Source organism: Triturus cristatus, chromosome 5_1 (genome assembly GCF_964204655.1).
Source record: "Triturus cristatus chromosome 5_1, aTriCri1.1, whole genome shotgun sequence".
In the NCBI taxonomy this organism is placed as follows: domain Eukaryota; kingdom Metazoa; phylum Chordata; class Amphibia; order Caudata; family Salamandridae; genus Triturus; species Triturus cristatus.
Genome location: NC_140587.1, coordinates 1,003,968,389 through 1,004,112,567, shown reverse-complemented (window position 1 = coordinate 1,004,112,567; position 144,179 = coordinate 1,003,968,389).

Below are 144,179 nucleotides of genomic sequence, written 5' to 3'. Positions count from 1 at the left end.
AAGTGCACCAGGAGTGCCCAGGGCTTGTAAATACAAATGCTGCTGGTGGGATTGCAGCACTGGTTGTGCCACCCACAGAAGCGGCCTGGTAAAATGTGTCTAAGGTCTGCCATTGAAGAACCTGCGTGCAGTCTGGTACTGGCATGCTGACTGGGCAAGTGCACCCACTTGCCAGCCCCTAAACCTTCCCCTAACTTCATATTAGTCCCCCCTATGGTAGGCCCAAGGGCAGGGTGCATTGTAAGCATAAGGTAGGACAAGCCCTGTTGTGTGTGGCATGTCCTAATAGGGAATTACAGCCATTTTCGTTTTTCACTATTGTAAGGCTACCTGTTCTCCATAGGCCAGAATGGGCTGTTAGAATTGTTACATCCTATGATCTTAACAGACCCAGGGAACATGGTAGAAAATCGAGTTTAGTATGCCTGAACACAGAATAATAAAATACATCTTTTAGCAAAGTTTATTTTAATGTTCTGTGTTTGCAAATGCCACTTTCAGAAAGTTGGCATTTGCTTGCCTAACCATTTCAGCCCGCCTCTGCGCTGATGTGTATCTGCTGTCTGGTTTGTGTGAGTGACAGGGCTGGGGAATTCCAGGAGACAGGTTGGGCAGCCAGGTGTTGAATAGGAAGATTACACCAGGATGGGTGGGAGGAGTGCACCTGGACTTTGAATAGGGCTGTGCTCTGCCACCACAATGCTGGCTCCACCTCCCGTGGAGCGTCTGATATCTCTGCCCTGCACACTGAAAGCAGAAGCCTGCGTCATGTCAACAAAGTGCTCAGAAACCGGACTGAACTAGGCAAGGGCCCCCCTGGCCGCAAGAACAAAAGAAATGTAGTATAAATGTAGGAGCCCTGCTCCTAAGAAATTAGATCCTGCTACAAGACGAACCTCTGCCTGAGGGTAAGGAACCGGGAAAGCTGTAGGAGTACTGTCCCTGACCTGGGGGATTGGCCTGCAGTGGTTGCCTTGCTGCTGAAGGAGAGGAGAAAGATTGCTGATAAACTTTACTTCAACTTGTGCTTTTTAAAATCTCCAAGGGCTTGTGACCAAGATTGCCCCCTGAACGAAGTCCCAGGACCAGTGGACTTCACCCCCCTTGAGAATCGCCGCCGGGAACCGCCGTTCTCACCGCAAACCCGAAGCCGAGGAAAGCGTGTGCCGCCTAGATCAGCGCGCACACTGGAAAGCCTGTGCCCAGCTGTCCGGCCCAAACAACGTGACTAAGGCCCCCTACGAGCCATAGCGCACACCGTGAAGGAAGGACTTTGTGCCGCACTTTTGTTTCCCCTCTTCGAATCACACTGCTCTGGCGTGCCCCTCCTACCCCTGTTGTGGGCAGGCTGCGGCACGTAGAGTGGTTGGTACGTCGCTCACCATCAGAGCGTACTACCTGCTTCGCACCGCGCTGAAAGAAAAGGCGCTGATCTCAAGGTACGGCTCGTACACCGCACAAACATCAAGAGCACTGTATCTCTGCACCGTCCCCTCGAACAACGTGACTGAGGCCCCCTATGAATCGTAGCTCGCACCGTTACAGAAGGACATCGCAACGTACAACGAGCTTGTTGTCATCGCATCGTCCGTGACGAACTCTCCAAGATAAAGGTACTGTGTCCGCTTCGCACCGCAAGGTGTACGCTCCGCACCGGAGCGTCTGCAGCGTTTGTGAGCCCCGTTCGTAAGCACCGCAGGGTGTACGCTTCGCCAAGAGCGTCAGTAGCATTTGAGAGCCCTTTTCGTAAGCACCGCAGGGTGTACGCTTCCGCAGGAGCATCTGCAACGCTTGTGAGCCCCGCTCGAAAGCATCTTTCATCCTGTACGAACCGTACAAAGTAACACGAACCGCACAGAACTGTAAAAGACGCTTGTATCAAGAACTGCTTATTGCCAAGAGCATTGTGGGACTTGGGATCGTTATTTGGTCTTGTGCTAAGTCTGCCTATATATAAAATAATTATTTCTAATAAACCCAGTGTGGAGTCCATTTGTGGGGTTGCCATTGAATTACTTTATTTGGTCACAAATGCTTAACCATTGCGCCCTGAGATAAGCCTTGTCTGCTCGCGCCCAGCTACCTAGAGGGTGAGCAGGGGTTGTGTTGGGAGTGTAACCCCTTACCCTGACTAGAGGAGAGGATCCCTGCTTGACACAAGTACCTACCTGTGCCAACCAGATATCCCCAATTCTAACATATATATATATTTTCACAGAAAAAAACATAGGTTTCAGGGGTGTTATAGTTAGCTGGCCATTTCACTAGTACAAAACCATAGAAATTCCTTTGTTATAGTTAGTTCTGCTAACTATAACTCGCGCACCCGCAATGCACTGCTTATGATGTCACATATTGCATCATTCATGACATGGCCAGTGACATCACTGATGACATCACTGATGACATCTCAAATGACATCACTGATGACATCATCTAGTGAATGTGGTTTAGTTTGAAATTTAAATATGTATTATATATATCCCAATCTGTATTGAAGATTGAGTGGATATATAACTGTCTGGATGGAGGATTTAGTAGCTGTCTGACTAGTTGTTTAAGTGAGTAATTAAAAGTGTCTCACTTAATACATGGATTAGTAACTAAACTATGTGAATGTGTGCATCACTGTCTCTGTTGTTGTAACATGCTTAATCAGTTGGTCACTAACTACATGAGTGTGTATATTAGTTATCGATTAGTTGGGTGAGTATTTGTATGGGACACTGAGTTTGTGTGTGGTTGGATGGTGTGTGTGTAACTCTATGCATAGATGTGTGAATGGTTGATTGCCTAGGTGTATAGGTTTAAGAGTGCATGTGGAAACAGTTGTTTGGGTGAATGAGTGTATTTATTTGTGTGTTGGTGAGCGCATATATGTTTTAGTTGTACATCTTCAACAAAGTAAAAAAATAAAAGGCATTGTATGTGAGAGTTGGCGTATATAAATAAGTATGTGTAAGAGTCAGTGATTGTGGGCCCGATTCACAGAACTAACTTAAGACAAAATCCTAAACTTACTACCATTTTGGTATTCACAGAAGGCACTTACTCATTTTGGTATTCACAGAAGGCACTTACTCATTTCGGTATTCACAGAAGTTAGGAGTCCTAACTTTAGGACTCCTAAATGCCTTCTGTGAATACCGAAAGTCTTAAAATTAGGATTTTTCTCAGTTTAGTAGTAGTATAGTTAGGACTCCTAACTTTAGGACTCCTAAATGCCTTCTGTGAATACCGAAAGTCTTAAAATTAGGATTTTTCTCAATTTAGTAGTCCTAAATTTAGGACTCCTAACTTTAGGACTCCTAAATGCCTTCTGTGACTACCGAAAGCCTTAAAATTAGGATTTTTCTCAGTTTAGTAGTAGTATAGTTAGGACTCCTAACTTTAGGACTCCTAAATGCCTTCTGTGCATACCGAAAGTCTTAAAATTAGGATTTTTCTCAATTTAGTAGTCCTAAGTCTAAATTTAGGACTACTAAATTGAGAAAAATCCTAATTTTAAGACTTTCGGTATTCACAGAAGGTATTTAGGAGTCCTAAAGTTAGGAGTCCTAACTATACTACTACTAAACTGTGAAAAATCCTAATTTTAAGACTTTCGGTAATCACAGAAGGCATTTAGGAGTCCTAAAGTTAGGACTCCTAACTTCTGTGAATACCGAAATGAGTAAGTGCCTTCTGTGAATACCAAAATGAGTAAGTGCCTTCTGTGAATACCAAAATGGTAGTAAGTTTAGGATTTTGTCTTAAGTTAGTTCTGTGAATCGGGCCCTTGAGAGTAACTATATGAATGAGTGTATAATTGTAATGGTGATTTTTTAACATATTAACTATGAGTTACTATGTGTTTGAATAAATGAGGTGTTGTTGGATAATTGTGTAAGTGAGTAAATGTAAGTGTGATTAATTTTTTTAATGAGTGAGTAGGATGACTGTATAACCGAATAAGATGACTGCTGATGTGTCAATGTCTATATATGTGTAAAAGTGCTTTTGATAGTGTTCTATTAATTAGTGACTGCATGTATAAATGATTCTGTTGTTGAATGGGTAGTTGTCTGTGTAGACTTAGGAATCAGTGAGTCGGTATGTAGTAACTGGTATTGGTGTGTCAATGGTTTCAAATATGGTACAATGTAGTTTACAGTGAGTGATGAAAGGTTATACTAGTTTATGATGAGGTATATCAAATTGTCACGTGGATGATTTCATCAGTGATGTCATTTGAGATGTCATCAGTGATGTCATCAGTGATGTCACTGACCATGTCATGAATGATGCAATATGTGACATCATCAGCAGTGCATTGCGGGCGCGCAAGTTATAGTTAGCAGAACTAACTATAACGGAGGAATTTCTATGGTTTTGTACAAGTGAAATGGTCAGCTAACTATAACACCCCTGAAACCTATGATTTTTTCTGTGAATTTCAAAGCTTTTTTAAATGCTAATTTCTAACTATAACGTCTCTGAAACCTATGGTTTTTTTCAGTGAATTTCAAAGGTTTTTTAAATGCTAATTTCTAACTATAACGTCTCTGAAACCTATGGTTTTTTCAGTGAATTTCAAAGCTTTTTTAAATGCTAATTTCTAACTATAACGTCTCTGAAACCTATGTTTTTTTTCAGTGAATTTCAAAGATTTTTTAAATGCTAATTTTTAAGTGTGATAGTATTTATACCTATTTTTTTGTACTGATTTTCTACAGTTTTTTAACTGTTGATTTATAAATGTTTTATTCATTAAATAACAGTATATATTTTTCTGAAAATTGCAAAAAATAAAATAAAAAAATCATACTGAAATATTGATACATTTTCTTGTTTTCATTTTTTATTTTAATATATTTATATTATTATTATTTTTTAAAAATCCAATTTTTTTTCGAAGTCGCACACTCAAAGCGTACACGTCACTGTGGGTGCGTGCATTCTAGCCGCCATTTTAGAAAAGTTGTGAACGATCCGCGTACGGTGTGCGACGGCTGCGTGTTTTTCAGTTACATCATATACATTTAATATTACATGATGTGCGCGATTGGTATGTGACCAGTCTGCGACTCCTGCTCCCGCGCATTCGCGACAAATGCGCATTATGGAACGAGATGCTTGCGCGGTTGCGGGTCCCGCATGACGTCCTATATACGTGCTGGGGCGCGCTGGGTGATTATCTAAGATATTCATAAAAATAATATATTTGTACTTATAATAAACTTATATTATTTTTAAATATATTTTCGCAAAGTCGGGTGCGTGCATCGTGAGTGCAGAGAACCAGGTCAGCAGAGCTGCTGTAGAGCCAGAGAAACCAGGTCAGCAGAGCCGTCAGCAGAGCTGCTCTAGAGCTTAAGAAGCAGGTCAGCAGAGCTGCTCTAGAACGAGAGACCCAGGTCAGCAGAGCTGCTCTAGAGCCAGAGACCCAGGTCAGCAGAGCTGCTCTAGAGGCTGAGAACCAGGTCAGCAGAACTGCTTTAGAGCCAGAGAACCAGGTCAGCAGAGCTCTTTAGAGGGAGAGAACCAGGTCAGCAGAGCTGCTTTAGGGCCAGAGAGCCAGGTCAGCAGAGCTGCTCTAGAGCCAGAGAACCAGGCCAGCAGAGCTGCTTTAGAGCCATAGAACCAGGTCAGCAGCGCTGCTTTAGAGCCAGAGAACCAGGTCAGCAGAGCTGCTCTAGAGCCAGAGAACCAGGTCAGCAGAGCTGCTCTAGAAGCAGAGAACCAGGTCAGCAGAGCTGCTTTAGAGGGAGAGAACCAGGTCAGCAGAGCTGCTTTAGTGTCAGAGAACCAGGTCAGCAGAGCTCCTCTAGAGCCAGAGAAACCAGGTCAGCAGAGCTGCTTTAGCGGGAGAGAACCAGGTCAGCAGAGCTGCTCTAGAGCCAGAGAACCAGGTCAGCAGAGCTGCTTTAGAGCCATAGAACCAGGTCAACAGAGCTGCTCTAGAGGCAGAGAACCAGGTGAGTAGAGCTGATTTAGAGGGAGAGAACCAGGTCAGCAGAGCTGCTGTAGAGCCAGAGAACCAGGTCAGCAGAGCTGCTCTAGAGCCAGAGAACCAGGTCAGCAGAGCTGCTTTAGAGCCATAGAACCAGGTCAGTAGAGAAGCTTTAGAGCCAGAGAACCAGGTCAGCAGAGCTGCTCTAGAGCCTAAGAACCGGGTCAGCAGAGCTGCTCTAGAGCCAGAGAACCAGGTCAGCAAAGCTGCTTTAGAGCCATAGAACCAGGTCAGTAGAGAAGCTTTAGAGCCAGAGAACCAGGTCAGCAGAGCTGCTCTAGAGCCTAAGAACCAGGTCAGTAGAGCTGCTTTAGAGCGAGAGAACCAGGTCAGCAGAGCTGTTTTAGAGGTAGAGAACCAGGTCAGCAGAGCTGCTTTAGAGCCAAGGGACCAGGTCAGCAGAGCTGCTCTAGAGCCAGAAAACCATGTCAGCAGAACTGCTCTAGAGCCATAGAACCGGGTCAGCAGAGCTGCTTTAGAGCCATAGAACCAGGTCAGCAGAGCTGCTTTAGAGCCAGAGAACCAGGTCAGCAGAGCTGCTTTAGAGCCTAAGAACCGGGTCAGCAGAGCTGCTCTAGAGCCAAAGAACCAGGTCAGCAGAGCTGCTTTAGAGGTAGAGAACCAGGTCAGCAGAGCTGCTTTAGAGCCAAGGGACGAGGTCAGCAGAGCAGCTCTAGAGCCAGAGAACCATGTCAGCAGAACTGCTTTAGAGCCATAGAACCGGTTCAGTAGAGCTGCTTTAGAGCCAGACAACCAGGTAAGCAGAGCTGATGTAGAGCCAGAGAACCAGGTCAGCAGAGTTGCTCTAGAGCCTAAGAACTAGGTCAGCAGAGCTGCTCTAGAACCAGAGAACCAGGTCAGCAGAGCTGCTGTAGAGCCAAAGAAACCAGGTCCAGAGAGCTGCTTTAGAGGGAGAGAACCAGGTCAGCAGAGCTGCTTTAGAGCCAGAGAACCAGGCCAGCAGAGCAGCTTTAGAGCCAGAGAACCAGGTCAGCAGAGCTGCTTTAGAGCCAGAGAACCAGGTTAGCAGAGCTGCTCTAGAGCAAGAGAACCAAGTCAGCAGAGCTGCTTTAGAGCCATAGAACCAGGTCAGCAGAGCTGATCTAGAGCCAGAGAACCAGGTCAGCAGAGCTTGGGTAGAGCCAGAGAAACCAGGTCTGTAGAGCTGCTTTAGAGGGAGACAACCAGGTCAGCAGAGCTGCTCTAGAGGGAGAGAACCAGGTCAGCAGAGCTGCTCTAGAGCCAGAGAACCATGTCAGCAGAACTGCTTTAGAGCCATAGAACCGGGTCAGCAGAGCTGCTTTAGAGCCAGAGAACCAGGTCAGCAGAGCTGTTGTAGACCCAGAGAACCAGATCAGCAGTGCTGCTCTGTAGCCTAAGAACTAGGTCAGCAGAGCTGCTCTAGAGCCAGAGAACCAGGTCAGCAGACCTGCTGTAGAGTCAGGGAAACCAAGTAAGGAAAGCTGCTTTAGAGGGAGAGAAGCAGGTCAGTAGAGCTGCTTTAGAGCCAGAGAACCAGGTCAGCAGAGCTGCTCTAGCTGACACTGACTGACTGACACTGACTGACTGACACTGACTGATTGACACTGACTGACACTGATTGACTGACACTGACTGACACTGATTGACTGAAACTGACTGACTGACAATGACTGACACTGACTGACTGACACTGATTGACTGACACTGACTGACACTAATTGACTGACACTGACTGACTGACTGACACTGACTGACTGACACTGACACTGACTGACTGACACTGAGGGACTGACACTGACTGACACTGACTGACTACTCTCTACTGCTCTACTACGCACTCTCTACTACTCTCTACTACTCTCTCTCTACTACTCACTCTCTACTACTCTCTACTACTCACTCTCTACTACTCTCTACTACTCACTCTCTACTACTCACTCTCTACTACTCTCTCTCTACTACTTACTCTCTACTACCCTCTACTATTCACTCACTACTACTCTCTACTACTCACTCTACTACTCTCTACCACTCACTCTCTACTACTCTACTACTCACTCTCTACTACTCTCTCTCTACTACTCACTCCCTACTACTCTGCTACTCTCTACTACTCACTCTACTACTCTACTACTCTCTACTACTCACTCTCTACTACTCTCTGCTACTCACTCTCTACTGACTCTCTACTACTCTCTACTACTCACTCTCTACTACTCACTCTCTACTACTCTCCACTACTCTCTCTCTACTGCTCTCTACTACTCTCTAATACTCACTCTCTACTACTCTCTACTACTCACTCTACTACTCACTCTCTACTACTCTCTACTACTCTCTACTACTCACTCTCTACAACTCACTCTCTAATACTCACCCTTTACTTCTCTCTACTACTCACTCTCTACTACTCACTCTACTACTCTCTACTACTCACTCTCTGCTACTCTCTCTACTACTCTCTACCACTCACTCTCTACTCTCTACCTCTCTACCTCTCTACCTCTACCTCTCTACCTCTACACCTCTACCTCTCTACCTCTCTCTCCTTCTCTCTACACGCACACATATGCACATATATATATATATGCATATATATATCCATATGCATTTATATATATGCATGTGTATATATATATATACATATATAAACATATATATAATCTGCATATCTATATAAATACAAATATAAATGCATGCATACATATACATATACATATGTGCATACATATGCATGTTATGTACATGAAAGTTTGAAAACACGAATACAAGCAAAGCTAAAAAGCCACCTAATTACAAACAGAATTGCTTTAACTTAAACGAGGGCGAGACCTAAGGCATTCAGATGTGTCACACAATGCCATCAATTCTGAATGGTAGCACTCTAGTTGCTCATTAGATCACTGTAGTAAAGCTACTGCTCAACAGGGAAGTCTGCTGTTGGTATTCAAAGTGCATGTTTCAGTCTGCATGTCAGAATTTTTTAATGAAATAGAAGAGGATTTGAGAAGTCAAAATGTGCCCTAATTTTTCTTTCTGCAGCACTAATCATAATTTCTATGGCAAAATGAACCCCCTCATTTTGTTCCTTTGCAAATAAATGTTTTAAGTGTTACCACTTTATTCCAATCAAGATGGCTTCAGGTGTGCCATACTTTTGTCATAAGTAAGACTGTTAGCGCTCTAGTTGTTCTTTAGAACACTCTGGGACATTCTGTCATTGGGCTATACTTGGACTATATCTGGGTGATATTTGTGCTACATTTGGGCTGTTTTGTCTCTGGTGGCCATCTTGGGAGACTTATTTGTTATGAAGTTTCCTAATTTCTTCATTTACTACAGTCTCCTCAGTAGGAATACTTTCAGTTTTTTAATTTGATTCCATCAAGAAGGCATTCAGATGTGTTACACATTTGCCATAATTTTGGAATGTTAGCACTCTAGTTGCTTATTACATCACTGTAGTAAAACTACTGTTCACCAGGGAAGTCAGCTGCTGGTATTAAAAGTGCATGTTTGAGTCGGCATATCAATTTATTTTTAATGAAATAGAAAAGGATTTGAGAAGTCATTCAAAATGTGCCCTAATTTGTCTTTTTTCAGCACTAATCATACTTTCTATGGCAAAATGAACCCCTTCATGTTGTTCCTTTTTAAATCAAATGTTTTAAGAGTTACCACTTTATTCCAATCAAGATGGCTTCAGGTGTACCATACGTTTATCATAAGTAGGACTGTTAGCGCTGTAGTTGTTCTTTGGAACACTCTGGGAAGCTGCAGTAGAACACAAAGGAATCAACTGACAGTCTCTGCCCTTGTTGGATGTACATGTTTTACTGAGAATGTCAGACTTCATTCTCACATGACTGAGAAAGATAATGTGAATTTACAGAAAATATGCTCTCAGTTTAGCTTATAGATCACCTTCCAAACCTCTGTGGGAAAAGCATGAGAAAATTGTTTTCTCTCAAACATGATTCATGATATCCCAGCAGAAGGCTTTTTCACATGGTAAAATAGTCACCTTAGAACATACCACAATTCCTAAAATGAGTATGGTACCATCAACAAATGTTTTATAATGTAACTAAAGTCTTAAAACCTTCTATTAACTGCAATGCTTTTTAATGAGGTGCTATGATGTATATTGGTCCCAAGATGGCTGCCAACACTTCTTGGATGAAGTGCTGACAGCCAATCAGATCTCACCCAGATATATATGTGATTTTACTTTTGATTTTCTCAGGAACTACTGAACGGATTTACACCATTTAAGCAAAAGGCATGAGTCTGAACTGAGGACTACCTTTCTGCCAAATTTGTGTAATTCCGTTCAGCAGTTCGGGCTGTAGCTGTGGCTAAAGGTCCTATGGCTAAAGGTCCTATGGGAAATTGCATGGGGAAAACACGTTTTGGGACCCCCCTTTTTTCTCGGCCCACGCTACATGAATCATCCCGAGACTTTATATATATATTCGTATTCACGTCTGCTCGCACAGTTTGGAACAGACTCCAGCACGCTCGGGGTCGCTTGTTGTTAAGTGTTTATTTCAGCCACATACTAATGGTGCAGATCAGAGCTTCCTAATCCCCTCTACTTCCACGGACGGAATGATTTCACAGTCACACACGCATACACACATCATACGCTGGTGGGGCCCATTACACCAACATTCACCCTAAATCACACTATCCGTGCCCTGTAAAGGAGAAACACCTTTCACATATGCTCTATCTAATCTGCCTGTACTTTGAGGTCAATGCGACCAGCTAGTTGCTATGGATCTAGTAAAATACATTTCAAAGGATACACAATGAAATCAATAAAACATGACCAGAAATAATCACCCGAGACAGGAATTCAAACAGATTGTTCATTTATCTAAAATTTCAAGAAAAGCCAATTAAATGCAAATTTCATTTCTCTCATATTTACCTATTCTGTCTAACTGTCAGATCCTAAGTCAGAACCGGTCCTCTGGAGTAAAATTAGAGTTTTCTGCCGTCATGTAGAGTCTTCGTCCTCTCCGTCAGCATAGGGACCTCGCATCATCAGCTCGGGAAGAAGTGGCCCTAGACCTCTCTAGTCTACTATTATTTATACTGAAATTTACATTCTAAAAAGTAACATTTCTTTATTCAGAACGGATGAATGGCGGAAATAATGTCATCTTGGTACTTTTTTGATATTATACGGGAGGTTCTCACACATAGATTGTCCCAAATAATGAATAGCAGATTTGAACGTCCATGACTAATTCGCTACATCTACGGATGTCTCTACGAGGTGAATTTGTTTAAAAAATGGGTTCACACTAAGTTCGTATCAACTTTTTCGTCTTTCAGGGGCTTTTGGCAGATATCCCAGACTTGTCATCATGCTTATGGCTTTTCAGTTCATCGGAGGTGCAAGGTCACAGGCAGAGCGAAGCCTTTCTGTAAATTTCCAGCAACTCCAATGCAGGCTGCGGGTGGTGGTCATTTTGTGGCAGGCCACAATGGACAACTTAAGCAAAAATAAACATAAAACAGAATTACTGCACGGAAATGATTATACAGTGTTATTCCCCTGCTAATACCCTTATGTGTGTGTATTTATCTAGCCATTTGCGACATCAAAAGCCATTAATGCATATTAATTATAAGCGCAAACACAATAACATCACATAAGCAATATCGATTACTGTCAATTTGCTCACCAACTTAGTTCACTTATTATTGTAGCCATGCAATAGCATTCCCACGTGTAATTCTCTTGTTAATAAGGTTGATTAGACAACATTTGACAAACTCTTAATACTTAATAATTAATCAGTAGTACTTTTAGTCATAACATGCGAAAATGAAACAAATATTCGGTTTTAAAGTAAAAACCCTGCTCCATCAATCCCCCCTTTGGTGATATATAATCACCACAAAAATCAAAACCCCAAAAATCTATTTAGTTTTCCCCTTTTTGGAAGAATTTAAAATATCTTCTTGTTCTTGCTTTTAGACTCTAGTTTCCATCTCATCTTCCTTTTTAGTTTCTATATACATGCTTTCTCTTAGCTCTTCTAGTTCTATTTCTTGTGGATCTCTTTCTGGTTTCTTTTGTCTCTTTTTAACATTTTCTTTTGTGATTTTCTTTTTATTTCTTCTATATCTACAACACATACATCCTAATCTAAGGATCAATAATGCAACTATTACACAAGTTAATGCAAATAATATCTTACCAAATATGGTACTACCTATCTTAGCTACAAAATTCTTAATAGCAATCATCTTGTTAGCCATTTTAGTCCAGATACTTTCAGCTTCCAGTGGTACTAATTCTTCATGCAAATCAGTAATATTTTTGATATAAACTTTTAGATCTTTACTTTCGTCAGGAATGTAAGTGCAACAATGTTGAACTTTCAGCATTCCACAGACTCCACCCTCTTTTGCCAAAAGAATGTCAAGGGCAAGTCGATTTTGCATCGCCATAGCACGCAAAGCAACCATTTCAGTATTAACCAAAAGAAAGCCTCCAGCGGTGCTTGTTGACAAGCGATCTACCACTGTTGACAGCTTCTAAATGCCATATGCATTTAAAGAAATTCCCACTGCTGGAATTAAAGCTCCAAAAATATCTCCTACGATTTCTGTCCATGTTTCTCTTTTATAGCGTGTTAATGTGTTAGAATGTTCAGCATCATCTACTCTATCCATGTGAAAAATCTTTGGAAAGACCAGGCCAACATAACATGTAACAAACCAATGGTCAGGCAAACGGTAATAAGCCTTGTTCCCACAAATATAATACACTCCCGGAAAAACTGGATCTTCTCCTCCTCTGAATCCCCATCCGGTTGCAATAAAGTATGTATCATGGCACTCACTAGTCCCTATGAAATAATAATCATATTGGGATCTCTTCCTGGTAATGCACAGTTTCCCTTTCTGTGGGGCATCTATAGCCATGGTTGGACTGGCTTCATTTTTCAACTCCTTTTCTTTCTCAATATCCCACATTGTGTCACTCATTTTATGCCCTTCTGCTTTCTTGTGCATGTTCAACCTTCTTCTCTCAACCATGTCTAGAAAATTCTTCTCTTCTCCTTTCAATCTGCAAGTTAAATTGTTTCTAAAAACATAGTCTAAGGTTAATTCTTTGGTTTCTAGAAAAATCTCACCTAAAGTGTTAGCATCCTTTACAGGATTCAGTGCTTTATTCATAGGCAACTGCCCAAGAATATTATCTACATTAGACATATTATAATCTAATTTCCCTAATTGATAAAAAATACTAATCAACACACTACAGGAAATTCCATACGTAGCCGGAAGATGATGATAAGTCACTCCTTCCGAAACAGAGGCAGGTAATTGCATGCAGACGTAGCAATCCCTTACTTCCATTGTCTTTACGTACTCATACAACAATTTAGAAAAAACATTGCTAGAAAAAACGTTAATTGACCTATCTTTATGTATATGTACATTACTAGTTCTAGTTGGAACTACTTTTAACTGACTCTTCCCTGTATTAGTCTTGTTCTCAGTATGACCTTCTAAAGTGTCTATAGTGACTCTAAATGAAATCAGTAGAGCAAGCACACTCCAAAGCAGCATTAATAAACCTGTACAGCAGCAGCACATTTTGCACCATCTTTTCAGAAAGGTACATCTACTTTTATTCTCAGTGTTAGCCATTTTGTTAATTTGACCGTGTCTTTTGACTTAGCCTCTTCTACTCCTTTACTGAACTTTTAAGGGCAGCAAGTACCCACCAGATTATTAAACTCTACTAATTTTAGTACTACTTCTTCTTCTCTTCTCCAAGTGATTTTTCTTGGATTCACTCAATTTGGATTTTCATCACTTTTCACTTTCTCTTCATCATCATCAAACTGTATCAGGTCCTGAACATCCGTCCAATGTCGGACAAGATAACTCTCAGGATTCCCACAGCTTCTTCTTCAGCAACCTCCTTCAGCAAAGCCTCCTCTGGACTTCCTTGGCTGTCCGCCTCTTCTCCTTCTTCAGGCAGTGCCACATACGTCCATTCCGGTGACTTGTACCTCTGGTTTGGTTTTCTTACTCTTTTAGTTCTCTCAGGTATCTTTGCTTCTTCTTCCTTGGTAGGATTCTGACTTGACACTTCGTTCACTTGTTCAGCTTTCGAAGAGTTAACTCGTGTCAATCTGTACCTTAGTCTCTTTATCTTATTTGGCCAGAGATCTCCTTTAGCATTTCTCTTTTGCTTTCCTTCTTTATTGTTTCTTTCTCCCAGCCAAGTTCTCTTACTCAGAACTCGTCCTCCATGTATGTCACTTTCATCAGACTCTGTTTCAGTTGCTACTGGTTCGTTAATAGCTTCCTTTTCTTCAACAATTTCTTTTTCTCCAACAGTCTCTTTTCCCACCACTTGAGATTTCCCTACTTCTGTCCCTCCTCGGGTCTCCGACACGCAATCTTCTTGCTGTCTACTTGTCCCTCCACCTAGCTTATTGTGGATGTTCCCTACACCTCCTCGGGGTTTTTCCGCAATCTGTCCCTCTCTGTCTTTGTCTGTCCCTTTTTCTTCAAAATTTATCTCAGGTGGAACTTGTCCAATTGACTCAGGTGTCTCTTCTGTTGGAATGTTCTTTTCTTTTCTTTCCTTCTTTGTGTGTTTGTCACTGTTAATTGGAACCTCAGGCAATTCTTCTGAGTCTGAACTTGCTTCTGCAGTTTGCACTGTTCTTTTCAGAACCTCTTCAGGTGGGATGAAAGCTTCTCTTGACTCACTTTCCCCACTTTCAGGATTCTTTTTCCTTCTTACTGCCTCACTGTCTGCATCATCACTGGATTCTGATTCTTCAAAGTATTCTTTTCCAGTACCATCTCTTGGATTTGGAACTCTCAGTGTGTGGCTTGCATGTATCCAATTCTTCACACCAGCGCACTTCACAGCAGTCGTTGTGGTCAAGATGACTTGTCTTGGCCTTCCCCACCTTGGAACCAGACAATTCCTTCTTCTGTGGACTTTTATCCTTACCCAGTCCCCTGGGCTCAGATCATGGGTTGGTTTCTTTTCAAGTGTGGTGGCGTCTTCTCCAACCTGGGGAAACACAGAATGAACTGCGTCAGCCAGGCCTTTGCAGTAATCCAAAATCATGTCATCAGTTATAGTCATCAGCTTGTTCACTGGTACATATGCATGCCTCATAGCACGTCCCATGATAATTTCATGTGGACTCAAACCTGTTGTTCTGTCTGGAGTTGACCTAATGGTCATCAGGACTAGAGGCAAGACATCGGGCCATTTCATTCCTGTGGCTAAGCACATTTTGCCAATTCTGTTTTTGATAGTACCGTTCATCTGCTCAACAACCCCAGAAGCCTCTGGTCGGTAAGCACAATGCAACTTCTGCTGTACACTCAATGCTTCACAAATTAGACCCATGATTTCATTATAAAAATGTCCTCCTCTGTCTGATTCAATGGTTACTGGGAACCCGTACCTTGGTATGAACTCTCTTAACAGTAATTTTGCCACTGTTATCCCATCTTCTGGTTGGGTACGCCTCCACCCACCTTGAGAACAAACAGACCACCACCAGGACATACCTCAACCTGTTGACTGGGGGCATTTCAATAAAATCTATCTGCATTCTTGTGAAGGGTCCTCCCTCTCTGCCTATTGTTCCTAGGCTCAACACTGTTTTCTTTCCAGGATTGAATTACTGACATATCAGACATCTCTGGCAGAGACTTTCTGCTATCAGTCTGAACTTTGGACTGTACCAGGTTTGCTTAAAGGCTCTTATCATAGCATCCCTCCCCAGGTGTCCTTGGCCATGATACATCCTTGCCATTGTTGATAGCATGCTGTTAGGCATGACTGGTCTTCCATCCCTGTAGACCCACACATGATCCTTTTCTCTAGGTGCACAACCTGCCTTCACCGAATCCCTCATTTCATCATCTTCTGCCTCATCCTGCAGCTGTTTTACTTCCTCCCATGTCCCCACTTCATTAGTAAACATTAATGAACAAGAAGACATTTCCCTTTCTTTGCTCCTGTTAATTGAGTGATTGTTCTTTGCACAATATTGTGCTATGTCGTTGGCAAACTTGTTACCAACTGTTACAAAATTGTCACCATGACCATGAGCAGCACATTTTACAACTGCTAGTTCTTTAGGCAGCTGTATCGCCCCTAGCAGTTTTCCAACCACTTCAGCATTCTTTATGGGAGTTCCACTTGAGGTCAGGAAACCTCTTTGTAGCCATAGCTGGCCAAAATCATGGACAACTCCGAAGCCATACTGGCTGTCAGTCATCACAGTCACTCTCACACTTCTGCCAATTTTGCATGCCTTTGTCAGTGCCACCAGTTCTGCCACCTGAGCGGATTTAACTCCTTTCAAGGGTGATGCTTCCACAACTTCCGAGACTTTGCACACAGCATACGCAGCACTCAATGCTCCTTCCTCGGTTCTCAGACAAGATCCATCCACAAACAACACATGATCACTTTCAGGCAGTGGCAGATCTCTTATGTCTGGCCTTGGTTTTGTGCAGTAATCAAGTACATCCAGGCAATCATGATCAACATCATTTCTCACTCCCACACATTCAGCATCAGGTAACAGTGTCACTGGATTCACATTCACACATCTCTCCAGACTTACATTTGTTGCACCAAGAATGACTTTCTCATATTTAGTCAGCCGACTATGAGACATAAACTGTGTCCGGCTCCTTGTTAAAAGGATTGCCACATCATGAGGTACAAATACCCGTACAGGGTATCCCATTATGATTCCCTCACTTTGTTCCAAACTTTTGCAAGTAGCAGCTACTGCTTTCAAGCAACCTGGCAAACCCACAGCTACTGGGTCAAGAGTTGCTGAGAAATAGGCAATTGGCCTTCTCAGACGTCCGTGTTTCTGGATTAACACTGAAAGTGCACATCCATTTCTCTCACTACAGTACAATTCAAATTCCTTTTCATAATCAGGCATCCCTAGGGCGGGAGCTTCACAAAGTCTGTCTTTCAGCTCTCTGAATGCAGCCATTTCTTCTGGGTTTAGTTCTAATGGGTCTTTCACCTCACTTTTGGTCAATTTAATCAATGGTTTGGCAATCAGGGAAAAATTACTTATCCACTGACGACAGTAACCCACCATTCCCAGGAACATTCTCACTTCTCTTTGTGTCATTGGGGCTCTCATTCCCCTAATGATTTTGATTCTGTCAATAGTCACTTTTCTCAGGCCTGTCTCAATATTGTGTCCCAGATACTGGACTTCTTTCTTACAGAACTGCAATTTGGCTGGAGATACCTTTAATCCTCCATCTGCCAAGTGATTCAGTAATGCAATGGTATCTACTTCACAAGCTTCGCGTGTTTTTGATGCCACAAGTAGGTCATCAATATATTGGACCAAGACTGAATTTTCAGGCATTGTCAGACTTTCCAGAGATTTCTTTAGTAATTGATTAAATATTGAGGGGCTCTCTGTATACCCCTGTGGGATTCGGCACCATGCCAAAATCCGCTCTCCAAATCTAAATGAAAATATTGGCTGGCTGTCATGATGCAATGGGATTGAAAAGAAAGCATGACACAAATCAATTACCGTGTACCATTCTGCATCATGAGGAATCTGATACAAAATCACTGATGGATTTGGCCCAATCGGACAACATGGCACAACAATCTTGTTAATCTTTCTCAAATCTTGTACTATTCTGAACTTTCCATTAGGTTTCTTCAGTCCCATTATCGGTGAATTACATGGGCTGCTCAATATTTCTCTTAACACCCCTTGCTGGATCATCTTTTCAATTAAGGGTGTTATTCCTTCAATTATTTCAGGTGTCAATCTGTATTGCGGTATATTTGGGTAAACCACTCCCTCTTTTACAGTAATCTTTACTGGATCTACATTCCTCATCAGGCCCACATCTTCTCCAGTAAAATCCCAAACTGCTGCTTTCACTGTCTGTTTCAACTCTGGGGGTAATGCATCAGGATTAAATATTGCATATGTTCCCAAAGCCTCACATTCTCTGTTATCCATGGTCATTCTGTATAGCACATCCTCATCAGGTGTTTCAAAGGTTATACCATCTGGAGTACAGAAAATAGTGCAATTCATTTTGCACAGCAGATCCCTGCCTAACAGGTTCACTGGACTGGTATCACACACCACGAATCGGTGCATGTCTGAAAATGTCCCTATTCTAACCTCTTTACTGGTTCAGTAAGTAATGTTTTGATCTGTGTGTTGGACACACCAACCACTTGGATCGCTTCGTCCGAGATAGGACGATTCTTTATATCAGCTGACCTGACAGTTGATCTCGTGGCCCCAGTATCAACTAGGAAAGTGATGCTTTCACCATTAATTTTCCCGTCTACAAAAGGTCCTGCCTGGTCTATTTCCAGAGTTGCGCCAAGTACGCACTCCTCCTCCTCTCTTCGGCACCGTCAGAAGTCTCCCTCAGAGTCACTTCCCTCATTTTTCAGCCAGTACTGAGATACAGCGCTTGCGCGTTTTGGTTTGATTACCTGCTCTTCATCGTAGAACCCCGATTCTTGGCTGTACTTCTGGGATCCTTTTCTCTGTGGCAAGAGTGGTTTTGGCACCTGATTCTGCTGCTTATCAGCCTTCTGCTGTTGCCGATGCTGACCACATCCCTCGCTCTGCACCTGCGAATTCAATGATGAATTATCATCGTTAGTGGACGGTGGATTCTTACACTCGGATTTCCAGTGCCCCAATTTTCCACAGTTGTGGCAGGGGAACTTTTTCTTTGCTTCCTCTATATTCCCTTTTCCTTTTCCTGAACCAAACCTAGGTTTATTTCCTGGGTTATTTGACTGTTCAACCAGCTGAGCTTCCTGTCTTTCTGCAACTTTCACCTGTGCCCACATTGCCTTTTCTTTTAGTTTTCTCTGCTTTGCCTCAATCTCATCACTGAAGTATTTTGCATGTCTCAAAATCTCATCAATCTTCTTACTCTGCCAGTCCACGGTATGCTGCCGTATCATTTCACTGATTTCAGGCCGCAAACCATACACAAATCTGTACACAAAATGACTCAGATCCTTGTCACCCAGGTGTTCATCTCCACTGAACTGCTTAAAAGCTAGTATCAGTCTTTCATAGTAAGCATGGACTGATTCTTTCAATTCCTGATGTGTTCGGTCTATTTTAACCCAGTCTGTCTCCTTGGGGGGTACTTTATTTTTCAAGAAGGCCATAACCTGCTCATACTTTTTCATTACCTCCGGGTCTGGAGCTCCTGTTTTTGGATCTTTCGGGTATTCCTTAGTGGGCCAGTCTATGACTATTTTACATTCTGCCCACAGGTCTGCTGGTACAATTATATCAAACAGACTATTCAGGTCAATCCACAGTACTTTTGACAGCTTTACAAATCTGTCGACTTGTCTGTACCACTCCACAGGCTTTTCCCTTAATCGAGGGAAATCATTCGTAAATGATAAAATATCCTGTCTGGTCCATGGGACATGTACATACCCTCCTCCTGGAATCTCTCTCATGGGGTAAGCTGTCACTGCCTTCTCTTTTTCTGCTAGGGGAAATGCTGAGTAGGTTCTATCCACTCCATCCTCTCGCTTTCGATACCATCTGTCTTTCCATCTTTCTACATCTCCCCATTTCCTTAACAAGGCAATCATTTCCTTAATCTGTCCTGTTCGGCCTGCATTGTTCAGATTCTCAATATCCTTGTCTGAAAAATCCACTCGGTATGTTTTCTGTAAAGCTTTCACCTTATCCATGTCAATTGCCACTTCACTGGCTATTCCTTTCAACCTGTCGTGTATGTTCTTTGCTCTCCATGTGATACTCTTACATAAAAAGAGGATCTTCCCTTTCTGATAATTCTTCAGTGTTTCTGTAGGTATGGTTCCTACTATCAATTCTTCCATTTCCATACGTAGCCTAGCTACATCCATTCCCTGTGACTCTTTCTCCTTTTTCTGTAATGTTTTCAGCCAGTCATTCAAATCTTCAGCAGTTATCACAGATTTTTTCGCACCCTCTGGTTCTGCCACCCTTTGCGGTTCCAAAATTGATCCTCTGTTCCCTTCCATACATCCAGAATTCAAACTTGAGTTAGTCTGCACACTCATTTCCCCTCCACATAAAGTGTGTCTCCACTGATTTTCTCCTGTTCTCCACTGTGTTTCTCCCGCTCTCATTTCTGCCTGTTCCGGAGGTACAATCAACCTATTGCCCACATATGGCACCGTCAAACCATTTTCACCCGTCCTCTGCTTGTCAAAAATCGGCATAACCGGGCCTATTGTCACAGGCACTGTAACAGCCTCCAGATTCTTAGTCAGCTCCCTGATTTTCTCTGTTAGTTCAGATGTAGTTCTTGCTAGTTCTCTGGTCTTTTCATTTTCAAGTTCATTCTCTCTCTCTATCTCTCTTTCTCTCTCTTTCTCTCTAACTCTCTTTCTCTCTCTCTCTCTCTCTCTCGCTCTCTCTCTCATTTTCTATCTCTCTCTCTCTCTTTCTCTCTCTCTCTCTATCTCTCTTTCTCTTTCTCTCTCTCTTTCTCTCTCTCTTTCTCTTTCCGCCAGAGAACAACCGCTTTTCAGCTCAGGGGCTGTAGCCTCTGTCTTTATAATCCGCAGGGTGTTTCTCATTGGGGTAACTGCTGTTCCTACCTCTGGTTCTCTCCTATACGGGGGTGGTCTTTTGTAGAGCATGTCTTCTGAGTTATCATCATCAGACTCATTTGCCCCATATCTTCTTGTCTCTACATTATGTTCTTTTTCTGTACACTTTTCCCTCCTGATTCCTCTGCTGTTCTTACAGGATATAACCCCTCGGTCATACTGGCATCTCGCCACCTTCTCATTCTGTCATGATGGGTTTCGCGATCATACTTTCGCCCAAACATGTATCGGTAGCTACCCCCACCCCTCTGCTTTTCTCGTTCATGCATTTCGTCTTCCCATTCAGTTAATGCCTCAAATTGCGTCGGCCTAGGCCGAGGCTCTAGGTTCATCATCTGCTCTCGTAAGTTCCTCAGTATGGCCAGATTAAATGAACCATGTTCTGGGAACGCTAACACTCCGTCATCTTTGGTGTATTTCACCCAGTTATCCAACCAAATACAGGTATGATACCCATACTTCGCAACCATGAAGGATGCCGGGGTTCTTATCGGGGGCAATAACTGTCCTTCCCTTGTCACTATGTCTTTATCCTTGTCAAACCAGGTTTTGACCTTACTAAACAAGGACTTTTTCTTCTTTTCCTCAACATGGTAATACATCTTCTTATTTTCCACTAGCTGTTTACTCTTACTACAGCTGTACGATCCTTTGTCCAATTGCAGCGCGACTCACACCAACGCACCAATCCTGGAGCGTCTACGTCACTGACTCAGTCCACGAATCCCAGCGCGACTCACACTAGCGCACCAATCCTGGAGCGTCTACGTCACCCTGTATGTCTCCCAATCCTAGCGCGGCGTACACTAGCACACCAATCTCTGCGCTTCCACCGTTCTAACCCACTGTCCAATCACAGCGCGGTCTTCCTGACGTCAGCAGTCGCTGCAGTCGCTTCTGCTCCTGTCTCCTGTCTCTTCCGTCTACCCCTCCTTTACAAGACTACTTGGTAGACTTTGTTTCAACTTCTACGAGTCTGTTAGTTACAACATACAAACATCTCCATTGTCTGCTTCGCTAGCTACAGAACAGCAAAAGACCTTTCCCACGAGAATTCTGCCTTTCCCGAGAACAGCGCTTACCTCTGCTCTACTACAGAATCGTTACTTCCGTTGATAAAGTAGCACATCCCTCTACTTTACCCTTCTAACAAGCATCAATTAACTGTTCCCCTCCGGAATGTTCCTAAGAGTTTCACCATTAACCAGAATGCCTTCTCATTCACACACTTACACACCAGAAAATGTAGTACATCCACACAGAATTCCGTCTTTCCCGAGGACAGCGAACAGTCTGTCCTACTACAGAATTATATCATACGTTAACAAAGCAGCGCTTACCTCTGCCCTGTCCTTCTAACAAGCTCCGAGAATACCTATTACTTCTCCAGCGGTAAGCTTTAACGGAATACCTTACGGATCCCTGGGACTTAAGACCAGAGTTTCACAGATAACCTTTGCTATCATATACACTTCTCTCACACAGAAATACGTTTCTAATGGCAACACACGGTGATGCTACCTTGTCGAACCCAGACAATGCGACGCGCAACTTCAATTGTCACACGTTTTTCACTGTCTGCATACAGGGCTAACAATCCCGCCTTTTTCCGAGAGCAACACTCCCTCTGCTCTACTACGGAACTGTCACCGACTCCCTACATCCCAGAAGCCGTTCACAATACATAGAACTCAACACGACTTCAACATATAGTGTTAGTACAAATATCAATCAATAATCAACAAGCCTATATACACGCAATTTCGCTAGATCAAAACAATAACTAACCATCATTCTGCTACCAAGAAACTGGTGCAGATCAGAGCTTCCTAATCCCCTCTACTTCCACGGACGGAATGATTTCACAGTCACACACGCATACACACATCATACGCTGGTGGGGCCCATTACACCAACATTCACCCTAAATCACACTATCCGTGCCCTGTAAAGGAGAAACACCTTTCACATATGCTCTATCTAATCTGCCTGTACTTTGAGGTCAATGCGACCAGCTAGTTGCTATGGATCTAGTAAAATACATTTCAAAGGATACACAATGAAATCAATAAAACATGACCAGAAATAATCACCAGAGACAGGAATTCAAACAGATTGTTCATTTATCTAAAATTTCAAGAAAAGCCAATTAAATGCAAATTTAATTTCTCTCATATTTACCTATTCTGTCTAACTGTCAGATCCTAAGTCAGAACCGGTCCTCTGGAGTAAAATTAGAGTTTTCTGCCGTCATGTAGAGTCTTCGTCCTCTCCGTCAGCATAGGGACCTCACATCATCAGCTCGGGAAGAAGTGGCCCTAGACCTCTCTAGTCTACGATTATTTATACTGAAATTTACATTCTAAAAAGTAACATTTCTTTATTCAGAACGGATGAATGGCGGAAATAATGTCATCTTGGTACTTTTTTTATATTATACGGGAGGTTCTCACACATAGATTGTCCCAAATAATGAATAGCAGATTTGAACGTCCATGACTAATTCGCTACATCTACGGATGCCTCTACGAGGTGAATTTGTTTAAAAAATGGGTTCACACTAAGTTCGTATCAACTTTTTCGTCTTTCAGGGGCTTTTGGCAGATATCCCAGACTTGTCATCATGCTTATGGCTTTTCAGTTCATCGGAGGTGCAAGGTCACAGGCAGAGCGAAGCCTTTCTGTAAATTTCCAGCAACTCCAATGCAGGCTGCGGGTGGTGGCCATTTTGTGGCAGGCCACAATGGACAACTTAAGCAAAAATAAACATAAAACAGCATTACTGCACGGAAATGATTATACAGTGTTATTCCCCTGCTAATACCCTTATGTGTGTGTATTTATCTAGCCATTTGCGACATCAAAAGCCATTAATGCATATTAATTATAAGCGCAAACACAATAACATCACATAAGCAATATCGATTACTGTCAATTTGCTCACCAACTTAGTTCACTTATTATTGTAGCCATGCAATAGCATTCCCACGTGTAATTCTCTTGTTAATAAGGTTGATTAGACAACATTTGACAAACTCTTAATACTTAATAATTAATCAGTAGTACTTTTAGTCATAACATGCGAAAATGAAACAAATATTCGGTTTTAAAGTAAAAACCCTGCTCCATCACTAACAGGTAATGCGTTTCGACCGCAAAGCAGCCTTTATCAAACCTGGAGTCGCCGCCATTTTTTTACCTCTTTATACTTCTGCATAACTACATAAAGTGACAGTGCAACAGTGTAATCTCTTTAAGTGACATATGCAAGCATGATATCTAGACCAACTGGCCAATACAGTGTGCAAATGATCGTTGATAATACCTCGTTTAATCAATCAAAATATGCGGTAATAACAGCTATGCATTTATAAACTTGTAAATGTACTACAACACATTTTGAATATATTAAAAAAGCATTTAAGGTACAACCAGAATATGGCAAGTGCCTTATTGATGTCCTTTTTCTGGTATCAAGCCATATTACCAGGTTGACTTGACACTCATCAATGATAATTTGTGCAATGTCACATAACTGATAAAGAGACGTATGCCTTGTGCAAATACCGCAATGTTGTTATGAATTATATAATAACCCAAAAGCGCCTTCGTAGAGAGACTGTCTCCAAATGCATGTCAGGTGAGTAATATTCAATTTAGCACAACTATTCAGTCTGTCACCTCTACTTTTTATAATGGGAAAGTGCTCTTACTCTCCCATCGAATAACAAGGCTAGTCACACCTAAATTAGAACTAAAGTGCTTGTGCATGAACCTTGCGCGACCATTACATTAAAAATTATTCTATGGATTGGCTTTGAATACAAAATACCTAAAAGCATTAAATTGCCTAATAAAAGGAGCATATTGGGAATCTTTGTTACTTGAGGTACTATTGGTCCCTATGTTACACAATTATTCATCAAATTTATCATCACATTCCTTTGGCAGTTACTCATTACATCTCTGTTTACATGTGGACATGTAAATCTTCCTCAGTGTTATGCACACAGGGAATCTTACTGTTGAACCGCAGAATGTACCTCGATTCAAGCTGTCTCAGGCATCTTTCTCTCTTACCCACTCTCAACCTTTGTGGCACTTGGTCTATCACAAAATATTTTACATCTTCCAGCTTATTATCATGAGACTGCTGGAAATGTCTGGCCATGGGGTATGCCTGGTCCCTGTTGTTGATCGCTCTTACGTGTTGTAAGATCCACTGATGCACGTACTGCCTATATACCATTTAAGGTACATTTCAAAACATATACTGCAAACTGGCTCCTACATGTCAAAGGCTTTATGATCTGCCACTTCTTGTTGGAAAACGGTAAGGGTACCTCTGTTGTATTCTCTCAATACCTGCACGCCTTACACTTGTGGCATCTCCTGAAGCCCTTACTCTCACTGAGCCAGGTTGTCTGTTGTGGGATGCCTGGGCTATTTGTCACCAGGGCCTGTCCAATGATCTAGCTTTGCAAAATGTAATAAGACGCCCACTGCCTAGCTTTTGTCGTACAAAGGCATCCCCACGCAGGACATGCCAAAGCTTCTGCATGATGGATCTTATGTTTTTGTGTTGTTTACTATAGCCTGTGATGAAACAAAATTGTGGTTCTATCTGATCCTTCACTTCTCTAGGCTCAACGGCTTTAGTGAAAATAAGCTGTTCTCTGGGCTTAGCATTAGCCTTCTGTCTGGCTGCTTTGAGTACTGTTTTACTTTAACCCCGTTGTTCAAACCTCTTGCTCAACTCTTCCTGAACCTGATACAATTGATTAGGGTAGCTGCAATTCCTTTTCATCCTCAAATTTTCAGCATACGGGTTGCTATTCACAAATTTGGAAGGATGGAAACTATGGGCATGAAGAATCGTGTTGCCTGCCGTGGTCTTTCAAAATATTTTCGTGTTAATTTTACCATCCTTAAAATACACTGTGAGATCAAGGAATCGGACCTCGTCTCTGCTCAAATGTGATGTAAACTTTAAGTTGAAATCATTGATGTTAATTTTCTCAAGATAATGAAGAGAGCGTCAATACAATGGCTCCATTGGACCACGTTCATGGGCATATTAGACAGCGAGCACCTGCTCCTACCACCAGCCCATGTGCAAACAAGCATAGCTGAGGGCGGAGCAGGTGCCCATTGCCGTCCCTTGTAGTTGTTAAAAAAGGTCTTTATCAAATAAGATGTTGTTCTTCAGACACCATTTAAGCATATCTACTAACATTAGTGTATGCTTATGCACAAGAGAAGGTGTGCTTTTAAATAGTATTGTACTGCCCTTACTCCATCCTCATGTGCAATACTAGTGTAAAGGAAGGAGACGTCAAGTGTTAGCATGATAAAATTCTCCTCCCAATTGATGTCATACAAGTATCTTTTATATATGAAGACAATTTTCTCACATACTCCTGCAAGAAGAAGTCTAAAAACCTGGAAATGTTCTTAAATAGACTTCCAATTGCCAAAATTATTGGACGGCCTGGTGGTTTACTTACAGTTTTATGTATCTTCGGTATAGGACACTGTACTGGTGTTACTGGTGAATCTATTTTGAGGAACTTATACTCTGCCTGAGAAATCAGACCCACAGACCTCCAATGATCTAACCGTGAATGGAAATTGGTAGTAGTGGTTAGTAATGTACCTTCATCAACCTTCTGATGACATTGTCTATCTTTAAGTTGAGACCTTGCTTCTTTTTGGTACATCCCTAAGGGCCAAAGGATGATATTTCCGCCTTTGTCTGCCTGTCTGACCACTATATCTGGCCTTGCTTGCAATTTCTTTACCAATTTTCCATAGCCTATGTCTCTTGCATGGGTAGTACTTTTAGATTCCTGATCTGTGTAAAGCTTTTTCAAATCATGAATGATTAGCTCATTAAAAGCATCAATTGAGTCTTTGGGGACCATGGGTAGAAATACAGAGCGGGGTTTAAAAGTCATGCTTGGCTTATTATACACACTCAGACCCTGTTCTCTTAGTAACGCATCATCAGTTCCTTCAAATTCACCCCCCCCTTTCTAAGCTGTCCATGTCCCTCAGTGTGCCCTAATCAGAAATCTGTAAAGTACCGGTGTCATCCATGGCTTCAGTATGCCGCCGTTCTACAGGCCTGCAGACCGGGTAATACTTGGCAAACCTTAATTTCCGTAAAAATTTAAATCAATCAATTCGGATTCGCACATAATCCATTTCCTCATATATGTGTGTATTTAATGTTCTTTATTCACAGCAAACAATTACATCAGTGCAATTGTTTGCTGTGACTAAAGAACACTAACTTCAGGTCACTGTCTGCAGCACAATTTGTTTTTGAAGACTATTTCGGGGTAAACGATCAGCCTCCCACGCATGCACCAGCTTTTTGGACTTTTTGCTGTGGGTGAGTCTCACTACCAATGGACTGCATGTGTTTACCACCAGTGTCAGCCTTTTAACGTAAGGGCGCTGTGATGCATCTAGGGTTAGGGGCATTTGGCTGGTTACACGTTACCATGTGTGTACTGTGCATGGGGGACTACTATCATGCACACCTCAATAACCCCACACAGGTAGCCTGGTGCAGTGAGGACTCTGCAGGGTTAAATATTCACCTGGGATAGGCCTCATGAGGGTAGTCTACACTGTTATGCAAAGCCGGTGTGTTTTACTGTTCAACTATATTGACACTCCATTCTACACCTAGGGAGGGAACTACCTTAGAATGTAGTTTCACTTCCCCTGGGCCTCCTGAGACAATTGACATCTTGAACAAGAGTGCAAGTTGTGCACGAAAATTAAATTTGTAACTTCCAAAATGATAACTGTACACCTTGTAGGTCATTCATGCTGTGCTCAGTAATTGAATTTTCTCCAGCCGCAGGATCCAAGGCTGCCTTCACATAAAAGGAGCAATTAGCAGTACTGTTCCCAGCTTCTAGAAAGGAAAGGGGTGTGGCGGAATCATCTGCATCAATCACTCAGCTGTCACACTGCCCAAGTCGACTGAGCAGAGGAGAGTGCCCAAAAAACTGGAGCCAGCCCAGAGGGGGGCCCCTCTGAAATTCTAGTGTGCAAGTCCCTGGCAGTGATGTCAGCAAGGGGTGGAGCTGAGACGTCAGGAGCTGATGTGCCTAATAACTCCTTGATGTTAATGCCATTTTGGATTCTACCAGCATACTGTGCAGGAGGGCTGGGACAGGGGTGGAAAGTTGATTTGGCACACCGGGATTGGTATGGGGTGCCTATCTTCTGGAACCATTCTCTCCCTTTTATAAACTCTTGTACAAGGGAAAGACTCTCTCTTGCCTGCGGATTTTCCACCTGCTTCACTGCTGGTTCCTAGGACTGCCATGGAGAACTGGATAGAGGAACCCCCAGACCCTTCACTCAGGACCCAGAACTCTAACCAGTTGACTCCTGGACCAGTGGGCCTCCCCAAAGGCCAGTAAAGATGGCCCCCTTACTCACCACTCACCCTGGGGACCAGTTGGGGAAAGCCCTGGACTTTTCTGCACCCACCAACAAAGCCACAAAGGAGAACTGGTGCAGGGAGCCAGGAGGACCAACTTTTGGAGGACTGCACCGCCTTGGAGGTGAGGACGTTTAATGCACCTGTTGGATAGAGTTTGTCACCATGAGTAAAATGAGCTCAAGACTGTCTAAATCAGCCCAACGGGGCCCAAGTTATGTCCTTTTAAAGTTTGCCTACCTTTGACCTTTCCCTTCGCCGAGTATGCGAGGCTCTGCCGCCATTTGACTAATTTTCCCCAGAGTGGACCCGGGCACACGTTACATGGCAAGGAAGCTCTGGTATCTGCTTACAATTTTTTACACATTTACACACAATTATAGCTATTCAATGAGGCTTCTTGGAGCTCTGATCACACGTCTCGATCGTGTCTTCGGAAACTGGGGCCAGGCAGTAAAAGTTTCCGTGATCTACATTGGCGATATAGGAACAACAGCAGTCAGGGAGTTTTCACTTGTGTTTTCAGACCCAATCTCACATTGGCATCAGTGCCTGGCAAGCGATGAGCCATATAGAAATGCGAGAAATCTTGCATAATGTACTTCCCAGGACATTGGGTAGTCATCACGTGTCCTTTGTTGGACACAAAATGAAATAGCACAGCATTGAAGGGAGCATAAGATTTTCATGTCCTAGACTGACAGACAAGCACTCGATCTCCTCTAGTGAAAATAATGTATTTTGCATAGTGGAGCATGTCTTAATAGGCCTTCATCTTCCTTGTACGAGTCTTTTATACACGCTTCTTTTCTTTTTCATTACTTGATCTTCTATTGGTCTATTGAGGTAAGTTGGTCATTATGGCTCCCTTAAACATCAAGGGGGCAGGGCTTTCATCTGTGGTTGAGTGAAGGGTCAAACGGTAAGTTCGAAGAGTAGAATTCAAGACAGTTTTAAGGTTGAGTGTTTCCAATGCAGCACTCTGAACAGCTTTCTTAACCCTTTCTGTGCCCATGACGAGCTGGACTCGTCATGGAGCACAGTTGCGCTGTGCCCATGACGAGTCCAGCTCGTCATGAGGCATTCCCTGGGGCACCAGAGGGATTCCCTGGGGCACCAGAGGGATTCCCTTTTACTGAAAATAGCCTCAGGAGCTGGGGAAGAGCTTCCCCAGCTCCCGAGGCCCCCCCTGCTTTCAGTGTAATGACGATCGTCATGCACGTCGCGCCGACGTCATTACATTGAAACTGAAACTGAAATGAGCCAAGAGGCTCATTTCAGTTTCACTTTGTATGTGCTCAGGGGGCTATCTCAGCCCCCTGAGCACATAGAAAGACGGGAGGGGTATCGTTGGAAAGGGGAGAATCTCCCCTTTCCAATGGTACCCCTCCCCAGTGGATCCCTGCTTGGGGATCGCCACAGGAGGGCGATCCCCAAGCAGGGATCCACCCACTAGACACCAGGGAGGGGGGAGCGGCCCCTTGGGCAAGGGCCTTTGCTCACCCCAAATATTTTTGGCCTAATTTAGTCTTTTTGCCCCCCCTGGGGGGCAGTAGCCCCCAATCTGCTCCCCCAGGGGGGCAAAAAGCCCACTAGACACCAGGGAATAAAAAAAAAAAAACATGACATGCCCATGTGGTCTCCAGTATGTTGGCATGACAACCAGAAAAATCGTTCCATCTCACGGGCCCCCACTCTTTAGTTTAGAAGTGCATCCCTGTCTCCAGGTGTATGCCCGCCCTCCATCAAATGAAGGTTTTGGAGGGCGAGGACTGGCCGATGATGAAGCATGACACCAGGTGGTGAGTGAGACCAGTCCGTTACTTTTTGTGAGATGTCCAACTCACAATAGTTTTATAACTGTAGTAGGGTCACACTTCACTAGGAGCAGCTTTCTGTGGTTAACATTTAGCAATGGAGGCCGCTAGCTCCTAGAACCCCACGCCTCCCGTTCCCCCCTCCACACATTGTGGAGTCTCCTTTGTGATTACACGGTAGGACATTTGTGTCAGCCCGGTGATGCCACAACTTTCCCTCACGAAAATGTGTGAAAAAGGTGATTTTATCAGCTAAATGTGAGGTTTGCAGGGCATTCTGGGTAAGGAAACGTCGGGGGATCCACGCAAGCCATACCTCCCTGTAATCCCCCGGGTGTCTAGTTTTCAGAAATGTGTGGGTATGGTAGGTTCCCCTTGGTGGCCGCCGAGCACCGGGCCAAAAACCCAGGTGACCCCCCTTGCAAACCAGGTCGTTTTGAGGTAGGCAATTTTCATGTCGCCTCAATACGTTTTGGGCCCTTGCCTGTCGCGGGTACTTGGGCCTCCCACACGAGTGAGGCACCGTTTTTATCGGGAGACCTGGGGGAACGCTGGGTGATAGGAAATTTGTGTCAGCCCGGTGATGCCACAACTTTCCCATACAAAAATGTGTGAAAAAGGTGATTTTTTCAGCTAAATTTGAGGTTTGCAGGGCATTCTGGGTATGGAAACGTGTGGGGATCCACGCAAGCCATACATCCCTGGAATCCCCCGGGTGTCTAGTTTTCAGAAATGTGTGGGTTTGGTAGGTCTCCTTAGGTGCTGGCAGAGCTAGGGTTCAAAAACTACAGCAAGGCACTTTGCCAATAAAGGTTCATTTTTCACTGCGAAATTGAGGTGTGTCCACGATGCGTTTTGCGCCGTTTCCTGTCGCGGGCACTAGGCTGACCCACACAAGTGAGGTACCATTTTTATCGGAAGACTTTGGGGAACAGTCTGGGTGGGTGGAAATTTGTGGATCCACGCAGATTCCAGAACTTTCCACCACAGAAATGTGGGGAAAATGCGTTTTTTTGGCAATTTTTTAGGTTTGCAAGGGATTCTGGGTAACAGACCCTGGTGGGAGGCAGTCAAGTCACCCCATCCTGGATTCCCCTGGGTGTCTAGTTTTCAAAAATGTATAGGTTTGCTAGGTTTCCCTAGGTGCCGGCAGAGCTAGGGTTAAAAAACTACAGCTAGGCACTTTGCTAAAAAAGGTAATTTTGCATTGTGAAAATGTGGTGAGTTCACGTTGGGTTTTGAGCCATTTCCTGTTGTGGGCACTATGCCTACCCCTTCAAGTGAGGTACCATTTTTATCGGGAGACTTAGGGTAATTCAGATTTGTAAAGGAACTGTTATTACCTATTGACTTTCGATGCATTTCTGCCTTCCAAATAAAAGACATTGTGTAAAAAAGAAGTCATTCTAAAAAATGACTGATAATTCTCATGCTAGTATGAGTATCCCAATTTGGGAAATGTGCAAATATCTACTGTTTCTAAACTCTATATTTTGTTCCCATTTCAGAAATACATAGGAGTCTTTCATACCGATTTTTCCATGTACACATTTTTACAGAATAATTACTATATACCTGGTACATAATAAAAAACCATTGCAAGTTGCTGCTCAATTTTTGGCTCTGGGTTCGTCGGGTTCTTGGTGAACCTACAAGTCCTATATATCCCCACAACCAGTAGTGTCCAGCGGATGTAACGGTATATTGCTTTCAAAGAGCTGTCAAAGTTAGAAGAAGTTACAGGTGAAAACGTTGACACAAAAGGCGCTTTTTTCAACAAATTTTCAATTTATCCTATATTTAACTGTTAGTTTCTATAAAGAAACCTTGATGGATCTACACAAATGACCCCTTGCTGAATTCAGAATTTTGTCTACTTCTCAAAAATGTATAGCTTTCCAGCATCCATTATTGCTTTTGTACCCATTTCTACCATTAACTGGAAGGAGGTTGAAAACACAAAAAATAGCAAAAATAGGCTATGTCCCAGAAAAATGCCAAAACTGTGTAAAAAATTTGGGTTTCTGACAAAAGTCTGGTATCCCCTAAAAGCTGGGAAAATGGTGATTTCAGCCCCACAAACACTTTTTGATAACATTTGCAGGGAAAACCCCAGATGCTTTCATTTGCAGACCGTTTTTCCCATTTTCCCAAAAAAAAAACTAAATTTTGCTGTATTTTGGCTCATTTCTGTGACCCCTCCAGGGGAATCCACAAACCCTGAGTACCTTCAGAATCCCCATGATGTTGGAAGAAAAGGACGCAAATTTGGCGTGGATACCTTATGTGGTCAAAAAGTTACAGGGGCCTCAGCGCGCACTACCCCAAATAGCCAAAAAAGGGAGTGGCACAGGAGGGGGAAAGAGTGCTCATGAAACTTTTGACAAGGTCCTCAGCCTGTGGCCAAAGAGGTGTGCTATTCTGATGCTTCACATTAAGATGAATGAGAAAGCCTCTGAATTCTAAACTGTTGAAAGGTAGGCCGTTGTCAGATATCAAGATCGCAGGAACACCCCATGTTGGGAAGATGCCGTCTTATCTTTCGATGACATATTCTTGAGTGATAGATGAGAGATCTTCTATCGATGGAAAACGGGAGTATTTATCAACAATTATCATCAAGTGATTTCCATTGTCAAGAGGACCGATGAAGTCAATGACAATTATTACCCATACATGCTTTGGCAACTCTGATATGTTTAAGGTGTGTTGAGTGGTTTTCAATGAAAGGCAGTTACATAGATGACAGACCTTCAATTCTCCTTCAACTCTCTCTTCAAGATGAAGAAACCAGACTCAGTCTCGGAGAGCACGTTTTGTGGAAACTATTCCACAATGTCCTTCATGGGCCACTTCAATTATCTGTTGTCACAGACTCTCCAGAATAACTCTTCTCGAACCTCTCAGGATGATGCCTTCTTGAGTAAAAGACAGTTACTCTGAAATGTTTAAACTTCTGGTACTCACTGGTCGAGTGTGCTGGTTCCAAGACTGATGCGTAATAATGTGTTTTTGTTTTAACATGTCACTATCTTTACTCGTGGCAGTGAAAATTTGTTCCAGGGACAGGTTGGTGTGTTTGATTTCTCGATTACATTTATGTAGACTTCAGCCTTCTTGGAAGGGGTACCATGGCAATGTAGAGGCACTTGTGAGAGGTAGTCAGCAGGGTTTTGATCTTTCCCTGGATGGTGCACGATTGTGTAGTTGTGTTCTTGTAATTGTAGACCCAAACGGTCAATGCGAGAACGCATCTTTTCCTTTGGATTGCCAAAGATGGTCTAAAATGCTTGATAATCTGTCACAAGCGTGAAAGGCTTTCCATATAAGAAAATGTGGAAATGTTCACAAGCCCACATAACTGCTATTTATTTCCCAAGTTGTGAATAAGCACATTTAGTTTGGGACAAACGTCTGCTTGCATATGCCACAATATGTCACTGAGCATTTGGTTGTCCACTGTGCTGTGCAAGAGTTGCACCTAACCCGACGGGACTAGTGTCAACAAAACCTTGGTATGAAGCTTTGGATCAAAGTATGTAATTTCAGTAGTGTTCTCAATTACCTGTTTGATTTTCTTGAAGCTTATCTCGCATTCATGTGACCAAGGAAATTAAACATTCTTTTTTGTCAAGTCTTTGAGTGGAGCATATACAGTGTCAAAGTCTTGTATATATTTAGAACAGTAGCTGGCCATGCGAAGGAATGAACGTAACATGGAAACACCTTGTGGGGCTGGCAATTGACAAGAAATATCCATTAGAACGCAGTCATTACATCGCACTGCTTTTACAACGCAGCTGTTACAACACAACTGCCTTTACATAGCATGCCATTACAGCGCATTCATTACAACACATGTCACTATAACGCATGCCATTACAACGCATACCATTACAACGCATGCCATTACAATGCATTATTAGGTAAGTAATAGAGATTTTTTTTGTTTTAGGGAGATATGGGTTTGAGGTGGATGGGCATAGTAATTTTTACCCCTACACTATCCAACACTTTTCCTATTGTTGCAGTCACTGGAGTGGGAATAGTAATTTTTACCCTTACACTATCCAACACTTACCCTACTGTTGCACTCACTGGAGTAAGAATAGTAATTTTTACCCCTACACTATCCAACACTTACCCTACTGTTGCCCTAAAAGTATTATGTGTTGTAATGGTATGCATTGTAATGGCATGTGTTGGAATGGAATGTGTTGTATTAGTGATTTTAAAAAATGTGTTATAATGGCATGCGTTGTAAAATCATGTGATATTATGGTAATTGTGATGTAAAAACCACGTTGTAAAAGCATGCGTAATTGTTTGCGTTGTAATGTCATATATTCGCAAATGAAATCACCTGCACTTTAGCTGGGTAGGGTGTTTTACCACATCAGAAAAGATATGGTCAAAGGATTTTAACTTTGTCCTATGGAACTCACATTTCTTGGTATTCAAACCTGCATCAGCAAGCAAACAACAGACTTTCGTTAGAACTTTATCATGCTTCTGTTGTGTAGCTCTGAAAACCAATATGTCATCACTATAAATGAAAGCATTCATAGCAGGCTGTATGATACGTCGAATGACATCTTGAAAAAGCTCTGCACCTGATGAAACACTGAAACTTAGTCTTTTATAACGGAATAGACCAAGCAGTGTAGAAAAATGAATAATGTACCTGCATTTCTCCTCGAGTTTCCAACTGATAATATCCTGTATTCAAATCAAGGCGAGAGAAGACCTTCACATCATTCACTTGTGTTATCATGTCGGCAATGGGCGGACCGGGATGTTGTTTTCTTTCAATTGCCTTGTTCACTTAACACATATCAACAGGTGCGTACAGCTCCTTCCCTGTCCTCTTTGGATACCACAACTATAGGAGAGGCCCTTGGCGTTGGACTAGTGGAAAGCTTCCTGTAAATGAAATGCCAATTGTCTGTGCCTTTGAGCATTAGGATGGACGTCCTCATTAATGTGTAATTGTACTTTCATAGTCTTGAGTTTTCCTAACCCATGAAACAACAAAGGAAACTGACTTACTATTTCATAATGAGCATTCATGTTATAGTTCACTGATCTCAGTCCCATATCAGAAGCTATGCTGAAGCTGAGTGAACAGGGACTTGACACAGTACTTTGAAGTAAACAATTGGGTGCTTGCACGTTTGTCTTCTTTTGTTTCATTGTTGCTTTGCTACAGATGAACCTTGACTTTTTAATGGCAGAGATACAGCCCATTTTTACACTTTGGTTTTCGATGGCGTAAGCAATGGAGATAGTTCGCTTTATTGCTCCTCAGCAATAATATTAATTGACGCATCACTGTCAATAATAAAAGGTATTGGGCAACCATTTGCTTTTAGTGTAATCTTCGGATGATGTTTGAATGACCTTGGTGCTTTTTCATGTCAATTTTTCTTTGACTTGTATTTTTCTTCACAGATGGCTAGTCAAACATGTGCACGTTTTTCTGAGGTAAACATCGATATTGCACAACCATCTTCTTCCCTTTCACTTGACATTGATACTGAAGAACTTTTAACAATGTTTTCTAGGATGTTCGACATTGCTTGGTGTCAATTTTCTTCAACTGCTGTTGTCGCTTGATCTTGTGGACATGTGTCGAACGTCGCTCCTGGAACGTTCAGGCAGCCATTTTGTTTTCGTGCCGTGACACACCTACTTCTTTCTTTGCCTTGCAAACCCTTACAAAATAATTCTCCTTCTCACAGCCTTTTTTCAAATCTGTCCAATGGTGCGACATTTACCTTGGTGTGGAAATAAAAATCTACACCTGAAGCACAACCTCTTTTTATGTGAAGACATTACTCTGTGCTTACTTTTCAAGTATATGACTCACACCGGGCATCTTTGGCCTCCATGTCAGCAGTATGTCAATCAGCTCAATCTTCAGCTCTGGCAGCCATGAGAACTCAGCTGTTGTCATCTGAATGAATCTGACAGTTAATAACTATGTGATGTATGGCTTCCTCATCATTAAATTAATTGAACATACAGTGTTTGATGAGCATATACAGTCTCTCAACAAATCTGAATAATGCTTTACAAACTTTCTGTCATTCTTGACTGAAAACATACCTCTTGCAAACTACATTTGGCATTAGATTGAACTTTAGATTCAATGCTTCTTTGAATTGATAGCATGCGATTTCTTCAGCTCGCTGCATTTTCTTTATGACTTCTTTTACACCTTCACGAGCAAGAATATTAAGGTTTTTGATAATCTTCTTGCTCTCTGCTTCTTCTAGCTCATCAATTAAATCATCAAATGTATCTATCAAAGCAGTCTATTTATTGCAAATAATTTGCGTTTTGACGGTATCTTATGAGGGGGGTGGTTTGAGGAAGACGGCAGCATTGTAATCGTTTGTGGAACTTACTGATGAAGTGTTCTTACCGGCGCTGCTTGGTGATCTTGTTTATGTAAACCATCTCTGAGGGCTTGGGATGTGCTGGGCTCAGGTCATCTTTGATAATACAGAAAACGTGGCCTCTTTCTAGGTCTACATTGGAGCCCTTCACTTTTCTGGAGACCTTTGGAGTTGTGCTGAACCACCAACTGGCGGATTGTTTGTGGTGTGGCACTTCGTGTATGGGTGGATCTGTAAGCACAATCCCGAGCACTTCCTCTGGGGGCCAACCCACCCAACACTGTGGTATAATGACTGCCTTTACTCGAATCTGGTAAGCATATGACTGTTTCTTCTATTTTAATTGCTTTGCTTTTAGGAGTTTCTATGTACTGTCTGACACATGGTTGATCTCTGCCTCACAGCTCATCTGTTTGCAGCGTAATCTTGCAATTTGCTGTCACTATTTGTTGCTCTTTCAAAATATGGTGGTATCCGCCTTTAACGTTATCACTGCATATGATATATATATAGCTTTAGGTTGCGCAAAGGTGCGGTACCTCTCTTTACAGCCTTCCCAACAGGTTCTTGGGCAATGATGTGTAGACTTCTCAGTGAAGCTTTCATTATCTTCAAATACTTCACACTGGCTGGAGTTGCGCTTTGACTCCACATATGCCAAACGTTGATTCTGCACGTTGATTGAGGCACACGTGGCACGCACGAGCAGTTTGCTGGACCACGGCAACTTCTCTGGGAGAGCACTGTCGGTCTTTGAGTTACTTATCCCCTATCTCGTCGCCAGTTGTAGCGTCCTCCCCAACCTGGGTACCCACCAATGTCTATGCCACATTCTGAGCTTTTGATTACACGTCTTTATTTTTCTATGTGTAACCACAAACTCAACATTCTAAAACTGCATTCACTTCACTACACTCTAATGCTTTCTTCATAGTTCTACAGAGTCCATCAGGAGCCAAAAGGATTCCGTCATCACTAACTAGCATGACACTACAGGTGGTTGAGGTGTAATACCACCAGTAGTTATCCAGTGTTCTGAATGACGACAGCAGGACAATGTTGCAAGCTGGTGTCTTAGTAATCTCCACCATTTAAATTATGGGGACAGCGTGTCCAGGGGTCACACCGACATCACAGAAGTGAGTGTCTATGGGGTGTGGATTTTTGGATTAGTTGATAGTGGCTGCCTACAAACTGTACCAGACCCATGTTTGGCCACTCAAACTCCTGACACAATCCCTATAACATGTACTCAAAGGGAAATAAAGATGTACCCCGCATCTCATGTGACGCTATGAATAGATGTACTCAACATTAATCTCAAAGCAGGACTAGGCCCTCATTTTACAGACGCTTAAGTGTTAGTAACCGATATGTCCAGTTTTCCCCAAAAACTTTTTTCCAGCATCCTTTTTTCAGTAATGGTTACAGAAGACTCTCTTTTCTGGAAACGATATAGAAGCCACTCCACCAAAGTTAATAAAAGATGAGGACAAAAGACAGTAGAAAACCAAAGCAGGATTTGTCTGGCTGCTCCTGAGGATTCTGACTGGAGTGTATTTACCCAATGCACTTTTTACCAAGAACAGTTGCAAGACCTTAGATTGTCATATGCCCTGCAGAGGACCTGAACAAAAGATGAAGCCGAGTTCACCCCAAATTGCCCTGACTTTCAATAATGCTATGGGTTAGTGTACTGGGTACTAAGAAAAGAGGACAGAAAAGACCCAACAAGCCGTTTTACAAAGGTCTTATTGGCTCGGGGTGTACACTGAACCTGCTCAATATTATAAACTGTATCATATCAGCAAATCAATCTGGAATTTGTTCCAAGGGTCCCTCTTAAGGAGTTTGAAGATGGTGAACATTCCATCCTCAACCTTAGCCCTACGCTGTTGCCACATGAACTTACATATGTCGCTATTAAAAATTTATATCTAGCCCTGAGAAGACTTTTTGTTTTTTGGCCTCCTTTTTTTGGCCGATTTTTCATTGGTTTTAGGACTCTGGGCACTTTATCACTGCTAATCAGTGCTAAAGTGCATATGCTCTCCTACTATAAATTGTGTTATGAATTGGTGTTTCCATGATTAACCTATTTGATTTACTACTGAGTCCCTAGTAATGGGCACATGTGCCCAGGGCATGTAAATCAAATGCTACTAGTGAGCCTGCAGCACTGGTTGTGCCACCCATACAAGTAGCATTTTAAAGGTATCTCACACCTGCCACTACAGTGTCTGCGTGCAGATTTTACTGCCATGTCGACCTGGCAAGTGCACTAACTTGCCAGGCCCTAACCTTCCATTTTCTTACATGTAAGTCACATTGAAGGGAGACCCATGTGCATGGTGCAGTGTATGTGAAAGGTAGGGCATGTGGTAGTGTGTTTTACATGGCCTGATAGTGAAATACTGTGCATTTTGTTTTTCACTCCTGTTGGAAGTCTCAAGCACACCAAAGACTTCACCATTCTCTGAATACTATTCTCTGAATACCCGCTTCTGGAACTGCATATTTCGTCTGCCACAGAGGGAAAATCAACTCAATGCTCTCAATGCCGCAGGTGCCGGCTGCATGACCTGTTGGCACCACAAAGAGCACCACCCCGCTTTGCACTACAACCCTGATCTCACTGACGACGATGCCCAACGTTGTCATTGAGCCACTGGTTGCACCCAGTACTGAAGGCACTGCACTTCACACTGCCTCGCTTCACAATGCCGCCCTGGTATCCCTAATGACTCTGCTCCATGCCGACATTAACGCCGCTGCCTGCATCGTGGCCTGGAGTCACTGCTCGCAAGTTACTCAACGCATTGCCCCATCCCACACCGCAGCCTTGGCTCACTGACGCCCGCACCATCGACTCCAGATCGTCTACCGATGACAGCGCTTCAGCAACAATGTCGCTGCTGCTTGCACCATGACCTGACAGCACTGCGACGAGCACTGCCCCATGTCGCAGTCTTGGTTCCACCGACGCCGTGAGATGCCATCATTGAACCACTGCCTGCACCACGACCTGAGGGCACGGCACACCACGCGCGTGCCAACGCCGATGCTTCTGACTTCAAACTCACGGAGTTCGATTTGCAGCGTGTGAATTCAAGGGCCTGACAACTCCTGCACCAACCTCCGGGACCGATGCCTGCCGATGCCGCCTCTTCGGAGCTCACACCCTGCATTTCCAAGGTACTGTTTGCAGGTCTTCCCAACATCGTAGCTGGCCCAAGACGCCGCGGTTGACCTGAACTGTTGAATGTGTTTGTTCACGATGCAGTGATAGCCCCAGAGGGAGATATCAACTTCAAGGAATTATATTTTAAGTCTATTTTTGCAAATTTACTATTTTGATTACTCTATGTTGGATCTTTATCATTTTGGTCTTGTTTTACACAGATAAATATTGCCTATGTTTTTAAAACTGGTGTGGTGTCCTTTTGTAGTGTCTTCACTGTATTATTATGTATTATGTGCAAATGCTTTACACATTGCCTCAGAGATAAGCCTAACTGCTCGTGCCAACTTACCAAGGTGGTGAGCAGTGGTTATTTTGTTCAACTTCATTCCTTTTTGGTTACCATTCAATGTGGGAGGTCTTTGGGTACAGTTAAATATCTGTTACAGTTACACATATTGGTTCTGCCCGATTGTCTGGGTTTGGGGATGGGCAGGGGTGCTCATATGCGAACGGGGGACCTGACCACAGATGTCGGTTTGGCCCTGTCCGGTGTATGTGGAATAAAATGTTCTACAATATGCCCATCTATCAAGTATGTTATTACGTGTGATGAGCCACCAACCTTTAGTTTGTGTTTATCCTCGTTCCCTTGCCAAACACTAACCTCATATCCTTGACCCAGTGAGATACATTTTGTGATCCCTGCATTTAGGGCTCCTTCCTCCAAACTTGCAACACTGCAGCAGAAACTCAGCAGAAAGGCATGACAAGGGAAGGGGGTCTGGTCTATGATAGAGGGTGGGGCTTCTCCAGACTTAAGACCAAATAACCAGATGACTTAAGAAAATAACTTTCTTCTACCCTATCAGGTGTTGCTTGAGGGGCAGCCACGAAGGAGTTGAGCTACCTGTCCTCTACTTAAGGTTAGAACTCCTTCTCCAAAGCAGGTTGCAGGATGTTTTAAGGATCGCAGTCTTACTCCACTTCATTTCTTCCCGAAGGTATTTGGGGACTGGAAGGAAAACTAGAAAAATAATAAGAGACACGCTATTCAACCTTATTGAGACACTCAACATGATTCATCATGTCTCACAACCAACACACTCCAAAGCCGAAATTTTTTACCATGACTTGTCAACATCACTAACAATCCAATGCAAACTACCCCTATCCCTAGACTGGACTGGCCACTTTGCCATCCCGATCTCAATTCAGCATCCTACCAACAAACCAAGGTCAACACAAATGAGAAGACCCGACATTGAGATCCTTCAAAAACTTCTCCATAAACAGCTTAATGCTTGAGCTCGTCTCTCACCCTATCAGCTCCATGTCCAACTCTAACACACTTCTAAACAACTTTATCAACTTTTTGAGAAAACTATGTGAACATGCAAGTGCAAGCCAAGGCCGTAAGCACCCTGCTACTTCAAAGACCTCGCTGAGAATAAATGGTCCAGTTACAAACAGGAAAGAAACTGGAAGAAAAATAGAACTCCGAATGACCTCATGATATTGAAATTCCTCTGCACAACACACAGACAGCTCATCACATCAGTCAAAGAAATGTACAATACCAGCACCACCAGTGAAGCCACCAACAAAAGAAGAATGCCTTTCAAGACAATCTAGCACTACATCAGGCCTAACTATTCTTCACTCGTCAGAAAAGTGCAATGCCATCAAACCTCTTCAGTGAAAAAATATAGAAGATATGATAACACATCAACAACACCATGCCTGCTTCATCTATTAAAACCACCTCTTCCCATAGAATACTGCACTGGTCAACCTTCAAAGCCCTACCTCTCTCAGATCTCACTGACATACTCATTTCCTCAAAGCCAGCTTTTATGAAGGTGATGCCTTACCCTCATTGTTAATTCAACTCTCTCTGGGGGCATTCTCTCACCCCTCCACATCATTGTTAATTCCTCCTTCACTCAAGGCATCTTGCCGGGAATCTCTCAAGCCAGGCTAAATACTCCCACTCACAAAGTAACCTAGATTACACCTGGTGACCTTGCCAACTACCGCCCATCACTTACCTACTATTCAGGGGGAACATAATTGAAAAAGCAATCTATGTTCAACACTAAGATAACAGCATTTCTAACCATCACCTGCATACCTACCAATCTGCTACCATACACGTAGTAGGTGATGCGCTATTGACCACAGACGAAGATGACTCCTGCCTCCTGATATTGCTAGAGCATCTTCAGCCTCTACTTGGAGCCATTTGATGCCCTACTCACAGATAACAGCATGAAGATTCAACAATATACCGAAGATGCACAACTGTACTTGAACATCTCCTCTGCTTCAGACATCCAACTCCTCAAACACTGACTACCACAAGCTCGGCCCAAACAAGATAGAAGTTCTGTTATTTGCCAAGAACAAAACCACTCCTCAATGATAATTTTCACTGAACGCCAACTCACTTGGAGTCTCAGGGATTTTTTGGGGGCCTATTTACCAAGGCATGTTATAATAGTATGTAAAAGAGAACTACTTTAGGTGCTAGAAATGCGTCCTTGAATAGGCCGAAGTATATTTAGGGACTGCACTACTCTGATGAATGTCACAATGCTATGTAATGAAGCATGTGTATTAAAGGATGGCAAATGCCAAATGATTTCCTACTCTCTTGATGTATTTATTACAGAATAGTTGTATTCCCCTCTTGAAAAAAGATTAAGTCACAGTGGAAATCCGTGCGGAAGCCTGTTCTGTCTATGGCAATACAAGCCATTGCAAAGGAAAGCGGAGCACGCGTTCGTTTACTGCACTGGGGCTGTGAGTCCTACAAACGAGTCCATGGGGGTTTCGCTCCTATCTCTTGGTGCCTAATTGCGATGCTTATCCGGCCAGCTCTGTCTAAGTTTAGAAATGCCTGTAGTCTAGAGGGACTTTGTCCAATCAGATCATTTGTCAGTGGCATAAAAAAGGCGCTACAGAGAACAGGTAACATGTCTGTGTCTGAGCGAGGCCACATTATAAGCGCCAATATGAACACCGATTTCTGTCTGAATTTACAGTGGACACAGAAGACACAGGTGGTGGACGACAAATACATTACTGTACATGTGAAAGGTCAAGACTCGGTAGTGGTAAGAAATTGTGTTATTTCAGCAGTCCATTTTTAACTTTTGTATCGTAATTGCATTTATATAGCCTGGCATTGAAATGCTTGATGGTTCTAGCACTCTAACCCACAACACAAGGTTAACGGTTTGTCCGGTTCTTATTAGTGATTGTATATTGTTGGTTATTGGGATTAGTCTGGGGCTCTTGAGGAGCTATTCCATGTGTGGACTCCATTTTATTTGTGGTAAATTAAATTAATAGGAGGTAGGTGTCAGCATTAGTGAGGGGATGTGATTGTGTGCAAATGTTTGGTGGGATGAACTGAATAGGGTAGAGGAGATTAGTATTGTGAGGTTGCAAGGATAGGGTTTGTAAGAAGGAGAGGCTGTGAATTAAGAAAAAGGGTGCAGGCAATTTGCAGAAATACAATAACAGAGAATAAGGAAGAAGGCCATGTTGCTTAGAGGCTACACTCAAAGAGAGAAAGACATGGAAAGGATGGAGGGTAAGGGAGAAATATTCGATAGAAAGGAGGGAGAGAAAACCCTTGCTAGGTTGAACTCAAGGTCAATTCTCAATACAGGCTTAAAGGAACATAGTGGGAAGGCACTTTTTGAGATAGCATGCAATCTGAGGATGTAAAAACTGTAAAAAGAGAGGTTATTTCCGGTGAGCTTCCATATTGTACTTCAATCAATCAAGTAGTATTTGTAGAGTGCTTGTCACCCGAGAGGGTATCCAGGCGCACACAGTGGGTACTTTAGTATTTGTATTGCGCCTACACCACCATGTGGGGCACCCAAGTCTCTATCCACAAAGACAGCATGCTCCACCGAGATATGTAAAGTTTTGTGCACAAATGCCAGCCCCTCCACTAAACCTAAACCTGTGCAAAGCACTGGCTGGATTTTTTAGGGAAAAAATTAAAACACAAATATATATAGTTGAATGAATAAGATGGGGGTCGATATTTTCTGGTAGATGTCATAAAAAAGGCGCATAAAGGTAGTATACGCCTTCAAATAAGGGGAAATATGTTATCATACACATCACAAAGAAGCCATCAACTTCATGAAATATTTAAATAGTTTTCTTCAAAATGGGATTGTTTTTTACTTTCCTTGGATAATAATAAGATGTTGTTTCTCTTTTCACGTCCATCCCTTTAATCCTACTCACATCGCTCAATTTAGGCAGACCTGTTTAGGCTTCCCATTTAGAGAGTGTGGAAACGGTAGAAATGTTGTCCAAGTCAGTTTATTAGATTAAACATTCCTACCATTCCCGCAGATTTTGATCAATCTTCTAATTCCGCATCTCGGAAATAGATAGCAGTAATCAAGTAAAACATTGCAACAGGTGCTGTATTCATTGTACCACATTTTTCTCCATTGGACTCTAACTCTTGAAGTGGAACTGCAACTCCAAAAATCAGTATAATCTGGTGTTCACATTGTAGTCAAAACAAATCTAAATAAGGGTATCAAACAGATATGGCATGCCCCCCTCTGACGCATTACAACAATTGAAGTTGTAACAGTAATCCCTCAAACCTCCAAAATGTATGTGCCAATCAAGACGATAAATACAGACCTTGGAAGCATTAACATTGTTTCTACTGATTATGTCTCATTTTTTGGTCTGTTTCTAAACATGACATAAATGGCTGATGGTAATTCTAATCAAGCCAGAACAATATCTGGCATATTAAATAGAAACCACGCAATCCTTCCCATTTATGAATTAAGACATTAGGTCCTGAACACACTACTGTACAGGCCCTCGTGAGCCTGAATTTTGTGCCCACTGGCATACATCCTGTGAAAAACGAGAAGGGTGCCCTGAGTGAAGTGCAGCAGGAAATAGAATTGTTTCATGCAGTCTGATAGCCTCGTTACCACTTTTAAGTCGCATATACTCATGGAGGTACAGGCGTGGCCAGGTGGGAAGAGAGGCTGCAAATTAAGTGGTTTTATTAAATCATGACCCTTGCTTTGTTATCATATCACACATCTGCCTTTGATATGACATTGCCTTGTTCTAGTGTGCCATGGGCTGTTTGGAGAAAGTGTCTTTTCATGAGGAGCCTGGGAACCTGAGCGAAGGGCCAAAGTTCCTGGAGTCTCTGGAATCGACCAAGAAGGGGTATAGGAATAAAAGATTTACTGACTGCTGTGATATGCACACGGAAGGTATGTAGAAAATGTCAGGTTGTATGATATGCAGATTTTTACTGGATCCAGGCATGCATTTAAGGAATCCTGCAGTTAAAATAAAAATGAAGTCTTCCTTTGATGGAATTGGATGAATGCAGATATCGATACTGTAGAGCAGATTTGGTCAAATAGAACAATGGTAGTAGATTTGAATAAAGTCTAAGTATAATAAGCTGGTGATTGGTTAATTTCCAGGGTATAGAGATCTTGAGATGACTGTTACATTAGATAGTATGATTATGGGTTGTATTCCTCAGGCTCCACTTTTATATTGGCTTGTGAAACCAAGTTTCATTTCCAACTTTCTTATAAACATGGTCATTTTTGATGGAGAGATGAGTTGGAAAGAGCTAGAGAGAATGCTGGTCTGTTGAATGAAGAATTGATGATAAAACATGAGACACGTTGTTTTCTGTCTTGAACACTGCTTCTTATTGCGGCTTTGGCATATTTTGATTCAATATTTTATTGGGTTTACAAGCTTCCCTAGGTACAATTTTACAACGTCTTGGTACCATCGATGGGTGGTTATATTTCCTTAAGGAGTTTTAGAACGTATGGATCTGGTTCTGGTGGCGCCCTGTGCAACAATGTTTGTTGGTGCCCCTCCAATGACCACCTCTGCTATGGATTCCCTCACTAGCACCCTTTAACAGTGCCCCTCAAGCCTCCATAACCACTCGCTCTCAGATTCATTTAGTTTTATAGCACCACTCATACCAGCGTACGGTGTAAGAGCACTTTACATCACACACATTACAAAGAGACAATCAATCATGCATGTTTAAATCACTTTATAGAAATGTTTCATGAGACAAGACTACAATGTATAGTGTAGGAGTGACATGTCATCAATACTGGTAGACAATATAGTTTAAGAGTCCATATTCTGGAAAATGCAAAAACAACAATTGATGGACAGAATGCAGAACAATGTCATACATTCACCCCAGTACAGAGATCTGGACCTAAATCCATCATTGTTTTGCTCACCATGCCATTCCTGTTTGGACCCAACCATATGCAAATCAGTCTTGACCCTGCACCCAATGGGAACAGTCCAGCCCGAACTGCCAGGGCAGGCCGTCCCTGGACTGGAAACAAGCATCCTAGGACCAGTTTCGGTCTTTCAGCAGATCTCTTGACTGGGGGTGTATGTTTTGATTTCTTCTGCATTCTGTCCATCAATTGTGTGTCTTTTGCTTCCTCCCCCTAAGTGCGCCGGGTATGCCCAGACGTGGGTACCGGGCTCACTGTGCCACTGTATTCAAGCTATCCTGGTTGAAGAGGGGTGAGACCCCGAAACCTGTCCTAGGATGCTTGGTTCCAGTCCAGGGAGGACCTGGCTTAGCAGTTCGGGCTGGACTGTTCCCATGAGGCACAGGGTCAAAACTGATTTGCATATGGCCAGGTCTAAACTGGGGTGGCATGGTGAGCAAAAGAATGATGGATTTAGCCCAGATCTCTTGACCGGGGGTGATTGTTTTGATTTGTTCTGCATTCCATCCATCGATTGTGTGTCTTATTCTGGAAAAGCACTAATTCTGAATTTAAAAATCAACATCATTGTTAGGGGTTCTCTTTAATAATAAGAATTGTTTTCTAACCAAATGAACACTTTTGGCAAGATTAGGATAATTAAAGACTGGGCCAAAAAAATATATTGCTTTAACATATATCTTGCAGTTTGCATACTGCTCTTTGATGACAGTTAATAGCTCAATGTTCTATATCAGGATTATGACTTATAAACGACAAGTAACAAAAGGAGCTCTCTTACAGAAGCAGTAACCCACTGATCTATTTACATTATATGCACTATGTTATCTGCATAGTACACGTTCTTAGCAGCAGGCATTTTAATCCTCTGCGCTACCTTAGGACATCTCAAAACTTCAACTAGACAAACCTCCAGCCTCGTTCCAGAAAGGCGATTAATCACGGGAGTTACCTTGACATTTTTATTGATGCCTGAAAATTGCTGGAGACCAGGAACGCGGTAGCAGGTGCTTTTAACCCCTTCGACGCTTATGACGGAACGGTTCCGTCATGCACGTCGGTTGGGCTGTGCTTATGACGGAACCGTTCCGTCATGGCCCCGCCCGCGCTCGGAACCTTCAGCACTGCGCGGAAATCCGCGCAGCGCTGAAGGGGTTAAAGTGATAATATACTTGCAAAAATGACGCCTCGCCAGGTGTGGTGGCACCAATCACACCACCCTAGAGCCGGCCCTGCTCTTGGTGATAGGGTATACTGGCCTAGGCACACCAAATTAAGGACTTTAAATAGACAAAATGTTGGACAGTGAATGTGGATGGGGCTTACTTTGATTCGAGCAAACGATCAGATTCACAGGGCATAGGCGCTAGAAGTAGGGGTGCGAACGGTGCAGCAGCACCCCCAAATTAATCCTGCTCGTGTTCAGAAGGTGAATGAGCAATAAAGAAGCCTTTACATTTTGCTCTAATCTTGTCACATTTGTCACTTTTCCTGTGCGTTCGAAGACAGAGGTCCAATGTCAGGCTATGTCACCTGATAAATTGCTGCTTTTTCTTCCTAACACAGGAGATTGGTGTTTACTTTTCTTTCTCTGGCTGCAAAGTTAGAGGATTGTGTAAAGAGACTATTGGGGTAAAGTGCGTGTGAATGGAAAGGCTGTAGGGTGTCATTTTTTGTCTTAAACACCACAACATTTGAATACCTGTAAATGAACTGTCCTAATGTTTTAAAATATACAGCAGTTAGGAACACATGAATGAAGCACACATTTTTGTATTTCTGAAGTGTGATGGAAACAAGATTTTAATAGGATCAAGACAAATCAAGACACTTTACTTAGTGATGTCCAATATATATATTTTTGCTAAATCCTGATTTCTTTACATTAACTGTTGCACATATTATGGTTTTATTAGTAAAACCGCATGTCAATGAATGCTGTGGCCATTTTGTGCTGTCTGTAAATGACAGTGTACTATCACACCATGCATTAGTAATAGATTTGTGACATGGACTCCAAAATCCACCACCTGTTTCAGACCACATTCTTACCACTCTCCTGGTGAATAGGCATGGCTCATTTGCTATATTTATTCTGGTATGATCTTCTTTTTTTCACAAATTCTATCGACTTCTGGGATGTAACATTGGTGGCAGCACCCCCACTCTGACAATTGTTCGAGCACCACTGTTATTATTGGAGCTTTCCAGGAGCATTGAGGTTGTGGATCTTCTTCCGCCAATTCTGTGCATAAGGTGCTAAATCTATGTGTGGTGTATGATGTTGTTTTGGTATTACTTCTCTGTCCTATTTTGTGTTCTGAAATGCAGTTCTACGATGAGCTTCATTCCTCTGGCATTTATTTGACATTCAATGCACACTCTATTTATAAATGTCAAAAGCATTTTAAGTTATTATTTGGTTGGTAAATGAGTTTTATTGTTTGTAGATGGGGTATGTCTGTTAATTTGTGTGTTATATTTATTAATCTGTGTGTTATAGTTTTATTGTCTTACATGTATTTTCATTTCACTTTGACTTATCATAAAACTGCTTTACAAAGAAGAAAGCAATGTGAGAAAGGAATCCCAGTGAGAATTATTTATCGCCCACATTTTGAAATTTTAATGGCAGCGAAAGCAATTCCATGCTTGGGTATGTGGGATGCTTAGAGTGGATTCGCCTGAAATAAATGGTGCACACCAATAATTTACAAGTTTGATAGGTTGAGGGGTGGGCTTGCTCCAAGGGGGAAAAATCTGTAGGAACAAAAGAAAGGTTTTCAAATTATAATGCACTTTTTCATGATGAATGTATGCCTGTTATATTTCTATTTGCGAAAAAAGTTACACTTGCAGGTACTTCTGGGAATTTGCAGCATTTACATATTCCATTTAGTATATTAGCAATTCACTGAGAATTCATAAAAAGTTTCGAATTTACTCTGAATCTCAGTAGAAATATAAGGACGTTAATGTATCACTTACTTAAATGGGGCTAGTAATTATCAAAGGAGACTGTATTAGCATAGTATGTTACATCTCTTTGTTAAGTATGCATGCCGAACTCCCATAGACAGGTAGGTGCTTAAAACGACTCACCAACTTTGAGATGTGTTGATGTTGAAAGTGAAATTCGTAGACCAATTATTTCCACATTCAGATGGGCCTCGGTTAGGGAAAGTCAGTTGCATGAGGAGGGAAAAATAGGAAAAAGATTGTGAAGATGCCATGTCAACATATCACCGAGACAAAAATTACAAATGCAAATTATGGATCACACAGAGTTGTAGTTAAAATGTTAAATCTACATCGTATGTACTCTACTTGAACAAAAGCACATAATGGTACAATTATTACTTCCCATTAATGTTAAATACACCAGCCATTAATAACGGTAAGGGGTCAAATTAAATCATACGCTCTTAGTATAGTTTTGACATCTTAATAGGCTCTTTGGTCCAATGGTGTACACCGCTGCTCAGCAACTCTCTGATAGCCCAGAGTACATTTCTCTCTGTTCTGCTTCATGCCGATGCAAAAATCCTTCATTCTCGCACTCAGAATGGGAGGAATAAATTGGTTGATGCTTATATTAAATATATGAGTATGAAGGGATGATGCTATTAGCAATTTCGTGTGCATTCGTGCAGGGACATTGGCCGCCCCCTCTCATTTTCTTCTTCTGAATGGCCTAACATGCTTTGCTGTGTTGGAGACTCACGTCTTGAGTCACCTGACTAGTGCTCTATGTGATTTTATCTGTCGCTCACCAAAACGGTAGACTTTGGGCATTAGGGATACAGGCAATCTGGTGCCCCCTTTAGGCATGAATGAGAAGCATCACCATGACAGGATTTATGGGTGGTGGCAGCTGATTAATAGTTGACCGATACAGGCAATTTTAGCTGCCTAGAAGGAACCAGTAAGACAACAACTCTTTTTGCATGATCCCAGTCAATTTGTTAGGGCTGATGCAGATTTTTTGACTTTGTACGCTAAGCTCTGCTAGCCGATAGCCAGTTACCAGTGAATGAGCTCCAACCCCTAAAGTATGTTGAAATTGGCTATACTCCTAATTGGCATACTTAACTGACCTATAAGTCCCTAGTATATGGTACAAACAGGGTCGGCTTTAGGGCGGTGAGACTAACTCTGAGCTGGGGGGGGGGGGTTTGTTTAGAAATAACTTATGGTTTAAAAACACCTGCTGCAGTGTTCCTTGTGTTTCGAGCAGTTAAAAGGCAACAATAAAAATGTCAACATAGCTTTGGTGATTATTGTTCCTGCTTGAGATATCTTGGAGTTTTGTCTAGTGGCAGTTTTGCCTCATTATAAAGTAGTGCAGAGGGTTAATATGCCAGCTGCAAAGAACATGCACCATGCAGATCATAGAATTGCATTTTATGTGGATAGCTAAGTAGGTCACAGAGATCCTTTTTTCACTTGCAGTGCATAAGGTACAGGGTCCTATGAACTGCCATCACAGAGCTGTATGCAAATAGCATGGTATACATTTGAACATTGTTTTTTTCAAAGTCTTAGATTACCTTAATTTTGCTAAAAAGGGTTTGTTTGGAAATAAATATGTTCTTATGAGTAAATCCAACCCCAACCACTGCGGTATGTGTTAAATCCTACATTTGTGCTTCTACAGGCCACACTCTCTTAAAATATACAGCCTGCTACTATGGATGACGTAATTCCTACACCGTGTAGTCCTCATTGTCTTACGTAACATGTCCTATAGACTGATTTACAAATGCATGATTAATTATCTCTCTATAATATGTGTGATGGAAAGTGCACCAGGCACCATCAGAGCTAAATCCGAACCTGGGTAAAAAGTGTACCCAGGACCTCTAGGTTAAATGTCACAAGGGGCACTCCTTTTCATAGATATAAAAACCCCTTTTAAATAATAATATGTCACCCCTAAGTAGGCCTTAATGTCCATAATGCAGGATGCAGTGTATTTAAAAGAAGGGCACGTAAACATGTAATGTTAAACATGTCCTTACAGTGAAAAGCCCCAAAAGCTATTTTCACTCTAGCAGGGTTAGCTATTCCACATGAAAGCATTGGGATACACTGTTTACTTTAATAATTTTATTTTCGGCTAGGAAGCTGCTGAAAAAGTCATTTTTGGACCTTTATTAGAAGCTCAATCAACTGGTGATGTCAACTTTATAATAAATATTTTGGAAAAGGCATACCTTTTGAAAGTTACCTATACCCTCCCCAAAGCCTCTAGAAACCCATGTGCATGATCTTCAATTGCCACCTGTAAACTTGTTACCAGAGCTGAGTCAAAAGCCTTGGGTTTGGGGAGGTGTTCTGGTCCTCTGGTAGGATGACCAGACCATCTGGGCTGTGAACAGGAACATAACTAATTTCAAAGAGGTCTACCTGGTCACTTGCAAATGTTAGCTGACACCTGTTCAGGGCCCTATTTTATCTGCCTAGTCACACGGGCACCAATCCCAGTGGGAGAGAAGCTACATCGCTGAGCTGGTTTTTAATGACCACAGAGGAGAGATTGTTCATTTCCCAGTCCACATCTCTGGGGTGGGCACATGAGCTCTGCATAGGGGCAGAATGGTTCTGTCATCTTTCTTTTAGGTAGAGAGGGGCACTGTGGGATTCTTTGCAGTAGGGAACAAAAGAGCTGATGGAAATGTAGCTGGGAACTTTTTTCTATTGGTTAGGAAAGAGTCACCAGGAGTCACCCCCAACTCCACCCACAAGCTAGTGCCAGGCATAAATGTGGCAACCATGGCACCATGTTTAGAACACAGCTGGACCTGTGGAAGACAGAAGTAGGACTACAGTTGCTTTTGAGACCTGTGAGGTGACCTGAACAACTGGATCTGCTCCCACATCTACCCATGACAAAGACGTGAGCTTCAGGGGTCAGTTAGCTGACCTCCTGTCAAGCTAAAGGGGAACAACAAGCTGCTAGAAGCCCTTTTCATGAAGGGCCCCAGTTGACCAGTTCAATTGGACCTGCCCTGGATCCTGCTGGTGGCTTCTACTGGAGTGAGTCTTGACCTCCAAGTGCTGTTCCTGAGGTCTGGGGACCATTGGCTGTGTCGAAGTGTACTCTTCCTAACATCCAATGAAACCTGGGACCTAGGAACTTTTTGACAGTAAATACCTCTGGAGAACTGGAACACACCTTCCAAGTCAATCCGCCAAATGCTCATTGCTGCTGGGTCAAATATTCAGGTTCCTCCTGCTTGGAGATTTTCTTCAGCAGCAAATCTGTTTCAGCTGGACATCACAGAGAAGGAGTCTGGCCTTGTGAGCCCTGCTAAACTACAGCTTGCAACCTTGTTAAGTTTGAATGTAGAAATCTTCCCAGATCACAATTGCCAAAAGTATCAACCAGCTAGACCTTTCTTAGGAGGAATTTTGAAATGTATTCTGCTTGTCACTTTCCTGCCAAAGGTCAAGGCCTTCACCAGGATCTCCTCTAATAGTTATCCGGCCTTGAGAAAGCCTCTCTTGGACCCAGCCTGCTGCCTTTCCCCGCTGAGGATTTTTTACCTCCATTTCATAGACTAATTCAGTAGGTAAAACGTCCGACTGGATTGAACCTGGTTTCTGCATCTGGCCCCCACTCCATTGCGGTCGGCCTTAAATCGTGCCTAGGTACCAGTCAAGTGCAACCAGATGACCGTGTTTGCTGCCTAACCCATTTTGGTGCTATTTTCATTTTTTATATTAGCCATTCATATCTCCGATTACCTTTATAGGATTTTTGTTGTTATGGTGTCACTTTGTTTATTTAATTAATCTCTATTTTATTTATCACACCTTGAGTGTCTTGTTCCAGTAGATAATCTCAATAAAAGATGATATAAAATATATTCTCTATTTTTATATATTGGAGTGGGATTTTTATTGTGTTGTGTTTATGACTTTTTAACTGTTTTAGTACTTATTATTGCCTTATTCATTTTCTCAAGTTAAGCCTGCAGAGGCGGTTTCTTCACTTGGGCGGGGGAGCAACGGCCCTACGCCCACTGCGAGCTGCAGAGGAATAAATGAAATGGCAATGAAAATATTTCATTACCATTTTATTTTTTGCCGTGGTGCGCGCTGTAGCAGCCAGCCTGCTCCGAACCCAGAGACATCCGGGCTGTGTCCTTTACTGCCATTTGGCAGCAGAGGACAAGAGCAGTGGCAGGCTGTATGCTCCAAAGTGCGCATATCACTTTGGACCGCTGTCTTGCGCTGTCCAAAGTGATGTGCACACTTTGAAGCTCTCCACCTAACTGTCTTAGACAGCTGGGTGGTGACCAAGCACAGGCCTAGAGGGCCTCAAGGAACATCCAGCCAGGACGCTCCATCCAATCCTGGTGCTGTGATTGATTAAGCAAGTCGGCTGGTCCCATGCTGCAGGAAAGAGGAAGGTCGGGTCCAGAGTGAGGAGTGTGGTCAGGTAAGTGGCTTGTTTTTTTGTTATGTATATTTTTGTGTAGTGTAGTATGATTTGTGTTCCCAGCAATGGTTTTCCCACCTTACAACTCCCGATAGCTGGTAGCCGCAACTGTAAGCCTGCCTACTCTGTGCCATAGCTACCAGGGATACAGCTCAAGCTTACATCACTCAAACCTTTACTGAACTTAACAAGAATAATGATTGTATTAGTTGGGGTGGCTACCATCCACCCCCAACTAACAATCCACAGTAATGAGTGAAGGGGGGCCATATTTACAAGAGCAAGAAAAGTCACGCAGGGTGACTTTATGTGGCCTTGCAAATATGGGCAGGCACACTGCACCGCCGGTGCATCAAATTAAGTGAGGCCCCGTCGGAGCAATGGCCTTGTAAATGAGGACCTAGGTGTTCTAACCTTCACCACCCTCAAAAGATAAGCCATAACAGTTTATCCAGACTACCTCTGAGAAGTCAATACTATATTGGTATCTGGCTTCTGTGGTTCCTGGTACAACAGCAATTTTTGCCATATGAGTTGCTTAGCATCCCAGACTACTTGCCTAATACACCTTAACAATCCTTGCCTGGAAACCTTCATGCACGGTTTATATTTCTAACACTTTTAACAACAGTATTCAAATGATCTTTGCCCATAGTACTAGGAATGCATTATGTATTCTTAGCTAATTAAAACAGTATATAGTAATATTAAATTAATCTTTCCCATTCCAAGTGTGTCTCCTTTTCCATGCAATCGCACTTGATGACTTAAATATTTTTCAGGTACTTAGACTCACACTGGAAAGGGCATTTCTTTTGTGTTTACAAAAAGAGGGGCTGGCAGCCGAGACCACTAATCATGTTTTTTTCTTCATAAAATTCCTCGAACAGCGATTACGTATTGCGCAACTATTTGTTTTTACTACATTATGTAAGTGCTGATCTTGAGGACGAAGGAGGGAGTAAAAGGTTTAGTGGATAATGTGCTCTTCCTTATCGTCTAAGACTACACCTCTTGGTTTGGCAATCCAGATATGAGAGCTCTCCTCCTTCTTCCAGCACTATATATTCCTCTGTTAGTAAATGCATTGTCACCCTAGCCTTAACAGTTTAAATTGATCAACTGGTCTTACTGCCATCAGTGCTAGCTCTGAAGCACTGTGAAAACAGATATTTAGGGACAAGTTTGAAAACAGTTCCAAATAATAACTTAAAACACATAATTTAAACCACTGATGGCTGATATCCCATATTTTATGTTCTGATGAGAGAACACACAGGCCAGTGGTTCAATATACAATTGCTATACTCTCCTCAGTCTTTTCCAACAAGCTTTCTTGAAAGAGTTAAATCTCTCTTGACAATGTTTTAATGGCTGGAATTAAACCAAGAATGACCCTTGCTATATTACAGGCTGACGATCCCCACAGTGGTTTGACCTTTCCCGTGAAGTGCCAGGCCGTCTTCCTATGGATTCACATGGGTGAATTTGTTGGCCTAAAGTAGAAGGAGAGGCCAAAATGGGTCTTGGCAGAGGAGTAAATTATGTCTCTCTAACTTTTTGGATAAGCTCCCATCAATGAAACCCTGACTCGTGAGTGAAAATATCAATCAGTAGAGGACTAATAGTGCTCTCACAGTGTGCAAGTCGCTTCCCCCCTACTGCTAAAGACTCAAAGGAGATAGACCGCTATGATTATGGTTTTACAAAGGCGTAGCCCTTTATCTTTATTAATCACCACTTCAGTGAGCAAAGAAAACATAAGAACCATAGTTAAACAGACATTACAGTTATGAAAACTCCAGGTCATAAGATCAGCACAAAAGTTAGAGTAAAGATTGTACAAGCAATATAGTGGTTTATAGTGCCAGAAGGCCCCTATTCCTCATCCATTTCCCCAGCCCTGAACCAAAGGCATTCCGAGGATTATTGGCAAGGATCCCTTAGTGGCAACTCACACTTACCCTCATCTCTCAGAGGGACGGTCAATACCCACAGTTCCATACCAACAAGGGCAGCGCATATCACTCCGTCCCTGCCAGCAGTACCTGTCTCTTGGCAAAGACCCCCTAAAATGTTCAGTTGTTCTAGGCATCTCGCCCACAACTCCAGGCATCTCGCCCAAAATGTTCAATTCCAGTCATCCCTGGGTAGGGCAAAAGAACACCAGCAGGTCAGTCCCCCTCTTGCCTGCCCAGTGGCCACACAACTCAACACCCCTCCAAGGGGTCGGTACAGTAAATCAGTCCAAATTATTTGGGTGTCCTCCTTTTTCTGTTGCTAGAAATTCTGCCACAGGGCAAAGAGGTCACTGGTGAGCTCGCCCTCCACCCACCACTGCTGGAGGGCTTCGAGAATGGCTCAAAAGATTGAGCCAAAGCAGACCAAAGAGCTTGCGGCCCTCAAGTGGCAGGTGTCCCCATCACCAATAGCCAGTCTCTGCTTAGCCTTTTGAGTGTGGGTACACAAACTGACTGCTAAGCACCTAAAACTGTAGGCCAAACCATTTACCTAAATATTGAACTATTGGACAACCTTAGGTGCAAATTGATCTTGCAATGCAAGTATCCCACCATATTTCAGCCCCATCTTTCATGCTGTATGTATGCCAAACAACTGAATATACGTGTTTGCCGCGGTCACATTTGAAAGCATGTTTTTCATGTTTTCCACGACATGATCCACATGTTAATGATTTTCTGCCTTGCTTACTTCTGTATAATTCTGTGCCAGATACCTACGTCTATGCAAAAATACGCATCTTCTGCCCTTACCCTTCCAAGGGATAGTCGCACTCATAAGACAGGGAATATCCAGAACGAATCAAGGGTAGGATTGCTCAAACCCCGCGTACTCCTTATGGTTCCCCACCCTTATAATAAGCTCTTTACCATACAGCGCTTCAAGAGTGTGCAGACACAGCAACGATCGCTGAGAAACTCACTATTACTAAGTGGACAAGTTAGATGACAGAGTTGGTTATTGCAGATTTTAAATCTGTATGCTGTATATAAATCCCAGACCCCACCTGGAAATATTTATTCCTGAGTTGTTTAAGTGCTCTCTGCTCGTCCATTACTCCACAGCTTAGTTATTATGAATGGAGAATTTCTTTCCCAATGGGCTTACTGCCCAACACTAGGTGATAAGTTTACAAACTAACACATTATTCCCCAAAGCCCGAGCACTCCTGGACGTCTCCTCCCCTGACCACTGTCATTGTGTAAGAACATCTTGGCCATACATGTGCCCTTATTGCCAGAGGTCCCATTTATGGCTACTGAGGTCAACAGACCATCATGTAACCAGAACCCACATTTTTGCAAGGTATTATGGGGTCTGGGAGAGACTGACTTGCCTGAATAGGCAGCGACCCTGCTTTTGGACATGAGTAATGTATGACCTAGCATACATTTTACTTTGTCCACTGAAGTTATGACTGGCTGCACCCTCTACATCTTCCTATCCTTAAGGCAAAATGTACATCAGGAGGATGAGTAGCATCTACTCCAAATAAAAAGGTGACCAACAACTGATCTGGGTGCCGCATGACTACTAATGCCATTCTGGGAAACACGTACGTCTTGTATGGTCCTCCTTACTAGGGCGGACTCAAGTAGCCCTTGCGGTACACCTGCGATAACCTGAAATGGCTGAATTCTGGACATGCTGTACTGCCTGAGGTTTTTAAAAACCTTGCAGAACCTGTTGACTTGCCTCCACATTGGTTGTCACCCGGAAATCACCCAACCTATCCCAGAATTTTACCTGATCTGCCAAACTTTGTAGCTAATTGGAGCAAATCTTATCTATCCTATACCCAAGGGATGATAGCTACGTAAGCGGCACACAGATCCACCTCTATGCCAAACCATATCCTCAGTCTTCTATGTTCTGATACCCAGTACTTGCTTGCAGTGGCTTTCATCAAGCACAGAGTTGCGCACTATGAAACTAAAGCTTCCTTAAGGTCGTTGGAATCCGCAGCGCCTTTCTCCATCGGCTGCTGCGAGCAGTCGGGCATTCAATCACCTCCCCAGTAAAGGGCTGTTCAGGCCAGGCAGGAGACCAGCCGCTTTGAAGGAGTTCGGTATCCATTCCGAAAAGTACAACTAAACAGTACCCCCCTGTGAAGGAGAATGGAATAGCCCAACCCATAGGAGATATGGACAAAAGTTGTCATTGGACTTTTCCGACTGATATGCTGTGCTAGACACAAGCTGCTCTTAAATATCCTAATGTTGAGCGTGACTGGAGGCAACTCCCCCCACCTGAGACAAGCTCAGTTTCTCATGGTCTTCCACTGTGCACGCATTCTGACAGCTGTCCAAGTACCAGATGAACGACAGCGGACCTTTGTACACTGCCATCTTGTAAATAGCAATGTGGTTAATGCTGCCTGCTCTATGAGCTGGCAGGACCCTTCGGGCAAAATACCTGCGTGCTATGTCCGCAATCCCATTATCAAGGTTTGAGATGCATGGCACCAGCAATCCGGGACCTGGTCAACCCGACAAAAGAATTTGAACTCTTGCCTTCTTCAATTCTATAACGGTACCATTATATGATCCCAATAAAAAATCCCTCGGACCACATTAACTCACACTAGCAGAGCCATAACCTGGGACCCCATTGTGTTTCATTCGTATGTGACAAGCACTTCAATAGAGCTAACTTACCATGCCGTTATATGATCCCATTAAAAGTCCCTCGGACCACATTTACTCACAATAGCAGAGCCCTAACCTGGGGCCCCATTGTGTTTCATTTGTATGTGACAAAGCACTTCAATAGAGCTAACTTACCATGCCGTTATATGATCCCATTAAAAGTCCCTCGGACCACATTTACTCACAATAGCAGAGCCCTAACCTCGGGGCCCCATTGTGTTTCATTCGTATGTTACAAAGCCCTTTAATAGGGCTAACTTCCTGCCGCTTTTCGGTTGAGGCTAAATGGAAAAGCTTACTTGTGACATGGAATGGGCACACGAGAGCTGAAACGCCATCTACCTATCCACGGTCACTATTATGCCCACTGGAGCTCAGCGATTAAAATTAAAACTCCCTCTATCCTAGTTCGCCTTACACATGCCGAGCAAACTTGTCAAGAGTTCATCTCGCCGATGAAATACTGTCCCTCTGGTGGTCTTCTGAATGTCCTCACTGAGTCTTGGCGCACTGTCGCAGCTGGCCACACCCCTTCCCTATAAATCGGTCCATCCTCCTGCGGCCGCCATCTTAGTGAGGTGCGCCTCCCGGTTAACCCAGATATAAAAGCAAGGATTAAAATCCAGAAATTAATGTTTGGTTCACTCTCCATCTCATTGTGAACATCAACGTTATTTTGTGCTTTTTTTTAACTGTATCACTGCAAGCATACCCTCATCACTTATGGCCGCCCCTGCTTAAATCACACCCTATCTCAAAATAAAACAAGCATTGGCATAGCCAATAGGTCTCGCCTTTGGGACCTTATAAGTGTTTAGCCATGCAACAGTTGCATAACTAAATACTTATAAGGTACCAAAAGCGAGACCTATTGGCTATGCAAAGCACGGCCGCGATCACGATCAAACATCAAACCGAAAGTAATGGCGGTAAAGCGCGGCGCGCGCGCCCGCGCACATGCACTGTGGCTCTAGGCTGGCCTGGTAGCACTTTTTGGAGCCCTCTCAATAAGTCTCGCCAGACCAGCGCATGCGCTGGGTCAGGCGAGACCAAAAGGAAGGCATGCGCTATGGAGTGAAGGTAAGTGTGCATACTGCAGGACCACCCCGCTCTCCGTTGCAAATGGAATATTTGCTTAAGATCACAACTTTCCAGTGAACAAAGTTTTTATGCATCCAAATAAATGCTTACTGAATTTCATTACAAAAATTAATAACACGAAATACACTGGCATGGCTGGGACTGGAGATGTGCTGCCTTTAACAGAAAATACAGCCAAGATGAATTAAGAGAAACGCCCTCACCGGAATTCTGATCCTCAGGAACAAGCCCATATTCCCCAGGCAGCAGCATTCCCATGCGATCAATGCTCTTTAATCAGGTGCCCCGTGCCACTTAATGTACTGAGAATTGCCAGATGGAGCAGCAAGTTTAAAAATTATCTAAATCATGACATCCCTGAACCACCTCTGTCCATGTGACAGGTTTACCCTCAGCACCCTCTCGTACACACTCTGTTACTTGCATTCGCTCAATCTTTTTGGTGACTAATCTGTATATTACGTCTTGGTGCACGTCTGGTTTCTGTTGTATCTCACTAATTGTGTCCCTGCGCAGACACTGTAATTGTTGTGCACCTGCCAGTTGACAGCTGATGACTCACAGGTGTAGCCGTTTACTGCGCTCCGTCTTGTCGGAGCCTGTGTTGGTGAATTAAATAAAGAATCTTTCTTGCAACGATTCCAGGAGTTGGAGAGTTCGTTACAACATGGTGACGAGCACCAACACAAAAACCCAACGCAAAAAGGAATATATGGAAAATGAAGAATAGCTACACCGGAAAAAAGAAAAAGGAAGATAAGTAGCCAACGGGCACTATAAAGAAAAACTGAAGTGGGAGAATAAACCTTCTAGTAACGAAGAAAACAAGAAAACAGTACAAAAGTAAAAGGTCAGTCGGCTAAAATAATTTTGGAAAAGGATACTTTGCGTACTGTTACTGAAAAAATAATACAGAAAAAAAACTGTGAGAGACTGTAACGCATAAAGCAGAAATTAAAAGTACAGGAAATATATTGTTAAAGAGGAAACAAAAAGAGTGATACTGGTGCAGATCAGAGCTTCTGAATCCCCTCTACTTCCACGGACGGAGTGATTTCGCAGTCACACGCACACACACACATCACACGCTGGTGGGGCCCATAACACCAACATTCATCCTACCACTCTATCCGTGCCATGTATAAGGGGAAACACTTTCCGTACCTAACCAATCTGCATATACCTTGAGGTCAATGGCATCAACTAGTTGCTATAGATCTGGTGAAAAACATCATAATATTCTTTACATTCAATAAACATGACAATTAAACAACCACCCGACACAGTAATTCAAACAGAATATTGTTTATCTAAAATTGTAAGAAAAGCCAATTAAATGCAAATTCATTTCTCTCATATTTACCTATTCTGTCTAAAAGTCGTTTTCTAAGTCAGAACCGGTCCTCAGCAAAATAATTAGAGTTTCTAGCCGTCATGTAGAGTCACCGTCCTCTCCGTCAGCATCGGGACCTCTGATCATCAGTTCGGGAAGAAGTGGCACTAGACCCCTCTAGTCTACTAATATTTATACGAAATTTACATTCCAAAATGTTGCAATCATATCACATAAAACGGATGAATGGCGGAAATAATGTTGTCTTGGTACATTGGGTTACATTGGTAAATTTTCACACACATTGATCGTCTCAAATAATGAATAGAAATGAAGAGTCCATAACTAATTAGTTACTTCTACGGATGTCTCTTTTAGATAAATTGTATCCCATTCGTGGGATCATTACAAGTTCATAAAGTCAGTATTTGGTTTAGTAACAAATTTCTTGTTCAGGGGCATTTGGCATCTCTCCCGGATTTGTCGTCATGATCATGGCTTTTCAGTTCGTCAGGAGGGCAAGGTCACAGGCAGCGCGAAGCCTCCTTACAAAATTTCCATCAACTCGAATGCAGGCTGCGGATGGTAGCCATGATTTAGTAGGCCACATTGGTCAACTTAAGTAAAATGAAACACAAAACAGAATTACTGCACGGAAATGATTATACAGTGTTATTCCCCTGCTAATACCCTTATGTGTATGTATTTATCTAGCCATCTGCGACATCAAAAGCCATTAGTGCGTATTAATTATAAGCGCAAACAAAATAACATAACATAAGCAACATCTATTCTGTCAGTTTGCTTCACCAGCTTAGTTCACTTATTATTTTGGCCATGCAACAGCATTCCCACGTGTAATTCTTCTGTTAATCAGGTTGGTTAGACATAACTCGACAAATCTTTAATAGTTAATAATTAATCAGTAGTACTTTTAATTATGACATACGAAAATGAAACAGGTATCTGGTTTTTAAAGAAAAAAACCCTGCTCCATCAATCCCCCCTTTGGTGATATATTATCACCACAAAAATCAAAACCCCAAAAATCAATTTAATTTCCCCTTTTGAAGAAATTCAAAATGTCTTCTTGTTTATCTTTAAACCCTTGTTTCCATCTCATCTTCCTTCTTAGTTTCTATATACATGCTTTCTCTTAATTCTTCTAATTCTATTTCTTGTGGATCTCTTTGTGGTTTCTTTTGTCTCTTTTTAACATTTTCTCTTGTTATTTTCTTTTTATTTCTTCTATATCTACAACACATACACCCTGATCTAAGAATCAATAATGCAACAATTACACACGTTAATGGAAATAATATTTTTCCAAAAATGGTACTACCTATTTTAGCTACAAAATTCTTAATAGCAATCATCTTATTAGCCATTTTAGTCCAGATACTTTCAGCTTCCAGTGGTACTAATTCTTCATGCAAATCAGTAATATTTTTGATATAGACTTTTAGATCTTTGCTTTCGTCAGGAATGTAAGTGCAACAATGTTGAAGTTTCAGCATTCCACAGACTCCACCCTCTTTTGCCAAAAGAATGTCAAGGGCAAGTCGATTTTGCATCGCCATAGCACGTAAAGCAACCATTTCAGTATTTACCAAAAGAAAGCCTCCAGCGGTGCTTGTTGACAAGCGATCTACCACTGTTGACAGCTTCCGAATGCCAAATGCATTCAATGAAATTCCCACTGCTGGAATTAAAGCTCCAAAAATATCTCCTACAATTTCTGTCCATGTTTCTCTTCTATAGCGTGTTAAGGGATTAGTATGTTCAGCATTGTCTACTCTATCCATGTGAAAAATCTTTGGAAAGACCAGGCCAACATAACATGTGCCAAACCAATGGTCAGGCAAACGGTAATAAGCCTTGTTCCCACAAATATAATACACTCCCGGAAAAACTGGATCTTCTCCTCCTCTAAATCCCCATCCGGTTGCAATAAAGTATGTATCATGGCACTCACTAGTCCCTATGAAATAATAATCATACTGGGATCTCTTCCTGGTAATGCATAATTTGCCTTTCTGTGGTGCATCTATAGCCATAGTTGGACTGGCTCCATTTTTCAATTCTTTTTCTTTCTCAATATCCCACATTGTTTCACTCATTTTTTGCCCTTCTGCTTTCTTGTGCATATTCAACCTTCTTCTCTCAACCATATCTTGGAAAGTTTTCTCTTCTTCTTTCAAAATGCAGGTTAAATTGTTTCTAAAGACATATTCTAATGTTAATTCTTTAGTTTCTATAAAAATCTCACCTAAAGTGTTAGCTTCTTTAGCAGGATTCAGTTTATTCATAGGCAGTTGCCCAAGAATTTTATCTATGTTAGACATATTATAATCTAATTTCCCTAATTGATAAAATATACTAATCAACACACTACATGAAATTCCATACGTAGCCGGAAGATGATGATAAGTCACTCCTTCCGAAACAGAAGCAGGTAATTGCATACAGACGTAGCAATCCCTTACATCCATTGTCTTTACATATTCATACAGCAATTTGGAAACACATTGCTAGAAAAATCATTAATTGACCTATCCTTATGTATATACACATTGCTAGTTCCAGTTGGAACTATTTTCTGTGTACTCTTCCCTGTGTTAGTCCTGTTCTCAGTATATCCTTCTAAAGTGTCTATTGTTACTCTAAAAGAGATCAGTAGAGCAAGCACGCTCCAAAGCAGCATTAATAATCCTGTACAGCAGCAGCACATCTTGCACCATCTTTTCAAGAAGGTACATCTACTTTGATTATTCTCAGTGTTAGCCATCTTGTTAATTTGACCGTGTCTTTTGACTTAGCCTCTTCTACTCCACTACCGAACTTTTCAGGGCAGCAAGTACACACCAGATTATTACAATCTATTAGTTCTTAATTTTACTTCTTCACTTTCTGCTTCAAGTGACTTCTTTGGATCTACTCAATTTGGATTTTCATCACTTTTCACTGTTTCCTCATCATCATCAAACTGTATTAGGTCCTGAACATCCGTCTCTTCTCCAATGTTGGACAAGATAACTCTCAGGATTCCCACTGCTTCTTCTTCATCAACCACTTTCAGTAAAGCCTCCTCTGGACTTCCTTGACTGTCTGCCTCTTCTCTTTGTTCAGGCAGTGCCACATACATCCATTCTGGTGACTTATACTTCTGGTTTGGTTTTCTGATTCTTTTAGTTCCTTCAGATATCTTTGTTTGCTCTTCCTTCGTTGGATTTTGACTTGACACTTCGTTCACTTGTTCAGCTTTCGAAGAGTTAACTCGTGTCAGTCTATACCTCAGTCTCTTTATCTTGTTGGGCCAAAGATCTCCTTTAGCATTTCTCTTTTGTCTTCCTTCTTTATTGTTTCTTTCTCCAATCCAAGTTCTCTTTCTCAGAACTCGTCCTTCATGTATCTCATTTTCACCAGATTCTGTCTCAGTTGCTTCTTGTTCATCAACAGTTTTCTCTTTTCCAACCGCTTCTTTTTCTCCAACAGTCTCTTTTCCCACTAATTGAGATTTCCCTATTTCTGTCCCTCCTCAGGTCTCCGACACGCAATCTTCTTGCTGTCTACTTGTCCCTTCACCTAGCTTGCTGTTGATGTTCCCTACACCTCCTCGGGGTTTTTCCGCAATCTGTCCCTCTCTTTCTTTTTCTGTCCCTTCTTCTTCAAGAATTATCTCAGGTGGAACTTGTCCAATTATTTCATTTGATTCAGATGTTACCTCTGTTGGAATGTTCTTTTCTTTTCTTTCTTTCTTTTTGTGTTGGTCACTATCAGTTGGAACCTCAGGCACTTCTTCAGAATCTGGACTTGTCTCAGGAGTTTGCAATGTTCTTTTTAGAACTTCCTCTGGTGGGATGAAAATTTCTCTTGACTCACTTTCCCCACTCTCAGGATTCTTTTTTTCTTTTTACTGTCTCACTGTCTGCATCATCACTGGAATCTGATTCTTCAAAGTATTCTTTTCCAGTGCCATCTCTTGGATTTGGAACTCTCAGTGTGTGACTTGCATGTATCCAATTTTTCACTCCGGCACACTTCACAGCAGTTGTTGTGGTCAGAATGACTTGTCTTGGCCTTCCCCACCTTGGAACCAGGCAATTCCTCCTTCTGTGGACTTTTATTCTTACCCAGTCCCCTGGGCTCAGATCATGGGCTGGTTTCTTTTCAAGTGTGGTGGCGTCTTCTCCAACCTGGTGAAACACAGAATGAACTGCGTCAGCCAGGCCCTTACAGTAATCCAAAATCATGTCATCAGTTATAGTCATCAGCTTGTTGACAGGTACAAAGGCATGTCTCATAGCACGTCCCATGATAATTTCATGTGGACTTAAACCTGTTGTTCTGTCTGGAGTAGACCTAATTGTCATCAGGACTAGAGGTAAGACATCAGGCCATTTCATTCCTGTGGCTAGGCACATTTTGCCAATTCTGTTTTTGATAGTACCATTCATTTGTTCAACCACACCAGAAGCTTCTGGTCGGTAAGCACAATGTAGCTTCTGCTGTACACTCAATGCTTCACAGATCAAACCCATGATTTCATTATAAAAGTGTCCTCCTCTGTCTGATTCAATGGTCACTGGGAACCCATATCTTGGGATGAATTCTCTTAACAGTAGCTTGGCCACTGTTATCCCATCATTACTTCTTGTTGGATATGCCTCCACCCACCTGGAGAACAAACAGACCACCACCAGGACATACCTCAATCTGTTGACTTGGGGCATTTCAATGAAATCTATCTGCATTCTTGTGAAGGGTCCTCCCTTCCTGCCTATGGTTCCTAGGCTCACCACTGTTCTCTTTCCAGGATTGAATTGCTGACATATCAGACATCTCTGACAGAGACTCTCGGCTATCAGCCTGAATTTTGGACTATACTAGGTTTGCTTAAAGGCCCTTATCATAGCATCCTTCCCCAAGTGTCCTTGGCCATGATACATCCTTGCCCTTGTTGATACCATGCTATTGGGCATGACTGGTCTTCCATCCCTATAGACCCACACATGGTCCTTTTCCCTTGGTGCACAACCTGCTTTCACCCAATCTTTCATTTCCTCATCTCCTGCCTCATCCTGCAACTGCTTCACTTCCTGCCATGTTCCCACCGCATTAGTAAACATTAAGGAACAAGAAGATATTTCTCTTTCTTTACTCCGATTAATGGAATGATTATTCCTTGCACAAATTGTGCTATGTCATTGGCAAATTTGTTCCCAACGGTGACAAAATCATCACCTTGACCATGAGCAGCACATTTCACAACTGCTAGTTCTTTAGGCAGCTGTATCGCCTCTAGCAATTTTCCAACCACTTCAGCATTCTTTATGGGAGTTCCACTTGAGGTCAGGAAACCTCTTGGTAGCCATAGCTGGCCAAAATCATGGACAACTTCGAAGCCATACTGGCTGTCAGTCATCACTGTCACTCTCACATTTCTTCCAATCTTACAAGCTTTCGTTAGGGCCACCAATTCTGCCACCTGAGCGGATTTAACTCCCTTCAAAGGTGATGCTTCCACAACTCCTGAAACTGTACACACAGCATATGCAGCACTCAGTGTTCCTTCATCCGTTCTCAAGCAAGATCCATCCACAAACAACACATGATCACTCTCAGGCAGTGGCAGATCTCTTATGTCTGGTCTTGGTTTTGTACAGTAATCAAGCACATCCAGGCAGTCATGATCAACTTCATTCCTCACTCCCACACATTCAGCATCAGGCAATAGTGTTGCTGGATTCACATTCACACATCTCTCAAGGCTCACATTTGTTGCACCAAGAATGACTTTCTCATATTTAGTCAGCCGACTATGAGACATGAACTGTGTCCGGCTCCTTGTTAAAAGGATTGCCACATCATGAGGTACGAATACCCGTACAGGATATCCCATTATGATTCCCTCACTTTGTTCCAGACTTTTGCATGTAGCAGCTACTGCTTTCAGGCAACCTGGTAAACCCACAGCTACTGGGTCAAGTGTTGATGAGAAGTATGCAATTGGCCTTCTCAGACGTCCATGTTTCTGGATTAACACTGAAAGTGCACATCCATTTCTCTCACTACAGTACAGCTCAAATTATTTTTCGTAATCTGGCATTCCTAGGGCAGGAGCTTCACATAGCCTGTTCTTTAACTCTTTAAATGCTGCCATTTGTTCTGGGTTTAATTCCAATGGGTCTTTCTCCTCACTTTTTGTCAATTTGATCAGTGGCTTGGCAATCAGGGAAAAGTTACTTATCCACTGACGACAGTAACCAACCATTCCCAGGAACATTCTTACTTCTCTTTGTGTCATTGGGGCTCTCATCCCTCTGATAATTTTAATCCTGTCAATGGTCACTTTCCTCAGGTCTTTCTCAATATTATGTCCCAAATACTGGACTTCTTTTTTGCAGAATTGCAATTTGGCTGGAGATACCTTTAATCCTCCATCTGCCAAATGATTCAGTAGAGCAATGGTGTCTACTTCACAGACTTCACGTGTTTTTGATGCCACAAGCAGGTCATCAATGTATTGGAACAAAACTGAATTTTCAGGCATTGTTAGACTCTCCAGAGATTTCTTCAGCAATTGATTAAATATCGAAGGGCTCTCTGTATACCCCTGTGGAATTCGGCACCATGCCAAAATTCGCTCTCCAAATCTAAAGGAAAAAATTGGCTGACTGTCATGATGCAACGGGATTGAAAAGAAAGCATGGCACAAATCAATTACTGTATACCATTCTGCATCATGGGGAATCTGATACAAGATCACTGATGGATTTGGCACAATGGGACAACATGACACAACAATCTTATTAATTGTTCTCAAATCCTGTACTATTCTGAACTTTCCATTGGGTTTCTTCAGTCCCATTATTGGTGAATTACATGGGCTGCTCAATATTTCTCTTAACACCCCCTGCTGGATCATTTTCTCAATTATGGGTGTTATTCCTTCAATTATTTCAGGTGTCAGTCTGTATTGTGGAATGTTTGGGTAAACCACTCCCTCTTTTACGGACATTTTTACTGGATCTACATTTCTCATCAGGCCCACATCTTCTCCAGTAAAATCCCAAACTGCTGCTTTTACTGTCTGTTTTAATTCTGGGGTTAATGCATCTGGATTAAACACAGCATATGTTCCCATAGCCTCACATTCCCTGTTATCCATGGTCATTCTGTATAGGACATCCTCATCTGGTGTTTCAAAGGTTATTCCATCTGGAGTACAGAAAATAGTGCAATTCATTTTGCACAGCAGGTCCCTACCTAGTAGGTTCACAGGACTAGTGTCACACACCACAAATCGGTGCATTTCTGAAAATTTCCCTATTCTAACTCTTACTGGTTCCGTAAGATGAGTTTTGATCTGTGTGTTGGACACACCAACTACTTGGATTGCTTCATCCGAGAGAGGAAGATTCTTTATATCAGCTGACCTGACAGTTGATCTCGTAGCTCCTGTGTCAACTAAAAAAGTAACACTTTCACCATTGATTTTCCCATCCACAAATGGTCCTGCCTGGTCTATTTCTAGAGTTGCGCCAAGTACGCACTCTTCCTCCTCTCTTCGGCACCGTCAGAATTCTCCCTCAGAATCACTTCCCTCATTCTTTAGCCAGTATTGTGACACAGCGCTCGTGCGTTTTGGCTTGTTTACCTGCTCTTCATCGTAGAACCCCGAATCTTGACTGTACTTCTGGGATCCTCTTCTTTGTGGCAAGGGTGGTTTTGGCACCTGATTCTGCTGCTTAACAGCCTTCTGCTGTTGCTGATGCTGACCACACCCCTCACTCTGCACCTGTGAATTCAATGATGGATTGTCATCATTAGTAGACGGTGGATTCTTACACTCGGATTTCCAGTGCCCTAATTTTCCACAGTTGTGGCAGGGAAACCTTTTCTTTGCTTCTTCAATATTACCTTTCCCTTTTCCTGGGCCAAATCTGGGTTTATTTCCTGGGTTATTTGCTTGTTCAACCAACTGAGCTTCCTGTCTTTCTGCAACTTTCACCTGTGCCCACATTGCTTTTTCCTTCAGTTTCCTTTGCTTTGCCTCAATTTCATCACTGAAGTATTTTGCATGTCTCAGGATCTCATCAATCTTTTTGCTCTGCCAGTCTACGGTATGCTGCCTTATCATTTCACTGATTTCAGGTCGCAAGCCATACACAAATCTATATACAAAATGGCTCAGATCCTTGTCACCCAGATGTTCCTCTCCACTGAACTGTTTGAAAGCCAGTATTAGTCTTTCATAGTAAGCATGGACTGATTCTTTCACTTCCTGATGTGTTCGATCTATTTTAACCCAGTCTGTTTCCTTGGGGGGTATCTTATTTTTCAGGAAAGCCATAACCTGCTCATACTTTTTCATAACCTCCGGGTCTGGAGCTCCTGTCTTTGGATCTCTCGGATATTCTTTAGTGGGCCAGTCTATGACTATCTTACATTCAGCCCACAGGTCTGCTGGTACAATTATATCAAACAGACTATTCAAGTCAATCCACAGCACCTTTGACAACTTCACAAATCTGTCTACCTGTCTATACCACTCGACAGGCTTCTCTCTTAGTCGAGGGAAATCATTTGTAAATGACAAAATATCTTGTCTGGTCCATGGGACATGTACGTACCCTCCTCCTGGAATCTCCTCACTGTCAGCTGTCACTGCTTTCTCCTTTTCTTTCAGGGGGAATATTGAATAAGTTCTGTCTGCTGCATCCTCTCGTTTTCTATACCATCTATCTTTCCATCTTTCCACATCTCCCCATTTTCTCAGCAAAGCAATCATCTCCTTAATCTGCCCTGTTCGGCCTGCATTATTCAGATTCTCAATGTCCTCATCCGTAAAATCCAAGCGGTAAGGCTTTTGTAAAGCTTTTACCTTCTCCATGTCAATTCCCATTTCACTGGCTATTCCTTTCAACCTGTCATGTATGTTCTTTGTTCTCCATGTGATACTCTTGCACAGGAATAGAATCTCCCCTTCCTGATAATTTTTCAGCGTTTCTGTAGGGATTGTTCTTACAATCAGCTCCTCCATTTCCATACGTATTCTAGCTACATCAATTCCCTGGGATTCCTTCTCTTTCCTCTGCAAAGCTTTCAGCCAATCATTTAAATCTTCCGCAGTTATCCCTGCGGATTTTTCTGCACCCCCTGGTTCTGTCACTCTTTGTGGTTCTAAGATCGATCCTCCAATCATTCTGTTTCCTTCCACACAACCAGAATTCAAACCTGAGTTAGTCTGCACATTCAACTCTCCTCCACATATGGTATGTCTCCACTGATTTTCTCCTGGTCTCCACTGATTTTCTCCTGTTCTCATTTCTGTCTGCTCTGGAGGAACAATCAATCTGTTGGCTACATATGGAACTGGCAAACCATTTTCACCAACCCTCTGCTTGTCGAACACCGGCATAACCGGACCTATTGTTACAGGCACCGTAACTGCTTCAAGATTTTTCGTCTGCTCCCTGATTTTCTCCGTCAATTCAAATGTGGTCCTTGCTAGTTCTCTGGTCTTTTCATCCTCAATTTCATTCTCCCTTTCTCTTTCTCTCTCTCTCTCTCTCTCTCTCTCTCTCTCTCTCTCTCTCTCTGCAAGGGAATTACTGCTTTTTAACTCAGGGGTCATAACCTCTGTCTTTATAATCCGCAGGGTGTCTCTCATTGGGGTAATTGCTGTTCCTACCTCTGGTTCTCGTCTATACGGGGGTGGTCTTTTGTAGAACATGTCATCTAAGACATCATCATCAGACTCATTCGCCCCATACCTTCTTGTTTCTACATTGTGTTCTTTTTCTGTACACTTTCTCCCTTCTGTCTCCTCTGCAGCTCTTACAGGATATAATCCCTCAGTCAAGCTGGCATCTCGCCATCTCCTCATCCGGTCATGATGGGTTTCGCGATCGTATGTTCGCCCAAACATATACCGGTAATTCCCTCCACTCCTCTGCTTTTCTCGCTCATGTACTTCGTCTTCCCATTCAGTCAATGCCTCAAATTGCGTAGGCCTAGGCCGAGGCTCTAGGCCCATCATCCTCTCCCGTAAGTTCCTCATTATGGCCAGATTAAATGAGCCATGCTCTGGGAAAGCTAAAACTCCATCATCTTTAGTATACTTTACCCAGTTATCTAACCAAATACAGGTATGATACCCATACTTCGCAACCATGAAGGATGCGGGGGTCCTTATCGGAGGAAGTAACTGTCCTTCCCTAGTCACAATATCCTTATCCTTGTCAAACCAGTTCTTAACCTTACTAAACAAGGATTTCTTTTTCTTTTCCTCAGTATGGTAATACATTTTGTTATTTTCCGCAACCCTTCTGTCTTTCTACAACTGTACGATCTCCTGTCCAATTGCAGCGCGACTCACACTAACGCACCAATCCTGGAGCGTCTACGTCACTGACTCAGTCCACTAATCCCAGCGCGATTCACACCAACGCACCAATCCAGGAGCGTCTACGTCACCCTGTATGTCTCCCAATCCTTGTGCGGCGTATACTAGCACACCAATCACCGTGCTTCCACCGTTCTAACCCACTGTCCAATCACAGCGCGGTCTTCCTGACGTCAGCAGTCGCTGCAGCAGCTTCTGCTCCTGTCTCCTGTCTCTCTCTCGTCTACCCCTCCTTTACAAAACTACTCGGTAGACTTTGTTTCAATCTCTACGAGTCTGTTAGTTACAAAATACAAACATCTCCATTGTCTGCTTCGCTAGCCACAGAACAGCAAAAGACCTTTCCCACGAGAATTCCGCCTTTCCCGAGAGCAGCGCTTACCTCTGCCCTACTACGGAATCATTACTTCCGTTGATAAAGTAGCACATCCCTCTACTCTACCCTTCTAACAAGCACCAATTAACTGTTTTCTCCGGAATGCTCCTAAGAGTTTCACAATTAACCAGAATACCTTCTCATTCACGCACTTTCACACCAGAAAATGTAGTACATTCACACAGACTCCTGTCTTTCCCGAGAACAGCGAACAGTCTGTCCTACTACAGAATTTATATCACACGTTAACAAAACTGCGCTTACCTCTGATCTGTCCTTCTAACAAGCTCAGAGAGTACCTATTATCTTTCCAGTGATAAGCGTTAACGGAATGCCATAAGGATCCCTGATACCTAAGACCAGAACTTCACAGATAACCTTCGCTATCATATACACTTCTCTCTCACAGAAAATACATTTCTAATGGCAACACACGGCGATGCTACCTCATCGAACCCAGACAATGCGACGCGCAACTTCAATTGTCACACGTTTTCCCCGGTCTACATACAGGGCTAACAATCCCGCCTTTTTCCGAGAGCAGCACTCCCTCTGCCCTACTACGGAACTGTCACCGACTTCCTACGTCCCAGAAGCCGTACACACTACACAAAACTGAATACGACTTCAACATACAGTGTTAGTACAAACATCAATATCAATCAATAATCAATAAGCTCATATACACGCAAATTCACTAGATCAAGACCATCATCCATCATTCTGCTACCAAGAAACTGGTGCAGATCGGAGCTTCCGAATCCCCTCTACTTCCACAGACGGAGTGATTTCGCAGTCACACGCACACACACACACATCACACGCTGGTGGGGCCCATAACACCAACATTCATCCTACCACTCTATCCGTGCCATGTATAAGGGGAAACACTTTCCGTACCTAACCAATCTGCATATACCTTGAGGTCAATGGCATCAACTAGTTGCTATAGATCTGGTGAAAAACATCATAATATTCTTTACATTCAATAAACATGACAATTAAACAACCACCCGACACAGTAATTCAAACAGAATATTGTTTATCTAAAATTGTAAGAAAAGCCAATTGAATGCAAATTCATTTCTCTCATATTTACCTATTCTGTCTAAAAGTCGTTTTCTAAGTCAGAACCGGTCCTCAGCAAAATAATTAGAGTTTCTAGCCGTCATGTAGAGTCACCGCGCGACAGAAGGAAGTATTGTGACAAGCTACTATGTGCAAATGAAAGATTTACATGGTTAGAAAAAAAATCTGCTCAAGTTGATGGCATATGTCGTGATCACATCAAGTTTACCTCACGAAATGAAATAAACTGTCAATTCTAACAGAACGGAAGTCTGATGAGACGGTTAAACAAACTTTTACCTCACAAACGACTCGAGCAACCGTCAACAGCTTCAACCGACATCGTCATCAGAATCTTCACGTTGTACGTAGCATGAAAAGTGGTGACGGACGTGCTGAAAAAAGCCTTCAGGAACAGTCAGCAGTCTAGCTTATGTTGTGACGTCACGCGCATGCTTGCGCGACGCCATCTTGGATCAAAAAATAAATAAACATCGAACACAGAACAGTAAAAGAAGCATTCCTCAAGGAGCTAAACACCCGACGACCTGACCGGCTGAATCGGAGAAGAAACAGAGGTACTGTTTACTTTAAAAGCAGCAATAATAATAAAAAAAACAGCCGTACATGCAAAATAAGGCATAACATAACCAAGCAAAGAATTTATCTTCAATCCTCGCACCTTACCGGTACAGGTTATTGAATAAAAGTACTCCTACAACAACGTTACCAGTTTAAACCTATAAATTAAAACATGGCATCAGGATATGTTTGGAACCTTTCACCACCAGAAACATTCTTAAGAGCAGGTGGTGAACCTTCACTCAAGTGGGAAGAGTGGAGAGAATATTTTATGAATTACATCTCCACATTAGAAGACGATGAGGAACTAAAACCAGAAAAGAAATACAAAATGCTTATTGTGTTCTGTCTTGTGCCAGGTCATAAAAATGGTAACTGATGGGTGGCCATCCAAAAACAGACTAACAGAACCATTGCGACACTTTTGGGAGGTCAAAAATGAGTTGTCCCACGAACACGGTTTGTTGTTAAGGGGTGGAAGAGTTGTACCTCCCAGCAGTCTAAGGTCAAGAATACTTACTTTGTGTCATGAGGGGTATTTAGGCATTGGAAAAACAAAAAACAGGGTCAAAACAACTACTGGTGGATTGGTATCAGTTTAGCTGTAGAGAGGGTGGTCAGGAATTGTCCACTTTGCCAAGATTCTGATAAAACTCAGGTCACTTTCAGACCACCCCTGCATGCAATTTCCAGCCCATCCATGCCATGGGAGAGGATTGGCATAGATATCATGGGGCCCATACCAGAAAACTTGGAGCTGTGTTATGTTATTGTCATCATCGACCATTTTACCAAATGGACGGAACTCAAGTTTGTCAATAAACCTGACACTTTGAGCATAGTCAAATTTCTAGATGAGGTTTTCACGCGTGAGGGTCTCCCCAAACAGATAGTCAGTGACAACGGACCTCAATTTTTGTCTGACACATTCAAAACCTACATACAGAGGAACCAAATTGAACATAAAACTACCTCTGTTTACCACCCAGCTGGTAACGGTGCAGTTGAGCGCTTTAACAGAGTCATCAAAGGCACAGTCCAGTTGGCCAGCAGCAACAATCTAGGCTGGAAACAAGAGATACTCAAGACTATTTGGGCTTACCGCATTACTCCAAGCAACACCACCGGACACAGCCCTTTTGAATTTATGCGGGGCAGAACACCATTGACCAAGGACAATGTGGGGTGGGTCATAGCGGCTAAAAGAGTACACTGGTCCACTGACAGAGTCAAAGAAAGGTTGGAGCTAGCCCAGTCCAACTGCAAGGCAAGGTACGACCTCAAGCATGGGTGTAAGCCTGTGGAGCTCAAGGTAGGATACATGGTCAAGGTCAAAAGGAGCGGGCACATAAGCAAGGGACAGGACAGATACACCTCACCCTTATTGGTGTGCAAGGTACACTGCAATTCCGCACTTTTGAGTGATGAAAAGGTATGGCACTTCTCCATACTCTCAGCCTGCAAACTCACCACTGAGAACCCTGACAACACCTCACCCTCGTTCCTCTCCAGTGAGCGTTCCACAAACAACAAACACAGCAATGCACCTATTGCAGTGTCAAACGATGAGTCTGACTATGAGTTTCCCAACAAAGAGACTACTGCACACAGTACCATCACACAGCCCATTTCCACTCCCGCTGGTATGTCACTAAATCGCGAGACCACTGAAAGAGTCAGAAGACAGTTGCCATCAACGCCTTCACAGGACACTCCACCTATAATCAGCACGAGCAGGGCGGGTAGAAGGTTGTTGCCACCTGTTAAGCGTTCAGATTATGTTTGTGAGTAGCCCATCCTGGTTGCTCTTTCAGTCCTCCCAAGGCGTTTTGCGGTTTTTATTTTTTCTATCTTCATCTCACCCTGTCCTTCCCCTGTCCTCCTCTCTCCTATCCTTCCTTCCACCCCTCGCTATCTCTTCTCTCTCTCCCCCTTGCTTTCTCATTCAAAGGGGGGGGTGCTGTGATGGAGCGGGTAAAATAAAATTGTCTAGTATACCCTATCCATTTATGTTTGTCATATTAAAATGATTAAATATTAATATTAATGAATAATGAAGTGTTGTGTTATTGAATTAATCAACCCTATTAACCAAGAGAATACACGTGGGAATGCATTTGCATGGCTAAAATAATAAGTGAACTAAGTTGTACGCATATTAAGAATTATATGTTTGGCTTAAGCGGTGTTAATGTAATATGCGCTTAAATAAACCAGCATTAACGGCTTTAAATGTTGCATATGGCTAGATAAATGCATACACATAAGGGTATTAGTAAGGGAATAACACTGTTTTAATCATTTCTATGTATTAATTATGATTTGTGTTTCTTTTACTTAAGTTGACTATTCCGGCCTACTAAAAGATGGCTGCCGACTGAATCCTCACTAAAGTACATGACTTCATATAATAAGCAATGGAGGAAGGCGCCTGCACCGACTTCGCTGTGGCCTTTCCTTGAACTTCCGAACCAGGTCCATGAAGACTACTCTGGGCGAGATGCCAATGTCCCTGAACATGGAGCAAATGTTGCCATCTGGGAACCAAAAGCCACCTATTCATAATAGACTGATACTTTCCTGACCTGGGAACGGCTTTTCCCATGCGCTTAGTTTATTCATCATCCGTATGTGAAAATTTGAAAATGTTTCTTAAAGTATTGGGACGGGGCTGATTTCAGCCAATCAACGGCCTGGAAATAAGGAAAATGATACTATCATATGTAAATTTTGGTATAAATATTAGTAGTCTAGAGAGGGAAATTAGGTCACCACCCCTAGAGCTTAAGACGCACCCTGATCGATGCTACTCTATGCGACACTCCATGCTGACAGAAGAGGACGGGACGTTAGAATACTGATGATCTTTCTGAGGACTGGTGCTGACTTAGAAAACGACAAATAGCCAGAATAGGTAAATATGACAAAAGATAATATGGCATTGTTAGGATTTAACTTGCAAATTAATTAGATAAAGAAAATCATTATTTGAAGAACTGTGTTGGGTGATTATTTCTTGAAAACATTTTTTGTTAATATGAGAAGTTAAGAGTTTTCCATCAAATTCCAAACCAACTAAATGATCTATTTGACCTCCGGATGGAGGAACTGTTTGAGTAACGTTTTGGTTAGCTGTGGCCTGATGCTTACTTTCCACAACGTCTTTAGTGTTATTATTATTTCACCAAATTAGAAGTTTCACCAAATAATCACTTCAAATCACAATCGGGCCTTCTCTCTCTCCATTCGTTTGGTTATTTTTGAAGACTATTTGTCATCATTGTTTTATTGGTTCTTTTCTCTCTCTTTTGGAATCAATCTTTCAACACGCGAATGTACACTTTTGTTAATGTTTCAAATTCAAAATGAAATGTCGATCATTGTGGATTCTTAATTCCTGTAATGATCTTCACGGTATGAGTTGGCATTTATTTGTTTGTTTGCACAGCCTTGAGAAAGTCGTGGGATTACACTCCCGTTACGACGAAACACGTGTTGGCTGTGAATGGCTGTAACCCTGATACTTCACCTGAACATATCTTATTAAAGAAGACAAGAAGAAGACTGTATTTTGTCGTATGATTTACCTTATATGTACTCATTTTCATGTACGAAATAGACTACAAGTAATATATCATTCACGTGTGCTGAGGTTTTGTGAATAAGTGACATTAAGCTTTGGCTTACATTTGTAGAGTGTGTGGTTGCTCTACACCTTCCAGCACCGTCATATTAGAGATTTGTAATTATTGTGCACTTTCTCTGAAGCGCCATATACCCATGATACATACCACAGACCTGCCTTAAAAGGCAACTAAATGATCTATTTGACCTCCGGATGGAGGAACTGTTTGAGTAAGTCAATTGATGTGTTTCCTCTATCCAAAGTGAATAAACTGTAGTTCGGGAACAGGATATCCCTCCTCTGTAAGACACGGATAGTTTGATGAGAATGAATGTTGGTGTTATGGGCCCCACCAGCGTGTGATGTGTGTATGTGCGTGTGACTGAGGAGTCATTCCGTCCGTGGAAGTAGGAGGAGGTTTTGTGTTCTGAACTGCACCAGTATTTCTGGTAGCAAGATGATGGTTTTTATTGTTTTGGTTTGATGATTTGGCATGTATATAGCTTATCGATTATTGATTGGTATTGATGTATGTATTAACACTATATGTTGAAGTTGTATTGAGTTCTATGTCGTCTGTACGGCTTCTGGGATGTAAGAAGTCGGTGACAGTTCCGTAGTAGGGCAGAGGTAAGCGCTGTTCTCGGGAAAAACGGGATTGTGGTTGCCCGTAGGTACACGGGGAAAACGCGTGAAAATTGAAGTTGCGCGTCGCATTGTCTGGGTTCGATTCGGTGACATCGCTGTGGGTTGCCATTAGATACAATTTCTGTGTGAGAGAAGTGCATATGCTAGCAAAGAGTAACCTGTGAAATATTGGTCTTAAGTACCAGGAAACCAATTGGTATGCCGATAACGCTTATCACTGAAAGGTAGCAGGTGTTCTCTGAGCTTGTTAGAAGGACAGAGTAGAGGTAAGCACTGCTTTGTTAACGTATGTTATAATTCTGTAGTTGGACAGACTGTTCGCTGTTCTCGGGAAAGCAGGATTCTGTGTGAATGAACGGTATTTCTTGTATAAAAGTGCGTGAATGAAATAGCATTCTGATTAATTGCGGAACTCTGGTTTTATTTCTCAGGAGCATTGCGTTTCCACCTATGTGTTTTAATACCGGAGAAAACAGTTAATTGATGCTTGAAAGAGGGGTGAAGTAGAGGGATGTGCTATTTTGCCAACGGACGTAATAATTCTGTAGTAGGGCAGAGGTAAGCGCTGCTCTTGGGAAGACAGAATTCTCGTGGGAAAGATCTTTTACTATTCTGTGGTTAGCGGAGCAGACAATGGAGATGTTTGTATGTTGTAACTAACAAGTATTGTAAAATCGAAACAAAGTCTACCGAGTAGTCTTGTAAAGGAGGGGTAGACTGTGGACAGGAGACAGGAACAGGAGCTGCTGCAGCGGCTGTTGACGTCAGGAGGACCGCGCTGGCATTGAACAATTAGTCAGTGACGTAGACGCTCCAGGATTGGTGCGTTAGTGTGAGCCGCGCTAGGATTGGAGGCTGTGACAGGCTGTGACAGTGACGTAGACGCTCCAGGATTGGTGCGTTAGTGTGAGTCGCGCAAGGATTGGAAATTGTGACAGTGACGTAGACGCGCCAGGATTGGTGCAGGAGTGAGAGTCGCGTCGCTATTGGACTAAAGATCGTACTGTGTCAGGGAGGATTAAAAAGGGTTCACGAAAGGAAGGAAAATTTATTATCATTCACCCGAAAAGAAGAAAAAATCATTATTTAGTAAAATGCGGAATTGGTTTGTGAAAGACAAAGAGATTGTGACTAGGGAAGGACAGTTACTTCCCCCAGCGAAAACCCCCGCATCCTTCATGGTTGCAAAATATGGGTACCATACTTGCATTTGGTTAGACAATTGGGCAAAGTATACAAAGGAAGACAGAGTTCTAGCGTTTCCAGAGGATGGGTCCTTTAATTTGGCAATATTGAGGAACTTACGGGAGAGGATGATGAGCTTAGATTCGCGACCTAGGCCTACGCAGTTTGAGGCATTAACAGAGTGGGAAGACGAGATGCATGAACGAGAGAAACAGAGAAATGGCAGTAGGTATCGGTATATGTTCGGGCGGCCAAACGATCATGAAACTCATTGTGACCGAATGAGAAGGTGGCGAGGTGCTAGTATGACTGAAGGATTGTTTCCCGTTAGAACAGAAGGAGAAAGTGGAGGAAGGAAATGCCTAGAAAAGAAAAATCATGTAGAAACCCGGAGGTATGAGGCTAACGAAACGGACGACGATGTCCTAGATGATATGTTTTACAAAAGTCCACCTCCATACAGGCAGGAACCGGAAACGCCAACCGCAGGTACACCAGTGAGGGAAACTCTGAGAATCATTAAAACAGAAGTTGTGACCCCAGAAGTAAGAAGAAGAAATTCTCTTAAGGAAAAGGGAAAGGAAAATACAGCTGAGAGTGAAAATTCTAGGGAATTAGCAAAAACCACATTAGAACTGACAGAGAAAATAAGAGAATTGACGAAAAATCTAGAAGCAGTTACAGTTCCTGTGACCATAGGTCCTGTTATGCCTATTTTTGAGAAGCAGAAAGACAGTGAGCACGGACTAACGGTTACGTATGTAAACAATAGACAGGAAGAACAGCCCCTGATGAGAGCAAAGGAGAATTCCTGGGGACACACTATGGGTAAAGGTGAATTGCATGTGTCAAAGAACCCATTTTACTGTTCAGATACTGCCGAGAGCAGCAGAATGGTAGGAGGATCAATATTAGAATCACAGAGATTGACAGAACCAGGGAATGTCGAGAAATCAGTGAGCATAACTACTGAAGAATTGAATGAATGGCTGAAAAGCTTGCAGGATAAAGAAAAAGAATCTCATACTGTTGATGTGGTGAAATTACGGATGGTGTTAGAAGAGTTGATTGTAGGGACTATCCCCACAGAAAACCTGAAAAATTACCAAGATGAGGAACTACTGTTCCTCTGTAAAAGTGTCACTTGGAGAGCAAAGAATTTACATGACAGACTAGCAGAAATAGCGAGTGAAATGGGAATTGACATGGACAAGGTAAAAGCTTTACAGAAACCATACCGAGTGGACTTCACAGAAAAAGACATTGAGAATCTGAACGCTGCAGGACGAATAGGGCAGATTAGGGACATAATCACGGTATTGAGGAAATGGGGAGATGTGGACAAATGGAAGAGCAGGTGGTATAGGAAGCGGGGTGACACCTCAGACAGAACATTTCCAGCGTTTCCTGTGAGAGAAAAGGAGAAGGGGGTGATGGAGTTCCCTATGAGAGAGATTCCAGGAGGGGGATATGTGCATGTCCCATGGACCAGACAGGACATTTTGTCATTTACAAATGACTTCCCTCGATTACGGGAGAAACCGGTCGAGTGGTACAGACAGGTAGACAGATTTGTGAAATTGTCACAAGTGCTGTGGATTGATTTGAATAGTCTGTTTGATATAATAGTACCAGCAGACTTGTGGGCAGAATGTAAGATAGTCATAGATTGGCCAACCAAAGAATATCCATGAGATCCCAAAACATGAGCCCCAGACCCAGAGGTTATGAAGAAATATGAACAGGTCATGGCATTCTTGAAAAACAAAGTGCCTCCAAAAGAAACAGACTGGGTTAAAATAGATCGAACACATCAGGAAGCGAAAGAGTCAGTCCACGCATACTATGAGAGGCTAATTTTGGCTTTCAAACAGTTTAGTGGGGATGACAGTCTGGGAGAAAAGGACCGGAGTCATTTTGTGTACAGATTTGTGTATGGTCTGCATCCCAAAATTGGGGACATGATCAAGCAGCACACCGTGGACTGGCGAAGCAAGAAAATAGATGAGATCCTGAGGCATTCTAAATACTTTAGCGATGAGATTGAGGCAAAGCAGCGAAAACTAAAAGAAAAGGCAATGTGGGCTCAAGTGAATGTTGCAGAGAGACAGGAAGCTCAGCTGATAGAACAAGCAAATAATCCAGGCATTAAATCAAAATTTGGTCCAGGAAAGGGAAAGGGTAATATAGAAGAAGCCAAGAAAAAGTTCCCCTGTCACAATTGCGGAAGATTAGGGCACGGGAAATCCGAGTGTAAATATCCACCAGGTACTAATGATGAAAATCCGTCATTAAATCCACAGGTGCAGTGTGAGGGGAGTGGCCCACCGCCGCAACAGCAGAAGGCTGTTTATCTACAGAATCAGGTGCCAAAACCGCCTTTACCACAGAGATATAGCAAAGAAACAGGATTCTACAATAAAGAACAGGTAAACAAACCGCAACGCGCGAGCGCTGTGTCACAGTATTGGCTGCAACATGACGAAAGTGAGCCAGAAGAGATTTATTGACGGTGCCGAAAAGAGGAAGCAGAGTGCGTACTTGGCGCATCTCTAGAAATAGATCAGACAGGACCATTTGTAGATGGGAAAGTTAATGACGAAAACATTACTTTTCTAGTAGACACTGGAGCTACACGATCCACTGTCAGATCAGCAGATGTGAAAAATCTTCCTCTTTCGGATGAAACAATCCAAGTAGTTGGTGTGTCTAACACCCAGATTAAAACGTACCTTACTGATCCTGTAAAGGTCAGAATAGGGAAATTTTCAGACATGCATCGATTTGTGGTGTGTGACACCAGTCCTGTGAATCTATTAGGAAGGGATTTGTTGTGCAAGATGAATTGCACCATATTCTGTACACCAGACGGAATAGCCTTTGTAACACCAGATGAAGATGTTCTGTACAAAATGACCATAGCTAACAAAGAGTGTGAGGTTGCTGGAACCTATGCAGTATTCAATCCAGATGAATCACCCCCAGAATTGAAACAAACAGTGAAAGCAGCAGTCTGGGACTTCACTGGGGAAGATGTAGGCCTGATGAGAAATGTAGACCCAGTGAGAATTGCTGTAAAGGAAGAAGCTGTTTACCCAAACATCCCACAGTACAGATTGACACCAGAAATAATAGCAGGGGTAACCCCTTTAATTGAGAAAATGATCCAGCAAGGAGTGTTGAGGGAGATAATGAGCAGTACATGTAATTCGCCTATTATGGGACTGAAAAAGCCAAGTGGGAAATTCAGGATTGTGCAAGATTTGTCGTCTCATGTTGTCCAATTGTTCCAAATCCCTCAGTAATTTTATATCAGATCCCACATGATGCAGAATGGTACACAGTAATTGATTTGTGTCATGCTTTCTTTTCCATTCCGTTGCATCATGACAGCCAGCCACTTTTTGCATTTCGGTTTGGAAAACGTATTTTGGCATGGTGCCGAATCCCACAGGGGTACACAGAGAGCCCCTCCATTTTCATTCAGTTGTTAAAGAAATCCCTGGAAAGTCTTACAATGCCTGAGAGTTCAGTTTTAGTCCAGTACATTGACGACCTATTGGTGGCGTCAAAGACATGTGAGGCCTGTGAAACAGACACCACGGCTTTGTTAAATCATTTGGCAGATGGAGGACTGAAGGTATCTCCAACAAAATTGCAATACTGTAAGAAGGAAGTAACATACTTGGGTCATAATATCGAAAAAGGCCTGAGAAAAGTAACCATAGACAGGATCAGAATAATTAGAGGAATGAGAGCTCCAATGACCCAAAGAGAGGTGAGAATGTTCCTAGGAATGGTTGATTACTGTCGTCAGTGGATAAGTAATTTTTCTCTGATTGCCAAACCATTGGTGAAATTGACAAAAAGTGAGGTAAAAGACCCCCTTGAACTGAACAAAGAAGAATTGGTAGCATTTAAACAGTTGAAGAACAGTCTTTGTGAAGCCCCTGCACTGGGTATGGTAGACTATGAAAAGGAGTTTGAGCTATACTGTAGTGAGCGAAATGGATGTGAACTTTCAGTGTTAATACAGAAACATGGAAGGCAAAGGAGACCAGTGGCATATTTCTCGTCAATGTTAGATCCAGTGACGATAGGTCTGCCAGGATGTCTCAAAGCAGTAGCGGCCACATGCCGAAGCCTAGAGCAGAGTGAGGGAATCGTGATGGGGTATCCAGTAAGAGTGTTTGTACCCCATAGTGTGGCGATCCTTTTAACAAGGAGTCGAACACAGTTCATGTCACATAGTCGGTTGACTAAATATGAAAAGGTCATTCTAGGTGCAAACAATGTGAGTCTGGAAAGATGTGTGAATGTGAATCCAGCTACACTTTTGCCTGATGCAGAGAGAGTGGAGATAAGAGAAGAGGTTGATCATGATTGTCTGGATGTGCTTGACTACTGCACAAAACCTCGACCTGATATAAGAGATCTACCATTGCCAGAAAGTGATTATGTGTTTTTTGTGGATGGATCCTGTTTGAGAACGGAAGAAGGAGTGTTGAGTGCAGCCTATGCAGTGTGTACAGTTTCAGCAGTTATAGATGCATCACCCTTGAAAGGAGTTAAATCCGCTCAAGTGGCAGAAATAGTAGCATTAACCAAGGCATACAAAATTGGGAGAAATGCGAGAGTGACTGTGATGACTGATAGCCAGTATGGCTTTGGAGTTGTCCACGACTTAGGCCAATTATGGCTGCAAAGAGGTTTCCTGACCTCAAGTGGAACTCCCATAAGGAATGCAGAAGTGGTTGGAAAATTGCTTGAGGCAATACAAATGCCCAAAGAATTGGCTGTGGTAAAATGTGCTGCTCATGGACAAGGTAGTGATTACATCACTACCGGAAACCGTTTTGCCAATGACATGGCTCAGTATTGTGCCCGAAACAAATACTCAATTAATCGGTCAAAAGAAAAGGAAATGTCTTCTTGCGCCATAATGTTTACTAACGTTGTGGGAACATGGGATGAAGTGAGGCAGTTGCAGGATGAGGCAGTGGATGAAGAAATGAGGCAGTGGGTAAAAGCAGGATGTGCACCCAGGGAAAAGGATCATGTGTGGGTCTATCGGGATGGAAGACCAGTAATGCCTGATAGCATGATGTCAACCATGGCACGGATGTATCATGGCCAAGGACATCTGGGAAGGGATGCCATGATAAGGGCTTTTAAGCAGACCTGGTACAATCCAAAATTCAGGTTGATAGCAGAAAGTCTCTGTCAGAGATGCCTGACATGTCAGCAGTACAACCCTGGAAGGAAAACTGTGGTGAGTCTAGGCACCATAGGCCGGGAGGGAGGACCTTTCACCAGAATGCAAGTAGATTTCATTGAAATGCCCCCTTATAACAAGCTGAGGTATGTTTTGGTGGTAGTTTGTCTGTTCTCTAGGTGGGTGGAAGCATACCCAACCAGAAGAAATGATGGAATCACAGTGGCCAGGCTATTGTTGAGGGAATTCATCCCAAGGTACGGGTTCCCAATAACCATAGAATCAGACAGAGGAGGACATTTCTACAATGAGATCATGAAACTGATTTGTGAAGCATTGGGTGTACAACAGAAACTGCATTGTGCCTACCGACCAGAGGCTTCTGGTGTGGTCGAGCAAATGAATGGTACGATCAAAAACAGAATAGGGAAAATGTGTTTAGCCACAGGTTTGAAATGGCCTGATGTCTTGCCTCTGGTTTTGATGACCATTAGGTCTACTCCAGACAGAACTACAGGTTTAAGTCCACACGAGATCATCATGGGACGCGCCATGAGACATGTGTTTGTACCAGTCAACAAGCTGATGACTATAACTGATGACATGATTTTGGATTACTGTAAAGGCCTGGCTGACGCAGTTCATTCTGTGTTTCACCAGGTTGTAGCGGATGCCACCACCTTTGAAAAGAAACCAGCACATGATTTGAGCCCAGGGGACTGGGTGAGGATAAAAGTCCACAGAAGAAGAAATTGCCTGGTTCCAAGGTGGGGAAGGCCAAGACAGGTCATCTTGACCACAACAACTGCTGTGCAGTGTGAGGGACTGAAAAACTGGATACATGCCAGTCACACTCTGAGAGTTCCAAATCCAGCAGACGGCATTGGAAAAGAATACTTTGACGAATCAGAATCAAGTGATGAGTCAAGCAATGAGAATATAAAGGCAAAAGAAAATCCTGAAAAGGGGGAAAATGAGCCAAGACTAGTTCAGACCCCCAGGGAAGAAATTCTGAGGAAAAGATTGCAGATTTCAGATAGTTCAGATTCTGGAAATGAGCAAGACGCCAATGGTGAACACAGAAAAAAGAAAAGAAAAGAAAAGAATGTCCAGTCAGAAGTAACATTTACACCAAATGAGAGAGTAGAAGAAATTCCACCTGAGAAAAAACTGGAAGAAGAAGAAGGGACAGTCACAGAAAGAGAGGGACAGATTGCGGAAAAACCCCGTGAAGGGACAAGTAGTCAACAGGGAGATTGCGTGCCGGAGACCCGAGGAGGGACAGAAGTAGGGCCAACCCAAGAGGTGGAAAAGGAGATTTCTGAAAAGGAAAAATCAAATGAGACAGAATCTGAAGACAGTGAAACTGAAATACCAGAGGGTTGAGTTCTGAGAAAGAGAACTTGGATCGAGGAAAGAAACGGCAAACCGAGAAGAAATGCTAAAGGTGATCTTTGGCCAAACAAAATTAAGAAGCTGGGATATCGATTGACACGAGTCAAACCCTCAGAGGCTGAACAAGTGAATGAAGTAACCAGCCAGCATCCAGAGAAAGAGGGGGAAACAGAAGTGTCAGAAGCAAACAAACGAGCAAGAAAACCAAACCAGAAGTATAAGTCACCTGAATGGACGTACGTGGCACTGCCTGAACAAAGGGAAGAGGCAGATAGTCAAGAAAATCCAGAGGAGACTCTGCTGAGATTGATAAAAGAAGAAGAAACAGGGGAAATCCTGAGAGTTATCTTATCTGACATCGGAGAAGAAGCGGAAGATCAGGAAATCCTGCATGTGGACGACGAGAAAGAAGTGAAAAACGACGAAAGGCCAAGCTGAGTAATTTTAAGCGATCCTTGTAGGAATACACAGGATTGAATAAGAAATTGAAGTAGTTAGATCACCTGATAAGGTCTTAGATCTTGTGGGAAAGCTACAAGAGGCGGAGTAGAAGAGGCTAAGTCAAAAGACACGGTTAATTCTAACATAATGGCTAACATAGATGATAACAAGAGTAGATGTACCTTCATGAGAAGATGGTGCAAGACATGTTGCTGTTGTACAGGACTATTAATGATTCTTTGGAGCATACTCGCTCTTTTGATCTCTTTCAAGGTAACTTTAGATACACTAGCAGGACATACTGAGAATATGACTAATATAGTGAAAAACTCACAAAAGGTAATACCGGTTAGAACAAGCACAGAGCATGTGCATCAAGATAGGTCAATAAATGATTTTTCTAGTAATGTCTTTTCGAAATTATTGTATGAATATGTAAAAACAATGGAAGTAAGGGATTGCTACGTATGTATGCAATTACCTGCATCTGTTTCAGAAGGGGTGACTTATTATCACCTCCCAGCAACTTATGGAATAACATGTAGTGTTTTAGCTAGTATATTTTATCAAGTAGGGAAATTAGAGTATAATTTATCTAATATATATAATATTCTTGGACGATTGCCCATGAATAAAGAATTAAATCCAGCTAAAGATGCTAAAATTTTTATAGAAACTAAAGGACTAACTCTAGAATATATTTTTAAGAACAATTTAACTTGTAGTTTGAAAACAGAAGAGAATTTTTTTTGGATATGGTTGAGTAGAGAAGATTCAAAATACACAAGAATGCAGAGGGACATAAGGAAGGGGAAAACATTTGGGAGATAGATGGGAAAAAGGAGACACCGGGTGGAGTTAAACCAACAATAGCTATAGACTCACCCCAGAAAGGAAAATTATGCATCATGAGGGAAAGGTCTCAATATGATTATATTTATATAGGGACAAGTGAGTGTCATGATACTTATTTCATTGCATCGGATGGGGATTTAGAGGTGGAGAAGATCCAGTTTTCCCTGGATTGTACTATATTTGTGGGAACAAGGCTTAGTACAGGTTGCCCGACCATTGGTATGGCACATGTTATGTTGGCCTGGTCTTTCCAAAGATTTTTCACATGGATATAGTAGAAAATAGTGGACCAAATAACCTACTAATTCAATTCAATTCAATTCAATTCAATTCAAATAGACTTTATTCGGATTTCAACAAACCATCCATAATAGCACAAAGACAAAAAAAATTTAAAATACACATTAAATACTACAATTTTGGGCCACAACTTATTACATGTAAGAATATAATTTATAAAAACAACAATGAAAACACAGATATCCTTCTAGCTGGGCTGTGCATGAAGCCATCATACAACAATATATAAAATTATACATAAAAAAATTAGCTCATAAATTTATGATGACAAAACTAATACGATGTATTAAATTTCAGCAAGACAAGCTTTAAAGTGCAAAGTGAATGTCTAAGCAAAACTAATCAATTTGTAATGACCTGCGTGAGCATACAATGGCTTTAAGAAAGCTACTAACTCTAAAAATTAATTCATCTGATCCTAGCATTAAAAAGTGTCTATAGGCAAGGTTGTGGTTAGACAAGTCATATTTCTTACAATATGGGATTAGATAATGTCTTGTAAATTTCATATAAAAACCACAGCCAAAAATGAAATGGGGCATGCTCTGGATTCCACCATGGTCACAAGGACAATGTAGTTTTTCCGGGTTTTTAATGTAACCCAGTGGAAAGCAGATGAGGTTTATAATGCTCCTATCCCTGAATCTAAATAATAGGAATCTGGTCCATCTACCCAGTTTTTTACATAAACAGGGCTGGGGGGACGTCAGGGGTTCAATGTGTGATTCCTGGATTAGTAAATAGTCAATTGTGGATTGTTTCACAGAGTCTGCTCTTTCCCTTTCATTGTGAAAATGCTGATAGAGTGCCCTTCTCACCAGGTTTTTATGGGAGCCGTCAATCCTGTCGGGGTGTGTGAAGAGGTGACCGTAGTTGACACTCACAAGGCTCCTTTCTACCGCATTAATCCATGGGATTAGAGCTACATTATCACTTTTCAAACAATCTAAAATAATCTCACGAGTCAGAGAAGCTGCCGGGTTTTGCCATATCCTTAGCCAAAATAATGCAGGTCTCACTCTAATAAAATCCTCAACATATTGTAGTTTTAATTCATTGTGACATACAAAGGTCGGTGCACTAATAACTCCCCCCAGGATTTTTCGACAGAATCTGTTCTCTTCTCTCTGTATTTCTTTACAGTTCGAAAACCCCCAAACTTCAGCACCATATGTACCAGTTGGGAGACATTGGGTTCGGTAAATTTGTAGTAAACTAAGAACCACATCAGCCTGGCGTGGTTGGCGTAGGGAGGTGATGGAATTAATCGATTTTGAAAGTTTATTTCTCCCCATCGCCACGTGTGGTTGCCACGAACCGCTGTTAGAGAATAACAGACCCAGATAAGGGAAAGTGCAGGTGCTTTTTAGGGTGTTTGGGCCTATCACAATCTTTGGGATTTTATAATTTTTAGGGCCGCAAGTCATTATAAAGGATTTGTTGAAATTAGTGCACAACCCTAGATCGGACATATAATTAACAAATCCCGATATTAGGATACGCAGAGCATTCGGGGTGCGGCCCATAAGGACCGCATCATCCGCGTAAAGTAACGCCGGGATAGGTTTCTTATTGATAATTGGAACGTCCTTTGTCAAATTGCATAGGGAATGAGTTAATTCATTGATGTATAAAATAAAAAGCAAGGGGGCCAAGACACAGCCCTGTCTCACCCCCTTGCCGATTAAAATCTCATTCGAAACCTCACCATCATTGTTTAGTCGGACTCGAGCTTTCAGGTTGCGGTGAAGGTTGGCCAGAAAATGGACTAAGGGTTCATCTAAACCATAATTTAAAAGAATGGACCACAAGCGGGAGCGATTAACGAAATCAAACGCTGAACTTAGGTCCATAAAGCCAAAATACAGAGGAGATCGTTTGGCTCTCGTGTATTTGGCCATTATGAGGTTAAGGTTTAAGCATTGTTCCACCGTGCCAAGCTTGCTCCGAAAGCCAAGCTGACAACGATGGATAATGGAGTTTTCGTCTGCCCAGGTACTTATTTTATCGAATAGAACCCTGCCAAGGACCTTCAGGGTGTTGTTGATCAGGGATATTGGACGGTAACACCCCGGGTCCAACCTATTTCCCTTTTTAAAGATGGGAACAATAGTACTACAAGACCATGTAGGAGGGATGGATTCCTTACTTAAGTTATTAAAAAGGTTGCAGAGTAAGGGGGCCCAAAACCATGTATTTGATTTTATCTGATCGATGGACAAACCATCCGGGCCAGGGGCCTTATTGCCAGCACTATTCGCGATGGCTTCCTCCACTTCCTCTAATGTAATGACTACGGTGTCATCTGGGAAATTATCCTCAGTTGAATTCCCAGCTGTGGCATAAAGCTTTGAGAAATGGCTGACCCATGAATCTCCTGTAATGTTACAATTTATTGGGGTGATGTTGCTTCCCAGGGCTCTCAAGCTTTTTACTTCTTTCCAGAAACCAGTAGTATCTTTTAGGGCAATTGTTTTAGTGAGATTATCCCAATGGCTTATTAGGAGCTCTTCAGTTCTGGTTTTTAAAACCTGTTTATATTTAAAGCGTAATGAACTGACAAGGGATACATCTCGGGGTTTAGCTTCCAAAGCTTTCCTAAGTTCTCTATTAGCCCTCGAACAATTGGTATCAAACCATCTTTGATTATTGGTATTATGTTCTATTGCTGGTCTGGAAATAGCCCTTTTTATAACTATACATAGATCACCAAAGGATCTAATAATATCAGGGCCACCAAATGTTAGGCAGTTGGAAATCAACACGGGATTATTCTTGATCACATTAGTTAAAATCTCTCGATTATTAATCCCTCTCCAGATAATCCTTAGTCTGTCTGTAGATACAATAATATTTTGACCCCAACCTCATATGGGCCTACAGGTTTTTTAATAGATTTAAGATAAATTACTAACGGCAGATGGTCACTATATGGGCTGCTGACAACCTCAGACTTAAGTAGCACTTCACTAAGGAGGGAAGAGGTAAACATATAGTCAATCGTGGTTGAGCAACCACGGCCGATATACGTGGGGGCCGGTACCTTTCCCTCGTCGATTCCAAAATGGCCCATAACATCATCTAGGTCTCTACCATGTAAAAGATCCAATAGTTCAGAGCCTCGTCTACAGGGCGGAGATGTAAAATAAATATGAGCATTAAAGTCCCCGCCAACACAAATGCCATCAAATAGACCATATTTTTCACCATCCGCAACTTCGTCGATAAACTTAAACAATTCTAAAAAGGTGGGGTTAGGATGGTTGACAAAATCATTATTATAAAAATGTATAAAACAAATCTTTAACCTTGCAACATATTTTACGGCTACCAGGTTTTTACTAACCACATGTAGTGGTTCAATTTTCGTGTCCTTAGAAATTTTTGCCCAGATAGATAGACCACCACTTGGTCGTCCCAGAGCAGGAGATGGTACAATGAGATTGTGGCAAAAGAAACCCTCCAATAGTTGGGTACATGTACACCATGTTTCTTGTAGCATTACCACATCAAAGTTACTTATCCAGGTAACCCATTCTTTAATTTTCATCTTGCCTGGAAGCCCTGCAAAATTCCAACTAATGACACTTAGGGTGTCAATTGATGGAGTAATAGTGGAAAGAGTAGGGGCAATGGGACGATCTGAACAAACTACATGTGGGTGGACTGGTCTATCTGGGCAGGGTTTATGGATACGTGTAGGATTAGCCGTATCCAGGGGCACTATGCTAACAACCTTATCCAATATAATAGGAGGTGTTGGTGGTTGTCAGTCTAAGCTTCCTAAGTCCGATAAGGCGGAAAATCTGTTAGCTATAGGGATGATATTAGAAACTGTCTGAATTGGTCTGTGGGGGGGGCCTATAGTAGTAACCCAATGGGTGAAGGCTTATTGTGGTGAATGTACTGACATGGGTGTTATGTGTGTCCAAGAAATATCTTACAGAATTCGGATGTCTAAAATTAATCACTATGCAGTCCCCGCTGATGTTTTTCTGTTGAGGCCCCACCCAGCTTACCCTACGAGTTAATATAATCTCATTTGATATGTTCCATCTTGCCCCTTTATGTTTTGTCAGCCAATTAATACATTTATTGTGTAGTTGTGCCCATGACTCACTTTGGCCTTCTTTTAGAGCAGGTACGCCTGCTAGCACTAAAACATATGGGCAAGATTCTGGGGGTAAGTTGAGTGGCGGCCCTAAATTATTAGTGGGTCTGTTTCTTACTGATGTGCCTCCACCAGTGCTTATACCATCCAAAGTAGTACCTGTCCTGTCTGTTAAGGAGGCTAGCGGGGTCTTGGCATCCGAAATTGAGGTACCAGTCATTACTATTCCTTCTAAACCAGAGGGGTCGTGGTCAAGGCCCGTAGGCAATGTAGGTAGAATATTGGCTGAAGTACTATTAGATAAAACAGTTTTATCAACAGTTGGGCCTTGCATGTTTAAACTGCCGGAATCGGCAGCGGCAGTCTGGCCCCCCTCCCTCAAATCATTGCATAAGGTTTCCAATTTACTCATAATTTTCTCGCCTCGAGCAACATCTAAGCTAATAGTTCCTTTCCTTTTAATTTCCTCTTTTTTGACAAGGTTTTCGATTTTGTCCAGTCTCTTAAAAACAATATTAAATTGTTTAACTATTTGAATTTCAACTTGTTTAAAAATAGTATCGACAACAGTTTCTATCAAGTTGCCATTAAATTTAAATAAAGTATTTTGATCGGTGGACTCAGTCTGAGTACTGACTGTATTAACACTACTCTCCTTGGATGACATAGAGATCCCACAACTACTTTTGTCCGTGGTTGGAGACTCTGGTCTTCGTGTGAGAGTGGTAGGTCTCTCAGGTCCTTTATCCGATGGTAATGGGGAAAGGAGTAAGTCCTCAGTGGCACTTGATATAACTATTTCACAATCTTTGGCTTTATCTTTGTTCCACATACTCTGTGGCGTCGGTTGATTTCTACAACGACCTGATTGTTTCCTTTTATTTATTATGCATTTCACTGGGCCTCTCTTGCGTTTCTCCCTTATAAGTTTGTTGGAGCATGGCGTTTTATCTAGTGCTGGCTCCGCTAAACAGTCTGTTACAGCAATGGTCGGCAAACTTGATGTTCCAGCGGTCAAAGTTAAAGTATCGGCATTACTAATTGGTTTGATAACCGTTACTGTGGGGGAGAGGGGGAGGCCCAGGCTAGATAGAGCCTTTGGAGATTGAGAACATAGCAAAGTAGTAGTAGTAGTGGGGAATCCAAAAGACATTCTACGTTCGGTATCAGCAATCTCATTGGTGACCATAGTGAGGGCATTGGCCAACAATGAGTCTATCGATGTGGACGAATCAATAGGGGCGGCAGTGTCACCGCAAGTAGTTTTCGTTGTGCGTTTACCCATGCTTCCAGTGATTACCTGATTAGCCTGTAGATACAAGGGGGGTGGCCCAGCCCGGCCTCTTCCGTCCCCTGACGGCCACAGACGGCCCGCCCTCTGCCCGGGCTCAGCCCGGCGACACCCGCACGCGTCCCGCGACGCGGGGGGAGCCTCGACTCAAGTAGCGCCTCCGGGCGCGCTTTCCGCCGGATGTGGGCGGGTCACTGAGTGGCTGCTGGGGGCTGTAGTCCTCCTGCACGGCGGCCTCGAAGCGACAGGAGGCGGCGAGGGTGACTATCGGCGACTTGCCCTGAAGCCAGGTAGGGCTGCTGCGTGGCGCTGCGTGACTGTTACTGAAGGTTTGGTCCCCCCGCTCCACCGGGGGAGCCTCGACTCAAGTAGCGCCTCCGGGCGCGCTTTCTGCCGGATGTGGGCGGGTCACTGAGTGGCTGCTGGGGGCTGTAGTCCTCCTGCACGGCGGCCTCGAAGCGACAGGAGGCGGCGAGGGTGACTATCGGCGACTTGCCCTGAAGCCAGGTAGGGCTGCTGCGTGGCGCTGCGTGACTGTTACTGAAGGTTTGGTCCCCCTAATGCGTAGCAGAAGAGGAACTTGGTTAGAAATTGTAGGTGATATTTTTGGAGCCTTGATACCAGCAGTGGGAATATCTTTGAATGCAAATAATATTCGGAAGTTGTCCACCATAGTGGATCGCTTGTCAACAGGCACCGCTGGAGGTTTTCTCTTGGTAAACACTGAGTTGGTTGCCATGCGTGCTATGATTATGTAAAATCGACTTGCCCTAGATATCTTATTGGAAAAGAGGGTGGAGTCTGTGGAATGCTGAAAGTTCAACATTGTTGCACTTACATTCCTGACGAAAGCAGAGATCTAAAAGTCTATATAAAGAATATTACAGAATTGCATGATGAAATAAAACCACTGGAGGTTGAAAGTATCTGGACTAGAATTAGTAATATAATGGCTGCTATTAAAGCTTTCTTAGGTAAATTGGGTAGTACTATAATAGGGAAAGTATTATTTCCATTAACCTGTGTGATTTTCGTATTATTAATACTTAGATTAGGATGTATATGTTGTAGATATAGAAGAAATAAAAAGAAGGTTAAAAGAGAAATTTATAAAAAGAGGGAAAAGAAACCAGAAAAAGATCTCAATGAAATAGAATTGGAAGAATGGAAGGAGATTATGTATGACAAAACAAAGAGAGAAGACGAAAGGGAAACAGAATTCTAATTAAGCAAGAAGATATTTCAAATTTCTGCAAAAGGGGAAATAAATTTAAATTTTTTGTGGGTTTGTGGTGATAAAATCACCAAAGGGGGGATTGATGGAGCGGGTAAAATAAAAATTTTTAGTATACCCTATCCATTTATGTTTGTCATATTAAAATGATTAAATATTAATATTAATGAATAATGAAGTGTTGTGTTATTGAATTAATCAACCCTATTAACCAAGAGAATACACGTGGGAATGCATTTGCATGGCTAAAATAATAAGTGAACTAAGTTGTACGCATATTAAGAATTATATGTTTGGCTTAAGCGGAGTTAATGTAATATGCGCTTAAATAAACCAGCATTAACGGCTTTAAATGTTGCATATGGCTAGATAAATGCATACACATAAGGGTATTAGTAAGGGAATAACACTGTTTTAATCATTTCTATGTATTAATTACGATTTGTGTTTCTTTTACTTAAGTTGACTATTCCGGCCTACTAAAAGATGGCTGCCAACTGAATCCTCACTAAAGTACATGACTTCATATAATAAGCAATGGAGGAAGGCGCCTGCACCGACTTCGCTGTGGCCTTTCCTTGAACTTCCGAACCAGGTCCATGAAGACTACTCTGGGCGAGATGCCAATGTCCCTGAACATGGAGCAAATGTTGCCATCTGGGAACCAAAAGCCACCTATTCATAATAGACTGATACTTTCCTGACCTGGGAACGGCTTTTCCCATGCGCTTAGTTTATTCATCATCCGTATGTGAAAATTTGAAAATGTTTCTTAAAGTATTGGGACAGGGCTGATTTCAGCCAATCAACGGCCTGGAAATAAGGAAAATGATACTATCATATGTAAATTTTGGTATAAATATTAGTAGTCTAGAGAGGGAAATTAGGTCACCACCCCTAGAGCTTGAGACGCACCCTGATCGATGCTACTCTATGCGACACTCCATGCTGACAGAAGAGGACGGGACGTTAGAATACTGATGATCTTTCTGAGGACTGGTGCTGACTTAGAAAACGACAAATAGCCAGAATAGGTAAATATGACAAAAGATAATATGGCATTGTTAGGATTTAACTTGCAAATTAATTAGATAAAGAAAATCATTATTTGAAGAACTGTGTTGGGTGATTATTTCTTGAAAACATTTATTGATTAATATGAGAAGTTAAGAGTTTTCCATCAAATTCCAAACCAACTAAATGATCTATTTGACCTCCGGATGGAGGAACTGTTTGAGTAAGTCAATTGATGTGTTTCCTCTATCCAAAGTGAATAAACTGTAGTTTGGGAACAGGATATCCCTCCTCTGTAAGACACGGATAGTTTGATGAGAATGAATGTTGGTGTTATGGGCCCCACCAGCGTGTGATGTGTGTATGTGCGTGTGACTGAGGAGTCATTCCTTCCGTGGAAGTAGGAGGAGGTTTTGTGTTCTGAACTGCACCACTGTATCCCACTAATTGAGTCCCTGCGTGGACACTGTCATTTTTGAGCTCCTTTGTGTCCCTGCGAGGACACCGTACCACTTGTACCGGCACTGAGCTGTCAACTGTCACCCGACAGTTGACAGCTGATGACTCACAGGTGTAGCCGTTTACTGCGCTCCGTCCTGTCGGAGCCTGTGTTGGTGAATTAAATAAAGAATCTTTCTTGCAACGATTCCAGGAGTTGGAGAGTTTGTTACAGTTTCATCTCTCTATTTGGTACGTTACATGCTCCCGTTCTCATTTCCAGCAGTACCCCCCCCCCCTTAAGCACAATGTCGTAGATATATGGTCAGTAGCTTTTCTATGCCCCCTCTCCTGGGCCTGTTCTTTGTGGGATACTAACTAGTGGTCGCTCCTCAGAGTTCAGCCTGCCCCGATGTAGGTGGTGCCGCACCCAGGTGTCTGCACTCAGTACCCATTCCGCGCGTCTCCTTGCAGTGCAGGGTTCTTGTCCTGTGCTCCCCCGCTCTGATAAAGTGCTTGCTGTCTCCGGAGCTTATTCCACACTCCTACTCTCTGGCGCTGCTTATCCCAGGTGCCCCATTCTAAACGTGACCACCCACACACCATGTTTCACGGGCCATACTCAAACCTGTTCCCCAGCTTCAAAGTTGGCTGCTCTGTCTGTTAAGCCACATCCTCACACCCGCAGACTATCTGTCCGCCGTAATCTCTTAAACCACTCAGCTACAAACTATGCACCGGGCTGGTAGTCCCCATGGAAGGGTAGAGTAGAGGCCTCCAACGTGCAACGGAGTACCTGAATAACAGTGAGTGGCGCATTTTCCTTTCTCATTCACTGAAATCGTTCGGGACACAACAGCTTACCTGTAAAACTAGTATCATCCACTCAAGAAAACAACATGGTTTAAAATTGCATCTGTGGCAATGAAAGTCAATCATCCACTCAAGAAAACAACATGGCCGAAAATTGCATCTGTGACAATGCCTGTCAAGTAATTGTAAATGCCAGTTAAGTGGAGCCCTTGTCGTACTTTAATATTCAGGACCGCGTAGGGGACAGGGCCCTACCCCTGTCTATGCCGGTATTAGCGAACCGCAAATGGTTAATGCGGTATGTACAAGTGCTTTGTATACCATTCTAGCTATGAATGCACTGTGTACACGTTATTCTGCATCACTACGCGGGTTCCATTTTGGAAGCAGTGGCCATCTTGTGATTGCCCTCACATAGGCTATAATGAAGCAAATACGGGCCTCACAGCACATTTGCCTTTCCATGACTCCTCTGTGACCTGGGCAGCTTGGCTCTGCTGCCCCAGGTCAAACTGGTTTCACGAGCTCCCCTTCCTCCGGCCACCTGTGATAGCATCAGGGCTTGACACGCCATAAAGTCCTTTCATCCCACACAAGCCTCTGGCTAATCTCTTTCACACCTGACTGTTCCTGCTTTATGGCTCGTTTCTATCAACAGGAGCTGCCCGTGTTTTATTGGGGCCTATCGATATCTAATGTGGGATCTGAACCTTGCTGTGTAAATAATTGTGGGCTGGCTTGATTGGAATGTGGGATGGTCATCATGACTCTGCTTTTTCGTTTGTAATGTATACATGTAATAGCCATACCATAAACCTAGGAATGTATGCCTGAGGCAGGAAAAAGTGTATTTAAGAAGAAGTCAGTTTCTATGATTTTTAGCAGTCTCCTGAGAACATACACGCTGTTGTACTTCTAGGATCTCTGTAATTGGTCTGCAGCCAATAAACGAATCTTTGACTTCACCCAGAAGACTCTGTGTTTCTGTAGGTCTGAAACAGGGAGTAACCCAGAAGTCATAGGGTGTGTTCCCCTGCACCGCTGGGCTTAAAATACCCAGTACTTCAGTTTGGCGCCCAACTCGGGACGATTTCAGCGGTACCAGTCCAAGCCAGAGGTTCGTGAGGAGCTTCGTGTGGAAATTCCGGAGGAAGGCCGCCACTTCATCGACCCCTACATGTCGACGTGGTCCGAAAGTCTTTTCTGCGAGGTTCTCCGCGTCCCGACGGCTACGAAGGACTGCTGCCCTGATTAATCGACCTGTTTTGGACCCTTGACGAGTTTGAGAGAGCGAAACAATCGAGAGAGTCTTCTGGTGACGCCATCGATCAGCAATATTCAGTTAAGTATAAGTGGAGCGTCTCCCATTTGTTTTGGTATCCCTCGGGATCGTTTTGATTTGGGAATTTGGAGTTTGCAAACGCCAAAGCCAGAGGACTCGTGTATTCACGAGACTATCGTAATCGATAATCCTTTGACGTTTTTGGGTCTAGACTAGTGAGCGAAGATGCCTGGTTCTAGAATATTTGGTAGAATATTTTGTTTGGGTTGTGGAAGAGATTTCCAGCTGGAGGAATCATGTCCGGTTCCTCCGGTTGGAACTCCAACTTATGAGCTCTATGTAAAACATGGCGTAGGCCCTATTGCATATAACGAAGTATGGATCCACTACACCAGAAAAGACGGTGTTTTAAAATGGCCCCAAAATGGTAGTTTCGATACCGATATTTTAGATAATTTGGAAATTAAATTGTTTAAAAACAAAGCCCGGCCGGCGATGTTTGATTCTTTCCGCTTATGGCGAAAGGAAGCCAAACAGAAGGAAATTAAGCTAGCGAAAAAGAATAAAAGAGAGAAAGGTATGACAGTAATGCAAGCAGCTGTACAATTCAAAGACAATGAGGAGGAGCAGATGAATGAGCAATTGCACAGACAGCGTAAGTTAGGGATCGACAAATGTTACCCAGCTTTACCGCACTCTAAACAGAATGAGTTAGAAGAAAAGGAGAAAGATCCCCTGATGTCGCATTTGTTGAGTTCGCCACCCCCGTATGCTCAAAATGCCACGGCGCCTCCACAGCTTGTGAATATGCCACCTCCAGTTAATATACTGCAAGCCTTGCCACTACCGCCAGCTGCTTTGCAGCCGGCTCCTATCCCTATAGCGCAGCCCTCTCAAGGGCCGCCAGTTGTGTTTCCAACTGCCCCCGCGCTTCCTGCGACTTTATCTAATTCAGCAGCTGCCTCCCCTGACACTCTTCCTTGCACCACTCCAGTACCTGTTTCTGCATCCTCTTTTCTCCCCTCTGTTTATCCCCCTGTTTTCGCCTCAACTTCTCCTTCAGCGCAACAGCGTTTAGCTAATGTGGTTACTACGTTAATGTCACCTCTCTTTGAGTCATCCGGTGCGACTCCTGGCTTACAGCGTAAGCAATTGCGCAGTCAATTGCCTAACCCCGATGAGAAGAAGGTAATAGATCGCATGGCGCGTAGATGGATTGTTTTCCCTTCACTATATGATGTGGAATCAGTTGTCAACGTTTTCCATCAATGGGATGCCCCAAAACAGAGGTATGTCTTTGAGAAAATGTGCGAAATTCTCTGTGAGGAATTGGATGATAGTCGTAAAGACCCAAGCCCGCAGGAGTTGTGTCGAGTAAGATTTGATTTTGGAACTGGTACCATTGTGGATCGCGATGTAGATAAAGCAGTTGCGGTTGTATTATCCTTCAGGAATGATGATTGTCAACAGTCATTGTTTGAACCTGATGTCCCTGTGGGAAAAAGGGTAAAAGCACGTCAATATCCGATGCGTGAGGTTCCCCCGGTTTGGAGACCTGCTGAACCAAATGCTAATCCACCTGTCTTAGCACATTTTCAGCGTATTTGGGTACATGTTCCATGGAAAAGATCTGAGGTGTTAGCACTTAAGCAGACATTGCCTGATCCCCGTAAAAACCCTACCGGTTATTATAAGGAGTTGTCACAAACTGCAGAATCCTGTGTAATGAATCTGGCTGATATAGATATGCTGTTTGGGAATGTGGTTCCACAGCCTTTGTGGGGATCCATTCGTAATATGGATCATGCTGCAGAACTAGGGGACACATGGGCAAACATCATCGCTGCTGACGCTAGACAGATTGGTGGCGCGAAACCAGAGCCTTTAATAGCAGAACTCCCTGGTAGAATCATCACGTATATGAAGACAATAATGCCCGCGATGCGCGTAAATTGGGACAAGCTATCTGCATGCAAGCAGAAGAAAGATGAGACAGTGTCAGACTTCTTTACCAGGTTTGAAGAAACGTTTATTGATCACAGTGGGCAAGATATGAGTACTGAGGGTGGCCAACGGTTATTTGTGGATAAATTTGTGCAGAATTTACTTCCTGACTTGTGTAAAAAGTTAAAAGATTCAGAAAGTTCTTGGGCTGTTTCTTCTTCAGCGCAACTACTGGCTACTGCACAGTATTATGAAAACAGAGATAAAGACGAGAAAGATAGAACAGAAAAGAAAACGAAAGAGCTAAAAACGAAGGTCCTTTTACAACAGGCCTATCCGCCACGTGGAGGTCAGAATAATTATAGGCAACCCCAAGGTGTCTATCACCAACCCCAACAATTTCAGAACAATCAGCAAATGAATGGGTATTATCAACCACGTGTCCCTGTAGGTCCCAACCAATGTTCATACTGTAAAGAGGAAGGTCATTTTAAATATAGTTGCCCTAAATTGATGCAGCGTAACGGCAACATGTATGGCGCAAGAGGGAGGGGTGGTCAGCAAGTTCCTAGAGGCAGAGGGCGTGGGAATGTTCCCCAGAACTCGCGTCCTCTTCCGCCTCAAAATACCATCAATAGCTTTGATCAGCAAGCCAACGCGACTAGTAACACAGCTCAGTACTACAATAATGATTATTATGCAGAGGACGGCGATGCAGAAAATAATGATTACTAGGACAGCCGTAGACAGAGAGAGGGAGTTGTTTCAGTGCCAGTGGATCAGAGCGGACCGTATGTTGAGGTGACTACAGCAAATGTAACGGAGCCCTTTCTGCTAGACACTGGTGCTGCAAAGAGTTCAATTATGCATTCAAAACTCCCTGGCGCACCTTTGTCTGGCGATATAAATGTTTCAGTAGGTTTTTCTGGCGCCCCAGTTAGAAACCCAATTTCTAGTCCCATGTCACTTTCTATTGGGCCTTGCGAGCTGAAAGCACCCCTGATTCTAACAACAGGTTGTGGTGAAAATTTGCTAGGGTTAGACTTGTTAAAAAGATTGCATGCTACCCTGTATTGTTCACCGTCGGGAGTACAACTCACATTAGGCAGGAAAGTGATTTCCCCGATGTACTTATCTAAAAATACAATGCCGCCTGAATTGTCATCCCTTCCGGATGTTCTTTGGGCTACTGGTCCCAATGATGTGGGCCTCTTGGAGATACCGCCATACGTGGTAACTTTAAAGGCTAATGTCAGACTGCCACGTATTCCCCAGTACAAGATCTCTAATGAAGGTCAGAAAGCATTGTTAGAAATTGTCAGTGACTTGATTAATAAGGGTGTGATTGAAGAGACAAGAGGCAACGTTTGCAAATGCCCGATTTTACCTGTCTTAAAACGAACGGACCCTTCACAGCCACCTGTTTACAGATTTGTGATTGATCTTAGAGAGGTTAATAAGATTGTTGTGCCCCAGTTTCCAGTTGTCCCTGATATAACTGCCTTGTTAACGATGATTCCAGCCTCGGCTGCATGGTTTTCAGTGATTGATTTAAAGAATGCTTTCTTTAGCATCCCAATTGCAGAGGAGAGCAGAGACATTTTTGGCTTCAGTCTGGGAGGCCGAAGCTTCCGCTTCAAACGCGCTCCCCAGGGCTACTGTGAAAGTCCATCAATATACAGCCAAGCTTTGAAAGCGCAGCTTGATGCACTTGTTTTACCAAGTGGCGCTATCCTGATTCAGTACGTTGACGATTTACTAATCGCCGCGGATACTGAAAAGATCTGCAAAGAAGCCACATTGTCACTGTTGCGTCATTTGTCTGCTTTCCATCACAAAGTGTCTCTCTCAAAACTGCAATATAGTCGACAAGAAGTGACCTACTAAGGTCATCTCTTATCGAAGGAGGGAAGGAAACTGACCCCAGAGAGAATTCAAGCCATTGCACAGTTGAGTGTGCCAAGAACACAGAGAGAAGTGCGTGCTTTCTTGGGCATTACCTCATACTGTAGGCACTGGATCCCAAATTTTTCCTTGTTGGCAAAACCTTTGTTAGCATTAACATGCAAAGACACACCGAATCCTATCCCATGGTCTGAAGAGTGCCAGAAAAGTTTTGTGGAATTGCGCAATGCATTATGCTCAGCTCCTGTGTTGGGTACCCCTGACTACAGCAAGCCTTTTACATTGTATGTTCACGAGAAAGATGGTTGTGCATTATCAGTGTTAACACAGCCTTTTGGCGACAGACCGCGCCCATGCGCATATTTTTCATCAACCTTGGACCCTGTAGCGAGGGCATTGCCAAGCTGTCTGAGAGCGACAGCTGCTGCAGCTATGTCTATCCGACAATCTGCTGGTTTGGTAATGGACAACACATTGATCGTTATGGTTCCACATGCTGTAGACACATTATTGAACAGAACCAAGACACAACACTTGACTAGTGCGCGATTATCAGGCTATGAGCTCACACTGTTAGCAAACCACATACACATAAAGAGATGCAACACGCTGAATCCAGCTACGTTATTGCCAAATCCAGCAGACCTAGATGAGAATGAGCAACATGACTGTCTGTTCAGAACAGAGGAAGAGACGAAAGGGAGAGTAGATCTAAAAGATACTCCCCTGACTGAGTGTGATGGTACTTTATGGGTGGATGGTTCGTGTTTCAAGCTCCCTAATGGTGACACGACTGCTGCATATGCTATCACGACTTTACACACGGTTGTGGAAACTGCACGAGTGCCACATAATTCGGCCCAAGCAGCAGAATTAATCGCCCTCACGAGAGCATGCGTATTGTCTGAAGGAATGAGAGTGAATATATACACCGATAGCCAGTACGCCTTTGGCGTGGCTCATAGTTTTGGGCGATTGTGGAAAGAACGTGGGTTCCTGACGTCGCATGGAGCTAAAATTCAGAATGGCAAGTTGGTGAATGATCTCCTTGAGTCACTGACCCTACCGTTGCAAGTTGCGATTATGAAATGCAGTGCGCACAGGAAAATCACAGATAATGTTGGACGTGGGAATGCGTTTGCTGATGAGATCGCAAAAGAAACAGCACAGAATTTAAAGACTAGAATGTATGTTGCAGGCCCCGCAAGATGGGTTGATGATGTTGGAATGTGTGAAAACACGATAGAGAGTGTGAAGTCGCTTCAAGCTGAAGCCACAGAGAAAGAATTAAGCAAGTGGAGAGAAAGTGTGGGTAAGTTAGATTAAAATGGTTGTTGGATTGATCTGACAGAACATAGGCGATGGTTGTTGCCTGATGCATATGTGCTCCCAGTAGTCACAAGGGCACATGGAATGGCGCACATCAGTACGAAAGGAATTTGTAAGTTGTTGGCTCCAGTATGGCAGAATGCTGGGATTCCCAAGTGTGCAGAGAATGTGGTCAAGAATTGCATGGTATGCTTGAAATACAACCCTGGTAGGGGAACCCCAACTCCAGCTGGTCATTTTGCACCCCCATCATACCCATTTGAAGTTTTGCAGCTGGACTTTATCCACATGGAAAGGTGCAACAACCTGAAATATGTACTGGTGGTTGTTTGTGCTTTCTCGAAGTGGATAGAGGCTTATCCTCTGAAAGATAACACTGCCCTGTCCAAAGCCAAAGCTCTTGTGAAGGAGTTTTTTCCCAGGTTTGGAATGCCAAGAATGGTGTGGTGTGATAATGGAAGTGAGTTTGTGGGTAAAGTAATGAAGAATGTGTGTGAGGGTTTAGGCATCAAGCAAAAGTTCCACGCTGCAAATCACCCCCAATCAGCTGGATTAGTAGAGCGCTACAACGGTGCTCTAAAACTCAAACTGGCCAAAATCCAGGCGAGCACCAGTCTTAAATGGCCTGACGCTCTGCCTTTAGCACTCCTGTCCACCAGAATGACCGTACACTCACGAGTGGGACTTAGTCCTTATGAGGTCGTTTTTGGCCGCCCGGCTAATGTATGGGGCGTGCCAAGACCGGCGAAATTCAGTGAGATCGAGCATCCAGTACTACTAGATTACTTGTATGATTTGACTGTTAAACTGCGTGTTTTACACCAACAGGTGCATGATACTCTTCCCCCGGCTCCTGAAACTCCCGGACACCCTATCAACCCTGGCTCATGGGTCCTGGTCCGAAATTTCCAGCGCAAAGGCAACGACGAGCCTCGCTGGATCGGCCCCCACCTTGTACTTCTGTCGACAAGATCAGCGGTTCGAGTGAAAGGCAAGAAGAACTGGATCCACGCCACCCACGTGAAGAGGATCCCTTTGCCTCTGCCATATGACCGGTGGGTCCAGGAGGGTATCGCAGACTCTGAAACAGACACTGTACCTCGTTTTGTACCATTCAGTGATGCACACATAAGAGACACAGCTTCAGACCAAGAGAACAGCGATATTTTGCAGGAAGCTGTGCCACCATCAAATCGATTGGACACCACAGAGCCTGAACTCTTGTTTCAGGATCAAACAGCACCTGGCCGTCTCCATTATAATTTGAGACCAAGGCCTATGGACAAATAAAGATTTCCTCACTATCTTTTCTTTTTGACATTATAAGCTCTCCCATCTGAAGGACTTTCTTGATTTTTGTTTTTCGAACCACCATCCGGGTTCAGCCGCAGGGTCGCGGTGCCAAGACTTTGGGGTACAGGCCGAAGACGTTAGGTCAACGGTTCTGGTTGGTCTAGGGCGTTTCCCTGGACTGACAGGCGTACTCCTTAGCAGAAGAAACTCACCCGCCGCGAGCGGCACGATTAGAGGATGGAGTTTTGTAAGATGGAGAGATCCGCTGAGGAAATGAACTTTAAAGCGAGAATATGTACGATAATGAAAAGTAGATGTTTTGTATTCTTGTGCCTATTTATACTATGTAGTATAATGATGTTCATCGTTGGATTTGTATTTTTCTCTTTTCAAAAGCCCATTGCACCCACTGTACAGCCTATACCTCTTTCTACTGCCTCCTCACACTCTTTTCACCCTCTGCCTGAACACGAACAGACCAGACGATCAGAGTTTGTAAATAACTCGTTTATTCAGCTCTTGCACCAGCACCAACTAGTCATGAATACAACCAATTGCTGGGTGTGTGGGTTAATGCCACATACCATTAATAAGGGTATTCCTTATTTGGTGCTGCCATTTAGTTACAATGGATCGTCATGGGCATTCCAGACCATGTTCCTCTATGCTCTAGATGCCTACTCCCCGCGACAACCGCGTTCCATCAGACCTAGTACAAATAATAAAGCCTTAGTGAGAGGAATTGCCGATATGAGTAGGGATATTGATGCATACTCATCCATTCCCAAAGAAGAGCTGAGAGCTTATGTAGGGTGGAACGCGACGGGGTATAGTATTAGTCTGGGTGAAAGACAGCGAAAAATCTCATCTCCAATCTGGGTCATACCCCACATAGGTCGGTTCTGCTTACAGGGTAATGGTCAGAATCCTAGAGCCCAACTGGGAAGAAGCGACTGTACTGAAACGTACACTTTCCCGTCACAGTTTTCCCCTGCGTTTTTGGCTGCCAAGGGTACATATTTCATCTGCAATGACCGAGCATATACATGGTTGCCCCCTGATTTCTCGGGCACATGTTATATTGCAAACTTGCTACCGCCAACATTTACTGCTGCCTCTGACTATCACAAGACCAGAGTTGTGAGAGGCGTGATCAGTAAGGAGGATACTGCCGGTCAGGAAGCGGGAGACTTCTTCTTGGGTTTCCTCCCGTTTTGAGGACCTATGGTAAATAGTAGGAACCTGAGACAACTGACTCGTGTGGTTGAATCCACTGTCAATGTAACGGCTGGTGCCCTTGGTAATCTGACCGCTGAGCTCCAAGCGGATCGCCTTATGACTTTGCAGAACCGCATGGTTCTAGACGTTATTCTTGCAGACCGCGGTGGGGTATGTAAGGTCATTCAATCCAGTTGTTGCATTTTCATACCAGATAACGCTCCAACAGTCTATCAAGCCATCTCCAAACTCCATAAAATATCTGAATCCATACACGTGGATAAGGGAGATTGGTCACTGGTGGGGTGGTTCTGGGAATTGATATCTGCCTGGGGTTGGAAAGTTCTGATGGTCATTGGAATGATCTTAGCGATTCTTTTCCTGTTCTGTCTGTGTATACAGTGTGCTCCCGCGATATGTGGCCTCTGTGCTACATTTTGTGTCAGGAAACATGTATCGAGGGACGAACTAAGTAATAGGATGATGCTACAGCAACATCTCCATGACTTTGTGAACATTGACCTAGACTCTGATTGAGATGAGTATAGTGATTGCCTATGTAAGGGCAAAAGGAGGGTCTGTCGTACTTTAATATTCAGGACCGCGTAGGGGACAGGGCCCTACCCCTGTCTATGCCGGTATTAGTGAACCGCAAATGGTTAATGCGGTATGTACAAGTGCTTTGTATACCATTCTAGCTATGAATGCACTGTGTACACGTTATTCTGCATCACTACGCGGGTTCCATTTTGGAAGCAGTGGCCATCTTGTGATTGCCCTCACATAGGCTATAATGAAGCAAATACGGGCCTCACAGCACATTTGCCTTTCCATGACTCTTCTGTGACCTGGGCAGCTTGGCTCTGCTGCCCCAGGTCAAACTGGTTTCACGAGCTCCCCTTCCTCCGGCCACCTGTGATAGCATCAGGGCTTGACACGCCATAAAGTCCTTTCATCCCACACAAGCCTCTGGCTAATCTCTTTCACACCTGACTGTTCCTGCTTTATGGCTCGTTTCTATCAACAGGAGCTGCCCGTGTTTTATTGGGGCCTATCGATATCTAATGTGGGATCTGAACCTTGCTGTGTAAATAATTGTGGGCTGGCTTGATTGGAATGTGGGATGGTCATCATGACTCTGTTTTTTCGTTTGTAATATATACATGTAATAGCCATACCATAAACCTAGGAATGTATGCCTGAGGCAGGAAAAAGTGTATTTAAGAAGAAGTCCGTTTCTATGATTTTTAGCAGTCTCCTGAGAACATACACGCTGTTGTACTTCTAGGATGTCTGTAATTGGTCTGCAGCCAATAAACGAATCTTTGACTTCACCCAGAAGACTCTGTGTTTCTGTAGGTCTGAAACAGGGAGTAACCCAGAAGTCATAGGGTGTGTTCCCCTGCACCGCTGGGCTTAAAATACCCAGTACTTCACCCTCGATTCATGTTTTTGTCACTGGTCTTGGTTGACTTAGCACCAAACAATATTTTGTGAAATACCGCTACTAAGAGCCCTATATGAGCAAGTAAACATGCCCCAATTCCCCGGGAAGTAGCCTGTAGCGTGCACATGCTACACAGCCCTAGTTGTAAAATCGTGAGACAAAAGGAGGGTCATTAGTGTGATGGCCACCCCTAGTACAACAGTTGGCAGCTCTAGCCGTTGCACCAACAAGAGTGTTAACGCCTCTTAAGGGGTAGTAAGCGCTATCTAAATTACAATTACAATTTCATCCAGACCTCAACCTTTTATCTGTCCCGCATGCCATGTATTTTTGGACCTTACATGGAGCAGATTCGATCCGAAGAGGTACATCGTGAAAGGATGTAACCATTTTGTTCTTAATGGTCAATGAGAGATTAAGGATACCTGATAAAGGTACAACCATAGTCCCCGGACTGGAAACCACTAGACCGAATGCTCAATTACCTAATAATACTCAAACATGAGGATGTACAACTTCCAGTAAATGTCGCTGCATTTTTTAGCCTCGCAGTTTTACATTCACGGTTAAAGCCTAAGCTTGCAACGTGCCGCTAGCAAACTAACCTAAACTAATCGAATAAAAACCACTTTACTTGGCTTCACAATGGTATTCCCCCTACCGTGCCTCTCCAGCTACCGAGCTCACCCTTGGTAGAGTCCTTTGCCGTGTGTTAAAACACTTGTGACCTGTTGTTGATCCTTTGTTATGCGTTGTGTTGGAGCACGGTGGACAGGAAAAAGAGGCCAATCCCGAAGAGAGTCTTGTCTTCGTCTGTCAGATGCCTTCTGACAGTGATGAGTTTTTGGATACCGAGGCAGTAGCCTCATTACTCCACATTCATTTTGAGTTTTTTAGTCGCTGTTTCAGTTTTCTTGTGACACTTTGTCACAGTTGAAGTTGGTTCACAAGGTCAGCGCTGTGATGGACCACGGGTAGCGGTCAATTGGGTTTGCAGAAATGTCAGCAAGTTTTATCGCAGAGTCTTGTTTTTGTCTGTCGAGTTTCTTCTGGCAGTGATGAGTTTTGGATGCCTGCCGAGGCTGTAGCCTTCTGGCAGTGATGAGCTTTGGAGGGCTGTTGAGGCTGTAGCCTTCTGACAGTGATGAGTTTTGGGTGCCTGCCGAGGCGGCAGCCTTCTGGCAGTGATGAGTTTTGGGTGCCTGCTGAGGCGGTAGCCTTCTGACAGTGATGAGCTTTGGATGCCGAGTCTCTGTTCCGGTTTCACAAGGTCAGCGCTGTGATGGGCCGCGGGTGGCGGTCAAATGGGTTTGCATAAATATCAGCAAGTTTCCTGATCAGTGGGTTTTCTTTTTGATCCAATCCTTTGTAGAATGTCTTGTTGAGTTTGCAGAGATGGTCTTCCAACATCTCAACGCCTAGGTCTCTGTGGAGGTCTGCTGTTCTTGTGAAGCACCTGCTGCAATCCCTAAGGCCTTGCTCTGTAGTCTCTGTAGGTCCTTCTGATACTGCGGGTGGCAGCCACTCCAAACTGGTGAAGCGTACGTCATTGTTGATCGAATTATTGCGGTGATTGCCCACACCTTGCTCTGCATAGGCATTGACTTGGTCCTCAGGAGTGGGTACAATGCGACCAGTTTGGTTGTTGCTTTCTGGCAAGTCTTCTCTATTTGGTTTCTCCAGCTCTGTTTGGAGTCCAGAGTCACCCCCAGGCAGGAGCAGATGTTTTCCAATTTGATCTCCTCTCCATTGAGGAGGAACTGGGAATGCTTCCTGTTCAGTTCTCTGGTGAATAATGTTGCTGTGGTTTTGCTTGTGTTCAGGGTTATCTGCCAGTCACTGTACCATTCAGAGAGTCTGCTGAGTGATATCTCAAGGTTCTTAGCCAGTTCCTTGTCGCTGAAGGATTGGGAGATGACTGCAACATCATCGGCATAAAGAGTAAGATCGGTCTTGTTTAAGTCCATGGGGATATCGTTTGTGAATATGTTAAAGAGGAATGGTCCATGAATTGATCCCTGAGGCACTCCAGCAAGAATAGGGCGTGATGTTGAGCATTCTTCTCATACCGCCACGTGAAAGGTCCGTTCTGACAAGTAGCTAGACAGCAGCTTAACCAGGTAACCTGGAAACTTGAGCTTGATAAGCTTGTAAAGCAGTCCTTTGTGCCATACTCGGTCGAATGCTTTGGCTACATCCAGAAAGACTACTCCAGTAGAATTGTTGATGTTGAATCCATGGCTAATGATGTCCACAACTCTGAGAAGTTGGTGATTTGTTGAGTGGTCTTTCCGGAACCCAAACTGTTCTTTGGCAAGGAGGTTTTCGTTTGACACAAAGTCCATGAGACGGGCGAGGATAACATTTTCGAAGAGCTTCGATAGGCCAGATAGCAGACTTATGGGGCAGTAGTTTGCAGGATCTCGTAGTGGTTTCCCAGCCTTAGGGAAAACGACGACTCTTGCTTCTTTCCAGGCGTTAGGGAAGTACCGGTGCTGCATACACGCATTGAAGATCTTAGCAAGATGATCCACTGCGGCATCTGGGAGCATCTTGATGGCTTGGTTGGCTTGGTTGGCTATTCTGTCCTTTCCTGGAGCCTTGCCCTTTTCAGTGTCTTTGCCAGGGCCAGTACTTCATCAGTTGAGCATTCCTCAATGGTTGCAGCTTCTGTTTCTGGCGGGTGCTCCAGGTGGTTCGTAGCGACCTCTTGCACGAATTCTGCTGCCAGTTTGCTTGCCTGGTTAGGCCTGAAGGATGCCTCCAGCGTGTCATCGAAGACCTCAGTCTTATGCCTGTTGCTGCATGCCAGATGACTCTTTCCTTGTATCGGTGGGTTTGGTTCCTTCTTCCCAGTCAAGCGTCGGGTCATTCTCCAGAGAGAGTTGTCAGATTCCTTCAAGTTAGCTGTAGCTGCTTCCCATTTTTCACCTCTGTGCTGGCTTATTTGCATCTTCGGCTGTCTTGTCAGCTTATTGTACTTCTTCAGCAGGTCAGGGGTGCGATTCCTTTGCCACTCTCTCCAGGCTCTGTTCTTGTCAGCTATTGACTTCTTGATGCCGTTCGGGAGGTCGTAGGTGGAGCAGCGTTGGAGTTTCTGCTGAGGGATGCTGCGGTCAATAGCAGTGTGGACTGCAGCTGTGAAGTGGTGAACCGCCTGGTCAATGTCTTCGATGCAGCGTAAGGAGCCAGGGACCAGTGTCTCCTCCAGGCTTCTCTTGTACAGGCTCTAGTCTGTCTTCTTGTAGTTGTGCCTGGTGCTCTGTTGCTGGTTTTCAAGCATGTCTCCAACTGTGAGGAACACTGGGTTGTGGTCAGACGTCAGCGCTGTTAAGGATTCCAGCTCCATAAACTGGAAGAGATTCTTCATGACGACTATGTCCAGAACGTCTGGTTTATGCAGTGGAGAGCCTGGATAGTGTGTTGGCTGAGTTGGGCCAGACACTACAAAGTCCTCCTTCTTTGAGTGGGCAAGTAGAGCATGTACTTTGCTGTTTGCGGTGCGAGAGTTCCAGCACTAATGCTTGGCATTAAGGTCGCCTCCAATTAATGTTGGGATGCTGGGGTCCAGTAAAGCATCCAAGTCCTTTGGGCATAGCTTGGCTGGGGGTGAGTAGGCAGCAGTCAACCGTAGAGGGCCTGCAGATATCTGGATCTGTATGCCAGTTGCTTCAATACTCCCCACTGGTGGTAGTGCGATCTCGTGGTGCTTCACTTTTGTGCTGACGATCACCGCTGTTTCCCCGCCCTTGGCTCCAGTGGCGCAATCTGTGCAGTACACCCTGTGGTTTGCTAGGTCAAGCCTCTGGCTTCCTTGGAGATGGGTCTCAGAGATAAGCGCTATACTCACATTCATGGTTTCCGTCAGGTGCAGTTTTCTTCTGATTGCTGTGGGCATTCCATGTCAAGAAGAGGGAGTTTCCTTTAGATTTGGATGCCATTGCGGGTTTTTTCTTCATTGTGGAAAAGTCTGGCGATGAGATTTGTCACCATTGCCACCACAGGGTGGATGTTCATGTCTTTGTGATGAGTTCCTGCCAGTTGATGGCTGCACCTATTTCACAGGATGATGCTGGGGCAGTTGCCGCTGGTGGTGGGCTGTCTTGTTTGGGTCCTGTTACTTCTGCGTATGTCCTTCCATCCACACGCGCTTTGCTATGGCTGTTGGTTGGATTATGGTTTGGGATCCTGTGAGACAAGGCGGGTTTGTGGTTGTATGTCTTCCTTTGACCCTGGTCTGTTGATGGTGGGTGTCAAGAAGCCTTTTGTGGTTGGAGGGAGTTGCTTGAGTTGTTCATCCTTCTTTGCCTTTTGCAGGTAGGGACAGCCACGATAGCTTGCTGGGTGGTTTCCTGTGCAATTTGCACATATCACTGGTTCAGTTTCTCGGTTCCTGGTGCATTGGTTGGAGATGTGTTTGCCTCCACAGCGTACACACCTTGGCTTCTGGTGGCAGAATGCAGAGGTGTGCCCCAAGTGCTGGAAGTTGTGGCATATGACCGGGCCCCATTCCTCCTAGGCGCTTCTGTGGTGACGTTGTAGCTGCAGAGTCGTGTGACTGCTGAGAGGTCTGCTGGCTTCCCTTCCTGGCTTGCGGACAAGGTAACGACGAACAGGGGACATTTCTTGTTCTTGTCCGCTGGTGAGTCAATCTGTGTGGTATTTTTAATTGGAAGTCCAAGTTCAGATAAGTCCTGAGTGATTTGCCCAAGGGATGCGTTTACTGGGAGTCCCCGTATTACAAAGTGCAGGGCTTTTGCAGTTGTCAATGAGAAGGTGTGGTATTCCATTTTCTGTTCCGTGAGCATGCTGGTCACACTCCTGTAGTCCTCTGGTGTGGTGGGCATGATTTTGGCGTGATCCTGCCGGGGCTTGGTTGTGAATGTGGAGATGTAGTGTACCTCCAGTAGCTCCACGAGGTCCTTGTCGGTGGCTAAGTTCTTCAGGATAATGGGAGGGATCCGCAGCCACTTTGTAGGAAATAAGGAGTTCTCAGCTTCAGCAGTCTCATGGTCCTGAGGGCGGGCGTCACAGTCCTGGGCTGTTTGAAGAACCTGGAAGCGGTTTGAGGTTGTAATTGCCTCGCTTCTGGGAGGTGCGCAAGCAAGCTTTGGGGCTTTTTCTGGTGAATTCTGGCACGAGTCGCGTCCTCTGTTTGACTGTGTGTGCCATTCCATGTTGCCTTCAGGGTTGCTGGGGCGAGCCATGGCGTCAGCTTCCATTGTTGATGATGCCTGGTGGGGGTGCAGTGGAGCACCTTGGGTAGATATTTTAGTTCAGGTGCTTTATCAGATATTTCAGCTCAGATGCTGCTGCTACGGTCGCTGTCCCTTTAGCCGGTCTGGTGGTCCTATAGCTGGCCGTAGCGTCTTTTGGAGGCCCTTCCCCTTAGGTTTCTGTCCCCCTCAGTGCAGCCTTGCTCCGGGCAATCCAGAGGATGAAGGCCCAGCCTTGGGGTTCAGTCACACAGGGTACGGATTCGCAGCCCTTCACCACTGCGGTGCGCAGCCTGGCCCCCGTCAAGCCAGGGAGACGCAGGCCCAGCACCTAGGTAGGTCGAGGGAAAGTCCTTTCAATATTTGGTATTCAGACCTTCCCCTCTCTGGTGCGCAGCCTGGTCCTGGTCAAGCCAGGGAAACGCAGGCCCAGCACCCAAGAGGAGCCAGCTGGATAGGGGTCAAGCCCTTCTTCTTGCCCTCCTTGGCATGCAGCCTGGCCCCGGTCAAACTAGGGAAATGCAGCCCAGCAACTTAGAGGAGCAGGAAAAGAGAGCTGAGCAGAGGGAGAGTCCTGGTCGGAGCACGAGTCCGACGAACTAATGAGGCCTATCCCTTGCCTCACAGCGCCTTAAATGTCCAGTCCCGGGCACATCTTGATGATGTCATGACCTGCATCAGAGGCGTAACAAACAATGTACTCACGCCTTGGCTCGCTCCTGCCCGTGGAGCAACTAATGGAGTCCCTCAGTTATTTGCTGGAGGCGCCGAGCATTTTAGTCCCTCTCATAAAATCTTAAGTAGTTTCAGATAACAATATCACATATTCACTTGTTTCAGATATTAAAACATCAGACATAACATCATATGCTCAGCTGTAGGTTACAGGCCTCACCACAACCAGTGTTAAATTTGAGCCGGTGGATTCAGGTGCTCGACCCCCGCACTTAATTGTCAACACCGGCACTTATGGCAGTCTGCCATATGTTTCCACTGTTCGTGTAATTTAGACATGAGCACAACAACAGTTGTTTACTAATGTAATATACATATAAAATGACTAATACCTGCCGCCCAAGCTATTCTTATAGCTTTGGGGGCCTGGAATAGCCTGAATTATTACACTTGTTGGAGTGTGACAGTCTGTAGCTGTATTGGTACTGTGATTTCCAGTGCTGGCAGGGGCAATGGGTGATGCAAGCTGCAGTGGGCTCCTGACGAGGGACCTGGCACATATTTGTTACAAATTAAGCACTGACTTCTCACTACACCACAGCCCTGTAGTTGAAACCAGGTCAACGCATGCAGAATGAAAATTAACTCAGGTCACAGTAGAAAGGTATCAAGCAAACAGTATAATAATAAGGATAAACTTTTAAAATATTCAATCAGAAAACACTATGCAGATATTAAAAGAGCAAAATAGATGGTGTAGTTCTGATGAAAAATGTATTAAACACTGGTGTCTGCTGTTTGTTTCCAGCAGCAGGAAATGCTGCACAGAAGTGAAGAAAATGGTTCTGAGTTTCCTCTTCACTCTCACCGAGGCAGCGAATCTTGCCTTCTACTCTCTTCCACATCGGACACATTCACACAGGTAGACGGCTGGCCATCATTTTCTTTACATCGCTTGTAATTTAAAAAAGAAAATGCATTTCTCAATCCATTCTTTGAATTCGTGCGCATAATTAAAATGTCGTTCAGGGTTTGTAAACACCCACGTTCAGGTAGGTTACAATTTGTTCATGGCGAATTATCATTCAAATATAGTACGACTGAACTCATGAATAGAGGTAACACTAAACTAGCTTTTCACAATGAATACCTATAAGGCAGATTTGCATGTAAGGAATATCATTAGCGGTTATTTGCATATGTGTAGGTCATTCTGAAAACCGAACTAGATTTTATTATCTGGGTCGAGAAACACAAACCTAAAATAGGTTGTAATGTCATGTGCTAAGCAAGGATGTATGACGTTACAACGCATACATTTACATCGCGGTACATTACATCGCGGTTCTTACAACGCAAGTCGTTACAACGACTTGCGCTAGGTGGCGCTCTAGGACAAGGAATAGGACTTAGGAGTAGTATAATTTACTATTCCAACTCCAGTCTACGTACAGTAGGGAAGGTGTTGGATAGTAAATTATACTATTCCTTGTCCTAGAGCGCCATCTAGCGCAAGTCGTTGTAACGACTTGCGTTGTAAAGACCGCGATGTAATGGCATCGCGATGTAATGCCCGCGTTGTAAATGATGTTTCCCGCTAAGCAAGCGTTTATCAGCATGTTTTTTTTTTAAAGTCTCTATTGTCCTTTATTTTACACAAAATGTGTGATTATTCATTCATACTATACAGATAAAATATTCACAACTAAACGTTTATCACTGGTCCAAATGTGACAGAGTTTAAAGACTTTAGATGAGTGGTTGGTTGCTCTCCTAATTACCATAGTAAAACATATTGGAGGGGGGCATGGTCTGGCATCAGATGATGATGGCTGCTTGAAAACTGAGCTCTACACGCAAGAGTGTCCATCAGGATGGTGACAGGTTACTGAAGGCCGTGGTAGTTCTGCATAAAAGACCCACATCACCCCTCTGCTTTTGAAATCCAGTTGGGGGTGCTAATTGTCACAACTGATCCCACACCATCTGGGACCCGACAGCTCCAGCCACAGATGCACAGGAAGGTCTGTACGTAAGGGTGGAGCACTGCCCTCGATTTCAGAAGAGCTGTGATTCAGTACAACGCATACCGGGACACTCCCTGCCGGCACTGGCGCTCCCGTCTGCACAGTGTGCCATTGGGAGAACCCTACCTACAGCCGCACTGACAGGCCTGGACTTTTATGCCTGAACTCTCTGCCCACATCTACTGTCCGCGTGCACCGCTCCGGCCGCAAGCACTGGGCCTGCACGGATCCGCCTGATACAACTGTGGGACACCCCTCGCCATCTCTGGCCGGGCCGCAAGGGCACAGGGCATCCCGTCAAGGGCATTGAACGTGGCCTTTGCACAACTGACATGTCCCGGTGAGTGGCCTGCCATTGGGGCTATATTTGGTGGCCCGCACTGCCTCGCTGCTTGTGATTGCCCCACGTCCTCACCCATGATTAGGCAAATGGCGCCTTATTAAACTTCCCTCCTAGGGGATGGGTCTTCTGGCAAACCCCCCTCTTCCTGAGATTCTGGGCCTCTTCACCACCGACCAGGAGCCAGCTGCTGCCAGGGGGCCACCCTCCGGTTGTCCAGCCACATGGTTGCCTGGAGTCTGCCTTGGGCCTGTACTGTAGCTCCCCCGGGCCTCGCCTATCTCTTGTGCCATCTGTGCATCATCTCACCTCTTTTCTCCAGCAACACCCAGATGAGAGCAGTGGTACTACCCTTCCCACAGACTCCTAGGGGTCGTACTCATAGCCTTGGCCCTGCATACCTGACCCACGGACCCTTGGGGCTAGTGCGATGGGGCTCATCTCTCTGCCTGGGCGCTCGCTCCCAGACACCCTTTATACTTCTGACCACAAGCCCTCCGTGCCTCCTGGTGCACTGCTAAGAGCCTGGTCTTTTTCCTCCTTCTGTTTCCAAACCTAGTTGTGCCTTCAGGCAAGACCTCTGGCAAATCCTCCCACCAACTGCTTTTTTCGGAGGCAGTCTCTCAACAACTACCCATGGTCGTCCCTTTAGCACCATCTACCGTTCCACACCTTCACAGCCTCCACCTGTCCGCAGCTGGATACCACAGTGGATTGCATTCTGCAGGGGGTCACCATGGTTGGCCGCTAACTGGAGGGCATGGACTCCAAATGTACAAACCTAACTACTGAGACCAAGTCCATACAATCCACCATTGCCGGCTTTTAGGACAAGGTGGAGGGGATGGAACATCTCGTCTCAGCTGTGGAGAACCGCCTTACCTGCCTTCTGGACAGGGAGCAGGAACTCCTGTATCTACGGAACAAACTCAAAGACCTGGAAGACAGAAGTCGAAGGGACAATGTCCGCTTTTTTGAATTTCAGAACATGAAGAGGGCACAGATGTTAGCGTTGTCCTCAGGGACCTTCTCCCCACGCTTATGGGAATTGACTTCTTTCCCACCCTGCAGATACAGCATGCTCACTGGGTGGGACCCCCCTTGTCTGGATACATTGGCAGGGGCACGTCCCTTCATAACCTGCTTTCTCCATCATGAGCAGGTGCAAAAGCTCCTGACTGCTGTCAACTCCCGTGGCCCGTACGTCTTTGAAGGGGGCGGGATCTGCATAGCTGCCTATTTTTCACAAGAGACCAACGAAAATTTAATGCAGAAATTGGACATTAAATGGGGCCTGTTTGAGCCTGCCTATATGTGGATCATTAAGGATGGCAGGTCTAAGGACTTCTTTGTCGAAAGGTTACAGGACAAGTAGTGGTATTTACAAGAGTTCAATAAAATCCATGTTCAGTGTCTAGTGTTATTTTAGAGCAGTCAAAAATGAAGTTGGAAACTCTTTACTTCTCCGAAAATATTTAGGGTCATAGATGATAACGACAAGAAAATACTTTTGTGAGGCACAGCCAACACGTGTTTCACCCCGTGCAGCCCATAAGCTGGGGCCTTCTCAAGGCTGAGATGAAAAACAATACGTCCCCATTCCCAAATTGTCATATATACAACATAAAGTACACATTCAAAAGGAAAAGTGATCCATGATACAAGGGATATTTTGTATGTTGTCAATAATTAGAGCAACAGAGGTTATCATCAGATGTCAAAACCAAAAAGAACCGGATATTCTAAAAAAATGCATGATTTTCAATGCTGGTTCTTCTTTACAAACCCTTTTCTCCTGTGTGGCGATTAATGTATATCAATTTATTGAAATGCTTCTCTTCCCTTGTTTTTTGCCCTTGTTTTTTCCTTCCCTCTATTCTTCACTTTGGCTCTGAAAATGCTGTTTCTTTCCCACACCACTATTTTTCTCTACCTCACTTTCATCCTCCACCTTTTCTTCTTCTCTCCCCTTTTCCTCTCTCCTGTTCTGTCTCTTCCCATTCTTTCTTTTTGTTTCTTTTTTCCTTATTTTTCACGCTCACCGTTACGCTTTAGGACTACTTTCTTTCCTTTGGTTTTGACATATGATGAAAGCCTTGGTTTCTCTGATTATTGACAACACACAAAATATCCCTTGTATCATGAGTCACTTTTTCTTTGGAATGTGTACTTCATGTTGCATATATGACAATTTGGGAATGGGGATGTACATCTCAGCCTGGAGAAAGTCCCGGCTTGAAGCTAGACTTAGAGAAATGTGCCCATCTCGGTCTCTCATTATGGGGAGGGTACAGGCGGTGACAATAGTGATGCTACCTCACTATAACTACACCCTTTTTTATGTTGCCCTTGCTGAACCCACTCACCTTGCGTTTCATGGACCAGAGCATATGGTCTTTTGTTTGAAGGACCTCTGCTCCCTATTTGGTCAGTGCCAAACGTCTGGCTCATAGCTCGTGTGGGAGCCTGGGTCTCCCTTCAGTTGAGCTCTCCGCTTTAGCGCCTCCCCCAGCTTGTCTAAATGCTGCCTGGGACCCCAAACCCATCCTTATGGGTACTGGTGGAGCGTACGCTTTTGGATTGTCTGCAAGGGTTGTATTCGCTCTACAAGGGTGGCATGCCCCTACTGGGTCCCACCAACCCAATGCTGCAAGCCATGGTCAAATTGTGGTGGCAAGCCCACCACCATTTCGAGGTGGATCCCCTTCTTTATAAACAGGTATCACTGTGGGGTAAATCAAGCCTGCGTATAGGTGGTGAGATAATGAAATGGGAGACCTGGCGCTCGGTGGGCATCAGAAGTCTCAGTTATATTATTGACCAGGCTGCCTTCAAACCCTGAACAGCCATCCACGATTAATTTGGCCTCCTGTCTCAATAGTTCTGGAGATAACTTCAGATCCAACATTGCCTCAATCACTGCCTAGGTGCGTGTCTCAGGGTCCTCCAATCTTCTCCTATGGTTTCCTATCTCTAGACGTGGGGCCACTTTGGAGGAGTTATGTCTGGCTTCTATGGCCTCTTGAGCCGCCATCTTTTCTTCCTACCCCTCCTCACTAACCTTCGCACCATATGGCAAACCAGATTACAGGCGGATTACGAGCCAGATGATTGGGCAGAACTCCTGGAAACACTTGACGTGGGACTTAAAATGTTGTCTTGTTAAAACATTCTCCGACTGGCAATGGACTCCTCTGAAACTGCGAACAGCAGGCCTGTGAGTTACGCCACCTGTTGGCGCTGCCCCCATGATCGCTGTAATCTGCTGTATGTCCTCTGTGACTGTCCATCAATTCGACCATGTAGGAGTCGATTGAGCGTGATCCTGCCGGTCAAGACCCCTCTCTCTCACCCCTTGATCTTTCTGCATGACCTCGTGGACTTCTCAAACCTCTCCTGTCTCTTGCATCACGGCTAAGATATGTATTTTCCCCCACTGGCATTCTCCCACTCCCCCCTCCCAGGATGAGTGGCTCTTGGCGATGTTTCAGACTGCCTCCTTTGAACGAGTCATCTACAACCTCCAGGACAGAACAGAGGCCTATCTTCACACAATGGCGTGATTTCGCCATGACCCTACCCACTAGCCCTCGGAAGTGTAAATGCACGCTGGACCTAAATGACAGGTTGTTACCTTGAATTGTCCGTCATTGTGCATCTGCCACGTGGACCAGCCCAGTCGTCATCCTTGCAGAAGAGAAACTCCAATGCCAGTTACTCCCCTTCATCTGTTTTTGCCTCCACATCTCTCTCTCTGTCCTCGTTTCTCACCTCCTTTTTTCCTCTCTCTTATTCCCCATTTACCCCCGCTTATCCCCTTTTTTCTCCTCCCTTCCCCCGTCATGCTTCCCCTCCCCCACACGTGTGGATGCGAGTACAGTCTCCTGGCTAGTTTGTTTCTTTCCCTCCATTCTTTTTTGTCATGTTTTCATTCCTTTCCCAGCCCCCGCTTCGCCTTATTTCGTATTTCTTTTTAGTAATATTGTACATACATGTAGGCATGTGTGCCCTCCTTGTTAATGACCCCCTTGACCCTGAGGAGTCTCCATTTTGGAGGATCATTGCTTGTCGTTCAGCGAATGTTTCACATACTCCGAACTGTATTCATTGGTGTTGTATTATTATCATGCAACTGACCTCTTTATGTTTCAAGTTTCTTCCCCCTTTTATAATGTCATGTGGGGATAGATGGGGAAGCCAGGGGGAGGTGACGGACCCATTTCCCGTTGAACGGGGTGTTCGGCACCGACATTGTTTTCTTTATACATTAATGGGATAGTCGATTACCTTGACAGGTCCCCTACTGACGCCCCAATCCTAGCAGGATCCAAAGTGCCTGTTCTCATGTTCGCGGACGACACGTTGTTGGTTTCACGAACCCCAAGCGGATTGCAGAAAGCGTTAAACGTATTCGCTGAATTTTGTAAGGATCGGGGTTTAGAGATAAATACCTCTAAAACTAAATTTATGTGTCTAAACCAACGGAAAAATTTTAAAGGGGTAATAAAATATAATGGTATTCCATTGGAACAGGTCGAGGCTTTTACATATTTAGGAATATCGCTCCAACATAATATGAAATGGTCAAATCATATAGACATGACTGTCTTAAAATTCCACCAGCTTGCAGGTGCAATTATTTCCAAGCACAGATCTTCATTGACTAAGCCAATTAGGCCTGCCTTGGAAATTTATAATATGAAAGTTATTAGTGCATCGCTGTATGGCTCAGAGTTATGGGGGTTTGCAAATCTAAGTAGCTTACGGCTGGCTGAAAATAAATTCCTGCGCAGCCTAACAGGCGTTCCCCAAAGCACCCCTACGATCCCATTGAAATATGATCTAGGGAGGAAAAAAATCGAGGATTTGGCACAATTACGTCCACTTCTCTACTGGCGGCGGATCATGACAACGCCGGAACTTGAACATTATGCTAGCGCCCTGAAGGACATAATTAGGGCTGATTGTTTTCATTCCATTACTTGGCTTAAAGAAATTAAGAACTTGCTCATAAAACTGGAGCTAGGGTTTTTATGGAATGATGCAAACAGTGCAAGTATCCCATCAAAGTCAATTCTTAAAAAATTGTATTGGGATATGACCCTAACATCTGCCTCCTATACTGGCCAAGGCTCTAATTTGACTGGCCGTTTCTTTGATATAAAATTCTTACCATCTTATGAGGCATATTGGGATATTATAGAGAGGCCCATGGACAGGAAATTGTATTTCCAGTTCAGAGTTGGGTCCCTCCCTGTAAAAGCTTTCACCCATAAATGGTCAATCTCAAAGAATGATAAATGTCATCATTGTTCAGACTTGATTGAGGATGCCGGTCATTTGTTGTTTGTGTGTCCGCTATATATTGCTCCCCGCCGTAGATGGATAAAACCAGTATGCCTAAATTTGGGAACACGTAGCTACAAGGAAGCTCTAAGAATTTTTGAATCTGATTGCACCCCCTGCTTGGTAATTGCCGTTGCTAAATTTCTGGGGTGGGCTTGGATATTGCGCCTTCGTACTTTGAAACCCACTGAAGCTGATCAATGAGTGTTTTGTCACCAAGAAATGTCTATTAATTTTATTTAATGCTTGATCTTTATGATCTTTTATCTATCGATGATGTTTTTATCTGATGTAATTCGCCAGCATAATGATTTAATGTATTTTTAAACTATTTTATCTTAGTATTTATGGAACTGTTAGGATGTATTTGCTTTTATGACATGCTGTCGAATAAAGCTTTTGAAACTTGAACTTGATAATGTCATGTTTTGATTTTTTTTTTACAAAGAATTGTAAAAGAAAAAAATATTGCCAATTTCGTCATTGCCCAGTACATCAGATATTACATGCCAATTCTCAAACAGTGCCAGTTTTAGCCTAATTAGTAAAATAAATCATCAGTTTTCGAATGGCCGTAGCAACAGAAATGGTTTGCAGGGGGTGGAAGCATTTGAGGCCCAAGCCAGGCCATATCAATATTGGCCCTCCCAAATTACACAGGCAGCTGGCTCAGCATTTATCCACAAATCGGCTTATCTAAAATAAACTGCATTCACATTTGAATGCATACAAATTGATCCTAAAAACATAGGTACTGGAAGTAGAGGTCCATGGGTGGTGTTGCTGCAGCACCCTCAAAATAACCAAACTGGCGTTCAGAAGGTGAATGAGCAATGAAAATGTCTTTAAGTTTTGTTCTCATCTTGGCACATTTGCTGTGCGTTCAAAGACAGAGGTCAAATGTCAGACTATCGGTCACATGCACAAAGTGTTTTTGTGTTCGAAAATGGGCCAAATCACAGAACCACCCAGTTTGCGAATTCAAAAAGGCTATTTGAAATGTACAAAACCCTATTTAGGATTCGGTAACCTATTACCGAATCACAATTGGGCTTGCAATTTAGTATTTGGAAGGGACGTGTTTAGGGCTTCCCTTTCGGATACCGAATTGCAGTTGTATGTGTGGAAGTTTTGCGACAGAAATGCGGTCGCAAAACATTCACATTCTACCACCTACTTCAAGTAGGTAGTAACCCAGTCGCAAATGAGAAGGGGTCCCCAAGGGTCCTCTTACCCTTTGGGAATGTTTGTAAAAAAAATATGTAAGAACTACTCTTAAAAAATTAAAAGGAAACTTTTCATTTATCTTTCTGAAATGCATCCCATTTTCCTTTAAGGAAAATGGCTGCTTTAAAAAAAAAAGATCGCTTTATTCAAAAGCAATCACAGACATGGTGGTCTGCTGACCCCAGTAGTGGCTCGGCTGGTGATGGCTTTAATATCCCTTTCAATCAAATAACAATAGAAACCTTGAGGATTTATTCAGTTGAGATTAATTAATTAGACAGTCACAATAGTGATCTTAATTTCATTGAACTCAAAAAAGAAGAAAGAAACTCACAAAGTGAAATTTCAAAGAATGACCCAAGTTCATCTTTAGTACTTTTTTAACAAAAATAAATTTGTATTTTCAATATTGTCATCCAGTTAAGTAGTGAAACAATACACTTTACATTTCATGTACGGCAACATAAAACTACTGTCTTATTTAGAATCTCATTAGCAGTAGTCAATGACATTTCTTACAAACAAATCAAAGCCAACCACACATTTGGCCATGTGTTGAACTTAATCCATACAAACAGAAAGATTTTTAACAGCTTCAAATGCCTATTAATTATGTAAAAAAAATGTCACAGCGTCGACGTTTCGGTCTCACTCTTGAAGAACAATCACAGAGACCATCCTCAGGACCGAAGTTGCACCATGAATCTATTAAAATATATACATATATTCTGTTAATATATTTGAGTTCACAAGTTTATATTGATTGTACACGAAAGGAAAACAGGTGTGATCTGTTCCAACCACCCGAAATGTAGTGACAGTTTGAAAGAACCCGACACCTCTACATCAAGCCAAAAGAGCAATCTCCCGTGGATAGAAGAAAACATAACCACCAAACATATGGTAACAAGAAACTCACTGCATTGAGAAATCGAAAAACTCAGCCTGTTCTAGGATTTAACAGCGTTTTAACAGCGTTCTGTGGTGAAGAAAGCACTGGATTAAAAAATCCAAGAGAGACCACAATTATTAATCAAACTTTAAAATCCTATGTAAACAACGTGTTGTAAGAACACTCCTACTGAACATACCGGCTGCTACTCACCGACAAGACGGCAACACTCGTCTCTCCCGTTGTAATCTAGGAAAATAACAGTACAAATCCTTCAGCCACCGATTCTACTAGACCCGTATGGATATATACCAATATGTACCAATGGCATGTACTGTTTCACTATTGACTTACTTCTTTACGTCTAATTCTAGCAGCTACGAATTCTGTGTCTCACTCACCAAATCACTCGAGCCCCGAATGCACGCTGGCTCCGAGATTAAAAACCCAACGGCATGCCAGTCTCAGCACGGTAAAACAAATCAGCCATCTTTAAACTGTATTCATTCTATTCAACCGGAACCCTCCTGTTCGTAATTAAGTTAACAACAAAGAACCAAACAGGCAGTGCGCTTCTACTAAATACAAATATTTCAAATCTTAAGTGTGTTAAATGTATATAGTATTTATGTCTTAAATATCAAAAGTAAATACCGGGACTACATACTGTGTCGGCCATCTTGGGACTGTATCAATCACTACCACAGTACAATAGTGGAGGCCAAAGATCACCTCTACGGTCTCTGTTAGTCATATATGCTTTCAGATTGCAGTCTCAACATGTTACAGACACTAAATAATTTAGCGCACGCTCAGTATAATCTTTCACCATAACAAGCATAAGCGGGAGCCCCAATTATAAAGTTGACAAAGTTTGCCATTCCACAAAGGAATTTAATCCCCTCTCCACTGTTTTAGCTGACCAAATCCACCTGTTTTCCTTTAGTGTAAGCAAACGATCTATATTAAGCCTACGTTTATTCATTTTCACCGTCTCCAGTACAAACCATTTCATGTCAGAGGGCATATGTTCCTTTGTTAGATAGTGTTCAACCATTGGTGCAGTTTCAATCCTACATCTAATACGTGATTGGTGTTGGATAATTCGTTTTTTTACCTCCTGTGTAGTTTTTCCAACATAGAACAACCCACATGGGCACTCTATACAATAGATGACATTTCTAGTGAGGCAATTTGAGTGTTGTCGTAGTGTCCACTCTTTCCCATTTAGTACACATGATTTTACTACTGATGTGGTTGGACAGGCAGAACAATGACCACAGGGATAGTGGCCAATGATCGGAGGTAAACCCCATAGGTTTGTCAAAGTGCTCGGGGTAGGTTCTTTATATGCTTTCACAAGGTAATCCCTTAGATTTCTCGCCCTATTAAATGCAAAACGGGGTAGTGCCATTTGCGGTTCGGCCTTCTGAATCAAGTGCCAATTTTTAGTCACTATCTTTTTGATCGAATTAGATTCAGTTCCAAATGTCGTGACACAAGTGATCAACTCTTGTTTTGGTGTTGGCTCATCCTTGTTCTGTAACAGTGCCTCACGGTCGTAATACCAGGCCCTTTTTAAAGAGCGTTTGACCAACCTATATGGGTAGCCTCTCATGACCAATTTTGTCTGTAGGATTTTTGCCTCTTTAAAATAATCCTCCCGTCTGGTACAGTTTCGTTTAATACGTAAAAACTGACCAAACGGGAGATTATCCCGTAAATTACGTGGGTGATGGCTTGTATATTTAAGTAATGTGTTCCTTGCAGTGGGTTTTGTGAAGAGTCTTAACAAAAGTTTGCCACCATCGTTCCAGATCCGGAGGTCTAGAAAATTGATTGATTGGTCATCATACTCCATAGTAAATTGTAAATGGCTATTTTGTTGATTTAACCAGAGATTAAATTCTTGTAAACTTGTGATTGATCCCTCCCAGACAAGAAATACATCGTCTATGTATCTAAGATAATTTTTTATCTGATCTTGAAAGGGATTGTTGTTATAAATCACCTCTTCCTCGAATGCTGCCACGTAAAGGTTCGCTATATCTGGGGAAAAAATTGCTCCCATTGCGACTCCCTTTATTTGGCCATAAAAATCCCCATTGAAAAGGAAATAATTCTGTTCCAGTGCAATTCTCGCGCACTTTGTGATAATATCCCTTTGGCATCAGTTCTATCTTTCTTTAACACCCATTGTAGACCTGGCTCACCTAAAAACCACCTTCCCTAAAATATATATGTTCAAATTCTGAGCTCAGTGAGCCCAAACTACAAATCTCTATCTGTTCCCAATTGAAAGTTACACTTGTAAGATGTTACAAGGCAGCTCCAATGATAACCTATGTGAGAAATAGTGCTTACAATAGTGAAAAATGAAATTGTTAGGATTTCGCTATCAAGACATGTAAAACACCCTAGTACATGTCCTACCTTTCACATACACTGCACCATCCCCACATTGCTACCTTGAGTTTGGAAAGTCTGGGCCTGGCAAGTGGGTGCACTTGCCAGGTCAACATGGCAGTTTGAAACTTCACTCACAAACACTGCAGTGGCCGGTCTGTGACATGTTTGCAGGGCTACTCATGTGGAGGGCACAATCAACGCTACAGGCCTACTAGTAGCATTTGATTTAAAGGCCCTGGGAAACACACAGTGCACTTTAATAGGGACTTACCAGTAAATCAAATATGCCAATCATGTATAACAAATTATAATCCAAATTTACACAGGGAGCACTTGCACTTTAGCACTGATAAGCAGTGGTAAAGTGCCCAGAGTACACAAAACAGCAAAATAAAAAATCCAGCACACAGTCAAAAATACATGAGGTGGAGGCATAAAGACAGGGGAAACAATGCCAAGGATGCAGGGCTAGCAGTGTGGTTCAGTAAATGTGAATAAAATTGTATGTTAAAAAAGCATACGTATCTGGATCACCATCACTGGCTACATATTATTATTATTATTATTAATATTATTATTATTAGTAGTAGTAGTAGTAGTATTACCATCATCATCAATGTGATTAGTATTATAGTTATCATGATTATTATTAATCAAAGCTCTTGTTCATTTCATTGTAATATTAATTTACTTGTAGAATCAGGAGTTGATCTGCTCCTTCTCTGCATTCATCCACATGACTTACACATTCTATAGTTTGGAATCCGGAGACTGTGATGTGAAGACGCTACATGGCTATGTGGGAAGGGCCATTATGAGTTTTAGCACCAAAAGGAGGAGATACACAAAAATGTGATGAGTGGAATGCTTGAATTAGTCTGAGCCACTGACAATTACTCTGGGTGGAATTCCAGCCCATTGGTCTTTTGCCCACCATGACACCTCAGACTTGAAACAGTCATATGAAAATCATTTGTGAGCCTGGTCCAAAAGGAACAGTCCAGCCCCCACTGCCAGACCCTCACTGATGAGAACACAAGACTAGTTTCACCCTGACTGAGGCCTTTCAGTCAGTTATAGTTTGGTTCCAGAAGCACAGTAATCACAGGACCCACATCTGTGTATTTGTTTGCTACAGAGGGCAGTGCATCAAACACACAAAAGGTGATGGTTGGAATGCCTCACATAAGTCTAATCACTCGGGGTAGCATTCCGGCCTATCTTTCTTTTGTCCACCATGCCACCCCAGTTTGGAACCAGCCATATGCAAATCATGACCATGACCATGCTCTAATGGAAACAGTCCAGCCCGAATATGACAGACCAGGTCTTCTCTGAACCAGAACACAAGCAACCCAAGACCGGTTTCACCTTGATTGGGGCTCTTCATTTGGGTGCAGCTTAGCTCCAGGAGCACAGGGAGTACGGGACTCACTTCTGTGCATACTCTTGCCACTTAGGATAGTAAGTAAAACACACAAAAGGTGATCGGAGGAATGCTTGCATTAGGTCTATCTACTGGCAATTGCTCAGGATAGCATTCAAACCCAACTTTCTTTTGCCCACCATGTAACCTCAGGTTGAACGCAGCCATATACAAATCAGTCCTGGTCCTGCTCCAATAGGAATAGTGCAGCCCAAAGTGTGAAGTACTGGGTTTTTAGAACCCAGCGGTGCAGGGGAACACACCCTAAGACTTCGGATTCTTCCTGTTTCAGACCCACAGAAACACAGAGTCTTCTAGGTGAAATCAAAGATCGTATTTATTGGCTGCAGACCAATCACAGGTATCCGAGAAGTACAACACGATGTATGTTCTCAGGAGACTGCTCCCGAACCAAAAAACAGTCTTTACTTATATACACAAAATTACGCTTTGGGGGCAACACCGCCCCTGTTTTACAAGTGGTCATTCACATATTTTAGTTTCAAAGGAACAGCAGAGCCATAATGACAATCCCACATTTCAGTTCATTAAGCATACAGTCATTGTACCCAGCAAGGCTCAGAACTCTCATCAGATAACAGCGGACCCCAATAAAACGGGCACCTCCTGCTTGTAAAACAAGCCATAAAGTAGGAAACAGAGTCAGGTGTGAAATAGCTCAGTCAGAGATCGTGTGCGAACAAGGACTTTATGATGGGTCGAGCCCTGATGCTAATCACATTAGGCCGCGAGAATAGGAACCGGCCGGACAGGATTGACCTCGGGCAGCGGAGTCAGTTTGCACAGGTCAGAGAGAAGTCACAGAAGGTGTACGTGTCCTTTTAGGCCTAGGCAGGGCCTTAGTGCGCAGCCTATGTGAGGGCAACCACAAAATGGCTACTGTTCTAAAATGGAACCCAAAGGGTTCAATATGTGGTATCGTATGCACGGTGAATTCATTAGTGAAACATGCCGAAAACACTCATACATACCGCGTTACTCATTTGCGGTTCGCTGATACCAAAATTGGCATGGTGGGACCATGCCACCTACACGGTTCCGAATTTTACAGTACCACAGACCCTCCTTTTACCCTTACATAGGCAAGAACTATACTAATCTGAGTCCAAGTCTATGTTCATAAAGTCATGGAGATGTTGCTGTAGCATCATCCTATTGCTTAGCTCGTCCCTTGATATAGGTTTCCTTACACATGATGTAACACAGAGGCTACACATTACAGGAGCACACTGTATACATAAACAGAACAGGAAAAGAATTGCTAAGATCATCCCAATGACTATTAGAATCCTCCATCCCCAAGCTGATATCAGTCCCCAGAACCATCCCGTCATTGACTAATCTAAATTATCTGCGTGAATGGATTCGGAAATCTTATGCAGTTTGGAAATGGCCTGGTAGACTGTTGGAGCGTTATCTGGTATGGAAATACAACAGCTCGATTGGATAACCTTGCATACCCCACCACGGTCTGCAAGTATGACATCTAGAACCATACGGTTCTGTAACGTCATGAGGCGATCCGCTTGAAGCTCAGCTGTCAAGTTACCAAGGGCACCGGCCGTTACATTAACAGTGGATTCAACTACACGAGTCAGTTGTCTCAGGTTCCGACTATTGACCATTGGTCCTCAAAACGGCAGGAAACCCAGGAAAAAGTCTCCCGCTTCCTGCAGTATCCTCCTTACTAACAACGCCTCTCACAACTCTGGTCTTGTGATAATCAGAGGCGGCAGTAAATGTTGGCGGTAGCAAATTCGCAACATAACACGTGCCCGAGAAATCAGGGGGCAACCATGTATATGCTCGATCATTGCAGACAAAGTATGTACCCTTGGCAGCCAAAAACGCAGGGGAGAACTGTGATGGGAAAGTGTACGTTTCAGTACAGTTACTCTTCCCTAGTTGAGCTCTTGGATTCTGACCATTGCCTTGTAGACAGAACCGACCTATGTGGGGTACGACCCAAATCGGAGATGAACTTTTGCGCTGTTTTTCGCTCAAACTAATACTATACCCCGTCGCGTTCCAACCTACATAAGCTCGCAACTCATCCTTGGGAATAGATGTATATGCATCGATATCTCGACTCATATCTGCAACTCCTCTCATCAAGGCTTTATTGTTCGAGTTAAGTCTAGTGGAACGCGGTGGTCGTGGGGAGTAGGTTTCAAGCGCAAAAAGAAACATGGTCTGGAATGCCCATGATGAACTATTATAGCTAAACGGCAGTACTAGATATGGGATACCCTTATTAATGGTGTGCGGCATCAAACCACACACCCAGCAGTTCGTTGTATTCATAACTAGTTGGTGCTGGTGTAGGAGTTGAATGAATGAATTGTTTACAAATTCAGCACGTCTAGCTTGTTCGTGTTCTGGCAGAGGGTGGAAAGAGTGTGGGAAAACAGTAGGAAAAGGTGTGGGCTGTACAGTGGGTGCAAATGGTACTTGGAAAGACAATAATACACAACCTACAGAAAGCATCATTATGCTAGATAGTACAAACAGACATAATACTACAAAACATTTACTATTCATTATTTTACATATTCTGCTCTTGAAACTTATTTCCTCGGTGGGTCTCTTCATCCTGAAAAACTCCATCCTCTAATCATGCTGCTCGCGGCGGATGAGTATCTTCTGCTAAGGAGTACACCTGTCAGTTCAGGGAACGCCCTAGACCAACCAGAACCGTAGACCTAACGTCTTCGGCTTGTACCCCAAAGTCTTGGCACCGCGACCCTGCAGCTGAACCCGGATGGTGGTTCGAAAAACAAAAAGTCAAAAAGTCTCTCAGATGAGAGAGCTGCACCTTTGGAAAAAGAAAAAGAATTTTTATTTGTCCATAGTCCTTGGCCTCAAATTATACCTGTTTTTCCCAGGTACTGTCTGGTCTTGAAACAAGAGTTCAGGCTCTGTGGTGTCCAATCGAATTGATGGCGATGAGGCTTCTTGCAGAATGTCGTCACTTTCTTGTTCTGTGATTGTTCCCTTTACACGTGCATCGCTAAAAGGCACAAAACGAGGCACAGTTTCAGCCTCGGAGTCAGCGATCCCCTCCTGGACCCACCGATCATACGTTAGGGGCAAAGGGATCCTCTTGCAATGTATTCCGTGTATCCAATTCTTTTTCCCTTTCACCCGAACCGCTGATCTTGTCGATAGCAGGACGAGGTGGGGGCCGATCCAACAGGGCTCATAATTTTTTGTACGTTGAAAATTCCTAATCAGCACCCACGATCCAGGATTAATAGGGTGTCCTGGAGCTTCAGAGGCCTGGGGCAGAGTATCGTGAACCTGTTGGTGTAAGACACGCAATTTAGCCGTCAATTCATACAGGTAATCAAGCAGTACTGGATATTCGATTTCACTGAACTTTGTCGGCCTTGGCACTCCCCATACATTGGCCGGACGGCCCAACACAATTTCATACGGACTAAGTCCCACTCGTGAATGCACAGTCATTCTTGTTGATAGGAGTGCTAAGGGCAGAGCGTCAGGCCATTTAAGACCGGAGCTCGCCTGAATTTTGGCCAACTTAAGTTTCAAGGTGCCATTATAGCACTCTACTAATCCGGCTGATTGGGGGTGATTTGCAGCGTGGAACTTCTGCTTAATGCCTAGTCCTTCGCATACATTCTTCATCACTCGTCCCACAAATTCACTCCCGTTATCACTCCATACCATCCTTGGCATTCCGAACCTGGGAAAAAATTCTTTGACTAGGGCTTTAGCTGTGGATAAGGCCGTATTGTCTTTTAGGGGATATGCTTCTATCCATCTTGAAAAAGCACAAACAACAACCAGTACATATTTCAAATTGTTGCATCTTTCCATGTGGATGAAGTCTAGTTGCAGAACCTCAAAGGGATATGATGGGGGCGCAAAATGACCAGGTGGAGTTGGGGTTCCCCTACCCGGATTGTATTTCAGACATACCATGCAATTTTTGACCACATTCTCTGCACATTTAGGGATTCCAGCATTCTGCCATACTGGAGCCAACAACTTACAAATCCCTTTCACACTGATATGTGCCATTCCATGTGCCATCGTAACCACTGGAAGCACATATGCATCAGGTAACAATCATCGTCGGTGTTCTGACAAATCAACCCAACAACCATTTTCATCTAGTTTACCCTTACTCTCTTTCCACATACTCAATTCTTTCTCTGTGGCTTCAGCTTGAAGAGACTTCACACTCTCTACCGTGTCTTCACACATTCCAACATCACCAACCCATCTTGCAGGGCCTGCAACATACATTCCAGTTGTCACATCTTTTGCTGTTTCTTTCGCGGTTTCGTCAGCAAATGCATTACCACGCCCAACATCATCGGTAACCTTCTTGTGTGCGCTGCATTTCACAATCGCGACATGTAGCGGCAAGGTCAGTGACTCAAGGAGATCATTCACTAACTGACCATTCTGAATCTTAGCTCCATGCGAGGTCAGGAAACCACGTTCTTTCCACAAACGCCCAAAACTATGGGCCACACCAAAAGCATACTGACTGTCAGTATATATGTTCAATTTCATTCCTCTCGACAACACGCATGCTCTTGTAAGTGCAATTAATTCTGCTGCTTGGGCTGAATTATGTTGTACGCGTGCAGTTTCAACAATCGTGTGCAAAGTCGTGACAGCATACGCGGCAGTCGTATCACCATTCGGAAGCTTGAAGCATGAACCATCCACCCATAAAGTACCATCACATTCAACCAGGGGAGTATCCTTAAGATCCACTCTCCCTTTTGTTTCTTCTTCTGTTCTGAACAGACAATCATGCTGTTCAACCTCATCTGTGTCTGCCGAAATTGGCAATAATGTGGCTGGATTCAACGTATTGCACCGCTTTATGTGCACATGACTCGCTAGCAGCGTCAAATCGTAACTTGACAATCGAGCATTAGTTAAATGCTGTGTCTTGGTCCTGTTTAACAATGTGTCCACTGCATGAGGAACCATTACAATCAATGTGTTATTCATCACTAATCCAGCAGACTGTCGAATAGACACAGCTGCTGCCGCTGTGGCTCTTAAACAACTTGGCAATGCCCTCGCTACAGGGTCCAAAGTCGACGAAAAATACGCGCATGGGCGTGGTCTGTCTCCAAAAGGCTGTGTTAGCACTGACAATGCGCAACCGTCCTTTTCATAAACATGCAAGGTAAAAGGCTTACTATAGTCGGGGGTACCCAACACAGGAGCTGAACATAATGCCTTGCGTAATTCCAAAAAACTTTTCTGACACTCTTCAGACCATGGGACAGGATTCGGTATATCTTTATATGTTAATGCTAGCAATGGTTTTGCCAGCAAAGAAAAACTCGGGATCCAGTGCCTACAGTATGAAGTAATGCCCAAGAAAGCACGCACTTCTCTCTTTGTCCTTGGCACACTTAATTGTGCAATGGGTTGGATTTTTTCTGGGGTCAACTTCCTTCCCTCCTTCGAGAAGAGATGACCTAAATAGGTCACTTCTTGTCGACAATATTGCAGCTTAGAGAGAGACACTTTGTGATGAAAGGCAGACAAATGACGCAACAATGATGATGTAGCTCCTTTACAAATCTCCTCAGTATCCGCGGCGATTAGTAAATCGTCAACATACTGGATAAGGGTAGCACCACTAGGTAAAACAAGGGCATCAAGCTGCGCTTTTAAAGCCTGACTGTATATTGATGGACTTTCACAGTACCCCTGTGAAGCGCGTTTAAAACGGAAGCTCCGACCTCCTAAACAAAAGCCAAAAATATCTCTGCTCTCCTCTGCAATCGGGATACTAAAGAAAGCATTCTTCAAATCGATCACTGAGAACCAAGCAGCGGAAGCTGGGATCATAGTCAACAAGGCAGTTATATCAAGGACGACTGGAAACTGTGGCACAGCTACCTTATTGACCTCTCTAAGATCAATCACAAATCTGTAAACAGGTGGCTGAGAAGGGTCAGTACGTTTTAAAACAGGCAGAACCGGACTATTGCAAACGTTGCCTCTTGTTTCTTAAATTACATCCTTTTCAATTAAATCATAGATAATTGCTAACAACGCTTTTTCACCTTCCTTAGAGATCTTGTACTGGGGAATGCGTGGCAATTTAACATTGGCTTTCAATGTAACAACATACGGCGGTATTTCCAAGAGGCCCACATCATTAGGGCCAGTGGCCCAAAGGGCATCAGGAAGAGACGACAATTCAGCTGGTAGTTTATTCTTTGACAAATACATGGGAGAAATCACTTCCTTACCCAGCGTAAGTTGTACTCCCGAGGGGGAACAATATAATGTCGCATGTAATCTCTTTAACAGATCCAATCCTAACAGGTTTTCACCACATCCTGTCGTTAGGATAAGGGGTGCTTTCAGCTCACAAGGTCCAACAGAAAGGGCCATAGGACTTGAGATCGGGTTCCTAACCGGGGCGCCAGAAAAACTTACTGAAACATTCATTTCGCCAGACAAAGGCGCGCCAGGGAGTTTTGAGCGCATAATAGAACTCTTTGCAGCACCAGTGTCCAGAAGAAAGGGCTCTGTTACACCCGCTGTAGTCACCTTAACATACGGTCCGCTCTGATCCACTGGCACTGAAACAACTCCCTCTCTCTGTCTATGGCTGTCCTAGTAATCATTACCTTCCGTATTATCATCCTCTGCATAATAGTCATTATTATAGTACTGAGCTGTCTTGCCAGTTGCATTTGCTTGCTGATCAAAACTATTCATCGTATTTTGAGGCGGAAGAGGACGCGCGTTCTGGGGAACATTTCCACGCCCTCTACCTCTTGGGGCTTGCTGGCCACCTCTACCTCTTGCGCCATAAGCATTATTCGTGCGTTGCAACAATCTAAGACAATTATTTTTAAAATGACCTTCCTCCTTGCAATACGAACACTGATTGGGACCGATAGGGACACGTGGTTGATAATACCCATACATTTGCTGAATATTCTGGAACTGTTGGGGTTGCTGATAGATACCCTGGGTTTGTCTATAATTATTCTGACCTTCACGTGGCGGATAAGCCTGCTGTAAAAGAACCTTCGTTTTCAACTCTTTCGTTTTCTTGTCTGCTCTTTCCTTCTCATCTTTATCCCTATTTTCGTAATACTGTGCAGTAGCCAATATTTGCGCTGAAGAGGAAACGGCCCAAGAACTCTCCGAATCTTTTAATTTTTTACACAACTCTGGAAGCAAATTATGCACAAATTTATCAACAAATAACCGTTGGCCACCTTCTGTACTCATGTCCTGACCACTGTGGTCGATAAATGTTTCTTCAAACCTGGTGAAGAAATCGGACACTGTTTCATCTTTCTTTTGTTTGTATGCGGATAATTTATCCCAATTTACACGTATTGCAGGCATTAGAGTTTTCATATAATTAATTATTCTACCAGGGAGTTCTGCTACCGCGGGCTCAGGCTTGGCACCACCAACCTGTCTATTGTCTGCATTAATGATATTAGCCCATGTGTCACCTAGTTCTGCAGCATGATCTGCATTACGAATCAATCCCCACAAAGGCTGTGGAACAACATTCCCGAACAACATATCTATGTCAGCTAGGTTCATGACACACGATTCTGCAGTCTGTGATAACTCCTTATAATATCCTGCAGGGTTCTTACGGGGGTCAGGCAAAGTCTGCTTAAGAGCTAAAACTTCAGATCGTTTCCAGGGAACATGTACCCAAACACGTTGAAAATGTGGCAGAACAGGTGGATTAGCCTGTGCATCACCAGGTCTCCAGACTGGAGGAACCTCACGCATCGGGTATTGTCGCGCTTTTACCTGTTTCCCTTCAGGGAATTCCTGTTCAAACAACGACTGCTGACAATCCCCATTCCTGAAAGACAGCAGTGTCGCAACTGCTTTCTCAACATCAGAACCCACAATCGTACCTTTTCCAAATTCAAATCGCACTTGACACAACTCTTGCGGACTTGAGTCTAGATCATTATCTTCCAATTCCTCACATAGAATTTCACACATCTTCTCAAAAACGTACCTCTGTTGTGGTGCTTCCCACTGTTGAAAAACATTCACAACAGACTCTACATCATATCTAGAAGGATAAACAATCCATCTACGTGCCATGCGGTCCAGTTCTTCTTTCTCCCTAGAACCAGGTATTTGACTACATAACTGCTTACGTTGTGGACCAGGGGTCGTACTAGATGACCCAAAGAGGGGTGATATAAGACTAGTGACTGCACTAGCTATTCGTTGTCGTGCAGAAGGAGAAGTTGAGGCAAGAACCGGGGGAAAAACAGAGGGAAGAAAAACGGGTGTAGATACAGATGCAGGAGTAGTAACAGGTAAGGCACCAAGAGAGGCAGCTGATGTGTTAGGTAAAGTCGCAGGGAGCGCAGAAGAGGTAGGTAGCAAAATCGGCGTCCCTTGGGAAGGCTGTGCTACCGGGACAGGAGCCGGCTGAGGAGGAGCTGGCGGCTGCGGGAAAGCTTGCGGTGCATTAGCTAGAGGCTGGACATTTAAGGGTTGCGGAGGCGCTGTAGCATTTTGCGCATACGGGGGTGGCGAACTTAGCAAGTGTGACATTAGGGGATCTTTCTCTTTCTCTTTTGACTTATCTTGTTGAAGGGGTGGCAAAGCTGGGTAACATTTATCAATGACTAGTTTGCGTTGCCTGTGCAACCGCTCATTCATTTGGTCCTCTTCATTATCTTTAAACTGCACAGCTGCTTGCATTATCGACATACCTCTCTCTCTTTTATTCCTCTTTGCTAATTTAATTTCCTTTTGTTTGGCTTCCTTTCGCCATAAGCGGAAAGAATCAAACATCGCCGGCCGGGCTTTCTTCTTGAACAATTTAACTCCTAAATTATCTAGGATCTCTGTGTCGAAACTACCATTTTGGGGCCATTTTAAAACACCATCTTCCTGGTGTATCGGACCCATACTTCATTATACGTAATGGCGCCCACGCCATGTTTCACATAAAGCTCATAAGTAGGAGTTCCAATTGGAGGAACCGGACACGAATCCTCTAATCGGGAATCCCTTTTACAACCAAAACAAAACAAATTTCCAAATATACTAGAACCAGGCATCTTGCTCACTAGTCTAGTTTCAAACTTCAAAGGATTATCGAATACGATAGTCTCGTGAATACACGAGTCCTCTGGCTTTGGCACTTGCAAGACCCAAATCAAAGCGATCCCGAAGGATACCAAAATCCCGAAGGATACCAAACAAACTGGGAGACGCTCCACTTATACTTAACTGAGGTATCGATGACTTCACCAGAAGACTCTCTCAATTGTTTCGCTCTACCAAATCGTCAAGGGTCCAAAACAGGGCGATTAATCAGGGCAGCAGTCCTTCGTAGCCGTGGGGACGCGGAGAACCTCGCAGAAAAGACTTTCGGACCACGTCGACATGCTGGGGTCGATGAAGTGGCGGCCTTCCTCCGGAATTTCCACACGAAGCTCCTCACGAACCTCTGGCTGGACCGGTACCACTGAAATCGCCCCGAGTTGGGCGCCAACTGAAGTACCGGGTTTTTAGAACCCAGCGGTGCAGGGGAACACACCCTAAGACTTCGGATTCTTCCTGTTTCAGACCCACAGAAACACAGAGTCTTCTAGGTGAAATCAAAGATCGCATTTATTGGCTGCAGACCAATCACAGGTATCCGAGAAGTACAACACGATGTATGTTCTCAGGAGACTGCTCCCGAACCAAAAACCAGTCTTTACTTATATACACAAAATTACGCTTTGGGGGCAACACCGCCCCTGTTTTACAAGTGGTCATTCACATATTTTAGTTTCAAAGGAACAGCAGAGCCATAATGACAATCCCACATTTCAGTTCATTAAGCATACAGTCATTGTACCCAGCAAGGCTCAGAACTCTCATCAGATAACAGCGGACCCCAATAAAACGGGCACCTCCTGCTCGTAAAACAAGCCATAAAGTAGGAAACAGAGTGAGGTGTGAAATAGCTTAGTCAGAAATCGTGTGCGAACAAGGACTTTATGATGGGTCGAGCCCTGATGCTAATCACATTAGGCCACGAGAAAAGGAACCGGCCGGACAGGATTGACCTCGGGCAGCGGAGTCAGTTTGCACAGGTCAGAGAGAAGTCACAGAAGGTGTACGTGTCCTTTTAGGCCTAGGCAGGGCCTTAGTGCGCAGCCTATGTGAGGGCAACCACAAAATGGCTACTGTTCTAAAATGGAACCCAAAGGGTTCAATATGTGGTATCGTATGCACGGTGAATTCATTAGTGAAACATGCCGAAAACACTCATACATACCGCGTTACTCATTTGCGGTTCGCTGATACCAAAATTGGCATGGTGGGACCATGCCACCTACACGGTTCCGAATTTTACAGTACCACAACTGCAGCCCCTCCTGAACTGGAATGCAAGTAATCCAAGACTAGTTGTGTCCTTAATGTGGCTCTTCAGTTGGGTGGCGGTTGGTTCCAATGGCACAGTGAGCACGGGACCCACGTGTGGGCATTACCGTCGCACTTAGGGTGTCAACTGCAACAACAAAAAGGTGTTGGATGAAATGGTTGAATTAATCTCAGACACTGGCAATCACCCCAAGCCACATCCCAGTTCATCATTTATTGCCTGCCATGCCACCTCAGCTTGGACCCCGCCATAGGAAAATCAGTCCTGATCCTGTGAGCACAGAACCCGTTTCTGGGAATTCCTGTCAAACATAGGATGTTGCACTGAGGTACCCAAAAATTAAATGGTTGGAATGCTTTAATTAATCTCAGCCAACAGTAATTACTTCTGGGCCGCATTCCAGTCCATCACTCCTTTGCCCATCTTGCCACATCAGATGAGAACCAGCCGTATGCAAATCAGTCTTGATCTTGTTCCAAAAGGATAGGAACAGCTCAGCCTGAACTAAGCTGCACCTGATTTAAGAGGCTCGAAAAGGCCAATTCCAGTCTTGGGTTGCTTGTGTTCCAATTCAAGGCAGACCTGGCTTGGCAGTTCTTCATGGAATGTTCTTGTTGGAGTAGGACCAAGGCTGATTTGCCTATGGTTCGGTCCAGCCACGGCCCGTGGAGGGAGTTCTGTGGGGCGGTAAGGCAGGGCGGGGGAGGGGCAGGGTGGGGGGTTCTAAAAACCGGAATATGGATAATTACAGGTAAGTAAACAATTAAATAAATAAAATGAATTTCGTAGCGCGTGCTGCATCGCATTTTGCAATGCAGAGCGCGCTTCGAAATTCGTTTTATTTATTTAATTGTTTACTTACCTGCAATTATCCATATTCCGGTTTTTAGAACGCCCCACCCTGCCCCTCCCCCGCCCCGCCCCGCCCCACGGAACTCCCTCCACGGGCCGCGGCTGGTTGGGTCTAATCTGAGATGGCATGGTGGTAAAAAAATAATGGACTAGTAGTATGCAGCCCCAAGTAATTACAGGGACTGGCATTGAATCAAACATTCCATTCATCACTTTTTTGTATTTTTCAGAGGAGACTGCATGGTTAAATTAAGGTCCTGATACATTTTCAAATAAGTAGCTTATCAAAGATGAAATGTGTCCTAATGCAGTCATTCAAAATGGACCGCACATACCCACTGTTAGTAAAAAAACATGAATAATTGGCCATAATTGAAGTGCCATTAAGTACCTGCGCCCCCGATTCAAATGGATTAATTATTTTAACATGTGCACCCTCCAGGCACAAAGTAAAGCCCCAATTCACTAATACTGTTCCCAGCAGGAAAAACACCAGACGCCAATCACAGCCTGAATCATCAGGAAAAACTGAGGACGAAACACTGCATTGTGGGTAGAGCTTACATTAAGAATTATGTTAGTGTTAAAGCAATTGAATATTAGTATACATAATCCTTGGCTTGTCTTTTAAATGGTAGCTGGTGAAGGCCTTCTAATACGAAGCATAAATCAAACAAGTCAATATACGCTGCCCTTGTAAAATTGTGCTGATCGCAGCTTTCAATTGAAGAGCCTGGCGAATGTAATAGAATAAATTGCCCTGAGTCAGAGCCCGTAATCGTGTGAGCAGAAAACGTTTATGCTGTTTCTATTAATTATGAGTTAAGATACCATTTTCTTAGCTAAGAGGGAAACCGGCCTCAAAGCAGAAAATGACAGGCACATAAACACAACAATCGTAACCGAGCCCTCCCCCACTTACCGCCCTCCTTGCTCTGCATCTAAATCTGTCCAGTCGTGCGCCTAATGCCCATCTTGCTTAGCCTGTGAGCTTATGTGCAGTTTAAAGACATTTCCTTACTTGGCAATACTTTGTTGAGCAGAAACTCTGGCGAAAGTCTCCGAGTGAATGAGCATGTTTTCGTTTCGTCGTCTATAATGGCTATACCAGAATTTAGGGGCATATGCATCAGTATTGAGATTTGTAATTACCAAATTGTGATTTTTACCGAATCATAATTTGCGTGTCGCAAATCAAAATGCATCAAAAAAATCATTTTTGCGAATCGCTAAAAATTGCAATCGCTGTTTACGATTTGGAAACACCGACTCGCAATTTTAGAGATTGTGCTATTAGTGAATCGCAAATTGCAATTACCAGAATCTGATGCAGCATGATGATGTCAGAATCAGGAAGTAACCAACGCCCATGCTGTTATTTGTGTGCTGAGAGTGAGGAGGAGGAAGCAGACTGTTGGTGAACAGCATTTTGGAAACTTTTGGAACTTTTTAACCGGTGCAGTTACCAGCATGGCTTCAGAAACACCACAGAAGAAGCGCAAAAGGAAGTTGAAATTTAGTGAAAAGGAGTTGGAAATACTGATTGAAGAACTTGTTAGGAGCCATGAAAAACTGTTTGGGAAACAGTCAAGCAGGTCCCAGAGTCTGAAAAACGTAAATTGTGGCTGGGAATTCAAACAAAAATTAGCGTAGTGGGTGTTACTCAGTGCAGCATATCTGATTTGCGCAAAACGGTGGCATGACCTGCGGAGCAGGGCCAAAGAAAGTTTTTCTGAATGACTTGCTGAAGCAAAAAAAACTGGAGGCAGGCCATCTACACAAACATCACCCACAGCCTTGGAGGACCTTGTAGAGTCCACCCTTCAGCCGGAGGCAGTTTTCGCAGTGACATCAATAGATTCCTCAGCACCACCCACTACCTCCCAAGCTAGAATGCATGCAAATTAACATCCAATTTTAGTATTAGCAAACAAACTCTGTAAGTCAGATCCGGCTCAGTGTAGAACATAGTATTCCAGGCCATGTTTTACTTGTAACACACAAATGCATTATGGGAATTGCACTCAGCAAATCCACATGGTAAGGCAAGTGAGTAGCAAACCAGAATAGTTGCAATCGTTGTGACAAGTAAGCCAATCTCCACACACAGTGTTTTTCAATATAACTTTATGTAACAATATAATGCACAAAAGTGAAAACATGTCCAAATATGCTAAGTAATAATACACTGTTCAACATCAATGATGCACCTGAACAGGAGTCAGAGGATAGTGAAGGACATGCACCCCCGGAGAGTGAGTCTCAGTCAGGAGAAGACAATGCAGTGTCACCAGCATCCACAACACCAGCTCTGACAAGACGCAGGATCACAGTGGCACCATTGCCTGCTCTTGAAACAGGGAATGATGGACAACCTGAGCCTACAACAGCATAGCCTGTGAATACACCCACATCAAGACCACGTGTCCAGCTGCAAAGTAGGAACATCAGATTCAGGAGACGCAGGACAGCTGCAATGAGAGCTGACGAAGGCGAGAGTTCAACGTCCTTCGCTGGTCTTGAGAATGCTATGTTAAAGGTACAGCGCCTGCATGTCAAACAAGTCTTGCAAGCAACATGAGGGAGATGAGTGACAGCATCAAGCATCTCACAACAGCTGTGCAGGAAGGTCGCAGGGAAACCAATGAACACTTTGGTGAGATGACAGCAGCACTCAGGGACTTATGCAAGGTAATGAAAGATGAAAAGCTGCCCCATCACATAAGACACCACCAATTTCTTGGACGCTTGAATGGGTACACTAGGGCCATCAACCGGCTTAGCACAACAACTGCACAACTATCCCAACGTACAATAGGCATGCAGTTGGAAATTACACATTGCTGTGGAGATGTTGCCAGGGGACTGGGTGGGGATGGCATGTGCTCTGCGAGTCTGACGCTGCACTAGTCGATCCAATTCAGCTATCAGATCATATCATGGAAGAATTAAACCTATATTTCTCATAAATCTCTTCCTCTGTCAGCCCCAACAATGTAATGCATTTTTGGTGTTGGCGCTTTAGCACATGCAACCGTTTATTTCACCACAGGGAAAATATTCTGTCCCATGGTGAAAACACTTTGAATCTACCTCTATTAAATAATGTTGTGTTCCCTCTTCATTCCTGCCCTTGAGGCGTATTTGCACCTGCCCTTCTACTAGTGTCAAGATTGTGTTTGTCAGGAAACTACTTGCAAGAGGCCAGTGAACACTTACAAAAATAAGAATTTGCGGACATTCAAAAACATTTGTGGGATGGCCCACAGTGAAACACTTACATTCTGGACCCTAATCATAAACGGGTGACTGCGGAAAGTTTACCACACTTCCATAACAGCTGAATTGTAAGTACATGCAAAATTCCACCAATCCTGATTCTATGACTCACTTTTCGGAAAATGTAAATTGTATCTTTTTCTACTCGTGTCAAGATCAGTCTTTGAGAGACACAAACGCAGGGGCCAGCATGCACGGTGAACTCCTTAGCGATCACTACTGCATGCACTGGATCTGCAGAGGAAAAGCGAACACCAGTGGCAGCTCATGAACACTGAGCATGGTGGGATGCAAACAGGGCCGGCTTTAGAGCTGGTGGGGCCCGGTGCGACAATGTTAGTTGGCGCACCCAATGACCACCTCCACCACGGATTCCCTCACCACCACCCTTTAACAGTGCCCACGTCTCCATAACCACTCTCTCTCAGATGCATATTTAGCACTCTCTCTCAGATGCATATATAGCACCACTCACCAGTGTAGGGCTTCAGAGCACTTTGAATCAGACACACACTACACAGACACAATAAATCAGAGGTGTGTAAGGAAATGTTACATGAGACAGAGGACTCCAAGGTGTAGGATTCACATGTCATCAACACTGGTAGGCAGTATAGTTTAATAGTGCTTGGTCTAGAGAAGCACAGACTCATCATTTAGAAAGGAACTGGATAGTTGGGGGTTCTCCTTAATGATGAGAATAGATTTCTGCTCAAATTAATACTTTTTGAAACATTAATCTTTGCTCAAATCTATACTCTGCAGTCTGTATGCAGTTCTTTGATAAAAGTTAATAGAGCAGTACAAAGTGCATAGAATGTAAATAGGTCAATGGTTTACTGCTTTTAAAAGAGACATCATTTTGTTACTTGTAATTTATCAATTAAAATCCTAATGTACGATTCAAACTTATAAATTGCAAGTAACAATATGATCTCTTTCAAAAGCAGTAACCCACTGACCTATTTACGTTCTATGCACTTTGTAATCTGCTCGGTACTGTTTTTCTGCAATAGGTGTATTAACCCTCTGTGCTACTTTATAGTGAGTCAAAACCCCAATTACACAAAAGTCTGATCTCTCGTCAGGAAAACATTAATCACAAGAGTTATCCTGACATTTGTTTGTTGACTGGAAATTACTGAAGGAAACGAACGCAGCAGCAGGTGCTTTAAAATAATAAACTTGCAACCATGGCGCCCCCACGGAAGTCAGCACCCAGTGCAGTGGCACCGGTCGCACCGCCCTATGGGGGGCCGGACTGGCCGTAGCAGGCACCGGGTGTTTCCCCAATGGGCCGGAAGGCAAGAGGCTGGTTTTAGACCGGTGGGCGCGATTTTGCAGCAGTGCTGCAAAATTGGCCCCTTGTAACAAAAGCACAGCAGCAGTGTTCCCGCCAGATCCCCTCCACCACTTCCCCTCTCAGGGCCAGTCAGGCGTAATTGCCAGGGCAGGTTTGCAATCCCAGTTTAGGCCATGGATGCAAATATCTTTCTCAAATAAGACTATAATGCTATTAAGTGGGTTCTGGAGTCTTGCTTGCCACCCCTTGAGAAAATATTTGAAAGGGGGGGCAAATGATGTCTTGTATGGCATATTTGCCAGATAAGCTAGATAAAAAAAATCAAATTACCTGAAGAGGCACTAATTACACATTGGATGGTTAGAAGGGATTAGGCTGCAAGTATGGCTTAGGTGGCAAGTGTTTTGGGTTTGCGTGTCCGTTGAGGCAGGAAGGGACTGACTCAACCCTCACTGTATGTGGCAATAAGGAGATTCTATGGGGCAGATTTATGACGACTGGCGCATCCCTGCATATCAGCAGGGATGCACCAGTTATTATGCGCCACAGCTGCGCCACCATGGATGCGCCGCATTTATAATGCGGTGCACCATGGGGCAAAAACGGCACAGATGCGTGTCGCATCTGTGCCGAAAAGTGGCGCATTGCTGGAGTTGCGTCGCAAGCGCGACGCAGCTCCAGCAATGATCTGGGGGGCCCTATCTGTACAATGCTGCGTCAATCCTTACGCCTGCTTCAAGCAGGCGCAGGGTTTTGACGCAGCATGGGCCTAAAAGTGACTGAGTGAAATCTTGTAGATTTCACTCAGCCACTTTTAGGAGGCGTTCCTGCGCCGGAACGCCCCCACCTGCCCCGGAACGCCTACATATGGCGCAGGGCTTTACAACGTGACGCATCTGGGAGATGCGTCACGTTTGTAAATGCCCCGCACCATGGCGCAGGATTTGCGCCGCTGCTGCGTCACAAAAGTGACGCAACGGCGGCGCAAAAGTGCCGCAAGTGCAACATAAATCTGCCCCTTAGTCTGCGAGAAAAATGGCATCGAGTGCATGCCCTGCGGCAGCTCTTCACCTGGAAATGTATTGTTCCCAGGAAAGTAGGTTAGCTTTTGTTTTCTACCAAAGTGCTCACTATAACTTATCACAGTAAGAAAGTAAGTAAGCTTTATTGTTTGATCAATTTAAACCGTAACAATGTTACATGTAAGCCTTCAATATATATAAATATAAAGCCATACAGTTCATATAACCTTCGTGGTATGACAGTTAAAAGATATTAAAATTACAATTGAGTATAGTGCAAATGTTCAGTTTATAATATTAGTTGTGCAGGCGAGTGGCAGGGCCATGTTGTTTAGGGCAAGTTCGTGGAGCTTTAAGAATTTTAACAGCTTACAGTTCTATTGAGGATCCGACTGTTTGAGACTCTGAATGATGTCGGCCCGGCATGTCCTGATCCTTCTTGATTTGAAGTCATGCCTCAATAGGGTGGCGCATGCTGGATATAACACGGGCAATTGCAAATCAGATGGATAAAATCCTCGTTTTTTGGTCCACAAAGTCTGCATGTTATTGAACCGTTATGTTTTCTACTTGGTTGGTCCGCTATTGTTGGCAGCTCACCAAACCGGAGTGCCATCAATCGGTTCTTTAAAAAAACAGAAACTTTAAGGCTTAGATAAGGGGCTTGATTTAGAGAGTCGGAGTTATTGATTAGCATCCATGGGTGTGCTCGCTGGTTAAACATGTATTTATCCTCTATCAGCGATTGAAGTTTTGCCATATTTTTAACAATTCGTCTGAAGGATTTAAAAGACAGATTTTTGTTCCACAAAACTCCCGTCTTGATAATTTGTAGGGCTTCGTGTAGATTTTTGTTGTATGAGGACATTTTGTCTTTTTCCACTTCTGTCTAAAGTACATTATCGATTTGTGAATGCTCAGAGTTGAGTTTTATTTTGTACCAGCTTTTTATGGTGGAATACATCCTTCCAAGTGATTCATTAATTAGCCCCAATTCCAACCTCACCTGTGCAGGTGATGCTCTTTTGGGTAATTGGAAGGTCCATTTACAGGCGGTAACAAGTCATTTATTTAGAAGTATTGAGTCTTTTCCATATTGTGGGACACTACCATAAGAAAATGTTGTCAGGAGCCTTGCTGGTGTCACGGATATCAGTTATTTGAAGGACGGGCATTGCTGTGTTTTTGCTAGTGTGCTGAAGGCAAATGTTAGTGCGCCAGGCCTTTTTGCCATGTAGTTCCTCTGTTCCTGCTGGTTAAATCTATTATCTAGGTAGACGCACTGACGTAACGAAAAGTGAGGGGGCCTCCCTGCACGGTATGTAGAGGGGCCCCCTCCGGGCTTAATCAGGAGCTCTCCGGCCAGAGTGCTGTGCCGAGGGGGCCCCTTGGAGCTTGGGGCCCCCCTGCACCGCGGGGCTGCGGGGGCCTGTGTTACGCCCCTGGGTAGACTACTAAGTAATTGTAACTTGTGACTTTCTCCAGCATCTTACCATTTAACCAGATCTTATGTTTCCGACCTGGTTGGTTTTGGATCAGCATGGTTTTAGACTTACTTGTGTTGATTTCCAGTTTGTTAGTTGTAACATAATCCTGCATTTCTATTAACACCCTTGGGAGGCCAACTTGTGTTATACTCCTAGTCGGCGGATGAGAACTAATCCCGTCCAGCCTTTGTGCTAGGTCAGACATAAACAGGTTAAATAGATGGGGGGCCAGCACACATCCTTGTTTCAATACCCTATTAGTTGACATTTTCTTGAAACCCTAGTACCATCTCACAGTATGACTCTTATCCAGGTGTGGGTGTAGAATTGCGTTATTCCTCGCAATATATTTTTCTGGAATGTTCCAACCTGTCAATTTTATCCACAGCCTGTGTCTGCCCACACGATCAAAAGCTGCCTTTAGATCTATGAAGCAGAGATGTAATCTTTTTTATTTC